The sequence below is a fragment of the Lissotriton helveticus genome, chromosome 6 (assembly GCF_964261635.1).
Source record: "Lissotriton helveticus chromosome 6, aLisHel1.1, whole genome shotgun sequence".
Taxonomy (NCBI): Eukaryota; Metazoa; Chordata; class Amphibia; order Caudata; family Salamandridae; genus Lissotriton; species Lissotriton helveticus.
Genome location: NC_136067.1, coordinates 1312425127 through 1312569305, shown reverse-complemented (window position 1 = coordinate 1312569305; position 144179 = coordinate 1312425127).

Below are 144179 nucleotides of genomic sequence, written 5' to 3'. Positions count from 1 at the left end.
GGTGCAAGGGAGAGATGAGAAGGATGCAAGGCAGAGGGGAGAAGGGTGCAAGGCAGAGGGGAGAAGGGTGCAAGGCAGAGGGGAGAAGGGTACACGGCAGAGGGGAGAATGGTGCAAGGTAGAAAAGGTTGCAAGGTGGAGGTGGAGTAGGGTGAAAGGCAGAGGGGAGAAGGATTCAAGGCAGAGGGGAGGAGAGTGCAAGGCAGAGGTGAGAAGGATGCAAGGCAGAGGGGAGAAGAATGCAAGGCAGAGGTGAGAAGCGTGCTAGGCAGAGGAGAGAAGGGTGCAAGACGAGGGCAGAAGGGTGCAAGGCAGAGAGGAGAAGGGTGCAAGGCAGAGGGGAGAAGGGTGCACGGTAGAGAAGGGTGCAAGGCAGAGGGGAGAAGGGTGCAAGGCAGAGAGGAGAAGGGTGCAAGGCAGAGGGGAGAAGGGTGCAAGGCAGATGGGAGAAGGGTGCAAGGCAGAGGGGAGAAGGGTACAAGGCAGAGAGGAGAAGGGTGCAAGGCAGAGGGGAAAAGGGTGCAAGGCAGAAGGGAGATGGGTGCAAGGCAGAGGGGAGGAGAGTGCAAGGCAGAGGTGAGAAGGATGCAAGGCAGAGGGGAGAAGAATGCAAGGCAGAGGTGAGAAGCATGCTAGGCAGAGGAGAGAAGGGTGCAAGACGAGGGCAGAAGGGTGCAAGGCAGAGAGGAGAAGGGTGCAAGGCAGAGGGGAGAAGGGTGCAAGGTAGAGAAGGGTGCAAGGCAGAGGGGAGAAGGGTGCAAGGCAGAGAGGAGAAGGGTGCAAGGCAGAGGGGAGAAGGGTGCAAGGCAGATGGGAGAAGGGTGCAAGGTAGAGAGGAGAAGGGTGCAAGGCAGAGGGGAGAAGGGTACAAGGCAGAGAGGGTAAGGGTGCAAGGCAGAGGGGAAAAGGGTGCAAGGCAGAAGGGAGAAGGGTGCAAGGCAGAGAGGAGAAGGGTGCAAGGTGGAGAAGAGAAGGGTGCAAGGCAGAGGGGAGAATGGTGCAACGGGGAGGGGGCGAAGGTTGGAAGGCGGAGGGGAGAAAGGTGCAAAGTGGAGTGGAGAAGGGTGCAAGGCAGAGAAGAGAAGGGTGCAAGGCAGAGGGGAGAAGGGTGCAAGGCATAGAGGAGAAGGGTGCAAGGTAGAGAAGGGTGCAAGGCAGAGAGGAGAAGGGTGCAAGGTAGAGAGGAGAAGGGTGCAATGTAGAGAAGGGTGCAACGTGGAGGTTGAAAAAGGGTGCAAGGCAGAGGGGAGAAGGGTGCAAGGCAGAGAGGAGAAGGGTGCAAGGCAGAGGGGAGAAGGGTGCAAGGCAGAGAGGAGAAGGGTTCAAGGTAGAGAAGGATGCAAGGCGGAGGGGAGAAGGGTGCAAGGCAGGCAGGAGAAGGGTGTAAGGCAGAGGAGAGAAGGGAGCAAGGCAGAGGGGAGAAGGGAGCAAGGCAGAGGGGAGAAGGGAGCAAGGCAGAGAGAAGGGTGCAAGGCAGAGGGAAGAAGGGTGCAAGGCAGAAAGGAGAACCGTGCAAGGCAAAGGGGAGAAGGGTGCAAGGCAGAGGAGAGAAGGGTGCAAGGCAGAGGAGAGTAGGATGCAAGGCAGAGGGGAGAATGGTGCAAGGCATAAAAGGGTGCAAGGCGGATGTGGAGTAGGGAGCAAGTCAAAGGGGAGAAGGGTGCAAGGCAGAGGGGAGAAAGATGCAAGGCAGAGGGGAGCAGGGTGCAAGGCAGAGGGGAGAAGGGTGCAAGGCAGAGGGGAGAAGGGTGCAAGGCAGAGAGGAGAAGGGTGCAAGGTGGAGAAGGGTGCAAGGCGGAGGGGAGAAGGGTGCAACGGGGAGGGGGAGAAGGGTGAAAGGCAGAGGGGAGAAGGGTGCAAGGCAGAGGGGAGAAGGGTGCAAGGCAGAGAGGAGAAGGGTGCAAGGTGGAGAAGGGTGCAAGGCAGAGGGGAGAAGGGTGCAAGGCAGAGGGGAGAAGGGTGCAACGAGGAGGGGGAGAAGGGTGAAAGGCAGAGGGGAGAAGGGTGCAAGGCAGGGGGGAGAAAGGTGCAAGGCAGAGGGGAGAAGGGTGCAAGGCATAGAGGAGAAGGGTGCAAGGTAGAGAAGGGTGCAAGGCAGAGGGGAGAAGGGTGCAAGGCAGACGGGAGAAGGGTGTAAGGCAGAGGAGAGAAGGGAGCAAGGCAGAGGGGAAAAGGGAGCAAGGCAGAGGGGTGAAGGGAGCAAGGCAGAGAGGAGAGGGTGCAAGGCAGAAGGAAGAAGGGTGCAAGGCAGAAAGGAGAACCGTGCAAGGCAGAGGGGAGAGGGGTGCAAGGCAGAGGACAGAAGGGTGCAAGGCAGAGGAGAGAAGGATGCAAGGCAGAGGGGAGAATGGTGCAAGGAATAAAAGGGTGCAAGGCGGATGTGGAGTTTGGTGCAAGGCAGAGGGGAGAAGGGTGCAAGGCAGAGGGGAGAAAGATGCAAGGCAGAGGGGAGAAGGGTGCAAGGCAGAGGGAAGAAGGGTGCAAGGCAGAGGGGAGAAGGGTGCAAGGCCGAGGGGAGAATGGTGCAAAGCAGAGGGGAGAACTTGCAAGGTAGAGAGGAGAAGGGTGCAAGGCAGAGAGGAGAAGGGTGCAAGGTAGAGGGGAGAAGGGTGCAAGGCAAAGGGGAGAAAGGCGCAAGGTAGAGAAGGGTGCAAGGTGGAGGGGGAGAAGGGTGCAAGGCAGAGGGGAGAAGGGTGCAAGGCAGAGGGGAGAAGTTTGAAAGGTAGAGAAGGGTGCGAGGCGTAGGGGAGAAGGGTGCAGGCAGAGGGGAGAAGGGTGCAACGGGGAGGGGGAGAAGGGTGCAAGGCAGAGGGGAGAAAGGTGCAAGGTAGAGGGAAGAAGGGTGCAAGGCAGAGGGGAGAAGGGTGCAAGACAGAGAGGAGAAGGGTGCAAGGTAGAGAAGGGTGCAAGGCAGAGGGGGGAAGGGCGCAAGGCAGAGGGGAAAAGGGTGCAACGGGGAGGGGGAGAACGGTGCAAGGCAGAGGGAAGAAGGGTGCAAGGCAGAGAGGAGAAGGGTGCAAGGCAGAGGGGAGAAGGGTGCAAGGCAGAGGGGAGAAGGGTGCAAGGCAGAGGGGAGAAGGGTACAAGGCAGAGGGGAGAATGGTGCAAGGTAGAAAAGGGTGCGAGGTGGAGTAGGGTGCAAGGCAGAGGGGAGAAGGATGCAAGGTGGAGGGGAGGAGAGTGCAAGGCAGAGGTGAGAAGGATGCAAGGCAGAGGGGAGAAGAATGCAAGGCAGAGGTGAGAAGCGTGCTAGGCAGAGGGGAGAAGGGTGCAAGACAGAGGGCAGAAGGGTTCAAGGCAGAGAGGAGAAGGGTGCAAGGCAGAGGGGAGAAGGGTGCAAGGTAGAGAAGGGTGCAAGGCAGAGGGGAGAAGGGTGCAAGGCAGAGAGGAGAAGGGTGCAAGGCAGACTGGAGAAGGGTGCAAGGCAGATGGGAGAAGGGTGCAAGGTAGAGAGGAGAAGGGTGCAAGGCAGAGGGGAGAAGGGTGCAAGGCAGAGAGGAGAAGGGTGCAAGGAGGAAGGGAAAAGGGTGCAAGGCAGAGGGGAGAAGGGTGCAAGGCATAAGGAGAAGGGTGCAAGGTAGAGAAGGGTGCAAGGCATAGAGGAGAAGGGTGCAAGGCAGAGAGGAGAAGGGTGCAAGGTAGAGAAGGGTGCAACATGGAGGGTGAAAAAGGGTGCAAGGCAGAGGGGAGAAGGGTGCAAGGCAGAGAGGAGAAGGGTGCAAGGCAGAGGTGAGAAGGGTGCAAGGCAGAGAGGAGAAGGGTGCAAGGCAGAGGGGAGAAGGGTGCAAGTCAGAGGGAAGAAGGGTACAAGGCAGAGGGGAGAAGGGTGCAACGGGGAGGGGGAGAAGGATGCAAGGCGGAGGGGAGAAGGGTGCAAAGTGGAGAGGAGAAGGGTGCAAGGCAGAGAAGAGAAGGGTGCAAGGCAGAGGGGAGAAGGGTGCAAGGCATAAGGAGAAGGGTGCAAGGTAGAGAAGGGTGCAAGGCATAGAGGAGAAGGGTGCAAGGCAGAGAGGAGAAGGGTGCAAGGTAGAGAAGGGTGCAACATGGAGGGTGAAAAAGGGTGCAAGGCAGAGGGGAGAAGGGTGCAAGGCAGAGAGGAGAAGGGTGCAAGGCAGAGGTGAGAAGGGTGCAAGGCAGAGAGGAGAAGGGTGCAAGGCAGAGGGGAGAAGGGTGCAAGTCAGAGGGAAGAAGGGTACCAGGCAGAGGGGAGAAGGGTGCAAGGCAGAGGGGAGAAGGGTGCAAGGCAGAGGGGAGAATGGTGTAAGGTAGAAAAGGGTGCAAGGCAGAGGTTGAGTAGGGTACAAGGGGGAGGGGGAGAAGGGTGCAAGGGGGAGGGGGAGAAGGGTGCAAGGGGGAGGGCGAGAAGGGTGCAAGGCAGAGGGGAGAAGTGTGCAAGGGGGATGGTGATGAAGTTAAAAAATTGCCCCCCCGGAAACATTTCTGCAGACGCCCATGGAACGCACACTACTTTGTGAGAGAGAGTGGAAGAGAGTGGAGAGAGAGTGGAGAGAGAGAGTGGAGAGAGAGACAGTGGAGAGAGAGTAGAGAGAGAGGAAGGAGAGAGAGAGAGTGGAGAGAGAGACAGTGGAGAGAGAATGGAGAGAGTAAAGGGAGACAGTGGAGAGAGAGAGAGAGAGAGGAGAGAGAGACCATGGAGAGAGTAGAGAGAGAGAGTGGAGAGAGAGTGGAGAGAGAGTGGAGAGAGAGTGAAGAGAGAGTGGCGAGAGACAGAGAGTGGAGACAAAGAGAGTGGAGAGCGAGAGAGTGGAGAGAGACAGTGAAGAGATGGTAGAGAGAGAGAGTGGAGATAGACAGTAGAGAGAGAGAGAGAGTGGGAAGAGCGTGGGGAGACAGCGGAGAGAGTGAGCGATAGAGAGTAGAGGGAGAAAGAGTGGAGAGAAAGAGAGTGGAGAGAGAGAGTGGAGAGTGGAGAGAGAGAGAGTGGAGAGAGAGAGGAGAGAGAGTGGAGAGAGAGACAGGAGAGAGAGTGGAGAGAGATTGGAGAGATATAGTGGAGAGAATGGGGAGAGAGTTGAGAGAGAGAGTGGAGAGAGTGGAGAGAGTGGGGAGAGAGAGTGGAGAGAGAGTGGAGAGAGAGTGGAGAGAGAGTGGAGGGAGACAGTAGAGAGAGAGAGAGTGGAGAGAGAGAGTGGAGAGAGAGTGGAGAGAGAGAGAGAGGAGAGAGAGTAAAGAGAGAGTGGAGAGAGAGTGGAGAGAGAGTGGAGATGGAGAGAGTGGAGAGAGAGAGTGTGGAGAGAGAGAGTGGAGAGAGAGAGCGTAGAGAGAGCAGAGAGTGGAGAGAGAGCAGAGAGAGTAGAGAGAGAGAAAAGGGAGAGAGGGTGGAGAGAGAGTGGAAAGATAGTAGAGAGAGAGTGGAGGAGACAGTAGAGGGAGACAATGGAGAGAGAGTGGAGAGAGAGTGGGGAGACAGTGGAGAGAGAGTGGAGAGATTGGAGAGAGAGAGAGTGGAGAGAGAGTGGAGAGATGAGTGGAGAGAGTAGAGAGAGAGTGGAGAGAGAGAGTGGAGAGAAAGAGAGTAGAGAGAGAGTGGAGAGAGCGGAGAGTGGAGAGAGAGAGAGTGGGGAGAGAGAGAGGAAAGAGAGTGGAGAGAGAGAGAGGAGAGAGAGTGGAGAGAGAGAGTGGAGAGAGTGGAGAGAGAGTGGAGAGAGAGAGTGGAGAGAGTGGGGAGAGAGAGTGGAGGGAGACAGTGGAGGGAGACAGTGGAGAGAGAGAGAGTGGAGAGAGAGTGGAGAGAGAGAGTGGAGAGAGAGTGGAGAGAGAGTGGAGAGAGAGAGAGTGGAGAGAGGGAGAGTGAAGAGAGAGTGGAGAGAGAGAGAGTGGAGAGAGAGAGAGTGGAGAGGGAGTGGAGAGAGAGAGTGGAGAGAGAGTAGAGAGTGGAGAGAGAGTAGAGAGAGAGAGAAGGGAGAGAGGGTGGAGAGAGAGTGGAAAGAGAGTAGAGAGAGAGTGGATGGAGACAGCGGAGGGAGACAATGGAGAGAGAGTGGAGAGAGAGTGGAGAGAGAGAGTGGAGAGATTGGAGAGAGAGAGAGTGGAGAGAGAGTGGAGAGATGAGTGGAGAGAGAGTGGAGAGATGAGTGGAGAGAGAGTAGAGAGAGTGTGGAGAGAGAGGGTGGAGAGAGAGTGGAGAGAGAGTGGGGAGAGAGTGGAGATAGAGACGGTGGAGAGAGAGGGGAGAGAGAGTGAGAGAGTGAGAGAGTGGAGAGAGAGAGTGGAAAGAGAGTGGAGAGGAGTAGATAGAGAGAGAGAGGAGAGAGAGTGGAGAGGAGTGGAGAGAGACAGTGGAGAGAGAGAGAGTGAGAGAGAGTGGAGAGAGAGCGAGAGTAGAGGGAGACAGTGGAGGGAGACAATAGAGAGAGAGTGGAGAGAGAGAGAGAGAGAGAGAGAGAGAGTGAGAGAGTGGAGAGAGAGTAGAGAGAGAGAAAGTGGAGAGAGAGAGACAGTGGAGAGACAGTGGAGATAGAGTGGACAGAGTTGAGAGAGAGGATGGAGAGAGAGAGAGAGAGTGGAGAGAGAGTAGAGACTGACTGACTGACTGACTCAGAGATTGAATACTGACTGACCAAGAGAATTGCTGACTGAGAGAGTGACTGACTGGCAGACAGAGAGAGACTGATTGAGAGTGAGACTGACTGACAGAGACTGACTGACTGAGGTAGAGAGATACTGACTGACAGAGAGAGAGAGACTGATTGAGCGTGAGACTGACTGGCAGACAGAGAGAGACTGATTGAGAGTGAGACTGACTGACAGAGACTGACTGACTGAGGTAGAGAGATACTGACTGACAGAGAGAGAGACTGAGAGAGAGAGAGAGAGGCAGAGACTGACTGACTGAGATAGATAGACTGTTTCACTGCGAGAGAGACTGACTGAGAGAGAGAGACTCACAGAGAGAGTCACTGACTGAGAGAGAGAGAGACTGACACAAGACGTACTGTCTGACTGCGAGAGAGAGAGAATGACTGACTGAGAGAGACTGACAGAGAGAGGGACTGACAGGGAGAGAGACTGACTGAGAGAGAGAGACTGAGAGAGAGACTGACAGAGTGAGACTGACTAAGAGAAAGACTGACTGACTAAGAGAGAGAGACTGACTCAGAGAGACTGATTGAGAGATAAACTGACTGAGAGAGAGACTGACTGAGAGAGAGACTGACTGACAGAGAGAGACTGACAGAGAGAGAGAGACTGGGACTCTGACAGAGAGAGAGAGACTGACTGACAGAGAGAGAGACTGACTGAGAAAGAGAGAGAATAAGAGATAGAGAGAGAATAAGAGAGAGAGAGACTGACAGAGAGAGACTGACTGACAGAGAGAGAGCGACTGACTGAGAGAGAGAGACTGGCTGACTGAGAAAGAGAGACTGACTGAGAGAAACTGACAGAGAGAGACTGTGAGAGACTGACTGACAGAAAGGGAGAGACTGACTGACAGAAAGAAAGAGAGAGACTGAATGAGAGATAGACTGACTGACTGAGAGAGACTGACAGAAAGAGAGAGATAAAGAGACTGACAGAGAGAGAGACTAAGAGAGAGACTGACAGACAGAGGGACTGACAGGGAGAGAGACTGACTGAGAGAGAGAGTGACAGAGAGCGGGACTGACTGAGAGAGACTGACAGAGAGAGCGAGATCGACTGACTGACAGACTGACAGAGAGAGAGACTGACTGACTGACAGACTGACTGACAGACTGACTGACTGAGAGAGACTGAATGACAGAGAGAGAGAGACTGACTGACTAAAAGAGAGAGACTGACTGACAGAGAGAGAGAGAGACTGTGATGGAATTGGGGTCAAAGTGTGTATGAAGCTATGCAATGCCTCTTAAGATTGCTATTGTCTACTAATAAAAATGTATTATCAAAATATGCTCTTTGTAGTTACATCTGCTTTTGAAATACTGCATTGTCGCATTTTCTAATGTTTTAAAACTGAAACGAGAAGGAGCAGTGGATGCACTTTTGTCAAAACTGAACGATGAGTGGGCCCGATGTTGTATATCATGAGAGGAGTCTGCATCAGGAAACCCAAGTAAAATTGGGCAAACTTCCCCGGCCTACTGATGGCAGGGACGCTGTAATGAATGGACCACCACCTATGATATCCTGCTGGCAGACTAAGCCCAACCTTTAACTCCACCATCCAATGTTACTTATAACGGCTGTATTGGTGACAGTGGCGTAACAATAGCCCCGCTTCCCCTGCAGTATGGCGGGTCGCTGGCCTGAGAGCTCTAGACTGGCACAGAGAATAGGGGGGGACCCTCCATGTAGTTTGCAGGGGGGCCCCCTCAAGTTTCGTTACGCCACTGCCTCTCATGAGCAGAAATGGACTGTGCCCGTTATTACTGCAGGGTGTGACACGATAAGTGATATCATCTCTTGACAAGGGAAAGTTGAAAATCCCTGGCAGATTAATCTGGGGTGTTTCAGGCTGTGTAGTTGCCATAAAATATAATGTAATTAGGCCTGGTATTACTGCTACTATCAAAAGGGATAAACAAGAGAGGAACATAGTAAACCCTAACATAGAGTAAACAAGGTAATCTGATAATAAGGGATACATTTCAACAGATGCCAAAAAACCCAAACAAGAGGTGGGTCAGCCTCCAAGCTTTTCCCCAGAACCCAGCAGTCATGCACGAGACATTAACACTTTGAGTAGTTACGGGCAAAAAATATCCTGCCCTCCAGGGATTAAGTATACCAAAAACGTGCCCTGTCACAACTAGCTTAGCTCTCTAGAATGTCCTACCACCATCCTGAGAGGCATGATGAAGTTGCTTCAATGGGTCGAGTGTCATTCGCTATACTATGTGGTGGGGGCTAGGTGGAGACAAATAGGACATATCCTGGAGAGCAACACTTGCCACTCTCACCCCTAGCGTCCAGCAGGCTTGCATGTTCTAGAAAAAAAAGTCAGTGTCACTAATCGTGGTCAGGCCAGTCTGTCAGGTTGCGTGCTCTATGATAAGTTTTATATTGCTTTGACGTTCTTTGGATGGGTCATCTTTGCTCTTTTTCCTTATTCAGGGTTTCCTTCTTGGCTTGTCCCATCGCAGATGGTCCATTTAGATTGTGGATCGATTCCCCTTCTTCCAGTGTGAATGAAAAACATAGGGCCATATTATCAAGCAAGGGCGATACATTATCGCCGCTTTTATCGGCAGGAAACTGCCGCTAAAGCGCCGATAATGGGCTTGATAATATGCCCTTGTGAATTCCCATAGAAGCCCAGGTTCTGGTGTTAACCTGGGCTTCTATGGGAATTCACAAGGGCATATTATCAAGCCCTTTATCGCTGCTTTAGCGGCAGTTTCCTGCCGATAACAGCGGCGATAATGTATCGCCCTTGCTTGATAATATGGCCCATAGTTGTTCCTGAAACGTAAAAAAGATTCTGAAGGGGAATGCCCAACGATAAGGACTCTTAGGGCCCCTTAGGCACTATATTGCTTGCTTGATTTCCTTTCTTTTAGCCAAAGCATACGAAGAAATATCCTGTAAAATGGAGATCTCATCACCTTCAAATTGAATTTTATCAATTTTCTGCGAGGCAGAGAGGATTTCTTCCTATTGATGGAATAATGTAGTCTTGTAAGAACATCTCAGTGAGATTCTCACTCTTCTGGAAGTCCGAGAATATTCTATGTGTTCGGTATAAAACTACACTTGCATCTTCTGGAAGATCCAAAATTGTGCGAAAAAGAGCCTGTATGTGGACCTCTAAATTCCTTTCAGAGATGGTGGGGTTAATGCTTCTGATATGGAGGTTATTGCGCCAAGAGCAATTTTCTCCATCTTCGATCTTATGTATCATGACCTGGTGAGATTTTTCCAGTCCAACCACTCTTTCAAAAAGAATGTCTTGTTCATGGTCATATTCCACTGTGGCTCCCTCTAATGAATCAGTTCTAGAACCAATTTGTGTTACCCGATGATAGGATGATCGAGATTGCTAATAGTTGTATTGATGTCTTGATGCAGTGATGGTACCTCTTATTTAAATACCTGGAAATCCTCTTTTGTGACTGAGGCAGACATTTCTCTATTCTGTGTTTTCCCGAGCGGGGAATCTCAGCCAGGGTGGGCTTATTCTGTTCATGCATAATGAAACCATCTGTAATATTGGATCTTTTTGTAACTTTTTCGATGGTTTGGGCCATATTGAAGGTGAGCTAGTCTGTGAGGTGTTTTGTTTGAAGGCAATGAAGAGTTGAGTGCAGGGGAATTGCACTAAAAGAGAAAGACTTCTTGGTGCAGTTGAGTGCCAATTGTCATTTGGGTCACTTAAAGTGGGTGGTGTGAGTCCTAGTTGTCTAAAACCACCTGTTTATTGCACCTTGATGCTGAGAAGCAATCAGCCTCTTTAATGAGATCTGAGGGCCCGCACTAGTGAAGGGTGTATGGCTGCATACGTCAGAGTAAAAGCCTTGGGTCCAGGGGCCTGTGCTACCGCGCACTACCACCCACCCGTGCTCATCTCATTCTTTTTGCCAATGGGCAAACCCACAAAGCTGTCTCAGAACCCCTCTCATTCAAAGTACAGGACTCCGGCTCCCTCACATGGGGAGTGGGGCTGTCCGATGCCAAAAGCAGCAGCCTCTCGCAGAGATGATAGATCGTCTCCATGCACATCCACATTGACCCAAAGCCTAGGCTGCGTGTTGTGGCTTCCGACAGTTAATGGTGGCCATGTTGTATCCTCTGGAGCTCGTCTGGTCCCCAGGAAACAGCCTTCACTTCAGGAGTCCTGGTCCTCTAGTGTCCTAATTACATGTCCACAGAGTCAGGATCCAAGTGGCCTTTGTTCGTATCTTGATATCAGCCAGTACTCACTGCATGTGCTCTGCACGCAGGCGGAAGTGCTGCAGAAGTGGCTGGAGGTACCCCTGGGAACTTTTACCCCATTGGTTAGGAGTGGCCAGGAGTTCCCCCCACACACAGGCTGGGACTGAGGATAAATGTGGCACTCCTAGTACCTCCTTAAGAACACATCTTGCCTATGGAGGACAGGTGAAGGACAGCACTTGCTGATGAAACTGTGGAGATAGTCTCGAAGTTTGGACCTGCTTTCACTTGTACCTAGGACTGAAGAAGTGGACTCCAAGTGTTAGTTTGTTGAACTTCTGTTAAGATTCAGGGACAGAAAGGCTGCAAGAGCTCCCAGCTTCTTGAAGAGCACAGCTAACCAGCTCCATTTTGACCTGTCCTGGACCATCATGGTGGTTTACCCTTGAGTGAGTCTGACCTCCTAGTCGTGTCTTTAAGGTCCTGGGGCCCTTGCAGAAGAGTCAGCGTGTGCTCCTCCTGCCTAACTATAAAATCTGAGACTTAGATTCCTTTTGAAAGATTTTTGCCCAAAGAATGGGACCAACCTGCCAAGAAAATCCAGTGATGGTGCTATGCCGATAGCCCAAAGATTCAGGTTGCCCCCAATGTGAGCTTTCCCATAGGAGCAAATTCCTTTTCAGTGGGAGGTCCAAAGAGAAGGTATCTGGCCTCATGGAGTCCTGTTTTGCTTTAGCTTGCAGCCTTGTCCCATTGGAGGAATCGGAGCTCTAAAAAGTGACTAATTTCAATGATTGACATTTCCACTGTGTGAAGGCAAGAAAAGCATCTAGCCAGTGAGAGACCTTCCCTGGAAAGAAATGTAAAATGTCTCCCACTCTGAGCGTTCCCATCAAAAGTCTACATCCTCACTGGAACTTTGTCAGGCAGCTATCTGGCCTTGTGAAACTCATTTTGGCGTCAGCCTGCACCTTGGCTCACAGAGGATTTTTGACTTTCATTTCAGAGACTTAGCCAGAAAGTAAAACTTCTTACTGGATTGGACTGTGTCCCGGTATACAGCCCACGCTCAATCCTGACTAATCTTAACTTTTAGGACTTGACCTGGTGTAATGCAACCTGTTGCCTGTTGAGCTTTTTGGTGCTATTCCTCAACTTAAACTTTAGAAATTCATATGGTGAGAGCGGGCCAACTTGACTTGTGCCTTGCTTAATAGAGAATGGTACAGGTAACATTCCATCAAAGGTAAAGGGGGTTGAAAGCTATTCTGTGTACGATCCGCTGCAATAACTACCAGTTGACCATATTGAAAGCCTTTAGAAAGTCCACTGACAGCAAGATGGTCAAGCATCGGAGCTCATCAAAGTTAACCAGGGGAAGCAGCCTTTACAATGCAGGCATTGCTGCGCAATGCTTTTACCATGCATAATTTGCCAGTCATTGCCTTTACAAATAATGCCATGCCTTTATAATGTATGTATGACGTTACAACGCATGCTTTTACATCGCATGCCTTTACAACGCGGTTTTTACATCGCATACCATTACAACGCAGAGCGCTTTTGGGTGTTGGATAGTGAATAGTTTAATTTACTATTCCAACTCCAGTCCCTGTGGACACTAGGGAAGGTTATTGGATAGTAAATTAACCTATTCCCTATCCTAGAGCGCCCCCCAGCGCAATGCGTTGTAATGGTTTGCGTTGTAATGACCGCGTTGTAATGGTAGTGCGTTGTAAAAGTTTCGTTGTAAGTGATGTTTCCCCTTTATAATGCATGCGTGGTAAATGATGCAGGATAAATGCATGTGTGGTAAAGGTATGCATCGTACAAAAGTTCACCAGTACTACGTGCAAGTGCAAGAGATCTATCCAGCATGAAGATTTTGGGCAGAGAGTTTGCTTCAATTTTTATCAAAGATATTTGCGGACATGAAGTGCCTTTGTTAAGGGGTTTGCCAATTTTCAGAATTAGCGATATAAAGCTAATGTGATCATATCCTATTGTAATATGATGATCATATTAAGAATGCCCCAGTACTGGACAGCTCTGTGAACAATGCCTGCAGGAGCAATAGTGAGACATAGGCTTAAAGGTACTCAGGGGGGATGCTATTTGTACCTGAGGAAAAGGTGCCCTTACCCAGGGGGTATTGCAGCGCCAACCCTGCGAGGAGCAAAAGTGCCCAATGTTGAAGCATGACACCTTAATGAGTGTGTGAGGGCAACTTTTCCAAATAAGAGACTTTTTCCCCGACCTATACATTCATCTGAGACACCTTCATCCCCTTTTGTTTTTTGATGCCTATATGGCCGATTCTTTTTAGGGACAGCTACCCCGGAGTGTTTCACATGAGGACTGGCCAAAGCAATGTCTTTGATTCGCATTTTGTGCACCATAGTGTGCAGAGACAATTTTCTTGGTGACTAAGGGTGGATATCATGAGATAGAAAGGGGGACAGCTCAACTCTTTGATCTTGATCACAAGAGCCACTCAACTCCCCCACTTTTGCCATGTCAAGACAGGTTTTCTTCTCACTTGTCCTATTGCCAAAAGGACCTTTTTCTTTGGGGGTCATGGATGTGTCTCAGACCTCAGTGCTGGAGTCACAGACCCATAGAAAAAACAATGGTCCTAAACCTATTAATTATGATTATTGACTTAATCAATTATAATGCCCACAGTTTTTTTTAAATGTAGAGCAACCACAGCCAGTCTGCTCTATTGTACTCCAGTTGCTTAGTACCATGAGATAAACCTACACCACGATTAAAGAAAATACTTTTAATTTTTGATTTTCATTTTTTGGCAGTTCATATTTATACACAATATATCATTCCAGAATAGATAAAAACAGAGTGGTTGCCCAAAAGGAGCGTGCAAAGAAAAGCGTGATCAGGAGTGTGAGACAGATAAACAGAAAGGAAAATTCACAATAGTGGTCAGAAAATATTCACATTATTTGACAAGCAATACTAGACCTATAATTTGCCGTATTGAGTACCTGGCCAAACCTTTTTAACTTTTTGTAATCAAAACATTATTCCATCCAGACATATAAGTCCTAGGGTTTTTTTGCACTATATACAAAGTTTTGAAATAGTTGGTCCAAGGTTATATAAAGGTAGCGTCGACGTTTCGACTCGTCTTATGCCCAAACGGTGATTTGGACCTGGGGATTGCGAGTCTTCATCAGGACTGGAAAAACAGACGGGGCAACCAAGGGATAATAATAACCCTATGAAAAATAGAGTTGGAGATTACTAACCGTGGTGAGATTAATTAAAATAAAGCCATAACCCATAAATGGGTCGGGTCTCGTTTCTTACCCTTCAAAAATGAGAAAACAAAAGGAGGAGGTCCATAGTTACAACTTCCCATCAAATCTCCTGTAAAACAAATGAAACCTAGAATTTATCTAGGTCTAGTAGTTGGCAATTCTCTAATCATTATCAGTATTAAAGAAGGAATTGTTTACCTTAATATAGGATTCTCTCCTCACTTATGTTGAGAGGGCACAATACCTCATGTATGCATCATGGCGAAGTAATCTACAAATAATTTATGGTAGTATGAGTGTACAATTCACCCTAGATGAAACATAAAGGTAAGAGCTAATTCCAAAGATTTACCTTAGTATAATTGTCGTTAGATCGAATTCTTATTTGAGGGGCTCCTGTTGATAATATCAGGTAGCTGTATATGGAGACACAATTGGGTCTCACTTAAAATATAATATAATTTATTATACAGCAAAAATTCGTTTAGAATCGGTCAGTGCACCCAATTACCTTCTTAACGCGATTCCGAGGCGTACAGATAAACAGGCCTTGATTTAAAGAGGGCTCTTACTCATGTCGAGGTCAGGTAGCTGTAAAGGAGACAGAAATATATAGTCTCACTTAATTTAAATGAAGGAATAACGCTCGATTTAATTGCAGCGGCGAAATCCTTTCCAGAGCTTGTGTGTAAAATTAAACACACACTATGGTACAGGGGCTTACCTTCTTGCCGATTTTGCAGCCGGTATGTACAGCCAAGCCTCAGTGTGTGCGAGGACGCCGCCGGTAATGCAACCGCATTTCCGCGTTCAATTGTACCTCTTGCGATTAGGCATCAATCAATCAATCAATCAATCAATCAATCAGCACATTTATATAGCGCACTACTCACCCGGAGGGTCTCAAGGCGCTTGGGGGGGGGGTCCGCTACTGCTCGAACAGCCAGGTCTTGAGCTGCTTCCTGAAGGCGAGGTGGTCTTGGGTCCGGCAGAGGTGGGTCGGGAGGGTGTTCCAAGTCTTGGCGGCCAGGTAGGAGAAGGACCTTCCTCCTGTGGTGGCCCTTCGGATGCGAGGGACGGCGGCGAGGGCGTTGCTGGTTGATCGGAGCTGACGAGTGGGAGTGTAGAAGTTGAGGCGGCTGTTGAGGTATCTTGGGCCCTGGTTGTGTAGGGCTTTGAGTGCGTGGGTGAGGAGGCGGAAGGTGATTCTCTTGTTGACCGGAAGCCAGTGCAGGTCTCTCAGGTGTCCGGAGATGTGGCCGTGTCGGGGGACGTCGAGGATGAGTCTTGCTGAGGCGTTCTGGATCCGCTGGAGTCTCTTCTGAAGCTTGGCGGTGGTTCCGGCGTAGAGGGCGTTGCCGTAGTCCAGTCGGCTGGTGACGAGGGCCTGGGTGACCGTCTTCCTGGTCTCGGTGGGGATCCAGCGGAAGATCTTACGTAGCATGCGCAGGATGTTGAAGCATGACGAGGAGACGGCGTTGACTTGTCTGACCATGGAGAGGGAGGAGTCCAAGATGAAACCCAGGTTGCGTGCGTGGTCCGTTGGTTTGGGTGCGCTGCCCAGGGCGGGGGGCCACCAGGAGTCGTCCCAGGCGGAGGGCGAGGATCCCAGGATGAGGACTTCCGTCTTATCTGAGTTCAGTTTCAGGCGGCTGTTCATCATCCACTCGGCTACGTCCTTCATCCCTTCGTGTAGGTTGGTTCTGGCGGTGGCGGGGTCGTTGGTGAGGGAGAGGATCAGCTGGGTGTCGTCGGCGAAGGAGATGATGTTGAGTATAGAGAGGCATAGAGAGAGGACTCACGTAATCGAGTTATATTGCAAATATGTAAACACCCGAGCCAGTTTTATCTTAAATAACTCATGTTAGTGCCAGTAACCTATTTATTGGTATATTTGACGCACTTATTTTCGCGATTGAAAAATATTTTGGTGATTGTTTTTAAAAGAAAAAAGGGGTTACATTAAAATCCTGGGGTTAACTCATATTCGCCCAGTGATATATCTAAGGTAACGAGGACCTAGATTAGTGACAAATCGATTATGTGTCCAAAGGTTCGATAGTCAACTTCGTAATAGACATAAAAGATGGACAATTCTTATTCCGTTATTAGAGCATGCATCCAACGTGCCTTAGACAAACCTTATTGATTACTATGCCTGTATAACCCACCACATAAGGTGGAAAAATATTTGAAAAGAGAAACAGGTTAAAGATATACCCATTGGTGTAACAAACACAGTGGTCATCCTAAATTTAGAAACCTCCTTCAGTTATGACCCACCGTGGGTATACAGCTGCTTTTCTGGGATTGTTCCATTACAGTTGGAATAGGGTAGACAAAGGGCACACTTATACATATAGAGTTGGTAAGGGATTTTTTCAAAATATTCTCAGCAATATTACATATGTTTGGTACATAGTGTTTTCCAGAACATTAAGGCAATCTCATACAAAGTCTAAACAGGTATCCTGGGGTGAACTCATATTCGCCCAGTGATATATCTAAGGTAACGAGGACCTAGATTAGTGACAAATCGATTATGTGTCCAAAGGTTCGATATAATGATGAATATATTTCTTAGTGATTAACATTCACATGTTACTCGATCAACCACCTTGTTGATCTTTTTCAAAATATCCCTCTTGAAGGTAAGGGTACGTAGTCTTTTTGTCATACACTTTTATGTCTTTAGCAACTTTTTCCAATTTCATACCTTGTGTGTAAATATCAAAATCCTTTATCGTTTTCTCTAGCCTTTCTAAAGCTTCCTTGGCATTCACAAGGGCCTTATCGTCAATAATCTCCATAATCGATTTGTCAGTAATCTAGGTCCTCGTTACCTTAGATATATCACTGGGCGAATATGAGTTAACCCCAGAATTTTAATGTAACCCCTTTTTTCTTTCAAAAACAATCACCAAAATATTTTTCAATTGCGAAAATAAGTGCGTCAAATATACCAATAAATAGGTTAGTGGCACTAACATGAGTTATTTAAGATAAAACCGGCTCGGGTGTTTACATATTTGCAATATAACTCGGTTACGTGAGTCCTCTCTCTATGCCTAATCGGAAGAGGTGGGCTGGGTACAATTGAACACGGAAATGTGGTTGCATTACCGGCGGCGTCCTCGCACACACTGAGGCTTGGCTGTACATACCAGCTGAAAAATCGGCAAGAAGGTAAGCCCCTGTACCATAGTGTGTGTTTAATTTTACACACAAGCTCTGGAAAGGATTTCGCCGCTGCAATTAAATCGAGCGTTATTCCTTCATTTAAATTAAGTGAGACTATATATTTCTGTCTCCTTTACAGCTACCTGACCTCGACATGAGTAGGAGCCCTATTTAAATCAAGGCCTGTTTATCTGTACGCCTCGGAATCGCGTTAAGAAGGTAATTGGGTGCACTGACCGATTCTAAGCGAATTTTTGCTGTATAATAAATTATATTATATTTTAAGTGAGACCCTATTGTGTCTCCATATAGAGCTACCTGATATTATCAACAGAAGCCCCTCAAATAAGAATTCGATCTAATGACAATTATACCAAGGTAAATCTTTGGAATTAGCTCTTACCTTTATGTTTCATCTAGGGTGAATTGTACACTCATACTACCATAAATTATTTGTAGATTACTCCGCTATGATGCATACATGAGGTATTGTGCCCTCTCAACATAAGTGAGGAGAGAATCCTATATTAAGGTAAACAATTCCTTCTTTAATACTGATAATGATTAGAGAATTGCCAACTACTAGACCTAGATAAATTCTAGGTTTCATTTGTTTTACAGGAGATTTGATCGGAAGTTGTAACTATGGACCTCCTTTTGTTTTCTCATTTTTGAAGGGTAAGAAACTAGACCCGACCCATTTATGGGTTATGGCTTTATTTTAATTAATCTCACCACGGTTAGTAATCTCCAACTCTATTTTTCATAGGGTTATTATTATCCCTTGGTTGACCCCGTCTGTTTTTCCAGTCCTGATGAAGACTCGCAATCCCCAGGTCCAAATCACTGTTTGGGCATAAGACGAGTCGAAACGTCGACGCTACCTTTATATAACCTTGGACCAACTATTTAAAAACTTTGTATATAGTGCAAAAAAAACGTAGGACTTATATGTCTGGATGGAATAATGTTTTGATTACAAAAAGTTAAAAAGGTTTGGCCAGGTACTCAATACCGCAAATTATAGGTCCCGTATTGCTTGTCAAATAATGTGAATATTTTCTGACCACTATTGTGAATTTTCCTTTCTGTTTATCTGTCTCACACTCCTGATCACGCTTTTCTTTGCACGCTCCTTTTGGGCAACCACTCTGTTTTTATCTATTCTGAAATGATATATTGTGTATAAATATGAACTGCCAAAAAATGAAAATCTAAAATTAAAAGTATTTTCTTTAATCGTGGTGTAGGTTTATCTCGTGGTACTAAGCAACTGGAGTACAATAGAGCAGACTGGCTGTGGTTGCTCTACATATAAAAAAAACTGTGGGCATTATAATTGATTAAGTCAATAATCATAATTAATAGGTTTAGGACCATTGTTTTTTCTATATTACTGTATACCCAGGTCCATACCTTATGGGTCACCCCATTTTTTCTTAATGGGAGTCACAGACCCAGGCTGCTATGTCTTCTTCTGCAGCACCATTCTCTTCTCTTCTCTACTCAGTCCCATACTGTTTCCAGGGTGTCAAACAAGATCTTACCATAGACGTTTACTCAGTGCCTTGCGTGGTATGCTAACAAAAAGCCAAATTATATAGCACTGTTATTTTTGCTTAATAGCCTTGAATGAGCACTGTTCGTGCTGCAAAAGAGGTTGTTAACAGAAATGTTTTATTATTTTGTGATTTTCACACAGATCAGTATCAATGTTGCATGCAGATCTGAGGATTTTGTCCCTATCATTATAATTAGGAAGACTTGCAATAATGGACCTCCACATGTAATATTTGGGGGGCCTGGTCATCAGTGTACTGTGTGCTTTTTAAATGGCAAAGCAGTGTGAGATGTCTTCAGGAGAATCGAGATCTTCATCCAGCTAGCAAGGGAAACAAGATATTGTTGGCATAGATGGTGGATCTCAATTTTACAGGAGTCTGGGGACACGAAAGTGAAAGAGATTGATGCACAGCATCAAGAGCAGTTTATCATTAAGGGCCAGAGCCTGGATCTGCAAAGTCACTTCAAAGATCTCGAGAAGAGATCTAGGAGGCACAAAATATGAGTGAGAGGCACACTGTAAGCAGCAAAAGGAAAAAAACGATTCAAATTTGAGTACCTGTTCCTCAATTAAGGTTTTTTGAGAATTTCCATTGAGGAAAATGGGAGGGGAGGTAATAAGTTGGGGTTTAGACATAATTATTAAACATGCACATAGGGCAGATTCACTCCTTACCAGGCACACAGAGTACGTTCATATGTTAAGAAGAAAACATCATACAAGGAGAAGACATAGATGACTAAAGACATGATGAGACTGAACACAAACACTCTAAAGAACATTTTCTTTATCATTCACAGCCTAAATGCTTCTGGCAAAAGACTAAAACAAGGAACCAACTTGATAGAAAGAAATTGGCTTATACATAAAAAACTAAATGTTTTCCAAGGTTATATCTGTCATTGGACCCCGTCAAAGAGGAGGCTGACACTCATATCCAATAAGTTTAAATGGGGATACTAGTGTTGCAACCATTCACCTAAAAACCAGGTATCTTCTGCTGGGGTGATGCTTTCCTCCCCGACCTCAAAGGACACTTCTCAGCCCTCAGACAGTACAGGAGTCTTAGCAGGTGTACCCAGTAAGTATATCACTTATCTGTTTTTATTTTGTTCAGAAATGAGGATCGAGAATCCGGAGCAGTGTGTGTGGAGCAGGAACTGAAGATAGGGTGACCAACTGGCATGGATGCAAATCCAGGACGGTGAGTAAAAATTCAGGACAAAGGGTCAAAATTCAGGGCAAAAATTCAGGACAGGAGGACAAAATTCAGGACAAAACTTGTGGACAAAAGGTAAGTTTTACAGACCCATCAGAGGAGGTTGCGCAATAGTATGAAAGTAAGTAAATAGACAACCATTTAAGCACAAGTCAAAATAAGTTTATATTAGGTTGAAACAATCGTGTACTTCACGGTTTTTCAGTATGCACGCAGCTTTGATCAACTGTGCAGGTCTTTTTGTTGTATTTCCTATGATAAATATCTATATACATGGTTACAGCGCTGGGTTGTCCAGTCTGATGTTTTGTTTACAATTCATGGTCCTGAGCAGGCATGTTTGGTGAGAGAAATGGTCAGGAAGATCTGCTCGGGTAGACATTGTGAGATGCAGTAGCAGCTCCTGAAGGGAGTGGTTTGGGCGCTGGGGTGGGGTGGGGGACGGGCAGGGTGGGGGATAGTTAACAACGGCGTCGTCCGCACAGAGATAAGTAACTAAGGGCCGGATGTAGGTGGCTACCGACCGGTATTTGGCTGAGAGCAATGTAGGTGAGTTTAAACCTACTAGCAAAATAAGGAATCGCAAAATTTGCGATTCCTTTTTTTGCTCTTGCATTTAAGGAATCACTAATTGCGATTCCTTAAATGCAATGTAGGTAGCACAAAAGAAAGTTCACTTTAGGCTTAAGGAATCGCTAATTACCACCAACTTCAAGTTGGCGGTAATTAGAGATTTCCTGTAAAAAAAACACTTTTTTGCTTTTTTCAAAGTGCCATGTGGCACACATTCATGCCCTTAGGGCTTGTATGTGTGCCACATGTGCACACATGCACATTTCAGGGGTGCAACAGGGTGTCCTTTTGACACCCCGGCACCCTTGAAATATCTCCCGCTATTTGCGATTCTTTAATACCGAATCGCAACTAGTGAATATCTTCCCATTCATTCCAAAGGGCCTCCTAGCCCATAGGAAAGAATGGGTAGGTATTCCTTATTAACAAATCTCAATTTGCGATTCGTTAATAAGGACTTTTAAGGAATCGCGAATATTTTAGCGAATCCTACCTGCATTCAATTTAGGTAGTCCTTAATAGCAATTCATTTAAAATCGCTATTAAGGACTCGCTAAATTGAATTTACCTACATCTGACCCTAAATAAATAAATAAAACTAATTACATTGTGCGCGATGAAATGCCATCAAGCACGCACAATGTAAGTAGTTTTATTTATTTATTTAGTTACTTATCTCTGTGCAGAACATATTCAACCATTTTCAAACCTATCCATCAGGTATTCTTCCATCCATCATTTCACTCATCCATCCAGCCATCGACTCTTTTACTCATCCATCCATTAACCATCCATCCACACTTTCACCCTATCTATCCAAACACTCATCCATCCACTCTTCTACCCATCAATCCATTCACTCATCCCTCCAGCCATTTACCCTTTCACCCATTCGGCCACCTTTTCACTTATTCATCCATCCACCCATCACTCATCCTTCCACACATTCACCCTTTCAGTAATCCACACATCCATCCTCCCTTTCTCTTTCTCTCTCCATTGACCCTTTCACTAAGCCATCCTTCCATCCATCCATCCTTCCTTCCATCAACCCAACCATTCATTTTCTCATCCACTCAGGAATCCATCCATTGACCCTATCACTCATTCATCCTTTCAATCATCCATCCATCTTTTCTCTCATCCATCTACCCTTTCACTCCTTCACTCATCTATCTAACCTTTTGCCCAAGTACCCTCCCTTTCACTCACTCATCCATCCGTACATCCACCATTTCACACATCAGTCCATCCATTCACCCTTTCACTTATCAATTCATCAATCCATCCATCCATCATTTTACTCATCCATCCACTTATTCTTTCTCTCATCATCCATCCATTCACCCTTTCAATCAAACAATCAATCAATCATATAATTTGTAAAGCGCACTACTCACCCGTGAGGGTCTCAAGACGCTGGGGTGGGGAATGCTGCTACTGCTCGAAAAGCCAGGTCTTGAGGAATTTTTGGAATGTCAGCAGGTCTTGGGTCTGCCGTAGGTGGATGGGGAGGGTGTTCCAGGTCTTGGCGGCGAGGTGGGAGAATGATCTGCCACCGGAGGTCACTCTTCGGAAGCGGGTGACTCTGGCCAGGTCGGCAGAGCGGAGCTGACGGATAGGGGTGTAGAAGCTGAGTCGTCTGTTGAGGTACGTAGGTCTGGTGTTGTGGAGTGCCTTGTGTGTGTGGGTGAGGAGCTTGAAGGTTATCCTCTTGTTGACAGGGAGCCAGTGCAGGTCTCTAAGTTGGGGTGATGTGGCTGCGGCGAAGGATGTCGAGGATCAGGCGTGCAGAGGCGTTCTGAATACGTTGGAGCCATCTCAGGAGTTTGGCCGAGGCTCCTGCGTAGAGGGCGTTTCCATAGTCCAACCTGCTGCTGGCGAGGGCCTGGGTTACCGTTCTTCTCGTTTCAGTGGGGACCCACTTGTAGATCCTGCAGACCATGCGGAGGGTGTTGAAGCAGGAGGAGGAGACGGCGTTGACCTGTTTAGTCATGGAGAGGGTGGAGTTCAGGATGACCCCTAAATTGCGTTGGTGGGTGTTGGGGCGGTTCCCAGTGTGGTCGGCCACCAGGAATCATCCCAGGCCGAAGGGGTGGATCCGAGGATGAGGACCTCCGTCTTGTCCGAGTTCAGCTTCAGTCCGCTGTTCCTCATCCATTCAGCGACGGCCTTCATTCCTTCGCGAAGGTTGGTTTTGGCGGTGTGGCGGTCCTTGGTGAGGGAGAGGATCTGCTGGGTGTCATCGGCATAGGAGATGATGTTGAGGTCAAGCCGACGGGGGAAATGGGTGAGCGGTGCCATGTAGATGTTAAACAGAGTTGGGCTGAGGGATAAGCCCTGGGGTACGCCACAGATGATCTCGGTGGCTTTGGAGCGGAAGGGAGGAAGGCAGATGCTCTGTGTTCTGCCGGAGAGGAAGGAGGTGGTCCAGACCAGGAACTTCTCTTGGATCCCGGTGTTGCGGAGGCGTTTTCGTAGTGTGTGGTGGCAGACCGTGTCGAAGGTGGCTGACAGGTCCAGGAGGATGTTTCTCCATTGCCCAGCAGGGACTTGATGTCATCGGTGGCGGCGATGAGGGCAGTCTTGGTGCTGTGGTTGCTGCGGAACCCGGACTGGGAAGGGTCCAGGTTGTTGTTCTCCTCGAGGTATCGGGTCAGTTGTTCACTGGCGGTCTTATCGATGACCTTTGCTGGGAACGGGAGCAGGGAGATGGGCCGGAAGTTCTTGAGGTCCTAGAGGTCCGCCTTGGGTTTCTTGAGTAAGGTGTTGATCTCGGTGTGCTTCCAGCTCTCCGGGAAGTTTGCTGTTTCGAAGGAGGTGTTGATGACTTTCTGGAGATGGGGTGCGATGGCTGTGCTGGCTTTGTTGAAGATGTGGTGTGGGCATGGGTCTGACGGAGATTCCGGAGTGGATGGTGTTCATGCTCTTGATGGTGTCCAGGCAGCTGGTGTGGATGGTGGTCATGGGGGCGGAGGTCTCAGTGGTTGTCGGGGTGGTTGTGGCATTGAAGCTGCCATGGATGTCTACGATCTTGCGGTGGAAGAAGGTCGCCAGCGAGTCGCACAGGTCTTGCGAGGGTGGGATGTCGTTTGTGTTGGAGCTGAGGTTGGAGAGTTCCTTCACCATGTTGAAGAGCTCTTTGCTGTTGTGCGCGTTGTTATCTAGGCGGTCTTTGAAGGAGGCCCTTTTGGCGGATCTGATGAGGTGATGGTGTCTGCGGGTGGCGTTCTTGTGGGCTGCGTGGCTGTCCGGTGTTCGTTCACGGAGCCAGATCTTCTCCAGCTTTCAGCAGGTTTGCTTGGAGGCCTGGAAGTCTTCAGTGAACCAGCTGGCTTTCTTGTTGGTGTGACTGTTGGAGGGTTTCTTGATCAGGGCGAGGGTGTTGGCGCAGTCGTTGATCAACTGTCTGAGGTTGCAGGCGGAAGTGTTGGGGTCAGTGGGTTCGGCGGGTGGGCTCTGGGCGAGGGTGGTGGTTAGCTGGTCTTTGGTGACTTTGTTCCAGCAGTGTCGAGGCAACTGTTGGGTGCGGTGGTGTGTGGTGGGTTTGTTGAAGGTGAAGTGGATGCAGCGATAGTCGGTCCAGTGAAGTTCGTGGTGTGGTTAAAGGAGACATAGGGGCTTGCGGAGAAGATGGGGTAAAGCGTGTGACCGGCGGAGTAGGTGGGTTGTGATGAGTTGTCTGAGTCCGAGGTTGGTTAGGTTGTTGATCAGGGTGGTGGAGTTGGTGTTGTTCTCGAGGTAGAAGTTCAGGTCCCCGAGGAGGATGTAGTCCGTGGAGGCGAGGGCATGTGTCCTGACGAAGTCGGCGATGGAGTCGCAGAACTGTGGTCGGGGTCCGGGGGTTCTGTAGATGAGGGTTCCTCTGAGGGTGGTGTTGGGGTTGGTATGGATCTGGAAGTGCAGGTGTTTGGTGGTGCTGAGGGTGTCGTCGGTGTTGGTCGAGACACTGAGAGTGGTCCTGTGGACTATTGCAATTCCTCCTCCTGCTCCCTTGGTGCGGTCCCTGCAGGTGATCTTGCAGCCTTCCTGGACGGCTATGGCTATATCGGGTGCCGAGGCGGGGTTCAGCCAGGTCTCAGTCAGGAAGGCAACGTCTGGGGAGGTTGGGTCGAGTAGGTGGTTGGGTTCTTTCCTGGTTGTCTGTATGGTGGGGCGGATGCTTGTGAAGCTGCAATTCTGGCAGGTGAAAGCCCCGTGGGTGCACTTCGGGGTGGTCCAGGAAGCAGGTGTGTGATTGTCCGGTGTTGAGTGCGTGGAGTGTTCTGGCATCGTAGCGGTGTTGGTTGTCATGGCGTTCGCGGGGTCCTGGGCGCTTCGGTGCGCCAGCGGCATGGCCGCTGCGCGTGGCCTCCATATGAGGAGATGTGGGAGGGAGGAGCAGCTGGGAGGCGGGAGCAGGGCAGCGAATGAGATTGCAGGGGCGGGTTCGCAGGGACATAGCGGCAGGAAATATGGGCGGGGGCCGCGGGAGAACTGGGCACAGGAAGGAAAAACAAGTTTAGGCAAGCAACAAGTACAGGCACAGAGGAATAAAAACAAGTCTGGGCAAGAAAGCAAGTACAGGCACAGAGGAATAAAATCAAGCCTGGGCAAGAAAGCAAGTACAGGCCCAGAGGAATAAAAACAAGTCTGGGCAAGAAAGCAAGGACAGGCCCAGAGGAATAAAAACAAGTCTGGGCAAGAAAGCAAGTTAGGCACAGGGGAAAAATACAAGATTAGGCAAAAACAATGCAGGCAGAGGCATGCAGCAGCGTGTAAAGCGACCTGCCTTCGAGCAGGGTCAGCCATCCACCCATCCCCTCACTTACTCTCTCACCCACCTTTTCACATTAATTGCGAGCTGAGCCTATGTTTGCAGAGTTGCAGACAGAAGAGACCCATCAGGAACTCACCCCTCGCTGGAGATCCTAAAGCAATGGGAGGGGTTTGAGATGCACCTGCACATTGTCAATCTGGAACCTTGGAAGTCATGAGTCATGCATGATGCACAGTGCCAGGACGTGACTTGACTGTTGCATGGTGTTGTTTCCAGGGCTTTGAGTGGGATGACAAAACTAGGGGGTCTCTCCAAAGGGGGTGTTCGATGTAATTAAGGCCGTAGCTTAAAACACGTAAGCTAAACATCTGTGCTGGGCACAGTGTGCCGCCCGACTGGTATTTAGCTGCTTCTGTCATTACATTCAAATATATAATACAGCAAGTAAAGTTACACCTACAACAAGCCAGTACTATAGGCTTTCTCAATGGTTGTTAGTTGCATAAAATAAAAAAGCAGCAACCATGGCTTCCTTGAATATAACATGCTCAGTTTTAAATTGATGAGACTGTGAAAGAACTATACCCCTTTTTTTAAACTTCTTTCGCCGCCTTAATTTAATTAACTGGAATCTCTCAAAGCAGCATGAGTGTCCTGGCTGGCTTCCAGATTCACCTCAGCGAGTTGCCTGAAATGCCTAGTCTATTTCCTGAAGGTCAGCATGTAGCTATATACATCCTGGGGAGGTTTCCTTGGAGATTGCTCCCAGCCTTCCTTGACCAGACTCGAAGGTCCTCTCACTGAGTGTCCTTAGAGCAGCTCAAAGGGGCTGAACCCTAGAGATTTCTATGGCACCTCAAGGTATGCAAAGAGCAGGCATGGTAAGAGGACGTCCCACTTACACATCATAGGTTCGTCAAGACTCATAATCATGCCTTTTAGGGTTCGGTTGAATCTCTCAACCAACCAATTTCCTTGGGGTTGGTAAGGAGTAGTAAACTTGTAGGTAACCCCACACTCCTGCCACAGAGACTTCATATACTTGGAAATGAAGTTTGTACCTCGGTCAGACACTACCGTTCTAGCGGATACCACTTGTGAGACAATTCCCATAAGTGCCCGTCTCACCACAGGGGCCGTCACTGTCCTCAGAGGTATGATTTCCGGGTACCGGGTGGCATGGTCCACCAAGGCCAGGATAAACCTGTTGCCCATGGCTGTCTTGGGGTCCAGTGGCCCCACAATGTCAATATCCACCCGTTCAAAGGGGGTGCTGACCTCAGGGAATGGCTGGAGAGGAGCCTTCTGCTTACTCCCACTCTTTCCACTTGCCTGGCAAGTCAGACATGTCCTGCAATGAGTGTCTGAACTCTTGCGCATTTCAGTGGGTTTCAAGCCTCTCAAAGGTCTTGTCCTGCCCCAAATGTCTGGCTAACAGCACATCAAGAGCCAGCCCCCGTAGGAAGCCTCTGACGCGCTGGGGTACCACCATCACACGGTCTGACCCAGGCTCAGCAGCCTTAGGCTCAGTATACAGGAGATCATTCTCCCAGTAAATCCAATGTGATCCAGACTGATCCCCTTCTGCCTGGTCTGCTGCCTGCTGCCACAGACCCAAAAGAGAAGGGCATTCCTTCTGATCCTTGCAGAACTCTTCCCTGGAGGGTCCTCCTTCCTTCTGGCAATGGGTCAGCTCAGGCAGGTCCCCCAGTTCAGCTACCTGTTCCCCTGTAGGCTCCAGGGCATCCCCCTCAGGGTCTGCCTCCTCCTGGATCGTGGGAACTTTGGGGTCCGGCTTCCCGCACCCCCTGCCTCTTCTCTTTAAGGCTGGCATCTGGGCCCCCCTCTCAGGGTCCAAGTCCTCTTGAACACCCTTACCGGCTGCCATGGACCATGTGGTCACACATGCCCAGTCAGGCAGACCCAACATCTCCAAATGAGCACTTCCCTCCACCTTAGCCCGAGGTGAGCTCTCCAAATCATTCCCTAACAAACAGTCAACAGGCATGGCTGGTCATACAGCTACTTGAAGTGTACCAGAGACTCCCCCCACTCAAAGGACACCTGAGCCACCTTGCAGTGGCTCTCTGTGTTGTCAGCGGCAACAACTGGGTAAAATGCATAGGGGACAACCTGATCTTCAGACACCAGGTGGCACTTGACAGCTGTCACACTGGCTCCTGTGTCTCGAAGAGCCTCCACTCTATGGCCATTGATGGTCACTCACTGCCTGTACGTCTTAGTGTTATCAGGTAGTTGGGTCGTGGGGACCACCTCACAGTCTACTAAAGATACCAATTTCCTCCCCCAGAGCTACACTCGCCATCCGCCGGGTTGGAGCACCAGTGGGTGCTGTCTTTCCAAACTGTGGGCACCAGGATCAACGGACTTATGGCCCACTTTACCACATGTCAAGCACCTCAGGACCCCACCTGGGAACAGGTCTTCCTGTCGGGGTCCCTTGCTTCTTCTCAGTAGGAGGCTAGGAACCCTTCCCTTGGTTCCCTTGGGAATTACATTAGGGCCCTTTCTGGAACTCCCTCTTTTTACCCTTGTCCCCCCACTCTTCTGCTGGGGACGCTGCCCACTTTTGGCTGAGTCTCCCACGTGACCCTTGTGGACCCGGGTGCTCACCCAGTGGTCCGCCACCTCAGCTAGCTTCCTAGGGTTAATCAGTCTTCTATTAATCAGGTGCTGGCGTAGCTCTGGAAAACAATTACTTGACAAGTGCTCCCATGCAATTAAATCAAAGAGCCCCTCAAAATCATTAACTTTGCTACCCTTTATCCAACCATCCAATGCTCTGCAAAAGAAAGTTACATAGTCTACCCATGTGCTTGACTCCAACTTCTTTAAATTTCTAAACCTCTGTCTATACAATTCAGGAGTCAACCCATACCATCAATGCATCTTTCAAGTGGCTATAAGAATTATGGACTTCAGAGTGCAAGTCAAATAGTGTATCTCGCCCCTCACTAAGGAACCGCCCCCACAAATCCGCTCCCCAATCATTCTCAGGGACCCGGTGGGAAGACATGGCTACCTCATAGGCCTTAAACCACCGCCCAATGTCATCATTCTTATAAAATTCTTTCACCACATCTTTAGGAATATACACCCTAGCTTCCACAAGCATGAACGGTGTGCTGCCACCTGAGGGAGTAATCTCTAAGCTCCTAGCTTTGAACTCCAATTCCCTCAAACTTTTCTCATGCTCCAACTGCATTCTCTTCTCTTCCAGGGCCAATCTCCTATTCTCTAACTCCAGTTGCCCAACCAACTTGAGCTTGGTAAGCTCCAATTCGTGCATCCTGTTTTCCTTCCTGTTCGCCAGCTCCTCTGGGGACAGGCCTTTGGCATAAACACTGCTACCTGGTGGGAAGGTTGCTCTCTGCCCCTCTGGACCCAATGGCCCCTCCAGCTCCTCATCTGCATTCTCATCACCCTCGTCATTCTCAGGGGTATTCCTTGCTTCGGCCCAGGCCCTCAGCACCTTTTGGAACTCATCCTTCTTGGAGGGACCGGTGATTGCAACTTTAAATTTCCTGCAGAAGTGCCTTAGCTGTTTTACACTGTAGCATTCCAGTTTCTCCTCTTCCCAATCAAAATCAACAGATGCTATGGATGCTGCCTTACTCATGAATGTTAGATTTGGGGGTCTCTAGTTGGCAGAGGTAGGTACCTTTGTCCAAATAGGGACCATTGCGTCTAGTCAGGGTAAGGGGGTACACTCCTAAAATAACCCCTGCTCACCCCCTTGGTACCTTGGCACGAGCAGACAGGCTTATCTCAGTGGGTAGCAGTGTGTAAAGCATTTGTTAACACATACAGTAACCCAGTGACAACACTACAGATGGACACCACACAAGTTGTAGTATAAAAATAAGTATTTTTATATTGACTTAACAGAAGACCACAAACAACAAAAATCCACTGTACTGCACTTTAAAAATGGTAGAATTAGCTTAGTTCTCTAAGGTATAAAATGCAACACTTTGAGTTCAATGTACCTTAGGATGCGTAACTCTATATAACGAAAGTGTTGCAAGGAAGGAGATGAGTTGGTTCCTCACACGCAAGAACGGTAATGCGTCGGGTCCCTACTGATGCGTAGGGGATGCATTGGTTCTTCTCGGCGTGGGGAGGTGATGTGTCGGTTTCTTGCTGCGCTTCCGTGGCAATGCGACCAGCAGTGCCATGATGCAATGAAGATCTGGGGCAATGAACAAAAAATGGTGTCTTCTCTTGGAAGCGACACGATGCTTGCCCGCCCGACAGCCATGCGGCTACTCAACAAAACTTCTGAGCTGCTACAGGCCCTGCGACACGCTTCCCGGTGATGCGGCGGCATCTGTTGCGATTTCGATCCTCTTCTCCAGCGGTGCGAGGTGCTTCAGGGGCGATGCAACAGCTGCAGCGGCGACACGCTTTCCCAGTGAAGCAACCAATATTAGAGGACAGAGCAATAATAGAATGATTTAAAGAGTTCTGTGGTACCCTCTACTCAACTAAAAACAATCCCCTAGAAAAAGTTGGGAATATATTAAAAACTCCAATCTCTCAAAACTCACACAATGTTAAGCAGAGGTGGTAGATCAGCCAACCATACTGGACAAGGTCAAGTCATTTTTAGAAAATTACCAGGCCAAGATGGCTATTATTCTTGTTTAAAAACAAAAGCTCCTTTTTGGATTCTGAGGTTTTAGAGACACAAAGATAGTGGCAGGCATCGATGTAATACCCAAGCCTGGCAAGTACTGCACCTCTTCTTCCTCCTACAGGCCGAACACTTTATTGTATGAGAAGCCAAACTCTTCATTGGCACACTGGCCAGCAGATTGAACTTGCATTTGCCCAGTTTGATTGACCCAGATCAATTGGGATTTATCTCCAACAGATGCTGCAGAGCAACACAAAACAACATCCACATTACAGATACCATAAAGCACTGTAAACAATGTTTTTATGTTAAGTTTAGATACAGAGAAAGCATTTGATTAAGTGCACTGGCCCTGTCTTGAGGTGACACTTAAGGGATTTGGTTCTGGCCTCAAATTTCAAGGCTGGACCTTTAATGAGTATAACACTTTGAGAACAAAAGCCAAAGGTATTGGCATCTTATCACAACCATTGATCCTTCGATAGGCAGCAGATGAGGTTGCTCCATCCCCCTTGTAGTGTAGTATGAGTTAGCAATGATGAAACCTTTTGGCTTGTGCATGCCACGTGTGCCTCAGTGAAAGGGCTAAATCGACGTTTGGCATATGTGAAGTTATAGCACAAGCCTGTGTATAGCTTGTGAAGATAACAAAGGTTTGTCTGAGACATCTACACGTCATCGGCCAAGACCCTGCTGAGAAGGTCGTAAAGAGAGGTACTGTGATACTACGCAACTTAAAGCTATGCATCATATGGAGTGATAATAATAAAGGCAGATGCAACCTGGTTTTTAAAGAGTAGCAAATAGTGATAGCCAATTGCAAGATAACACTGTGATCAGAATGTAGTGTAGTTCCTATATTCCCAATAGGCTCTGCGCATTGGAATAAAATATCCTATTGATTTGACGTAGGACTTATGTCTACTAGGTCTCTATCGAATATACTAAACTTAATTGTGAGTGCCAGCTAGCTCAGATGTCACTAGAAACTTTCTCGAGTTCACACAAAAGGATTTAGTTTCTGACAACCGCATAAACATGACAACTTTGTTTCCCCAAGATAAAACTGATCTTCAGAGTCGTGGAAACAATAGATAGATATTTTTCTCAGTCATTCGTGCATGCTTCGGTTCACCAGAGGTGCAGAGAAATAGATAGACGTGCATTTTCAATAAAAGAGTATTTATTGAACAGTCTTCTTTCTCATGCAGAAGAAATGAACTGTTACAATCGTAATACTGGTTGCAAAGTATAATGCGTACAGTAAGAAGAGTATTATGAAATAATACTGTAAAAGCATTGTATGGTTCCTAGACCATGGATAAATACATACATAAATAACAAAGGCTAAAAAGTACTCAACTGGTGCTTCTAAAATACGCCTACCCCAATGTACCTAACCTAAGTCTAGTACGAGGGAAGAAGTAAGTGAGGTGTAGCATAAAATTAGTATTCTTTGTCAAGAATCTATCCAAGATTTCTCTTAGGGTCTACTCAGCTCCGTACCTTGGTTTAGAATGAAGGAGGTCTGGTATCTCTCTGTCTCCGAACTCGATCTCCCAACAACCCGCAAGGGTAGCTTGGAAACACTGGAGCTGGATTTCTCGGCAAGAGAAAAGACAGCGTCTCTCTCAGTGCATCTCCTGGAGGGTCGGCTTCCTTTGGCACTTGCTGTAGCAGGATGCGTCGGGCAAGTAGATAGTCGAACTGCTCCAAACCACTGTGTGCTTGCTGTAGCAAGTGTGGGCATATTTATACCTTGAAGGTGCCGAGATTGACGTAAAGGTGGACATAATAACGTCATCAAAGAGTCTCAGTTCTTTGAAAACTCCATGAGTTCTTGGACAAGTCAGTATTCAATCAAGGGGAAGTACCTAGCTGCTGAAGCCGAGTTTTCAAGAAATCGTTGTGGATTTTCGGAACTAGTGGAAGTAGCCCTGCCACATTTGGACTGCATGAGCTATGTCTAAATATGGTTATGATTTCTATGCCTATATAAGGATATGGTGCTTTATACCTATATAAGGGCCCGAATAGGGAAAATTACACTAGGGTCCTAAAATGGTATACAACACCCACTCCACTTTATTATGTTCAACATTACTAAGTTCAAGCACTAAAACATATTCTAAAGCATGTGTTTACAATCCCACCCAAAAATACATAAAAATGCATTTGAAAATGGTTGCACACGAAAAAATTATCATTTGTATTGTACTGCACGCATTTTAAAAGCAATGATTTCATTTCAATCATGTAGCATGTTGTTAGTATTGCTAACTGAATGAATCATAAAACAATTACATTTATGAAATGGCTCGAAATACAGAAAAAAGGTCGAGACCATCCCATAGCAGAATATATAAACTGTTTTGGTTTCTTGACAAGGTCAATATTGTTTCTAAGAAGTGTTCAAAGAATTCTTGTTCTCTAAGAATAGTTCTTCTTTAAGCAGATTGCTTTGGTACAAAGTTCATTTTTGGAAAAAAAGTCAAATCAAATCCCAGAAAAATAGAGTTCCAAAGCTGGAAGTGTTTGTTTTGAAAAACGAAGGTCGAATTCAAAGCTGATAGATTGCTGTGTGCTAACTTAAAAAGTTATTCTCGGTGTCAGGAGAAAACATCAAGGGCCAGATGTAGGTAAATCTCATTTAACGAATCATAAATACCGAATTTTACCGATTCGGTATTTATGAATCGGTAAATAAGATGTAGGTAATAATTCGGTATTTTTTACCGAATCGGTAAGATTCGGTATTTACCGATTCGGTAAATACCAAATTGGTATTTGCTATTGAATCCTATGGGCCTTGAAGCCCATAGGATTCAATAGCAAATACCGAATCGGTATTTACCGATTCGGTAACAATACCGAATTGCAAAGGGGGACAGGGTGTCACTTTGACACCCTGTTGCCCCCCTGTAACTGGCTTGTGCGCCTTGTGGCACACATACATGCCCTTAGGGCATGTCTGTGTGCCACATGGCACAGGTGTACATGCACAGATGTGCATGCACACAGGGATTCGGTATTTACCATGCAATTGTATTACATGGTAAATACCGAATCCTGAAAGGCCTGAAGCACCGTTCAAAGTGCTACCTACATCTGAAAATACTGATTCGGTAATTTTACCGATTGGTAAATTTACCGAATCGGTAAAATTTACAGATTCGATAAATTTACAGATTCTGTAATTTTACTGATTCGGTAAAATTACCGAATCTGTATGTTTTTTGAGCCCTTACATCTCCATAGCCCAATACCGGTTGGAAACGGCCGAAAATCGATATTTTCGGCCGTTTCCGACCAGTATTGGGCTACCTACATCTGGCCCCAAATCGTCTAGGCTGGCAAAGAAATCGTCTACCACAGTAGACGAAAGTTGAACCACTTCATTAAGTAGATCAATTGTACACAGATGAGAAGCATCGCCGTCAGCGTCAGTCGCATTAGCAATGTTCGCAGTCGATGGTACCTGTGTGCCTGTGGGTCCGCGTACCTCACCTTCAGCTGGAATTGCCGGTGAGATCTCTATGAATGCCGTCATCAGGATTGGTAGCCGTTGGGGGCAACACAATACATGAGCTGTTATCAGACCCAGTAAGACATCAACATCCGTTGGCATTGCTGATGGAAGTGTTAGACAGGTATCCAACACGCATTCCTCTCCACAAAGCAGGTATCGTAGAACAGGTAAGATGCAATCTTGCCAGATTGATCTGAATGACAGGAACCACGTGGTATTCAGATCTCTCAAACGAGCCAAGCCAAGAATCTGTGTTATGCGTTCAGGATACTGCATTGCCAGAAGAGCGTTCTCCATGGTAGTTTGGGTATGGCTGGTGACTGGACTTGCCATAACGGAGCAGGAGGAATAAAAATAGTATCCCTGCTACGAGTCCCAAGACAAGAGGTAGGGCGCCAAACACAGAGTGCACGAAGTTAGGAAAAATGCCTAGGACTGCTTCAAAGGGTGCTAACTGTCCCGAAAAAAATCACCTTTAATACTTGTACAATACCACTGGTATCAGACAAGTTTAAGATACGACCTACCATTTCTGCAAATTGTATGGGGCAGTTTGTTGATAATAATGCATGTATCTCCGCAGAGGACCTTGCAACTTGTAGATCATACATCTCTCTGGACTAGGTCAGGGGCACAGTTTTTTGTAAAAGAATGGCTTTCATTCTGCTTAAAGTATCAATTCGTATAGAATAGATGTTCAGTGAAGGCCATAGTGGCGACTCCCTGTCTGTCTTAGTTTTTGGAAACAATGCTTGCATACAACAAGTGACCCTGGCTGACACACTAACGAGATAGGCTGTTCCTGGCATCATTCCACAACAGCTGTGATCATTCAGCATTATGTAGCTTCCATTGGAAAGCTGCCTAAAAATTGTATCTATCACTACTGCCGGGGAACCCTGCAGGTGGCATGATAAGTTGTTTGAAGAACCATCACAGGCTCCATGTAAATTAATGCCTTGACATAGAAGTGTACCGCTTAATGTGGTTTTGCAATACTTACCACTAAGAAATACCTCCTTTTCCCCACTCCAACATTTGTGTGTGTATAGTAAATCCCAGGTCGACTTTATGTATTCTTTACCCAACCTTTCATACAGGCCTGCTGATATGTTTTTTAAGCAATACTTAAACTGGAAAATCGTCAATGATATCGTGATGGTGCCATGTATTATCCATTCAACGGCTGGTTTCTCAGAAACGGTTAATGGTAATCTCTCCAGTTTTTCTATGCTCAGCACCCTATAGTCTGCTCCCCTCTGTGCCAAAGAGATTTGTTTATCTGTAAGGTTAAATTCAGTAAACAATAATGTGGTGTTGATTAGACGCCAAGGCACATAGCCGGAACAAAGGTTTTGTAACGTCCAGCCTAGCAGCATTATAGAACGCAATTGAGACTGGCCATGTTGTAACATTAGCAAGTCCTGTTCCATTATGTCTATGGCAGAGGATACAATGCTGTCCAAAGAATAAATTCTGGACAACAGAGTTGTTAACCCATTGTCAACTACAGAGAGAGCTTTCTCTAAATTAATACGATCAATTTCCCGTAATCTTTCTGCAGTTTCCATTTGAGTGACTTTCCAGGCTTCATTATAAGCAGCGTATATACCGGCGTATATGAAACGTTTATGACGTGGTTTGCGAGGTCCCATTAAGAATTCTCTCAAATCAATGCCATCTTTAAGTAAAGTTAAGTATTGTTTTATGTCTGGGAGTGTAGATTTTTGTAGCCACTCAAGGCACAGTTTTCCTACACTGTAAGTTGTTATTATCCCTGGATGTTGTCGCTGGATCTGGCCTTGTTACTGTAAACCCTTGTGTCTTGTTCAGGAATCTATCTTGACAGTTATTCGTGTCTGTGGCGCAGATTGACAATTTTTTCCATTCAGGATTAGTTCTGTTTCGTTGTAAAATATAATTTACGTCTACCTCCTCATCTGTAGTTCTATTACTATCAGGTGTGAACTTTGGTATCAACGGTTTGTATAAATCTTTCATCTTAGCCAGGCCAAGACAAGATTTGTGTTGAACAGTTTCATTTAAGAACCTTATTTGTTCTGGGGTGATGCATGCTCTAAATAATGCTTCTAAACCTTGTACCTGCCAGTCTTTTGTGCCCCAGACAGTTTTTATCTCAATGTTGTCTTTCCAAAAGTCAAAGCCTAATGTGGACAATTGAGCATAAAAGGTCGCAGAATAAATTTGCTTAGTATTAGTTAACATACTTTTCATGCCTGTCTTATTAACATTTTTAAAGTAAAAGGTTTCTGGATTTGTGATATTAAACCCTGTAAAGTATGGACATTTTTCATAAAATGTTTTCGAGCTACCTTTTGGTGGCCTTGGACATTGTTCCCATAGATAGACGGGTGTTTTCAATAAAAGAGTATTTATTGAATAGTCTTCTTTCTCATGCAGAAGAAATGAACTGCTACAATCGTAATACTGGTTGCAAAGTATAATGCGTACAGTAAGAAGAGTATTATGAAATAATACTGTAAAAGCATTGTATGGTTCCTAGACCATGGATAAATAAATACATACATAAATAACGGATGTATGTCGTTAATACGCATGCTTTTAAAACGCATGCCTTTACCACGCAGGTTTTACAACGCAAGTCGTTACAACGACTTGCGTTGGGGGGCGCTGGATAGTGAATAGTTTAATTTACTATTCCAACTCCAGTCCCCGTGGATAGTAGGGAAGGTTTTGGATAGTATATTAAACTGTTTCCTATCCTACACCGCCCCCCAGCGCAAGTCGTTGTAACGACTTGCGTTGTAAAAGTTGCATGGTAAAGGTACTGCGTGGTAAAAGTTGTGTTGTAAACGCTGTTCCCCATAAATAACAAAGGCTAAAAAGTACTCAACTGGTGCTTCTAAAATACGCCTACCCCAATGTACCTAACCTAAGTCTAGTATGAGGGAATAACTGCTCCAAACCACTGTGTGCTTGCTATAGCAAGTGTGGGCATATTTATACCTTGAAGGTGCCAAGATTGACATAAAGGTGGACATAATAACGTCATCAAAGAGTCTCAGTTCTTTGAAAACTCCATGTGTTCTTGGACAAGTCAGTATTCAAGCAAGGGGAAGTCCCTAGCTGCTGAAGCCGAGTTTTCCAAGAAATTGTTGTGGAGTTTCGGAACTAGTGGAAGTAGCCCTGCCTTATTTGGACTGCATGAGCTAAGTCTAAATATGGTTATGATTTCTATGGCTATATAAGGATATGGTGATTTATACCTATATAAGGGCCTGACTCTGGAAAATTACACTAGGGTCCTAAAATGCTATACAACGCTCTTACCAGTGACAGTAAATACCAGAAATTTAAAAATGTCAATGATGAACTGTCCATTACTCAAGAAGGCAATATCCCCAGAGGTTTGAGAATTTTTATTCTGGAGAGTCTGTGACAACCAGTGCGCTGTGGGGTTTTGACTCTGCCCCCGATTTACTTAATCGCGTAAATCTGGGACAAGGCCAAAACATTACCCCTCCTCAGAGCAGGAATAACAAGGAGAATGTTTTTTATTTCCTTTTGTGCATTTTGCAGCACACATTCAAAGAGGACAATGCCTGTCGAGATTGGTATTGTGCAGGAAGGTGCCCCTTTCTACTCAAAAACAATCCTGTATGCAACTCAGGCACGCTTGCAAGGGTGCTTGCTTTGGCACCATAGCAAAAAACAGGGTCAAACCCATATAGTCTTCGGGACCTGGGTAGTACGTTATAATGAAGGAAGAGGGGTCCCAGACAGCCAGACACTTATTCATACGTTGATTATAATATTCAAGAAGGAAAATTTCAACATATAAGTCAGTGGTTACGTTGAATTTATTTCACAATGTAACCCAAAGAATCAATAAATGGTTCAAGCAAATAGTGAAAAATTCATTTGCAATTCATAAGCATTTGCGTGCCCACATAGAAAAAGGGGGGTAGGAAGTGAGGTGAGGGATGAAAGTGAAAATAGTGACAAAATACATCAATACTCAATTATACATCATTGAATAAAGATTCTTTAACATATATATATACACCGGTCTCCTAAATTCGGAGCCACGTACAAAGGAGCGTATCACAATCCAAAGTCAAAAAAGACAGTATCTCCTATATAGGGCTGTATGAATCATATATAACCAAAGGAGTACATATCAAGAAAAAACGTCTACGTTTCGACCCTGAGCGGTAGGTTGAATAGCCCTTACAGGCGGGTCTTCATCAGGACATTGGAGAGGTGGGCAGACCTCCTAGGGTGAAAATAAAATAAAAATACTACTTAATAGGGTAGTGATTCCCCGAATACCTCTGCGTGTGTGGTCCGCAGGGCAATACATTAAAAAATACAGTGATCTTAGGAGGACTATCATATGTACAAGAGCTATTACCTTAGGAAGGGGAGGTGCGAAGCAGTGGCCTTCACCATAGGTCGTTACCACAGCCAGGTATTCTAAACGAAAAAAAGGCGAACCCCAGGATTTAATACCAGGCATTACAAGAAAAATTAATCAAGGCAAGTTGTGCTACAAAGAGCGGGAGGGAGATCGTACCTTCAGTCCCTTGTAAATCGTCACGTGCGATGTCAAATAGAATTAATCTGCATCACTAGAGAAAATAAGTACAAAAACTAAGTAAGAGACCGGTGGCCTCAGTAGGCATTCACAAAGATTAGTGCAAATGGCATTGAGTTTTGAAATACCCAAGGTGGAGGCGATCGTTTACCTTGTCAATATAAATTACAGGCGTGGTCTCTAGGCAGTCAATTGCGAAGGACTCGTGTAACCAAACTTATTCTGCGTCGCTGGAAAAAATAAATGAGAGCGTGGCCTCAGTGGGCATTCACACAGATTGGAAAAATTCCAAATTACATTTAATAACGAAGGGCCCAGGTTAGAGGGGTTCGTTTACCTGGTCGGACAAAATACTGGCGTGGTCTCGAGGCACTCAATGCAAACGACTCGCGTAACCAGGAAGTGGCTGCGAGGGGGCGTGGTTACGTTTATAACGTCGAGTGCAGACACAGTGAACGGACTGTGTAGTTGCTAGGCAATGAAGGACGCTTAGGAAAAAGTTCCGCGGTGACTCAGTCGCAGAGTATTTAACCCAGTACTGATTAAGAGCAAAAAAGACTTGAAAAAGAATGAACAAATTAACGAAAAAATTGATGAAAAAAGTTAAAAAAGCCCGGGCTAGCAGGAAGCTTCTAAAATGGGGGGCGCTCATCAGAAAGTATACATGAACTTATCCCAGACACGGGGCTTCTCACATATAATTGCACATTATTACATTGGTGTGTCTGTACCTGCCCCACGGCGGTAAAAGACACTCCATTCATGTGTACATATGATACCATTTAGGAAAAAGCATATGATACTATTCAAGAGAAATTAGCAGGGTGAGAATCACTCGGTCGCTCTCAGAGTGTATGCATACGGGAGCTGATACCATATGATTTCATCTTATTACAATTACAATTGAGTGCCTATGTCTACCCGCTATGTATGCTGAAGGCACAGTCCACAATTATGCATGGATATGGTACAATTCAGGGAAAGATGAATGAAAACATGCAAGATGCGTGCATGTACCTACCACGCAGGGTGGTAAAATGCAATTGCGTTTAGATAATAAGACTGTACTAGCGTTTAGATAATAAGACTGTACTAAAATACATATGAGGGGCATTGTTCAAGGGGTATTAACAGGCTACTCATAGGATCGCTAGTTGCGCGAAACTGCTATCAGATTCGTTCAGGCCATTCCGTACTGAATCAAAAATGTGCATCCATTTTAGTTCTCTCAGGTTTAGTATTGGAGCAATATTACCACCCCTAGGTCCCAATTTCACCTGTTCCAAAATAACCCATCTCAGGCTTTCCGGTACGTGATTGTTTTTGAGACAGTGTTCCACAAGGGGAGCCCCTTCCACCGCACATCGTATTCTACTGCAATGTTGCAAAAAGCGCGATTTCATGCGCTGTTGTGTTTGGCCCACATATATTAAATTACATGGACAAATGATGCAGTATATTACATCCTCCGTGTTGCAATTCGTGTGTGATTTGAGTTTCACACGATGGTGTTTGAAGGTGAACTCCTTGGTTTGGATAGTTGATGGGCAGGCCTTGCAATTGCCACACTTGAAATGTCCCAAGATTGGAGGAAGGTTCCAGAGGGACGTGATGGTCGGATTGGGGGTGGTACCCAAAAGTGAACATACCACATGGTCACGTATATTCTTGCCTTTCCTGAAGGAGTGTAGGGGTAGATCTTGGCACCCCAGGTCATTCGATATCATTGGCCAATGACTGTTGACCACTTTTTTTATCTCATTGCTCTTCGTGGAAAAAGTTGTAACGCAAATGAGTTTTTGATCATTGTTATTCGTACGTTCATTGGATTGGAGTAGCATCTCTCGTGGGTTAAACCATGCCCCCTTTTTCTATGTGGGAATGCAAATGCTTATGAATTGCAAATGAATTTTTCACTATTTGCTTGAACCATTTATTGATTCTTTGCTTTGGCACCAGGCAGGAAATTCTGCGCCACCGCAGGGCGGAAGGACAGGAATGCACTGTATTTAATACATTAGGTGCATTCCTGCTCTATCACATTGGCATAGGGCAGCGCTGCAAGGAGACTTGCTGTGCTGCCCTTTGCCAATTCCCCATCATTCTGCCCAGGTATCTGGACAAGAACTCTATGATGTAGAATGCCACTATGAATCCCTATGGGTGACAGTCCTTTTACCACCATAGTGAGCTGCTTGGGCGAGATAGGCTAAGTCCTGTTGTTTTTGAATGGTTAAAGCCCGTTTGGTCACATTTCATAAAACCTTCCATTGGTACTAGTAACAAGGCTTTTTTAGAAAAACAAATCTACTGTTTTATTTGTGCAGAAAGTAATCAAGCAGTTTAAATTCTAGTCTTTTTTTATTGTTACTCTGTAATCCCATTCCTACATAGATACAACAGTCAAATTCTGTCCTCCTGTGCTTCATAAAGCAATTGTGCTGATTTCTGCTTTCATTCCGAATTCGTTCTTCGGTTTGAATGAAGTCCCACCAGGCATGTTATCTGGATGATGGAAGATTCTTGGCTGCACTTCCATTGATTCCATTGCCAGTCGTGCGGCATGGATTCTAATTTGAGTATTCCAACTTTGCATTTAACTTACATGGGTGTGTAATGTTTTTTGTTTCATGGTTATCTACCACCTGATGTGTTAGTGATCTATTGCTGTGGAAATAGGTATTTCGAGTGGTCCAGGTTCTGCTGGATCTCAGCCCCGAGAAACTAAAATACAGGTGTTGCAGCAGATCTCTATGAGCATCTCTAAATCTGTCAAACATCTTTAGTGGCAAAATTAGAGGCTGTATCTGTGTAGGAGCTAGGGCCACCAGGAGGGCATGGATCAGCACATCCAGAGTGTGGAAGGGTAGGCAGACCTGGACAAGGAGGGCAGGGATGGGCATCAGAATGGTCAGTGGGACCAGCCCTAGAATGAGCAGAACAAGGAGGAATAGGGTACAGAGAGAGAAGGAAAAAGTCATTGAGAACCATGTCCAGGAGGAAGAGTACAATGAGGAGGAAGAGGACCATGACAATGAACACTATAGAGGACTTGGACCAGGATCTCAACAGAATGGCCAGAAAAAGGATGAGCAAACCCCCCAGGAAGATCAGCCCAGGGGACCAGAAAAAGGAAGATCAGAAGCTGGTAGGCCAAAACTAAATGGATCAGGACTAGAATGACTAGGTGGCCCAAGACCAGGAGAGCACAGTACAGAAGCCCCCAAACAAGGAATACTGTGAGTAAGAAGATCAGGGCCAGTATAAACATATTCAGAAAGAGGCCAGAAATTCGGAAGAAACTGGAGGATTAGAGGATGCTGTACCAGAACGAGGATAAGGAGGACCATGAAGATTGCAAACAGAAAGAGAAAAGGGATTGCCAAGTCCATGAGGACCAGAACAAGAAAGACAATGACTGAGAGGTCAAGAAAATACAAACTAAGTCATGGATGACAAGCTGGCCCAGGCAAACATAGCCGGGAAGACCAGGTCAAGAATATAAATTGGGGACAGAATTAAGAGAACCAGGAAGACCAGGACACAGCAGACATAGAGAACAAGTAGAACCAGGACCTGAGGTACCAGGGCCTGGATAACCAGGGTAGGGAGCAAAACAAGAAAGAGGGTAGCCAGGCATGTGAAGACCAGAACAAGGAAGAATAGCACTAAAAGGACCAGGGTCGATTGCCACAGAACCATGAAGATACAGAGCAAGAGGGCCATGGTCAGAAGGATATGGACCATATTGAGGAGTTTCATGAGGATTTGGAGGAGCAGGAGAAATATGCCCAGTCTCATCAGGAGACCAGAATTATCAGGGCAGGGACTAGGAAATCCATGGGGATTAGGACTGGTGATGCAGCTTTGATGACATTTTTAAACTCTATTAGCACAATGTGATTAACATAATGATTTAGAGATATTTTACTGAATAACTGTGTTTATTTTAACATTGCAAAACAGGCCTACATTTCAAAATGGTTGTTGCTGTTCTTTGCCATATTATTATTGCACAGTCATCACTCTGTCCTTTTCCTCACCCTTCAGCTAGTATACCGTGAATAGTTTGGAAATGATGTTTTGAAACACAGTGTCAGTTATTATCTCATGTACAACATAATGCTTCTTTCTCATGTTTTTTTCTCATGCTGTGTTAGGAAACTAAATGCTTTCTCAAGGTCTCACCATTTGGGACCTCAATGTGATTCTCATGAGAACTTAACCTGGACTTGTAGCCAAATTTGTACTAACCACAATGGGTTATAGGACCACTGGGGAGGGGAACTGTATTGTAAAACTTTGTGGGACAGTGCTGACAAAAATAGTTCAAACTGTATTGTTCTTTCTGTAGTATAAGTCGGTGGGTCATATGGGTCCTTGCACGTTCACCTCCCACTGTATGAGTTCTATTGTATTTTACCCTATAAAATGAGAAGTACCTGAAAGATGCTGGATTCACTTTCCCCTGAATTTAAGCAAGAGATTCTCTGTCGGAGTGATCTCTGATGTATGACCTATTTAATGAGCTGCATAATGGCTATTACATGATTTGCAATTAATTTAGAACGTCATGCTTTTGCATGCAAATGATAAATTGACTGACTTTACCATGGACTTTGGATTCTGTAATGCCCTGAAATTTTTATAAACCTTCATGATTTTCGTTATAGTACTGCCCAGTCTTTAATATGAAGCCTAATTTGCTTAACATTTATCTCTGAGATGTTTTTTTTTTTTATTAATAGAACTGGATTTATTGAATTTTAGGTAAAAATAGCACCTAAAATCTCAAAACATCATTTGCGGTCATCTGGTGGTGTTAGATCGGTTGAAAGTCGTAAGTTCTGAAGGAGGATTTCAGTGTGACAAGCATTTTGAACGTCATAGATGGTCATCACTGTAGCACGAAGATCCGATCATCACTGGAACTTCGTGTTGGTGGATCGTCAGGCAAGGTCACTGTCGGCGCGAAGAACTGGTATCACTGGAGCTTCTTTTTGCGGGCAGCAGAGTTTCAGCACAAACTGCCCATTTGTGGCCACAAGAAGCCCAACTTTAGGATTTTCACCTTTTAGGCTGCAGCCTACCAGACAGCGCAGCTCTCTGGTTTGTTAAAGACATCTTGGAAACCCGCCAGATCGACCCATTTTGTCAGGTTGTGGTTCTATTTTAGAACCTCTAGGCCTCTATGTTGATTTTTTTATAAAATAATTTGTTCCAACTACATGCTGCTATGTACGCGATAGCAGGGCAATGATCAACCTCATAGAAAACCACCTATTTGATCCGTCCAATGACACTTTGTGTTCTTTGGACGTGGAATCATTGTATACGAACATTCCACAAATTGATTCATTCTTTGTTATAGAAGGCATTCTCAACACACACCCTCGTTCACATGCGTATATGAAACGTTTATGACGTGGTTTGCGAGGTCCCATTAAGAATTCTCTCAAATCAATGCCATCTTTAAGTAAAGTTAAGTGTTGTTTTATATCTGGGAGTGTAGATTTTTTGTAGCCACTCAAGGCACAGTTTTCCTACACTGTAAGTTGTTATTATCCCTAGATGTTGTCGCTGGACGTATCTTGGATCTGGCCTTGTTACTGTAAACCCTTGTGTCTTGTTCAGGAATCTATCTTGACAGTTATTCGTGTCTGTGGGGCAGATTAACCATTTTTTCCATTCAGGATTAGTTCTGTTTCGTTGTAAAATATAATTTACGTCTACCTCCTCATCTGTAGTTCTATTACTATCAGGTGTGAGCTTTGGTATAGACGGTTTGTGTAAATCTTTCATCTTAGCCAGGCCAAGACAAGATGTCTGTTGAACAGTTTCATTTAAGAACATTATTTGTTCTGGGATGATGCATGCTCTAAATAATGCTTCTAAACCTTGTACCTGCCAGTCTTTTGTGCCCCAGACAGTTTTTATCTCAATGTTGTCTTTCCAAAAGTCAAAGTCTAATGTGGACAATCGAGCATAACAGGTCGCAGAATAAATTTGCTTAGTATTAGTTAACATACTTTTCATGCCTGTCTTATTAACATTTGTAAAGTAAAAGGTTTCTGGATTTGTGATGTTAAAACCTGTAAAGTATGGACATTTTTCATAAAATGTTTTCGAGCTACCTTTTGGTGGCGTTGGACATTGTTCCCATTGATTATAAGTTAAAATATTTCTGGGGTTTGCAGATTTGTGTAAATAATGATGACCAAAATTATTAAAACAATACATTTCTTCATAATTTGATGAACCATCTAAGTATTCATGTTTTGCAAATTTCGTTGACATTTCTAAGTCTGACATCATGTTATTAACGGTTTCAAAGTCCCAATCATCAGAAAATGTACTCGGTGAAACAAAATCACTCAAGGAAACTTTAAATTGGTGTGGAATCTTCATCAGCTCAACAGGGCCATAAATGTCATAATCAGTTCTATCCCAAGCTATACCACCAGGTAGAGGAACGGCTGTGATGTTTACTGATGACAGGTCTCTTTGCTCACAATGAGATGATTTGTGTGGCTTCAGGAGCAAGTTGATGTTCTTACTTGCTGTGTCCATTTTACTATATTTTCCATCTATTAGCTTTCCCAAACTTGAAACAAGAATGAGCCATAGTAGGAGAAAAAGTATACCCAACACAATCCAAAGAACAACCCATGGTGATACCAGATATGTATTTGCAAGCTGGTGAAAAAGTTATTTTACTTGTTCCTTTAAAGTTTTGTTTGTTGGCGTTGTTTCAGGCTCACTTGGGTCCTCTGGAAAAGGTATTGAAGTTGATGAAATAGCCAGAGGCAGTTCCGTCAATTGTAGGTATTGCATCCGGATTACTTAAAATCGCTCGGCCTGCTTGGTCCCTTTTCATATTAGTATAGTCCGAGGCTATATCATAGTAGACAGGAGTGTCTTGACAAACTGTTATTTGGGTTTCTAGAGGCACAAGTTCCATGGCTTTGTTGCATAGTCATTCTTTTCTTACTGCAGATTCCTCAAAGGTGATGAGTCTCTCAGTTTGAACCTCTTGGATGGTAGCAAGATTTGGTCGTCTGCTACATCTTTGGAGTTCACTGGGCCTACTACTTATTATCGCAAACACAACAATGATGGACAGAATGTGGATCAATGTCACACATTCACCCCAGTCAAAAGATCTGGGCCCAAATCCTTCGTTTTTCCACTCCACACCACCCTGGGTTAGTCAATGGCGATATGCAAATCAGCGCTGACCCTGTTGCCCCATGGGAACAGTCCAGTCCGAACTACAAAAGCCATGTCCTTCCCAGAACGGAAACAAGCATCCGAGGACCGGCCCGGTTTCGAGGTAACACCTCTCATCAGCCCGGCTAGCTTGATTCCAGTGGTGTGGAGTGTCTGGGACTCACGTCTGAGCATCCCCAGTACACTTAGAGTGGTAACTGCAAACACAACAATGATGGACAGAATGTGGATCAATGTCACACATTCACCCCAGTCAAAAGATCTGGGCCCAAATCCATTGTTTTTCCACTCCACACCACCCTGGGTTAGTCAATGGCGATATGCAAATCAGCGCTGACCCTGTTGCCCCATGGGAACAGTCCAGTCCGAACTACAAAAGCCATGTCCTTCCCAGAACGGAAACAAGCATCCGAGGACCGGCCCGGTTTCGAGGTAACACCTCTCATCAGCCCGGCTAGCTTGATTCCAGTGGTGTGGAGTGTCTGGGACTCACGTCTGAGCATCCCCAGTACACTTAGAGCGGTAACTGCAAACACAACAATGATGGACAGAATGTGGATCAATGTCACACATTCACCCCAGTCAAAAGATCTGGGCCCAAATCCATCGTTTTTCCACTCCACACCACCCTGGGTTAGTCAATGGCGATATGCAAAATAGCGCTGACCCTGTTGCCCCATGGGAACAGTCCAGTCCGAACTACAAAAGCCATGTCCTTCCTAGAACGGAAACAAGCATCCGAGGACCGGCATGGTTTCAAGGTAACACCTCTCATCAGCCCGGCTAGCTTGATTCCAGTGGTGTGGAGTGTCTGGGACTCACGTCTGAGCATCCCCAGTACACTTAGAGCGGTAACTGCAAACACAACAATGATGGACAGAATGTGGATCAATGTCACACATTCACCCCAGTCAAAAGATCCGGGCCCAAATCCATCGTTTTTCCACTCCACACCACCCTGGGTTAGTCAATGGCGATATGCAAATCAGCGCTGACCCTGTTGCCCCATGGGAACAGTCCAGTCCGAACTACAAAAGCCATGTCCTTCCCAGAACAGAAACAAGCATCCGAGGACCGGCCCGGTTTCGAGGTAACACCTCTCATCAGCCCGGCTAGCTTGATTCCAGTGGTGTGGAGTGTCTGGGACTCACGTCTGAGCATCCCCAGTACACTTAGAGCGGTAACTGCAAACACAACAATGATGGACAGAATGTGGATCAATGTCACACATTCATCCCAGTCAAAAGATCTGGGCCCAAATCCATCGTTTTTCCACTCCACACCACCCTGGGTTAGTCAATGGCGATATGCAAATCAGCGCTGACCCTGTTGCCCCATGGGAACAGTCCAGTCCGAACTACAAAAGCCAAGTCCTTCCCAGAACGGAAACAAGCATCCGAGGACCGGCCCGGTTTCGAGGTAACACCTCTCATCAGCCCGGCTAGCTTGATTCCAGTGGTGTAGAGTGTCTGGGACTCACGTCTGAGCATCCCCAGTACACTTAGAGCGGTAACTGCAAACACAACAATGATGGACAGAATGTGGATCAATGTCACACATTCACCCCAGTCAAAAGATCCGGGCCCAAATCCATCGTTTTTCCACTCCACACCACCCTGGGTTAGTCAATGGCGATATGCAAATCAGCGCTGACCCTGTTGCCCCATGGGAACAGTCCAGTCCGAACTACAAAAGCCATGTCCTTCCCAGAACAGAAACAAGCATCCGAGGACCGGCCCGGTTTCGAGGTAAAAACCTCTCATCAGCCCGGCTAGCTTGATTCCAGTGGTGTGGAGTGTCTGGGACTCACGTCTGAGCATCCCCAGTACACTTAGAGCGGTAACTGCAAACACAACAATGATGGACAGAATGTGGATCAATGTCACACATTCATCCCAGTCAAAAGATCTGGGCCCAAATCCATCGTTTTTCCACTCCACACCACCCTGGGTTAGTCAATGGCGATATGCAAATCAGCGCTGACCCTGTTGCCCCATGGGAACAGTCCAGTCCGAACTACAAAAGCCAAGTCCTTCCCAGAACGGAAACAAGCATCCGAGGACCGGCCCGGTTTCGAGGTAACACCTCTCATCAGCCCGGCTAGCTTGATTCCAGTGGTGTAGAGTGTCTGGGACTCACGTCTGAGCATCCCCAGTACACTTAGAGCGGTAACTGCAAACACAACAATGATGGACAGAATGTGGATCAATGTCACACATTCACCCCAGTCAAAAGATCCGGGCCCAAATCCATCGTTTTTCCACTCCACACCACCCTGGGTTAGTCAATGGCGATATGCAAATCAGCGCTGACCCTGTTGCCCCATGGGAACAGTCCAGTCCGAACTACAAAAGCCATGTCCTTCCCAGAACGGAAACAAGCATCCGAGGACCGGCCCGGTTTCGAGGTAACACCTCTCATCAGCCCGGCTAGCTTGATTCCAGTGGTGTGGAGTGTCTGGGACTCACGTCTGAGCATCCCCAGTACACTTAGAGCGGTAACTGCAAACACAACAATGATGGACAGAATGTGGATCAATGTCACACATTCACCCCAGTCAAAAGATCTGGGCCCAAATCCATCGTTTTTCCACTCCACACCACCCTGGGTTAGTCAATGGCGATATGCAAATCAGCGCTGACCCTGTTGCCCCATGGGAACAGTCCAGTCCGAACTACAAAAGCCATGTCCTTCCCAGAACGGAAACAAGCATCCGAGGACCGGCCCGGTTTCGAGGTAACACCTCTCATCAGCCCGGCTAGCTTGATTCCAGTGGTGTGGAGTGTCTGGGACTCACGTCTGAGCATCCCCAGTACACTTAGAGCGGTAACTGCAAACACAACAATGATGGACAGAATGTGGATCAATGTCACACATTCAACCCAGTCAAAAGATCTGGGCCCAAATCCATCGTTTTTCCACTCCACACCACCCTGGGTTAGTCAATGGCGATATGCAAATCAGCGCTGACCCTGTTGCCCCATGGGAACAGTCCAGTCCGAACTACAAAAGCCATGTCCTTCCCAGAACGGAAACAAGCATCCGAGGACCGGCCCGGTTTCGAGGTAACACCTCTCATCAGCCCGGCTAGCTTGATTCCAGTGGTGTGGAGTGTCTGGGACTCACGTCTGAGCATCCCCAGTACACTTAGAGCGGTAACTGCAAACACAACAATGATGGACAGAATGTGGATCAATGTCACACATTCACCCCAGTCAAAAGATCTGGGCCCAAATCCATCGTTTTTCCACTCCACACCACCCTGGGTTAGTCAATGGCGATATGCAAATCAGCGCTGACCCTGTTGCCCCATGGGAACAGTCCAGTCCGAACTACAAAAGCCATGTCCTTCCCAGAACTGAAACAAGCATCCGAGGACCGGCCCGGTTTCGAGGTAACACCTCTCATCAGCCCGGCTAGCTTGATTCCAGTGGTGTGGAGTGTCTGGGACTCACGTCTGAGCATCCCCAGTACACTTAGAGCGGTAACTGCAAACACAACAATGATGGACAGAATGTTGATCAATGTCACACATTCACCCCAGTCAAAAGATCTGGGCCCAAATCCATCGTTTTTCCACTCCACACCACCCTGGGTTAGTCAATGGCGATATGCAAATCAGCGCTGACCCTGTTGCCCCATGGGAACAGTCCAGTCCGAACTACAAAAGCCATGTCCTTCCCAGAACGGAAACAAGCATCCGAGGACCGGCCCGGTTTCGAGGTAACACCTCTCATCAGCCCGGCTAGCTTGATTCCAGTGGTGTGGAGTGTCTGGGACTCACGTCTGAGCACCCCAGTACACTTAGAGCGGTAACTGCAAACACAACAATGACGGACAGAATGTGGATCAATGTCACACATTCACCCCAGTCAAAAGATCTGGGCCCAAATCCATCGTTTTTCCACTCCACACCACCCTGGGTTAGTCAATGGCGATATGCAAATCAGCGCTGACCCTGTTGCCCCATGGGAACAGTCCAGTCCGAACTACAAAAGCCATGTCCTTCCCAGAACGGAAACAAGCATCCGAGGACCGGCCCGGTTTCGAGGTAACACCTCTCATCAGCCCGGCTAGCTTGATTCCAGTGGTGTGGAGTGTCTGGGACTCACGTCTGAGCATCCCCAGTACACTTAGAGCGGTAACTGCAAACACAACAATGATGGACAGAATGTGGATCAATGTCACACATTCACCCCAGTCAAAAGATCTGGGCCCAAATCCATCGTTTTTCCACTCCACACCACCCTGGGTTAGTCAATGGCGATATGCAAATCAGCGCTGACCCTGTTGCCCCATGGGAACAGTCCAGTCCGAACTACAAAAGCCATGTCCTTCCCAGAACAGAAACAAGCATCCGAGGACCGGCCCGGTTTCGAGGTAACACCTCTCATCAGCCCGGCTAGCTTGATTCCAGTGGTGTGGAGTGTCTGGGACTCACGTCTGAGCATCCCCAGTACACTTAGAGCGGTAACTGCAAACACAACAATGATGGACAGAATGTGGATCAATGTCACACATTCACCCCAGTCAAAAGATCTGGGCCCAAATCCATCGTTTTTCCACTCCACACCACCCTGGGTTAGTCAATGGCGATATGCAAATCAGCGCTGACCCTGTTGCCCCATGGGAACAGTCAAGTCCGAACTACAAAAGCCATGTCCTTCCCAGAACGGAAACAAGCATCCGAGGACCGGCCCGGTTTCGAGGTAACACCTCTCATCAGCCCGGCTAGCTTGATTCCAGTTGTGTGGAGTGTCTGGGACTCACGTCTGAGCATCCCCAGTACACTTAGAGCGGTAACTGCAAACACAACAATGATGGACAGAATGTGGATCAATGTCACACATTCACCCCAGTCAAAAGATCCGGGCCCAAATCCATCGTTTTTCCACTCCACACCACCCTGGGTTAGTCAATGGCGATATGCAAATCAGCGCTGACCCTGTTGCCCCATGGGAACAGTCCAGTCCGAACTACAAAAGCCATGTCCTTCCCAGAACGGAAACAAGCATCCGAGGACCGGCCCGGTTTCGAGGTAACACCTCTCATCAGCCCGGCTAGCTTGATTCCAGTGGTGTGGAGTGTCTGGGACTCACGTCTGAGCATCCCCAGTACACTTAGAGCGGTAACTGCAAACACAACAATGATGGACAGAATGTGGATCAATGTCACACATTCACCCCAGTCAAAAGATCTGGGCCCAAATCCATCGTTTTTCCACTCCACACCACCCTGGGTTAGTCAATGGCGATATGCAAATCAGCGCTGACCCTGTTGCCCCATGGGAACAGTCCAGTCCGAACTACAAAAGCCATGTCCTTCCCAGAACGGAAACAAGCATCCGAGGACCGGCCCGGTTTCGAGGTAACACCTCTCATCAGCCCGGCTAGCTTGATTCCAGTGGTGTGGAGTGTCTGGGACTCACGTCTGAGCATCCCCAGTACACTTAGAGCGGTAACTGCAAACACAACAATGATGGACAGAATGTGGATCAATGTCACACATTCAACCCAGTCAAAAGATCTGGGCCCAAATCCATCGTTTTTCCACTCCACACCACCCTGGGTTAGTCAATGGCGATATGCAAATCAGCGCTGACCCTGTTGCCCCATGGGAACAGTCCAGTCCGAACTACAAAAGCCATGTCCTTCCCAGAACGGAAACAAGCATCCGAGGACCGGCCCGGTTTCGAGGTAACACCTCTCATCAGCCCGGCTAGCTTGATTCCAGTGGTGTGGAGTGTCTGGGACTCACGTCTGAGCATCCCCAGTACACTTAGAGCGGTAACTGCAAACACAACAATGATGGACAGAATGTGGATCAATGTCACACATTCACCCCAGTCAAAAGATCTGGGCCCAAATCCATCGTTTTTCCACTCCACACCACCCTGGGTTAGTCAATGGCGATATGCAAATCAGCGCTGACCCTGTTGCCCCATGGGAACAGTCCAGTCCGAACTACAAAAGCCATGTCCTTCCCAGAACTGAAACAAGCATCCGAGGACCGGCCCGGTTTCGAGGTAACACCTCTCATCAGCCCGGCTAGCTTGATTCCAGTGGTGTGGAGTGTCTGGGACTCACGTCTGAGCATCCCCAGTACACTTAGAGCGGTAACTGCAAACACAACAATGATGGACAGAATGTTGATCAATGTCACACATTCACCCCAGTCAAAAGATCTGGGCCCAAATCCATCGTTTTTCCACTCCACACCACCCTGGGTTAGTCAATGGCGATATGCAAATCAGCGCTGACCCTGTTGCCCCATGGGAACAGTCCAGTCCGAACTACAAAAGCCATGTCCTTCCCAGAACGGAAACAAGCATCCGAGGACCGGCCCGGTTTCGAGGTAACACCTCTCATCAGCCCGGCTAGCTTGATTCCAGTGGTGTGGAGTGTCTGGGACTCACGTCTGAGCACCCCAGTACACTTAGAGCGGTAACTGCAAACACAACAATGACGGACAGAATGTGGATCAATGTCACACATTCACCCCAGTCAAAAGATCTGGGCCCAAATCCATCGTTTTTCCACTCCACACCACCCTGGGTTAGTCAATGGCGATATGCAAATCAGCGCTGACCCTGTTGCCCCATGGGAACAGTCCAGTCCGAACTACAAAAGCCATGTCCTTCCCAGAACGGAAACAAGCATCCGAGGACCGGCCCGGTTTCGAGGTAACACCTCTCATCAGCCCGGCTAGCTTGATTCCAGTGGTGTGGAGTGTCTGGGACTCACGTCTGAGCATCCCCAGTACACTTAGAGCGGTAACTGCAAACACAACAATGATGGACAGAATGTGGATCAATGTCACACATTCACCCCAGTCAAAAGATCTGGGCCCAAATCCATCGTTTTTCCACTCCACACCACCCTGGGTTAGTCAATGGCGATATGCAAATCAGCGCTGACCCTGTTGCCCCATGGGAACAGTCCAGTCCGAACTACAAAAGCCATGTCCTTCCCAGAACAGAAACAAGCATCCGAGGACCGGCCCGGTTTCGAGGTAACACCTCTCATCAGCCCGGCTAGCTTGATTCCAGTGGTGTGGAGTGTCTGGGACTCACGTCTGAGCATCCCCAGTACACTTAGAGCGGTAACTGCAAACACAACAATGATGGACAGAATGTGGATCAATGTCACACATTCACCCCAGTCAAAAGATCTGGGCCCAAATCCATCGTTTTTCCACTCCACACCACCCTGGGTTAGTCAATGGCGATATGCAAATCAGCGCTGACCCTGTTGCCCCATGGGAACAGTCAAGTCCGAACTACAAAAGCCATGTCCTTCCCAGAACGGAAACAAGCATCCGAGGACCGGCCCGGTTTCGAGGTAACACCTCTCATCAGCCCGGCTAGCTTGATTCCAGTTGTGTGGAGTGTCTGGGACTCACGTCTGAGCATCCCCAGTACACTTAGAGCGGTAACTGCAAACACAACAATGATGGACAGAATGTGGATCAATGTCACACATTCACCCCAGTCAAAAGATCCGGGCCCAAATCCATCGTTTTTCCACTCCACACCACCCTGGGTTAGTCAATGGCGATATGCAAATCAGCGCTGACCCTGTTGCCCCATGGGAACAGTCCAGTCCGAACTACAAAAGCCATGTCCTTCCCAGAACGGAAACAAGCATCCGAGGACCGGCCCGGTTTCGAGGTAACACCTCTCATCAGCCCGGCTAGCTTGATTCCAGTGGTGTGGAGTGTCTGGGACTCACGTCTGAGCATCCCCAGTACACTTAGAGCGGTAACTGCAAACACAACAATGATGGACAGAATGTGGATCAATGTCACACATTCACCCCAGTCAAAAGATCTGGGCCCAAATCCATCGTTTTTCCACTCAACACCACCCTGGGTTAGTCAATGGCGATATGCAAATCAGCGCTGACCCTGTTGCCCCATGGGAACAGTCCAGTCCGAACTACAAAAGCCATGTCCTTCCCAGAACGGAAACAAGCATCCGAGGACCGGCCCGGTTTCGAGGTAACACCTCTCATCAGCCCGGCTAGCTTGATTCCAGTGGTGTGGAGTGTCTGGGACTCACGTCTGAGCATCCCCAGTACACTTAGAGCGGTAACTGCAAACACAACAATGATGGACAGAATGTGGATCAATGTCACACATTCAACCCAGTCAAAAGATCTGGGCCCAAATCCATCGTTTTTCCACTCCACACCACCCTGGGTTAGTCAATGGCGATATGCAAATCAGCGCTGACCCTGTTGCCCCATGGGAACAGTCCAGTCCGAACTACAAAAGCCATGTCCTTCCCAGAACGGAAACAAGCATCCGAGGACCGGCCCGGTTTCGAGGTAACACCTCTCATCAGCCCGGCTAGCTTGATTCCAGTGGTGTGGAGTGTCTGGGACTCACGTCTGAGCATCCCCAGTACACTTAGAGCGGTAACTGCAAACACAACAATGATGGACAGAATGTGGATCAATGTCACACATTCACCCCAGTCAAAAGATCTGGGCCCAAATCCATCGTTTTTCCACTCCACACCACCCTGGGTTAGTCAATGGCGATATGCAAATCAGCGCTGACCCTGTTGCCCCATGGGAACAGTCCAGTCCGAACTACAAAAGCCATGTCCTTCCCAGAACGGAAACAAGCATCCGAGGACCGGCCCGGTTTCGAGGTAACACCTCTCATCACCCCGGCTAGCTTGATTCCAGTGGTGTGGAGTGTCTGGGACTAACGTCTGAGCATCCCCAGTACACTTAGAGCGGTAACTGAAAACACAACAATGATGGACAGAATGTTGATCAATGTCACACATTCACCCCAGTCAAAAGATCTGGGCCCAAATCCATCGTTTTTCCACTCCACACCACCCTGGGTTAGTCAATGGCGATATGCAAATCAGCGCTGACCCTGTTGCCCCATGGGAACAGTCCAGTCCGAACTACAAAAGCCATGTCCTTCCCAGAACGGAAAAAGCATCCGAGGACCGGCCCGGTTTCGAGGTAACACCTCTCATCAGCCCGGCTAGCTTGATTCCAGTGGTGTGGAGTGTCTGGGACTCACGTCTGAGCATCCCCAGTACACTTAGAGCGGTAACTGCAAACACAACAATGATGGACAGAATGTGGATCAATGTCACACATTCACCCCAGTCAAAAGATCTGGGCCCAAATCCATCGTTTTTCCACTCCACACCACCCTGGGTTAGACAATGGCGATATGCAAATCAGCGCTGACCCTGTGCCCCATGGGAACAGTCCAGTCCGAACTACAAAAGCCATGTCCTTCCCAGAACGGAAACAAGCATCCGAGGACCGGCCCGGTTTCGAGGTAACACCTCTCATCAGCCCGGCTAGCTTGCTTCCAGTGGTGTGGAGTGTCTGGGACTCACGTCTGAGCATCCCCAGTACACTTAGAGCGGTAACTGCAAACACAACAATGATGGACAGAATGTGGATCAATGTCACACATTCACCCCAGTCAAAAGATCTGGGCCAAAATCCATCGTTTTTCCACTCCACACCACCCTGGGTTAGACAATGTCGATATGCAAATCAGCGCTGACCCTGTGCCCCATGGGAACAGTCCAGTCCGAACTACAAAAGCCATGTCCTTCCCAGAACGGAAACAAGCATCCGAGGACCGGCCCGGTTTCGAGGTAACACCTCTCATCAGCCCAGCTAGCTTGCTTCCAGTGGTGTGGAGTGTCTGGGACTCACGTCTGAGCATTCCCAGTACACTTAGAGCGGTAACTGCAAACACAACAATGATGGACAGAATGTGGATCAATGTCACACATTCACCCCAGTCAAAAGATCTGGGCCCAAATCCATCGTTTTTCCACTCCACACCACCCTGGGTTAGTCAATGGCGATATGCAAATCAGCGCTGACCCTGTTGCCCCATGGGAACAGTCCAGTCCGAACTACAAAAGCCATGTCCTTCCCAGAACGGAAACAAGCATCCGAGGACCGGCCCGGTTTCGAGGTAACACCTCTCATCAGCCCGGCTAGCTTGATTCCAGTTGTGTGGAGTGTCTGGGACTCACGTCTGAGCATCCCCAGTACACTTAGAGCGGTAACTGCAAACACAACAATGATGGACAGAATGTGGATCAATGTCACACATTCACCCCAGTCAAAAGATCCGGGCCCAAATCCATCGTTTTTCCACTCCACACCACCCTGGGTTAGTCAATGGCGATATGCAAATCAGCGCTGACCCTGTTGCCCCATGGGAACAGTCCAGTCCGAACTACAAAAGCCATGTCCTTCCCAGAACGGAAACAAGCATCCGAGGACCGGCCCGGTTTCGAGGTAACACCTCTCATCAGCCCGGCTAGCTTGATTCCAGTGGTGTGGAGTGTCTGGGACTCACGTCTGAGCATCCCCAGTACACTTAGAGCGGTAACTGCAAACACAACAATGATGGACAGAATGTGGATCAATGTCACACATTCACCCCAGTCAAAAGATCTGGGCCCAAATCCATCGTTTTTCCACTCAACACCACCCTGGGTTAGTCAATGGCGATATGCAAATCAGCGCTGACCCTGTTGCCCCATGGGAACAGTCCAGTCCGAACTACAAAAGCCATGTCCTTCCCAGAACGGAAACAAGCATCCGAGGACCGGCCCGGTTTCGAGGTAACACCTCTCATCAGCCCGGCTAGCTTGATTCCAGTGGTGTGGAGTGTCTGGGACTCACGTCTGAGCATCCCCAGTACACTTAGAGCGGTAACTGCAAACACAACAATGATGGACAGAATGTGGATCAATGTCACACATTCAACCCAGTCAAAAGATCTGGGCCCAAATCCATCGTTTTTCCACTCCACACCACCCTGGGTTAGTCAATGGCGATATGCAAATCAGCGCTGACCCTGTTGCCCCATGGGAACAGTCCAGTCCGAACTACAAAAGCCATGTCCTTCCCAGAACGGAAACAAGCATCCGAGGACCGGCCCGGTTTCGAGGTAACACCTCTCATCAGCCCGGCTAGCTTGATTCCAGTGGTGTGGAGTGTCTGGGACTCACGTCTGAGCATCCCCAGTACACTTAGAGCGGTAACTGCAAACACAACAATGATGGACAGAATGTGGATCAATGTCACACATTCACCCCAGTCAAAAGATCTGGGCCCAAATCCATCGTTTTTCCACTCCACACCACCCTGGGTTAGTCAATGGCGATATGCAAATCAGCGCTGACCCTGTTGCCCCATGGGAACAGTCCAGTCCGAACTACAAAAGCCATGTCCTTCCCAGAACGGAAACAAGCATCCGAGGACCGGCCCGGTTTCGAGGTAACACCTCTCATCACCCCGGCTAGCTTGATTCCAGTGGTGTGGAGTGTCTGGGACTAACGTCTGAGCATCCCCAGTACACTTAGAGCGGTAACTGAAAACACAACAATGATGGACAGAATGTTGATCAATGTCACACATTCACCCCAGTCAAAAGATCTGGGCCCAAATCCATCGTTTTTCCACTCCACACCACCCTGGGTTAGTCAATGGCGATATGCAAATCAGCGCTGACCCTGTTGCCCCATGGGAACAGTCCAGTCCGAACTACAAAAGCCATGTCCTTCCCAGAACGGAAAAAGCATCCGAGGACCGGCCCGGTTTCGAGGTAACACCTCTCATCAGCCCGGCTAGCTTGATTCCAGTGGTGTGGAGTGTCTGGGACTCACGTCTGAGCATCCCCAGTACACTTAGAGCGGTAACTGCAAACACAACAATGACGGACAGAATGTGGATCAATGTCACACATTCACCCCAGTCAAAAGATCTGGGCCCAAATCCATCGTTTTTCCACTCCACACCACCCTGGGTTAGTCAATGGCGATATGAAAATCAGCGCTGACCCTGTTGCCCCATGGGAACAGTCCAGTCCGAACTACAAAAGCCATGTCCTTCCCAGAACGGAAACAAGCATCCGAGGACCGGCCCGGTTTCAAGGTAACACCTCTCATCAGCCCGGCTAGCTTGATTCCAGTGGTGTGGAGTGTCTGGGACTCACGTCTGAGCATCCCCAGTACACTTAGAGCGGTAACTGCAAACACAACAATGATGGACAGAATGTGGATCAATGTCACACATTCACCCCAGTCAAAAGATCTGGGCCCAAATCCATCGTTTTTCCACTCCACACCACCCTGGGTTAGTCAATGGCGATATGCAAATCAGCGCTGACCCTGTTGCCCCATGGGAACAGTCCAGTCCGAACTACAAAAGCCATGTCCTTCCCAGAACGGAAACAAGCATCCGAGGACCGGCCCGGTTTCGAGGTAACACCTCTCATCAGCCCGGCTAGCTTGATTCCAGTGGTGTGGAGTATCTGGGACTCACGTCTGAGCATCCCCAGTACACTTAGAGCGGTAACTGCAAACACAACAATGATGGACAGAATGTGGATCAATGTCACACATTCACCCCAGTCAAAAGATCTGGGCCCAAATCCATCGTTTTTCCACTCCACACCACCCTGGGTTAGTCAATGGCGATATGCAAATCAGCGCTGACCCTGTTGCCCCATGGGAACAGTCCAGTCCGAACTACAAAAGCCATGTCCTTCCCAGAACGGAAACAAGCATCCGAGGACCGGCCCGGTTTCGAGGTAACACCTCTCATCAGCCCGGCTAGCTTGATTCCAGTGGTGTGGAGTGTCTGGGACTCACGTCTGAGCATCCCCAGTACACTTAGAGCGGTAACTGCAAACACAACAATGATGGACAGAATGTGGATCAATGTCACACATTGAAAACGATGGATTTGGGCCCAGATCTTTTGACTGGGGTGAATGTGTGACATTGATCCACATTCTGTCCATCATTGTTGTGTTTGCAGTTACCGCTCTAAGTGTACTGGGGATGCTCAGACGTGAGTCCCAGACACTCCACACCACTGGAAGCAAGCTAGCCAGGCTGATGAGAGGTGTTACCTTGAAACCGGGCCGGTCCTCGGATGCTTGTTTCCGTTCTGGGAAGGACATGGCTTTTGTAGTTCGGACTGGACTGTTCCCATGGGGCACAGGGTCAGCGCTGATTTGCATATCGCCATTGTCTAACCCAGGGTGGTGTGGAGTGGAAAAACGATGGATTTGGGCCCAGATCTTTTGACTGGGGTGAATGTGTGACATTGATCCACATTCTGTCCATCATTGTTGTGTTTGCAGTTACCGCTCTAAGTGTACTGGCGATGCTCAGACGTGAGTCCCAGACACTCCACACCACTGGAAGCAAGCTAGCCGGGCTGATGAGAGGTGTTACCTCGAAACCGGGCCGGTCCTCGGATGCTTGTTTCCGTTCTGGGAAGGACATGGCTTTTGTAGTTCGGACTGGACTGTTCCCATGGGGCACAGGGTCAGTGCTGATTTGCATATCGCCATTGTCTAACCCAGGGTGGTGTGGAGTGGAAAAACGATGGATTTGGGCCCAGATCTTTTGACTGGGGTGAATGTGTGACATTGATCCACATTCTTTCCATCATTGTTGTGTTTGCAGTTACCGCTCTAAGTGTACTGGGGATGCTCAGACGTGAGTCCCAGACACTCCACACCACTGGAAGCAAGCTAGCCGGGCTGATGAGAGGTGTTACCTCGAAACCGGGCTGGTCCTCGGATGCTTGTTTCCGTTCTGGGAAGGACATGGCTTTTGTAGTTCGGACTGGACTGTTCCCATGGGGCACAGGGTCAGCGCTGATTTGCATATCGCCATTGTCTAACCCAGGGTGGTGTGGAGTGGAAAAACGATGGATTTGGGCCCAGATCTTTTGACTGGGGTGAATGTGTGACATTGATCCACATTCTGTCCATCATTGTTGTGTTTGCAGTTACCGCTCTAAGTGTACTGGGGATGCTCAGACGTGAGTCCCAGACACTCCAGACCACTGGAAGCAAGCTAGCCGGGCTGATGAGAGGTGTTACCTCGAAACCGGGCCGGTCCTCGGATGCTTGTTTCCGTTCTGGGAAGGACATGGCTTTTGTAGTTCGGACTGGACTGTTCCCATGGGGCACAGGGTCAGCGCTGATTTGCATATCGCCATTGTCTAACCCAGGGTGGTGTGGAGTGGAAAAACGATGGATTTGGGCCCAGATCTTTTGACTGGGGTGAATGTGTGACATTGATCCACATTCTGTCCATCATTGTTGTGTTTGCAGTTACCGCTCTAAGTGTACTGGGGATGCTCAGACGTGAGTCCCAGACACTCCACACCACTGGAAGCAAGCTAGCCGGGCTGATGAGAGGTGTTACCTCGAAACCGGGCCGGTCCTCGGATGCTTGTTTCCGTTCTGGGAAGGACATGGCTTTTGTAGTTCGGACTGGACTGTTCCCATGGGGCACAGGGTCAGCGCTGATTTGCATATCGCCATTTTCTAACCCAGGGTGGTGTGGAGTGGAAAAACGATGGATTTGGGCCCAGATCTTTTGACTGGGGTGAATGTGTGACATTGATCCACATTCTGTCCATCATTGTTGTGTTTGCAGTTACCGCTCTAAGTGTACTGGGGATGCTCAGACGTGAGTCCCAGACACTCCACACCACTGGAAGCAAGCTAGCCGGGCTGATGAGAGGTGTTACCTCCAAACCGGGCCGGTCCTCGGAAGCTTGTTTCCGTTCTGGGAAGGACATGGCTTTTGTAGTTCGGACTGGACTGTTCCCATGGGGCACAGGGTCAGCGCTGATTTGCATATCGCCATTGTCTAACCCAGGGTGGTGTGGAGTGGAAAAACGATGGATTTGGGCCCAGATCTTTTGACTGGGGTGAATGTGTGACATTGATCCACATTCTGTCCATCATTGTTGTGTTTGCAGTTACCGCTCTAAGTGTACTGGGGATGCTCAGACGTGAGTCCCAGACACTCCACACCACTGGAAGCAAGCTAGCCGGGCTGATGAGAGGTGTTACCTCGAAACCGGGCCGGTCCTCGGATGCTTGTTTCCGTTCTGGGAAGGACATGGCTTTTGTAGTTCGGACTGGACTGTTCCCATGGGGCACAGGTTCAGCGCTGATTTGCATATCGCCATTGTCTAACCCAGGGTGGTGTGGAGTGGAAAAACGATGGATTTGGGCCCAGATTTTTTGACTGGGGTGAATGTGTGACATTGATCCACATTCTGTCCATCATTGTTGTGTTTGCAGTTACCGCTCTAAGTGTACTGGGGATGCTCAGACGTGAGTCCCAGACACTCCACACCACTGGAAGCAAGCTAGCCGGGCTGATGAGCGGTGTTACCTCGAAACCGGGCCGGTCCTCGGATGCTTGTTTCCGTTCTGGGAAGGACATGGCTTTTGTAGTTCGGACTGGACTGTTCCCATGGGGCACAGGGTCAGCGCTGATTTGCATATCGCCATTGTCTAACCCAGGGTGGTGTGGAGTGGAAAAATGATGGATTTGGGCCCAGATCTTTTGACTGGGGTGAATGTGTGACATTGATCCACATTCTGTCCATCATTGTTGTGTTTGCAGTTACCGCTCTAAGTGTACTGGGGATGCTCAGACGTGAGTCCCAGACACTCCACACCACTGGAAGCAAGCAAGCCGGGCTGATGAGAGGTGTTACCTCGAAACCGGGCCAGTCCTCGGATGCTTGTTTCCGTTCTGGGAAGGACATGGCTTTTTTAGTTCGGACTGGACTGTTCCCATGGGGCACAGGGTCAGCACTGATTTGCATATCGCCATTGTCTAACCCAGGGTGGTGTGGAGTGGAAAAACGATGGATTTGGGCCCAGATCTTTTGACTGGGGTGAATGTGTGACATTGATCCACATTCTGTCCATCATTGTTGTGTTTGCAGTTACCGCTCTAAGTGTACTGGGGATGCTCAGACGTGAGTCCCAGACACTCCACACCACTGGAAGCAAGCTAGCCGGGCTGATGAGAGGTGTTACCTCGAAACCGGGCCGGTCCTCGGATGCTTGTTTCCGTTCTGGGAAGGACATGGCTTTTGTAGTTCGGACTGGACTGTTCCCATGGGGCACAGGGTCAGCGCTGATTTGCATATCGCCATTGTCTAACCCAGGGTGGTGTGGAGTGGAAAAACGATGGATTTGGGCCCAGATCTTTTGACTGGGGTGAATGTGTGACATTGATCCACATTCTGTCCATCATTGTTGTGTTTGCAGTTACCGCTCTAAGTGTACTGGGGATGCTCAGACGTGAGTCCCAGACACTCCACACCACTGGAAGCAAGCTAGCCGGGCTGATGAGAGGTGTTACCTCGAAACCGGGCCGGTCCTCGGATGCTTATTTCCGTTCTGGGAAGGACATGGCTTTTGTAGTTCGGACTGGACTGTTCCCATGGGGCACAGGGTCAGCGCTGATTTGCATATCGCCATTGTCTAACCCAGGGTGGTGTGGAGTGGAAAAACGATGGATTTGGGCCCAGATCTTTTGACTGGGGTGAATGTGTGACATTGATCCACATTCTGTCCATCATTGTTGTGTTTGCAGTTACCGCTCTAAGTGTACTGGGGATGCTCAGACGTGAGTCCCAGACACTCCACACCACTGGAAGCAAGCTAGCCGGGCTGATGAGAGGTGTTACCTCGAAACCGGGCCGGTCCTCGGATGCTTGTTTCCGTTCTGGGAAGGACATGGCTTTTGTAGTTCGGACTGGACTGTTCCCATGGGGCACAGGGTCAGCGCTGATTTGCATATCGCCATTGTCTAACCCAGGGTGGTGTGGAGTGGAAAAACGATGGATTTGGGCCCAGATCTTTTGACTGGGGTGAATGTGTGACATTGATCCACATTCTGTCCATCATTGTTGTGTTTGCAGTTACCGCTCTAAGTGTACTGGGGATGCTCAGACGTGAGTCCCAGACACTCCACATCACTGGAAGCAAGCTAGCCGGGCTGATGAGAGGTGTTACCTCGAAACCGGGCCGGTCCTCGGATGCTTGTTTCCGTTCTGGGAAGGACATGGCTTTTTTTAGTTCGGACTGGACTGTTCCCATGGGGCACAGGGTCAGCGCTGATTTGCATATCGCCATTGTCTAACCCAGGGTGGTGTGGAGTGGAAAAACGATGGATTTGGGCCCAGATCTTTTGACTGGGGTGAATGTGTGACATTGATCCACATTCTGTCCATCATTGTTGTGTTTGCAGTTACCGCTCTAAGTGTACTGGGGATGCTCAGACGTGAGTCCCAGACACTCCACACCACTGGAAGCAAGCTAGCCGGGCTGATGAGAGGTGTTACCTCGAAACCGGGCCGGTCCTCGGATGCTTGTTTCCGTTCTGGGAAGGACATGGCTTTTGTAGTTCGGACTGGACTGTTCCCATGGGGCACAGGGTCAGCGCTGATTTGCATATCGCCATTGTCTAACCCAGGGTGGTGTGGAGTGGAAAAACGATGGATTTGGGCCCAGATCTTTTGACTGGGGTGAATGTGTGACATTGATCCACATTCTGTCCATCATTGTTGTGTTTGCAGTTACCGCTCTAAGTGTACTGGGGATGCTCAGACGTGAGTCCCAGACACTCCACACCACTGGAAGCAAGCTAGCCGGGCTGATGAGAGGTGTTACCTCGAAACCGGGCCGGTCCTCGGATGCTTGTTTCCGTTCTGGGAAGGACATGGCTTTTGTAGTTCGGACTGGACTGTTCCCATGGGGCACAGGGTCAGCGCTGATTTGCATATCGCCATTGTCTAACCCAGGGTGGTGTGGAGTGGAAAAACGATGGATTTGGGCCCAGATCTTTTGACTGGGGTGAATGTGTGACATTGATCCACATTCTGTCCATCATTGTTGTGTTTGCAGTTACCGCTCTAAGTGTACTGGGGATGCTCAGACGTGAGTCCCAGACACTCCACACCACTGGAAGCAAGCTAGCCGGGCTGATGAGAGGTGTTACCTCGAAACCGGGCCGGTCCTCGGATGCTTGTTTCCGTTCTGGGAAGGACATGGCTTTTGTAGTTCGGACTGGACTGTTCCCATGGGGCACAGGGTCAGCGCTGATTTGCATATCGCCATTGTCTAACCCAGGGTGGTGTGGAGTGGAAAAACGATGGATTTGGGCCCAGATCTTTTGACTGGGGTGAATGTGTGACATTGATCCACATTCTGTCCATCATTGTTGTGTTTGCAGTTACCGCTCTAAGTGTACAGGGGATGCTCAGACGTGAGTCCCAGACACACCATACCACTGGAAGCAAGCTAGCCGGGCTGATGAGAGGTGTTACCTCGAAACCGGGCCGGTCCTCGGATGCTTGTTTCCGTTCTGGGAAGGACATGGCTTTTGTAGTACGGACTGGACTGTTCCCATGGGGCACAGGGTCAGCGCTGATTTGCATATCGCCATTGTCTAACCCAGGGTGGTGTGGAGTGGAAAAACGATGGATTTGGGCCCAGATCTTTTGACTGGGGTGAATGTGTGACATTGATCCACATTCTGTCCATCATTGTTGTGTTTGCAGTTACCGCTCTAAGTGTACTGGGGATGCTCAGACGTGAGTCCCAGACACTCCACACCACTGGAAGCAAGCTAGCCGGGCTGATGAGAGGTGTTACCTCAAAACCGGGCCGGTCCTCGGATGCTTGTTTCCGTTCTGAGAAGGACATGGCTTTTGTAGTTCGGACTGGACTGTTCCCATGGGGCACAGGGTCAGCGCTGATTTGCATATCGCCATTGTCTAACCCAGGGTGGTGTGGAGTGGAAAAACGATGGATTTGGGCCCAGATCTTTTGACTGGGGTGAATGTGTGACATTGATCCACATTCTGTCCATCATTGTTGTGTTTGCAGTTACCGCTCTAAGTGTACTGGGGATGCTCAGACGTGAGTCCCAGACACTCCACACCACTGGAAGCAAGCTAGCCGGGCTGATGAGAGGTGTTACCTCCAAACCTGGCCGGTCCTCGGAAGCTTGTTTCCGTTCTGGGAAGGACATGGCTTTTGTAGTTCGGACTGGACTGTTCCCATGGTGCACAGGGTCAGCGCTGATTTGCATATCGCCATTGTCTAACCCAGGGTGGTGTGGAGTGGAAAAACGATGGATTTGGGCCCAGATCTTTTGACTGGGGTGAATGTGTGACATTGATCCACATTCTGTCCATCATTGTTGTGTTTGCAGTTACCGCTCTAAGTGTACTGGGGATGCTCAGACGTGAGTCCCAGACACTCCACACCACTGGAAGCAAGCTAGCCGGGCTGATGAGAGGTGTTACCTCGAAACCGGGCCGGTCCTCGGATGCTTGTTTCCGTTCTGGGAAGGACATGGCTTTTGTAGTTCGGACTGGACTGTTCCCATGGGGCACAGGGTCAGCGCTGATTTGCATATCGCCATTGTCTAACCCAGGGTGGTGTGGAGTGGAAAAACGATGGATTTGGGCCCAGATCTTTTGACTGGGGTGAATGTGTGACATTGATCCACATTCTGTCCATCATTGTTGTGTTTGCAGTTACCGCTCTAAGTGTACTGGGGATGCTCAGACGTGAGTCCCAGACACTCCACATCACTGGAAGCAAGCTAGCCGGGCTGATGAGAGGTGTTACCTCGAAACCGGGCCGGTCCTCGGATGCTTGTTTCCGTTCTGGGAAGGACATGGCTATTGTAGTTCGGACTGGACTATTCCCATGGGGCACAGGGTCAGCGCTGATTTGCATATCGCCATTGTCTAACCCGGGGTGGTGTGGAGTGGAAAAACGATGGATTTGGGCCCAGATCTTTTGACTGGGGTGAATGTGTGACATTGATCCACATTCTGTCCATCATTGTTGTGTTTGCAGTTACCGCTCTAAGTGTACTGGGGATGCTCAGACATGAGTCCCAGACACTCCACACCACTGGAAGCAAGCTAGCCGGGCTGATGAGAGGTGTTACCTCGAAACCGGGCCGGTCCTCGGATGCTTGTTTCCGTTCTGGGAAGGACATGGCTTTTGTAGTTCGGACTGGACTGTTCCCATGGGGCACAGGTTCAGCGCTGATTTGCATATCGCCATTGTCTAACCCAGGGTGGTGTGGAGTGGAAAAACGATGGATTTGGGCCCAGATTTTTTGACTGGGGTGAATGTGTGACATTGATCCACATTCTGTCCATCATTGTTGTGTTTGCAGTTACCGCTCTAAGTGTACTGGGGATGCTCAGACGTGAGTCCCAGACACTCCACACCACTGGAAGCAAGCTAGCCGGGCTGATGAGCGGTGTTACCTCGAAACCGGGCCGGTCCTCGGATGCTTGTTTCCGTTCTGGGAAGGACATGGCTTTTGTAGTTCGGACTGGACTGTTCCCATGGGGCACAGGGTCAGCGCTGATTTGCATATCGCCATTGTCTAACCCAGGGTGGTGTGGAGTGGAAAAATGATGGATTTGGGCCCAGATCTTTTGACTGGGGTGAATGTGTGACATTGATCCACATTCTGTCCATCATTGTTGTGTTTGCAGTTACCGCTCTAAGTGTACTGGGGATGCTCAGACGTGAGTCCCAGACACTCCACACCACTGGAAGCAAGCTAGCCGGGCTGATGAGAGGTGTTACCTCGAAACCGGGCCAGTCCTCGGATGCTTGTTTCCGTTCTGGGAAGGACATGGCTTTTTTAGTTCGGACTGGACTGTTCCCATGGGGCACAGGGTCAGCGCTGATTTGCATATCGCCATTGTCTAACCCAGGGTGGTGTGGAGTGGAAAAACGATGGATTTGGGCCCAGATCTTTTGACTGGGGTGAATGTGTGACATTGATCCACATTCTGTCCATCATTGTTGTGTTTGCAGTTACCGCTCTAAGTGTACTGGGGATGCTCAGACGTGAGTCCCAGACACTCCACACCACTGGAAGCAAGCTAGCCGGGCTGATGAGAGGTGTTACCTCGAAACCGGGCCGGTCCTCGGATGCTTGTTTCCGTTCTGGGAAGGACATGGCTTTTGTAGTTCGGACTGGACTGTTCCCATGGGGCACAGGGTCAGCGCTGATTTGCATATCGCCATTGTCTAACCCAGGGTGGTGTGGAGTGGAAAAACGATGGATTTGGGCCCAGATCTTTTGACTGGGGTGAATGTGTGACATTGATTCACATTCTGTCCATCATTGTTGTGTTTGCAGTTACCGCTCTAAGTGTACTGGGGATGCTCAGACGTGAGTCCCAGACACTCCACACCACTGCAAGCAAGCTAGCCGGGCTGATGAGAGGTGTTACCTCGAAACCGGGCCGGTCCTCGGATGCTTATTTCCGTTCTGGGAAGGACATGGCTTTTGTAGTTCGGACTGGACTGTTCCCATGGGGCACAGGGTCAGCGCTGATTTGCATATCGCCATTGTCTAACCCAGGGTGGTGTGGAGTGGAAAAACGATGGATTTGGGCCCAGATCTTTTGACTGGGGTGAATGTGTGACATTGATCCACATTCTGTCCATCATTGTTGTGTTTGCAGTTACCGCTCTAAGTGTACTGGGGATGCTCAGACGTGAGTCCCAGACACTCCACACCACTGGAAGCAAGCTAGCCGGGCTGATGAGGTGTTACCTCAAAACCGGGCCGGTCCTCGGATGCTTGTTTCCGTTCTGGGAAGGACATGGCTTTTGTAGTTCGGACTGGACTGTTCCCATGGGGCACAGGGTCAGCGCTGATTTGCATATCGCCATTGTCTAACCCAGGGTGGTGTGGAGTGGAAAAACGATGGATTTGGGCCCAGATCTTTTGACTGGGGTGAATGTGTGACATTGATCCACATTCTGTCCATCATTGTTGTGTTTGCAGTTACCGCTCTAAGTGTACTGGGGATGCTCAGACGTGAGTCCCAGACACTCCACACCACTGGAAGCAAGCTAGCCGGGCTGATGAGAGGTGTTACCTCCAAACCGGGCCGGTCCTCGGAAGCTTGTTTCCGTTCTGGGAAGGACATGGCTTTTGTAGTTCGGACTGGACTGTTCCCATGGTGCACAGGGTCAGCGCTGATTTGCATATCGCCATTGTCTAACCCAGGGTGGTGTGGAGTGGAAAAACGATGGATTTGGGCCCAGATCTTTTGACTGGGGTGAATGTGTGACATTGATCCACATTCTGTCCATCATTGTTGTGTTTGCAGTTACCGCTCTAAGTGTACTGGGGATGCTCAGACGTGAGTCCCAGACACTCCACACCACTGGAAGCAAGCTAGCCGGGCTGATGAGAGGTGTTACCTCGAAACCGGGCCGGTCCTCGGATGCTTGTTTCCGTTCTGGGAAGGACATGGCTTTTGTAGTTCGGACTGGACTGTTCCCATGGGGCACAGGGTCAGCGCTGATTTGCATATCGCCATTGTCTAACCCAGGGTGGTGTGGAGTGGAAAAACGATGGATTTGGGCCCAGATCTTTTGACTGGGGTGAATGTGTGACATTGATCCACATTCTGTCCATCATTGTTGTGTTTGCAGTTACCGCTCTAAGTGTACTGGGGATGCTCAGACGTGAGTCCCAGACACTCCACATCACTGGAAGCAAGCTAGCCGGGCTGATGAGAGGTGTTACCTCGAAACCGGGCCGGTCCTCGGATGCTTGTTTCCGTTCTGGGAAGGACATGGCTATTGTAGTTCGGACTGGACTATTCCCATGGGGCACAGGGTCAGCGCTGATTTGCATATCGCCATTGTCTAACCCGGGGTGGTGTGGAGTGGAAAAACGATGGATTTGGGCCCAGATCTTTTGACTGGGGTGAATGTGTGACATTGATCCACATTCTGTCCATCATTGTTGTGTTTGCAGTTACCGCTCTAAGTGTACTGGGGATGCTCAGACATGAGTCCCAGACACTCCACACCACTGGAAGCAAGCTAGCCGGGCTGATGAGAGGTGTTACCTCGAAACCGGGCCGGTCCTCGGATGCTTGTTTCCGTTCTGGGAAGGACATGGCTTTTGTAGTTCGGACTGGACTGTTCCCATGGGGCACAGGTTCAGCGCTGATTTGCATATCGCCATTGTCTAACCCAGGGTGGTGTGGAGTGGAAAAACGATGGATTTGGGCCCTGATTTTTTGACTGGGGTGAATGTGTGACATTGATCCACATTCTGTCCATCATTGTTGTGTTTGCAGTTACCGCTCTAAGTGTACTGGGGATGCTCAGACGTGAGTCCCAGACACTCCACACCACTGGAAGCAAGCTAGCCGGGCTGATGAGCGGTGTTACCTCGAAACCGGGCCGGTCCTCGGATGCTTGTTTCCGTTCTGGGAAGGACATGGCTTTTGTAGTTCGGACTGGACTGTTCCCATGGGGCACAGGGTCAGCGCTGATTTGCATATCGCCATTGTCTAACCCAGGGTGGTGTGGAGTGGAAAAATGATGGATTTGGGCCCAGATCTTTTGACTGGGGTGAATGTGTGACATTGATCCACATTCTGTCCATCATTGTTGTGTTTGCAGTTACCGCTCTAAGTGTACTGGGGATGCTCAGACGTGAGTCCCAGACACTCCACACCACTGGAAGCAAGCTAGCCGGGCTGATGAGAGGTGTTACCTCGAAACCGGGCCAGTCCTCGGATGCTTGTTTCCGTTCTGGGAAGGACATGGCTTTTTTAGTTCGGACTGGACTGTTCCCATGGGGCACAGGGTCAGCGCTGATTTGCATATCGCCATTGTCTAACCCAGGGTGGTGTGGAGTGGAAAAACGATGGATTTGGGCCCAGATCTTTTGACTGGGGTGAATGTGTGACATTGATCCACATTCTGTCCATCATTGTTGTGTTTGCAGTTACCGCTCTAAGTGTACTGGGGATGCTCAGACGTGAGTCCCAGACACTCCACACCACTGGAAGCAAGCTAGCCGGGCTGATGAGAGGTGTTACCTCGAAACCGGGCCGGTCCTCGGATGCTTGTTTCCGTTCTGGGAAGGACATGGCTTTTGTAGTTCGGACTGGACTGTTCCCATGGGGCACAGGGTCAGCGCTGATTTGCATATCGCCATTGTCTAACCCAGGGTGGTGTGGAGTGGAAAAACGATGGATTTGGGCCCAGATCTTTTGACTGGGGTGAATGTGTGACATTGATTCACATTCTGTCCATCATTGTTGTGTTTGCAGTTACCGCTCTAAGTGTACTGGGGATGCTCAGACGTGAGTCCCAGACACTCCACACCACTGGAAGCAAGCTAGCCGGGCTGATGAGAGGTGTTACCTCGAAACCGGGCCGGTCCTCGGATGCTTATTTCCGTTCTGGGAAGGACATGGCTTTTGTAGTTCGGACTGGACTGTTCCCATGGGGCACAGGGTCAGCGCTGATTTGCATATCGCCATTGTCTAACCCAGGGTGGTGTGGAGTGGAAAAACGATGGATTTGGGCCCAGATCTTTTGACTGGGGTGAATGTGTGACATTGATCCACATTCTGTCCATCATTGTTGTGTTTGCAGTTACCGCTCTAAGTGTACTGGGGATGCTCAGACGTGAGTCCCAGACACTCCACACCACTGGAAGCAAGCTAGCCGGGCTGATGAGAGGTGTTACCTCGAAACCGGGCCGGTCCTCGGATGCTTGTTTCCGTTCTGGGAAGGACATGGCTTTTGTAGTTCGGACTGGACTGTTCCCATGGGGCACAGGGTCAGCGCTGATTTGCATATCGCCATTGTCTAACCCAGGGTGGTGTGGAGTGGAAAAACGATGGATTTGGGCCCAGATCTTTTGACTGGGGTGAATGTGTGACATTGATCCACATTCTGTCCATCATTGTTGTGTTTGCAGTTACCGCTCTAAGTGTACTGGGGATGCTCAGACGTGAGTCCCAGACACTCCACATCACTGGAAGCAAGCTAGCCGGGCTGATGAGAGGTGTTACCTCGAAACCGGGCCGGTCCTCGGATGCTTGTTTCCGTTCTGGGAAGGACATGGCTTTTGTAGTTCGGACTGGACTGTTCCCATGGGGCACAGGGTCAGCGCTGATTTGCATATCGCCATTGTCTAACCCAGGGTGGTGTGGAGTGGAAAAACGATGGATTTGGGCCCAGATCTTTTGACTGGGGTGAATGTGTGACATTGATCCACATTCTGTCCATCATTGTTGTGTTTGCAGTTACCGCTCTAAGTGTACTGGGGATGCTCAGACGTGAGTCCCAGACACTCCACACCACTGGAAGCAAGCTAGCCGGGATGATGAGAGGTGTTACCTCGAAACCGGGCCGGTCCTCGGATGCTTGTTTCCGTTCTGGGAAGGACATGGCTTTTGTAGTTCGGACTGGACTGTTCCCATGGGGCACAGGGTCAGCGCTGATTTGCATATCGCCATTGTCTAACCCAGGGTGGTGTGGAGTGGAAAAACGATGGATTTGGGCCCAGATCTTTTGACTGGGGTGAATGTGTGACATTGATCCACATTCTGTCCATCATTGTTGTGTTTGCAGTTACCGCTCTAAGTGTACTGGGGATGCTCAGACGTGAGTCCCAGACACTCCACACCACTGGAAGCAAGCTAGCCGGGCTGATGAGAGGTGTTACCTCGAAACCGGGCCGGTCCTCGGATGCTTGTTTCCGTTCTGGGAAAGACATGGCTTTTGTAGTTCGGACTGGACTGTTCCCATGGGGCACAGGGTCAGCGCTGATTTGCATATCGCCATTGTCTAACCCAGGGTGGTGTGGAGTGGAAAAACGATGGATTTGGGCCCAGATCTTTTGACTGGGGTGAATGTGTGACATTGATCCACATTCTGTCCATCATTGTTGTGTTTGCAGTTACCGCTCTAAGTGTACTGGGGATGCTCAGACGTGAGTCCCAGACACTCCACACCACTGGAAGCAAGCTAGCCGGGCTGATGAGAGGTGTTACCTCGAAACCGGGCCGGTCCTCGGATGCTTGTTTTGGTTCTGGGAAGGACATGGCTTTTGTAGTTCGGACTGGACTGTTCCCATGGGGCACAGGGTCAGCGCTGATTTGCATATCGCCATTGTCTAACCCAGGGTGGTGTGGAGTGGAAAAACGATGGATTTGGGCCCAGATCTTTTGACTGGGGTGAATGTGTGACATTGATCCACATTCTGTCCATCATTGTTGTGTTTGCAGTTACCGCTCTAAGTGTACTGGGGATGCTCAGACGTGAGTCCCAGACACACCATACCACTGGAAGCAAGCTAGCCGGGCTGATGAGAGGTGTTACCTCGAAACCGGGCCGGTCCTCGGATGCTTGTTTCCGTTCTGGGAAGGACATGGCTTTTGTAGTACGGACTGGACTGTTCCCATGGGGCACAGGGTCAGCGCTGATTTGCATATCGCCATTGTCTAACCCAGGGTGGTGTGGAGTGGAAAAACGATGGATTTGGGCCCAGATCTTTTGACTGGGGTGAATGTGTGACATTGATCCACATTCTGTCCATCATTGTTGTGTTTGCAGTTACCGCTCTAAGTGTACTGGGGATGCTCAGACGTGAGTCCCAGACACTCCACACCACTGGAAGCAAGCTAGCCGGGCTGATGAGAGGTGTTACCTCGAAACCGGGCCGGTCCTCGGATGCTTGTTTCCGTTCTGGGAAGGACATGGCTTTTGTAGTTCGGACTGGACTGTTCCCATGGGGCACAGGGTCAGCGCTGATTTGCATATCGCCATTGTCTAACCCAGGGTGGTGTGGAGTGGAAAAACGATGGATTTGGGCCCAGATCTTTTGACTGGGGTGAATGTGTGACATTGATCCACATTCTGTCCATCATTGTTGTGTTTGCAGTTACCGCTCTAAGTGTACTGGGGATGCTCAGACGTGAGTCCCAGACACTCCACACCACTGGAAGCAAGCTAGCCGGGCTGATGAGAGGTGTTACCTCCAAACCGGGCCGGTCCTCGGAAGCTTGTTTCCGTTCTGGGAAGGACATGGCTTTTGTAGTTCGGACTGGACTGTTCCCATGGTGCACAGGGTCAGCGCTGATTTGCATATCGCCATTGTCTAACCCAGGGTGGTGTGGAGTGGAAAAACGATGGATTTGGGCCCAGATCTTTTGACTGGGGTGAATGTGTGACATTGATCCACATTCTATCCATCATTGTTGTGTTTGCAGTTACCGCTCTAAGTGTACTGGGGATGCTCAGACGTGAGTCCCAGACACTCCACACCACTGGAAGCAAGCTAGCCGGGCTGATGAGAGGTGTTACCTCGAAACCGGGCCGGTCCTCGGATGCTTGTTTCCGTTCTGGGAAGGACATGGCTTTTGTAGTTCGGACTGGACTGTTCCCATGGGGCACAGGGTCAGCGCTGATTTGCATATCGCCATTGTCTAACCCAGGGTGGTGTGGAGTGGAAAAACGATGGATTTGGGCCCAGATCTTTTGACTGGGGTGAATGTGTGACATTGATCCACATTCTGTCCATCATTGTTGTGTTTGCAGTTACCGCTCTAAGTGTACTGGGGATGCTCAGACGTGAGTCCCAGACACTCCACACCACTGGAAGCAAGCTAGCCGGGCTGATGAGAGGTGTTACCTCGAAACCGGGCCGGTCCTCGGATGCTTGTTTCCGTTCTGGGAAGGACATGGCTATTGTAGTTCGGACTGGACTATTCCCATGGGGCACAGGGTCAGCGCTGATTTGCATATCGCCATTGTCTAACCCGGGGTGGTGTGGAGTGGAAAAACGATGGATTTGGGCCCAGATCTTTTGACTGGGGTGAATGTGTGACATTGATCCACATTCTGTCCATCATTGTTGTGTTTGCAGTTACCGCTCTAAGTGTACTGGGGATGCTCAGACATGAGTCCCAGACACTCCACACCACTGGAAGCAAGCTAGCCGGGCTGATGAGAGGTGTTACCTCGAAACCGGGCCGGTCCTCGGATGCTTGTTTCCGTTCTGGGAAGGACATGGCTTTTGTAGTTCGGACTGGACTGTTCCCATGGGGCACAGGTTCAGCGCTGATTTGCATATCGCCATTGTCTAACCCAGGGTGGTGTGGAGTGGAAAAACGATGGATTTGGGCCCAGATTTTTTGACTGGGGTGAATGTGTGACATTGATCCACATTCTGTCCATCATTGTTGTGTTTGCAGTTACCGCTCTAAGTGTACTGGGGATGCTCAGACGTGAGTCCCAGACACTCCACACCACTGGAAGCAAGCTAGCCGGGCTGATGAGCGGTGTTACCTCGAAACCGGGCCGGTCCTCGGATGCTTGTTTCCGTTCTGGGAAGGACATGGCTTTTGTAGTTTGGACTGGACTGTTCCCATGGGGCACAGGGTCAGCGCTGATTTGCATATCGCCATTGTCTAACCCAGGGTGGTGTGGAGTGGAAAAATGATGGATTTGGGCCCAGATCTTTTGACTGGGGTGAATGTGTGACATTGATCCACATTCTGTCCATCATTGTTGTGTTTGCAGTTACCGCTCTAAGTGTACTGGGGATGCTCAGACGTGAGTCCCAGACACTCCACACCACTGGAAGCAAGCTAGCCGGGCTGATGAGAGGTGTTACCTCGAAACCGGGCCGGTCCTCGGATGCTTATTTCCGTTCTGCGAAGGACATGGCTTTTGTAGTTCGGACTGGACTGTTCCCATGGGGCACAGGGTCAGCGCTGATTTGCATATCGCCATTGTCTAACCCAGGGTGGTGTGGAGTGGAAAAACGATGGATTTGGGCCCAGATCTTTTGACTGGGGTGAATGTGTGACATGGATCCACATTCTGTCCATCATTGTTGTGTTTGCAGTTACCGCTCTAAGTGTACTGGGGATGCTCAGACGTGAGTCCCAGACAATCCACACCACTGGAAGCAAGCTAGCCGGGCTGATGAGAGGTGTTACCTCGAAACCGGGCCGGTCCTCGGATGCTTGTTTCCGTTCTGGGAAGGACATGGCTTTTGTAGTTCGGACTGGACTGTTCCCATGGGGCACAGGGTCAGCGCTGATTTGCATATCGCCATTGTCTAACCCAGGGTGGTGTGGAGTGGAAAAACGATGGATTTGGGCCCAGATCTTTTGACTGGGGTGAATGTGTGACATTGATCCACATTCTGTCCATCATTGTTGTGTTTGCAGTTACCACTCTAAGTGTACTGGGGATGCTCAGACGTGAGTCCCAGACACTCCACATCACTGGAAGCAAGCTAGCCGGGCTGATGAGAGGTGTTACCTCGAAACCGGGCCGGTCCTCGGATGCTTGTTTCCGTTCTGGGAAGGACATGGCTTTTGTAGTTCGGACTGGACTGTTCCCATGGGGCACAGGGTCAGCGCTGATTTGCATATCGCCATTGTCTAACCCAGGGTGGTGTGGAGTGGAAAAACGATGGAATTGGGCCCAGATCTTTTGACTGGGGTGAATGTGTGACATTGATCCACATTCTGTCCATCATTGTTGTGTTTGCAGTTACCGCTCTAAGTGTACTGGGGATGCTCAGACGTGAGTCCCAGACACACCATACCACTGGAAGCAAGCTAGCCGGGCTGATGAGAGGTGTTGCCTCGAAACCGGGCCGGTCCTCGGATGCTTGTTTCCGTTCTGGGAAGGACATGGCTTTTGTAGTACGGACTGGACTGTTCCCATGGGGCACAGGGTCAGCGCTGATTTGCATATCGCCATTGTCTAACCCAGGGTGGTGTGGAGTGGAAAAACGATGGATTTGGGCCCAGATCTTTTGACTGGGGTGAATGTGTGACATTGATCCACATTCTGTCCATCATTGTTGTGTTTGCAGTTACCGCTCTAAGTGTACTGGGGATGCTCAGACGTGAGTCCCAGACACTCCACACCACTGGAAGCAAGCTAGCTGGGCTGATGAGAGGTGTTACCTCGAAACCGGGCCGGTCCTCGGATGCTTGTTTCCGTTCTGGGAAGGACATGGCTTTTGTAGTTCGGACTGGACTGTTCCCATGGGGCACAGGGTCAGCGCTGATTTGCATATCGACATTGTCTAACCCAGGGTGGTGTGGAGTGGAAAAACGATGGATTTTGGCCCAGATCTTTTGACTGGGTGAATGTGTGACATTGATCCACATTCTGTCCATCATTGTTGTGTTTGCAGTTACCGCTCTAAGTGTACTGGGGATGCTCAGACGTGAGTCCCAGACACTCCACACCACTGGAAGCAAGCTAGCCGGGCTGATGAGAGGTGTTACCTCGAAACCGGGCCGGTCCTCGGATGCTTGTTTCCGTTCTGGGAAGGACATGGCTTTTGTAGTTCGGACTGGACTGTTCCCATGGGGCACAGGGTCAGCGCTGATTTGCATATCGCCATTGTCTAACCCAGGGTGGTGTGGAGTGGAAAAACGATGGATTTGGGCCCAGATCTTTTGACAGGGGTGAATGTGTGACATTGATCCACATTCTGTCCATCATTGTTGTGTTTGCAGTTACCGCTCTAAGTGTACTGGGGATGGTCAGACGTGAGTCCCAGACACTCCACACCACTGGAAGCAAGCTAGCCGGGCTGATGAGGTGTTACCTCGAAACCGGGCCGGTCCTCGGATGCTTGTTTCCGTTCTGGGAAGGACATGGCTTTTGTAGTTCGGACTGGGCTGTTCCCATGGGGCACAGGGTCAGCGCTGATTTGCATATCGCCATTGTCTAACCCAGGGTGGTGTGGAGTGGAAAAACGATGGATTTGGGCCCAGATCTTTTGACTGGGGTGAATGTGTGACATTGATCCACATTCTGTCCATCATTGTTGTGTTTGCAGTTACCGCTCTAAGTGTACTGGGGATGCTCAGACGTGAGTCCCAGACACTCCACACCACTGGAAGCAAGCTAGCCGGGCTGATGAGAGGTGTTACCTCGAAACCGGGCCGGTCCTCGGATGCTTGTTTCCGTTCTGGGAAGGACATGGCTTTTGTAATTCGGACTGGACTGTTCCCATGGGGCACAGGGTCAGCGCTGATTTGCATATCGCCATTGTCTAACCCAGGGTGGTGTGGAGTGGAAAAATGATGGATTTGGGCCCAGATCTTTTGACTGGGGTGAATGTGTGACATTGATCCACATTCTGTCCATCATTGTTGTGTTTGCAGTTACCGCTCTAAGTGTACTGGGGATGCTCAGACGTGAGTCCCAGACACTCCACATCACTGGAAGCAAGCTAGCCGGGCTGATGAGAGGTGTTACCTCGAAACCGGGCCGGTCCTCGGATGCTTGTTTCCGTTCTGGGAAGGACATGGCTTTTGTAGTTCGGACTGGACTGTTCCCATGGGGCACAGGGTCAGCGCTGATTTGCATATCGCCATTGTCTAACCCAGGGTGGTGTGGAGTGGAAAAACGATGGATTTGGGCCCAGATCTTTTGACTGGGGTGAATGTGTGACATTGATCCACATTCTGTCCATCATTGTTGTGTTTGCAGTTACCGCTCTAAGTGTACTGGGGATGCTCAGACGTGAGTCCCAGACACACCATACCACTGGAAGCAAGCTAGCCGGGCTGATGAGAGGTGTTACCTCGGAACCGGGCCGGTCCTCGGATGCTTGTTTCCGTTCTGGGAAGGACATGGCTTTTGTAGTACGGACTGGACTGTTCCCATGGGGCACAGGGTCAGCGCTGATTTGCATATCGCCATTGTCTAACCCAGGGTGGTGTGGAGTGGAAAAACGATGGATTTGGGCCCAGATCTTTTGACTGGGGTGAATGTGTGACATTGATCCACATTCTGTCCATCATTGTTGTGTTTGCAGTTACCGCTCTAAGTGTACTGGGAATGCTCAGACGTGAGTCCCAGACACTCCACACCACTGGAAGCAAGCTAGCTGGGCTGATGAGAGGTGTTACCTCGAAACCGGGCCGGTCCTCGGATGCTTGTTTCCGTTCTGGGAAGGACATGGCTTTTGTAGTTCGGACTGGACTGTTCCCATGGGGCACAGGGTCAGCGCTGATTTGCATATCGACATTGTCTAACCCAGGGTGGTGTGGAGTGGAAAAACGATGGATTTTGGCCCAGATCTTTTGACTGGGTGAATGTGTGACATTGATCCACATTCTGTCCATCATTGTTGTGTTTGCAGTTACCGCTCTAAGTGTACTGGGGATGCTCAGACGTGAGTCCCAGACACTCCACACCACTGGAAGCAAGCTAGCCGGGCTGATGAGAGGTGTTACCTCGAAACCGGGCCGGTCCTCGGATGCTTGTTTCCGTTCTGGGAAGGACATGGCTTTTGTAGTTCGGACTGGACTGTTCCCATGGGGCACAGGGTCAGCGCTGATTTGCATATCGCCATTGTCTAACCCAGGGTGGTGTGGAGTGGAAAAACGATGGATTTGGGCCCAGATCTTTTGACTGGGGTGAATGTGTGACATTGATCCACATTCTGTCCATCATTGTTGTGTTTGCAGTTACCGCTCTAAGTGTACTGGGGATGCTCAGACGTGAGTCCCAGACACTCCACACCACTGGAAGCAAGCTAGCCGGGCTGATGAGAGGTGTTACCTCGAAACCGGGCCGGTCCTCGGATGCTTGTTTCCGTTCTGGGAAGGACATGGCTTTTGTAATTCGGACTGGACTGTTCCCATGGGGCACAGGGTCAGCGCTGATTTGCATATCGCCATTGTCTAACCCAGGGTGGTGTGGAGTGGAAAAACGATGGATTTGGGCCCAGATCTTTTGACTGGGGTGAATGTGTGACATTGATCCACATTCTGTCCATCATTGTTGTGTTTGCAGTTACCGCTCTAAGTGTACTGGGGATGCTCAGACGTGAGTCCCAGACACTCCACATCACTGGAAGCAAGCTAGCCGGGCTGATGAGAGGTGTTACCTCGAAACCGGGCCGGTCCTCGGATGCTTGTTTCCGTTCTGGGAAGGACATGGCTTTTGTAGTTCGGACTGGACTGTTCCCATGGGGCACAGGGTCAGCGCTGATTTGCATATCGCCATTGTCTAACCCAGGGTGGTGTGGAGTGGAAAAACGATGGATTTGGGCCCAGATCTTTTGACTGGGGTGAATGTGTGACATTGATCCACATTCTGTCCATCATTGTTGTGTTTGCAGTTACCGCTCTAAGTGTACTGGGGATGCTCAGACGTGAGTCCCAGACACTCCACACCACTGGAAGCAAGCTAGCCGGGCTGATGAGAGGTGTTACCTCGAAACCGGGCCGGTCCTCGGATGCTTGTTTCCGTTCTGGGAAGGACATGGCTTTTGTAGTTCGGACTGGACTGTTCCCATGGGGCACAGGGTCAGCGCTGATTTGCATATCGCCATTGTCTAACCCAGGGTGGTGTGGAGTGGAAAAACGATGGATTTGGGCCCAGATCTTTTGACTGGGATGAATGTGTGACATTGATCCACATTCTGTCCATCATTGTTGTGTTTGCAGTTACCGCTCTAAGTGTACTGGGGATGCTCAGACGTGAGTCCCAGACACTCCACACCACTGGAAGCAAGCTAGCCGGGCTGATGAGAGGTGTTACCTCGAAACCGGTCCGGTCCTCGGATGCTTGTTTCCGTTCTGGGAAAGACATGGCTTTTGTAGTTCGGACTGGACTGTTCCCATGGGGCACAGGGTCAGCGCTGATTTGCATATCGCCATTGTCTAACCCAGGGTGGTGTGGAGTGGAAAAACGATGGATTTGGGCCCAGATCTTTTGACTGGGGTGAATGTGTGACATTGATCCACATTCTGTCCATCATTGTTGTGTTTGCAGTTACCGCTCTAAGTGTACTGGGGATGCTCAGACGTGAGTCCCAGACACTCCACACCACTGGAAGCAAGCTAGCCGGGCTGATGAGAGGTGTTACCTCGAAACCGGGCCGGTCCTCGGATGCTTGTTTCCGTTCTGGGAAGGACATGGCTTTTGTAGTTCGGACTGGACTGTTCCCATGGGGCACAGGGTCAGCGCTGATTTGCATATCGCCATTGTCTAACCCAGGGTGGTGTGGAGTGGAAAAACGATGGATTTGGGCCCAGATCTTTTGACTGGGGTGAATGTGTGACATTGATCCACATTCTGTCCATCATTGTTGTGTTTGCAGTTACCACTCTAAGTGTACTGGGGATGCTCAGACGTGAGTCCCAGACACACCATACCACTGGAAGCAAGCTAGCCGGGGCTGATGAGAGGTGTTACCTCGAAACCGGGCCGGTCCTCGGATGCTTGTTTCCGTTCTGGGAAGGACATGGCTTTTGTAGTACGGACTGGACTGTTCCCATGGGGCACAGGGTCAGCGCTGATTTGCATATCGCCATTGTCTAACCCAGGGTGGTGTGGAGTGGAAAAACGATGGATTTGGGCCCAGATCTTTTGACTGGGGTGAATGTGTGACATTGATCCACATTCTGTCCATCATTGTTGTGTTTGCAGTTACCGCTCTAAGTGTACTGGGGATGCTCAGACGTGAGTCCCAGACACTCCACACCACTGGAAGCAAGCTAGCCGGGCTGATGAGAGGTGTTACCTCGAAACCGGGCCGGTCCTCGGATGCTTGTTTCCGTTCTGGGAAGGACATGGCTTTTGTAGTTCGGACTGGACTGTTCCCATGGGGCACAGGGTCAGCGCTGATTTGCATATCGCCATTGTCTAACCCAGGGTGGTGTGGAGTGGAAAAACGATGGATTTGGGCCCAGATCTTTTGACTGGGGTGAATGTGTGACATTGATCCACATTCTGTCCATCATTGTTGTGTTTGCAGTTACCGCTCTAAGTGTACTGGGGATGCTCAGACGTGAGTCCCAGACACTCCACACCACTGGAAGCAAGCTAGCCGGGCTGATGAGAGGTGTTACCTCGAAACCGGGCCGGTCCTCGGATGCTTGTTTCCGTTCTGGGAAGGACATGGCTTTTGTAGTTCGGACTGGACTGTTCCCATGGGGCACAGGTTCAGCGCTGATTTGCATATCGCCATTGTCTAACCCAGGGTGGTGTGGAGTGGAAAAACGATGGATTTGGGCCCAGATTTTTTGACTGGGGTGAATGTGTGACATTGATCCACATTCTGTCCATCATTGTTGTGTTTGCAGTTACCGCTCTAAGTGTACTGGGGATGCTCAGACGTGAGTCCCAGACACTCCACACCACTGGAAGCAAGCTAGCCGGGCTGATGAGCGGTGTTACCTCGAAACCGGGCCGGTCCTCGGATGCTTGTTTCCGTTCTGGGAAGGACATGGCTTTTGTAGTTCGGACTGGACTGTTCCCATGGGGCACAGGGTCAGCGCTGATTTGCATATCGCCATTGTCTAACCCAGGGTGGTGTGGAGTGGAAAAATGATGGATTTGGGCCCAGATCTTTTGACTGGGGTGAATGTGTGACATTGATCCACATTCTGTCCATCATTGTTGTGTTTGCAGTTACCGCTCTAAGTGTACTGGGGATGCTCAGACGTGAGTCCCAGACACTCCACACCACTGGAAGCAAGCTAGCCGGGCTGATGAGAGGTGTTACCTCGAAACCGGGCCAGTCCTCGGATGCTTGTTTCCGTTCTGGGAAGGACATGGCTTTTTTAGTTCGGACTGGACTGTTCCCATGGGGCACAGGGTCAGCGCTGATTTGCATATCGCCATTGTCTAACCCAGGGTGGTGTGGAGTGGAAAAACGATGGATTTGGGCCCAGATCTTTTGACTGGGGTGAATGTGTGACATTGATCCACATTCTGTCCATCATTGTTGTGTTTGCAGTTACCGCTCTAAGTGTACTGGGGATGCTCAGACGTGAGTCCCAGACACTCCACACCACTGGAAGCAAGCTAGCCGGGCTGATGAGAGGTGTTATCTCGAAACCGGGCCGGTCCTCGGATGCTTGTTTCCGTTCTGGGAAGGACATGGCTTTTGTAGTTCGGACTGGACTGTTCCCATGGGGCACAGGGTCAGCGCTGATTTGCATATCGCCATTGTCTAACCCAGGGTGGTGTGGAGTGGAAAAACGATGGATTTGGGCCCAGATCTTTTGACTGGGGTGAATGTGTGACATTGATCCACATTCTGTCCATCATTGTTGTGTTTGCAGTTACCGCTCTAAGTGTACTGGGGATGCTCAGACGTGAGTCCCAGACACTCCACACCACTGGAAGCAAGCTAGCCGGGCTGATGAGAGGTGTTACCTCGAAACCGGGCCGGTCCTCGGATGCTTATTTCCGTTCTGGGAAGGACATGGCTTTTGTAGTTCGGACTGGACTGTTCCCATGGGGCACAGGGTCAGCGCTGATTTGCATATCGCCATTGTCTAACCCAGGGTGGTGTGGAGTGGAAAAACGATGGATTTGGGCCCAGATCTTTTGACTGGGGTGAATGTGTGACATTGATCCACATTCTGTCCATCATTGTTGTGTTTGCAGTTACCGCTCTAAGTGTACTGGGGATGCTCAGACGTGAGTCCCAGACACTCCACACCACTGGAAGCAAGCTAGCCGGGCTGATGAGAGGTGTTACCTCCAAACCGGGCCGGTCCTCGGATGCTTGTTTCCGTTCTGGGAAGGACATGGCTTTTGTAGTTCAGACTGGACTGTTCCCATGGGGCACAGGGTCAGCGCTGATTTGCATATCGCCATTGTCTAACCCAGGGTGGTGTGGAGTGGAAAAACGATGGATTTGGGCCCAGATCTTTTGACTGGGGTGAATGTGTGACATTGATCCACATTCTGTCCATCATTGTTGTGTTTGCAGTTACCGCTCTAAGTGTACTGGGGATGCTCAGACGTGAGTCCCAGACACTCCACATCACTGGAAGCAAGCTAGCCGGGCTGATGAGAGGTGTTACCTCGAAACCGGGCCGGTCCTCGGATGCTTGTTTCCGTTCTGGGAAGGACATGGCTTTTGTAGTTCGGACTGGACTGTTCCCATGGGGCACAGGGTCAGCGCTGATTTGCATATCGCCATTGTCTAACCCAGGGTGGTGTGGAGTGGAAAAACGATGGATTTGGGCCCAGATCTTTTGACTGGGGTGAATGTGTGACATTGATCCACATTCTGTCCATCATTGTTGTGTTTGCAGTTACCGCTCTAAGTGTACTGGGGATGCTCAGACGTGAGTCCCAGACACTCCACACCACTGGAAGCAAGCTAGCCGGGCTGATGAGAGGTGTTACCTCGAAACCGGGCCGGTCCTCGGATGCTTGTTTCCGTTCTGGGAAGGACATGGCTTTTGTAGTTCGGACTGGACTGTTCCCATGGGGCACAGGGTCAGCGCTGATTTGCATATCGCCATTGTCTAACCCAGGGTGGTGTGGAGTGGAAAAACGATGGATTTGGGCCCAGATCTTTTGACTGGGGTGAATGTGTGACATTGATCCACATTCTGTCCATCATTGTTGTGTTTGCAGTTACCGCTCTAAGTGTACTGGGGATGCTCAGACGTGAGTCCCAGACACCCCACACCACTGGAAGCAAGCTAGCCGGGCTGATGAGAGGTGTTACCTCGAAACCGGGCCGGTCCTCGGATGCTTGTTTCCGTTCTGGGAAAGACATGGCTTTTGTAGTTCGGACTGGACTGTTCCCATGGGGCACAGGGTCAGCGCTGATTTGCAAATCGCCATTGTCTAACCCAGGGTGGTGTGGAGTGGAAAAACGATGGATTTGGGCCCAGATCTTTTGACTGGGGTGAATGTGTGACATTGATCCACATTCTGTCCATCATTGTTGTGTTTGCAGTTACCGCTCTAAGTGTACTGGGGATGCTCAGACGTGAGTCCCAGACACTCCACACCACTGGAAGCAAGCTAGCTGGGCTGATGAGAGGTGTTACCTCGAAACCGGGCCGGTCCTCGGATGCTTGTTTCCGTTCTGGGAAGGACATGGCTTTTGTAGTTCGGACTGGACTGTTCCCATGGGGCACAGGGTCAGCGCTGATTTGCATATCGACATTGTCTAACCCAGGGTGGTGTGGAGTGGAAAAACGATGGATTTTGGCCCAGATCTTTTGACTGGGGTGAATGTGTGACATTGATCCACATTCTGTCCATCATTGTTGTGTTTGCAGTTACCGCTCTAAGTGTACTGGGGATGCTCAGACGTGAGTCCCAGACACTCCACACCACTGGAAGCAAGCTAGCCGGGCTGATGAGAGGTGTTACCTCGAAACCGGGCCGGTCCTCGGATGCTTGTTTCCGTTCTGGGAAGGACATGGCTTTTGTAGTTCGGACTGGACTGTTCCCATGGGGCACAGGGTCAGCGCTGATTTGCATATCGCCATTGTCTAACCCAGGGTGGTGTGGAGTGGAAAAACGATGGATTTGGGCCCAGATCTTTTGACTGGGGTGAATGTGTGACATTGATCCACATTCTGTCCATCATTGTTGTGTTTGCAGTTACCGCTCTAAGTGTACTGGGGATGCTCAGACGTGAGTCCCAGACACTCCACACCACTGGAAGCAAGCTAGCCGGGCTGATGAGAGGTGTTACCTCGAAACCGGGCCGGTCCTCGGATGCTTGTTTCCGTTCTGGGAAGGACATGGCTTTTGTAATTCGGACTGGACTGTTCCCATGGGGCACAGGGTCAGCGCTGATTTGCATATCGCCATTGTCTAACCCAGGGTGGTGTGGAGTGGAAAAACGATGGATTTGGGCCCAGATCTTTTGACTGGGGTGAATGTGTGACATTGATCCACATTCTGTCCATCATTGTTGTGTTTGCAGTTACCGCTCTAAGTGTACTGGGGATGCTCAGACGTGAGTCCCAGACACTCCACACCACTGGAAGCAAGCTAGCCGGGCTGATGAGAGGTGTTACCTCGAAACCGGGCCGGTCCTCGGATGCTTGTTTCCGTTCTGGGAAGGACATGGCTTTTGTAGTTCGGACTGGACTGTTCCCATGGGGCACAGGGTCAGCGCTGATTTGCATATCGCCATTGTCTAACCCAGGGTGGTGTGGAGTGGAAAAACGATGGATTTGGGCCCAGATCTTTTGACTGGGGTGAATGTGTGACATTGATCCACATTCTGTCCATCATTGTTGTGTTTGCAGTTACCGCTCTAAGTGTACTGGGGATGCTCAGACGTGAGTCCCAGACACTCCACACCACTGGAAGCAAGCTAGCCGGGCTGATGAGAGGTGTTACCTCGAAACCGGGCCGGTCCTCGGATGCTTGTTTCCGTTCTGGGAAAGACATGGCTTTTGTAGTTCGGACTGGACTGTTCCCATGGGGCACAGGGTCAGCGCTGATTTGCATATCGCCATTGTCTAACCCAGGGTGGTGTGGAGTGGAAAAACGATGGATTTGGGCCCAGATCTTTTGACTGGGGTGAATGTGTGACATTGATCCACATTCTGTCCATCATTGTTGTGTTTGCAGTTACCGCTCTAAGTGTACTGGGGATGCTCAGACGTGAGTCCCAGACACTCCACACCACTGGAAGCAAGCTAGCCGGGCTGATGAGAGGTGTTACCTCGAAACCGGGCCGGTCCTCGGATGCTTGTTTCCGTTCTGGGAAGGACATGGCTTTTGTAGTTCGGACTGGACTGTTCCCATGGGGCACAGGGTCAGCGCTGATTTGCATATCGCCATTGTCTAACCCAGGGTGGTGTGGAGTGGAAAAACGATGGATTTGGGCCCAGATCTTTTGACTGGGGTGAATGTGTGACATTGATCCACATTCTGTCCATCATTGTTGTGTTTGCAGTTACCACTCTAAGTGTACTGGGGATGCTCAGACGTGAGTCCCAGACACACCATACCACTGGAAGCAAGCTAGCCGGGCTGATGAGAGGTGTTACCTCGAAACCGGGCCGGTCCTCGGATGCTTGTTTCCGTTCTGGGAAGGACATGGCTTTTGTAGTACGGACTGGACTGTTCCCATGGGGCACAGGGTCAGCGCTGATTTGCATATCGCCATTGTCTAACCCAGGGTGGTGTGGAGTGGAAAAACGATGGATTTGGGCCCAGATCTTTTGACTGGGGTGAATGTGTGACATTGATCCACATTCTGTCCATCATTGTTGTGTTTGCAGTTACCGCTCTAAGTGTACTGGGGATGCTCAGACGTGAGTCCCAGACACTCCACACCACTGGAAGCAAGCTAGCCGGGCTGATGAGAGGTGTTACCTCGAAACCGGGCCGGTCCTCGGATGCTTGTTTCCGTTCTGGGAAGGACATGGCTTTTGTAGTTCGGACTGGACTGTTCCCATGGGGCACAGGGTCAGCGCTGATTTGCATATCGCCATTGTCTAACCCAGGGTGGTGTGGAGTGGAAAAACGATGGATTTGGGCCCAGATCTTTTGACTGGGGTGAATGTGTGACATTGATCCACATTCTGTCCATCATTGTTGTGTTTGCAGTTACCGCTCTAAGTGTACTGGGGATGCTCAGACGTGAGTCCCAGACACTCCACACCACTGGAAGCAAGCTAGCCGGGCTGATGAGAGGTGTTACCTCCAAACCGGGCCGGTCCTCGGAAGCTTGTTTCCGTTCTGGGAAGGACATGGCTTTTGTAGTTCGGACTGGACTGTTCCCATGGTGCACAGGGTCAGCGCTGATTTGCATATCGCCATTGTCTAACCCAGGGTGGTGTGGAGTGGAAAAACGATGGATTTGGGCCCAGATCTTTTGACTGGGGTGAATGTGTGACATTGATCCACATTCTGTCCATCATTGTTGTGTTTGCAGTTACCGCTCTAAGTGTACTGGGGATGCTCAGACGTGAGTCCCAGACACTCCACACCACTGGAAGCAAGCTAGCCGGGCTGATGAGAGGTGTTACCTCGAAACCGGGCCGGTCCTCGGATGCTTGTTTCCGTTCTGGGAAGGACATGGCTTTTGTAGTTCGGACTGGACTGTTCCCATGGGGCACAGGGTCAGCGCTGATTTGCATATCGCCATTGTCTAACCCAGGGTGGTGTGGAGTGGAAAAACGATGGATTTGGGCCCAGATCTTTTGACTGGGGTGAATGTGTGACATTGATCCACATTCTGTCCATCATTGTTGTGTTTGCAGTTACCGCTCTAAGTGTACTGGGGATGCTCAGACGTGAGTCCCAGACACTCCACACCACTGGAAGCAAGCTAGCCGGGCTGATGAGAGGTGTTACCTCGAAACCGGGCCGGTCCTCGGATGCTTGTTTCCGTTCTGGGAAGGACATGGCTTTTGTAGTTCGGACTAGACTGTTCCCATGGGGCACAGGTTCAGCGCTGATTTGCATATCGCCATTGTCTAACCCAGGGTGGTGTGGAGTGGAAAAACGATGGATTTGGGCCCAGATTTTTTGACTGGGGTGAATGTGTGACATTGATCCACATTCTGTCCATCATTGTTGTGTTTGCAGTTACCGCTCTAAGTGTACTGGGGATGCTCAGACGTGAGTCCCAGACACTCCACACCACTGGAAGCAAGCTAGCCGGGCTGATGAGCGGTGTTACCTCGAAACCGGGCCGGTCCTCGGATGCTTGTTTCCGTTCTGGGAAGGACATGGCTTTTGTAGTTCGGACTGGACTGTTCCCATGGGGCACAGGGTCAGCGCTGATTTGCATATCGCCATTGTCTAACCCAGGGTGGTGTGGAGTGGAAAAATGATGGATTTGGGCCCAGATCTTTTGACTGGGGTGAATGTGTGACATTGATCCACATTCTGTCCATCATTGTTGTGTTTGCAGTTACCGCTCTAAGTGTACTGGGGATGCTCAGACGTGAGTCCCAGACACTCCACACCACTGGAAGCAAGCTAGCCGGGCTGATGAGAGGTGTTACCTCGAAACCGGGCCAGTCCTCGGATGCTTGTTTCCGTTCTGGGAAGGACATGGCTTTTTTAGTTCAGACTGGACTGTTCCCATGGGGCACAGGGTCAGCGCTGATTTGCATATCGCCATTGTCTAACCCAGGGTGGTGTGGAGTGGAAAAACGATGGATTTGGGCCCAGATCTTTTGACTGGGGTGAATGTGTGACATTGATCCACATTCTGTCCATCATTGTTGTGTTTGCAGTTACCGCTCTAAGTGTACTGGGGATGCTCAGACGTGAGTCCCAGACACTCCACACCACTGGAAGCAAGCTAGCCGGGCTGATGAGAGGTGTTACCTCCAAACCGGGCCGGTCCTCGGATGCTTGTTTCCGTTCTGGGAAGGACATGGCTTTTGTAGTTCGGACTGGACTGTTCCCATGGGGCACAGGGTCAGCGCTGATTTGCATATCGCCATTGTCTAACCCAGGGTGGTGTGGAGTGGAAAAACGATGGATTTGGGCCCAGATCTTTTGACTGGGGTGAATGTGTGACATTGATCCACATTCTGTCCATCATTGTTGTGTTTGCAGTTACCGCTCTAAGTGTACTGGGGATGCTCAGACGTGAGTCCCAGACACTCCACACCACTGGAAGCAAGCTAGCCGGGCTGATGAGAGGTGTTACCTCGAAACCGGGCCGGTCCTCGGATGCTTATTTCCGTTCTGGGAAGGACATGGCTTTTGTAGTTCGGACTGGACTGTTCCCATGGGGCACAGGGTCAGCGCTGATTTGCATATCGCCATTGTCTAACCCAGGGTGGTGTGGAGTGGAAAAACGATGGATTTGGGCCCAGATCTTTTGACTGGGGTGAATGTGTGACATTGATCCACATTCTGTCCATCATTGTTGTGTTTGCAGTTACCGCTCTAAGTGTACTGGGGATGCTCAGACGTGAGTCCCAGACACTCCACACCACTGGAAGCAAGCTAGCCGGGCTGATGAGAGGTGTTACCTCCAAACCGGGCCGGTCCTCGGATGCTTGTTTCCGTTCTGGGAAGGACATGGCTTTTGTAGTTCGGACTGGACTGTTCCCATGGGGCACAGGGTCAGCGCTGATTTGCATATCGCCATTGTCTAACCCAGGGTGGTGTGGAGTGGAAAAACGATGGATTTGGGCCCAGATCTTTTGACTGGGGTGAATGTGTGACATTGATCCACATTCTGTCCATCATTGTTGTGTTTGCAGTTACCGCTCTAAGTGTACTGGGGATGCTCAGACGTGAGTCCCAGACACTCCACATCACTGGAAGCAAGCTAGCCGGGCTGATGAGAGGTGTTACCTCGAAACCGGGCCGGTCCTCGGATGCTTGTTTCCGTTCTGGGAAGGACATGGCTTTTGTAGTTCGGACTGGACTGTTCCCATGGGGCACAGGGTCAGCGCTGATTTGCATATCGCCATTGTCTAACCCAGGGTGGTGTGGAGTGGAAAAACGATGGATTTGGGCCCAGATCTTTTGACTGGGGTGAATGTGTGACATTGATTCACATTCTGTCCATCATTGTTGTGTTTGCAGTTACCGCTCTAAGTGTACTGGGGATGCTCAGACGTGAGTCCCAGACACTCCACACCACTGGAAGCAAGCTAGCCGGGCTGATGAGAGGTGTTACCTCGAAACCGGGCCGGTCCTCGGATGCTTGTTTCCGTTCTGGGAAGGACATGGCTTTTGTAGTTCGGACTGGACTGTTCCCATGGGGCACAGGGTCAGCGCTGATTTGCATATCGCCATTGTCTAACCCAGGGTGGTGTGGAGTGGAAAAACGATGGATTTGGGCCCAGATCTTTTGACTGGGGTGAATGTGTGACATTGATCCACATTCTGTCCATCATTGTTGTGTTTGCAGTTACCGCTCTAAGTGTACTGGGGATGCTCAGACGTGAGTCCCAGACACTCCACACCACTGGAAGCAAGCTAGCCGGGCTGATGAGAGGTGTTACCTCGAAACCGGGCCGGTCCTCGGATGCTTGTTTCCGTTCTGGGAAAGACATGGCTTTTGTAGTTCGGACTGGACTGTTCCCATGGGGCACAGGGTCAGCGCTGATTTGCATATCGCCATTGTCTAACCCAGGGTGGTGTGGAGTGGAAAAACGATGGATTTGGGCCCAGATCTTTTGACTGGGGTGAATGTGTGACATTGATCCACATTCTGTCCATCATTGTTGTGTTTGCAGTTACCGCTCTAAGTGTACTGGGGATGCTCAGACGTGAGTCCCAGACACTCCACACCACTGGAAGCAAGCTAGCCGGGCTGATGAGAGGTGTTACCTCGAAACCGGGCCGGTCCTCGGATGCTTGTTTCCGTTCTGGGAAGGACATGGCTTTTGTAGTTCGGACTGGACTGTTCCCATGGGGCACAGGTTCAGCGCTGATTTGCATATCGCCATTGTCTAACCCAGGGTGGTGTGGAGTGGAAAAACGATGGATTTGGGCCCAGATTTTTTGACTGGGGTGAATGTGTGACATTGATCCACATTCTGTCCATCATTGTTGTGTTTGCAGTTACCGCTTTAAGTGTACTGGGGATGCTCAGACGTGAGTCCCAGACACTCCACACCACTGGAAGCAAGCTAGCCGGGCTGATGAGCGGTGTTACCTCGAAACCGGGCCGGTCCTCGGATGCTTGTTTCCGTTCTGGGAAGGACATGGCTTTTGTAGTTCGGACTGGACTGTTCCCATGGGGCACAGGGTCAGCGCTGATTTGCATATCGCCATTGTCTAACCCAGGGTGGTGTGGAGTGGAAAAATGATGGATTTGGGCCCAGATCTTTTGACTGGGGTGAATGTGTGACATTGATCCACATTCTGTCCATCATTGTTGTGTTTGCAGTTACCGCTCTAAGTGTACTGGGGATGCTCAGACGTGAGTCCCAGACACTCCACACCACTGGAAGCAAGCTAGCCGGGCTGATGAGAGGTGTTACCTCGAAACCGGGCCAGTCCTCGGATGCTTGTTTCCGTTCTGGGAAGGACATGGCTTTTTTAGTTCGGACTGGACTGTTCCCATGGGGCACAGGGTCAGCGCTGATTTGCATATCGCCATTGTCTAACCCAGGGTGGTGTGGAGTGGAAAAACGATGGATTTGGGCCCAGATCTTTTGACTGGGGTGAATGTGTGACATTGATCCACATTCTGTCCATCATTGTTGTGTTTGCAGTTACCGCTCTAAGTGTACTGGGGATGCTCAGACGTGAGTCCCAGACACTCCACACCACTGGAAGCAAGCTAGCCGGGCTGATGAGAGGTGTTACCTCGAAACCGGGCCGGTCCTCGGATGCTTGTTTCCGTTCTGGGAAGGACATGGCTTTTGTAGTTCGGACTGGACTGTTCCCATGGGGCACAGGGTCAGCGCTGATTTGCATATCGCCATTGTCTAACCCAGGGTGGTGTGGAGTGGAAAAACGATGGATTTGGGCCCAGATCTTTTGACTGGGGTGAATGTGTGACATTGATCCACATTCTGTCCATCATTGTTGTGTTTGCAGTTACCGCTCTAAGTGTACTGGGGATGCTCAGACGTGAGTCCCAGACACTCCACACCACTGGAAGCAAGCTAGCCGGGCTGATGAGAGGTGTTACCTCGAAACCGGGCCGGTCCTCGGATGCTTATTTCCGTTCTGGGAAGGACATGGCTTTTGTAGTTCGGACTGGACTGTTCCCATGGGGCACAGGGTCAGCGCTGATTTGCATATCGCCATTGTCTAACCCAGGGTGGTGTGGAGTGGAAAAACGATGGATTTGGGCCCAGATCTTTTGACTGGGGTGAATGTGTGACATTGATCCACATTCTGTCCATCATTGTTGTGTTTGCAGTTACCGCTCTAAGTGTACTGGGGATGCTCAGACGTGAGTCCCAGACACTCCACACCACTGGAAGCAAGCTAGCCGGGCTGATGAGAGGTGTTACCTCCAAACCGGGCCGGTCCTCGGATGCTTGTTTCCGTTCTGGGAAGGACATGGCTTTTGTAGTTCGGACTGGACTGTTCCCATGGGGCACAGGGTCAGCGCTGATTTGCATATCGCCATTGTCTAACCCAGGGTGGTGTGGAGTGGAAAAACGATGGATTTGGGCCCAGATCTTTTGACTGGGGTGAATGTGTGACATTGATCCACATTCTGTCCATCATTGTTGTGTTTGCAGTTACCGCTCTAAGTGTACTGGGGATGCTCAGACGTGAGTCCCAGACACTCCACATCACTGGAAGCAAGCTAGCCGGGCTGATGAGAGGTGTTACCTCGAAACCGGGCCGGTCCTCGGATGCTTGTTTCCGTTCTGGGAAGGACATGGCTTTTGTAGTTCGGACTGGACTGTTCCCATGGGGCACAGGGTCAGCGCTGATTTGCATATCGCCATTGTCTAACCCAGGGTGGTGTGGAGTGGAAAAACGATGGATTTGGGCCCAGATCTTTTGACTGGGGTGAATGTGTGACATTGATCCACATTCTGTCCATCATTGTTGTGTTTGCAGTTACCGCTCTAAGTGTACTGGGGATGCTCAGACGTGAGTCCCAGACACTCCACACCACTGGAAGCAAGCTAGCCGGGCTGATGAGAGGTGTTACCTCGAAACCGGGCCGGTCCTCGGATGCTTGTTTCCGTTCTGGGAAGGACATGGCTTTTGTAGTTCGGACTGGACTGTTCCCATGGGGCACAGGGTCAGCGCTGATTTGCATATCGCCATTGTCTAACCCAGGGTGGTGTGGAGTGGAAAAACGATGGATTTGGGCCCAGATCTTTTGACTGGGGTGAATGTGTGACATTGATCCACATTCTGTCCATCATTGTTGTGTTTGCAGTTACCGCTCTAAGTGTACTGGGGATGCTCAGACGTGAGTCCCAGACACTCCACACCACTGGAAGCAAGCTAGCCGGGCTGATGAGAGGTGTTACCTCGAAACCGGGCCGGTCCTCGGATGCTTGTTTCCGTTCTGGGAAAGACATGGCTTTTGTAGTTCGGACTGGACTGTTCCCATGGGGCACAGGGTCAGCGCTGATTTGCATATCGCCATTGTCTAACCCAGGGTGGTGTGGAGTGGAAAAACGATGGATTTGGGCCCAGATCTTTTGACTGGGGTGAATGTGTGACATTGATCCACATTCTGTCCATCATTGTTGTGTTTGCAGTTACCGCTCTAAGTGTACTGGGGATGCTCAGACGTGAGTCCCAGACACTCCACACCACTGGAAGCAAGCTAGCCGGGCTGATGAGAGGTGTTACCTCGAAACCGGGCCGGTCCTCGGATGCTTGTTTCCGTTCTGGGAAGGACATGGCTTTTGTAGTTCGGACTGGACTGTTCCCATGGGGCACAGGTTCAGCGCTGATTTGCATATCGCCATTGTCTAACCCAGGGTGGTGTGGAGTGGAAAAACGATGGATTTGGGCCCAGATTTTTTGACTGGGGTGAATGTGTGACATTGATCCACATTCTGTCCATCATTGTTGTGTTTGCAGTTACCGCTCTAAGTGTACTGGGGATGCTCAGACGTGAGTCCCAGACACTCCACACCACTGGAAGCAAGCTAGCCGGGCTGATGAGCGGTGTTACCTCGAAACCGGGCCGGTCCTCGGATGCTTGTTTCCGTTCTGGGAAGGACATGGCTTTTGTAGTTCGGACTGGACTGTTCCCATGGGGCACAGGGTCAGCGCTGATTTGCATATCGCCATTGTCTAACCCAGGGTGGTGTGGAGTGGAAAAATGATGGATTTGGGCCCAGATCTTTTGACTGGGGTGAATGTGTGACATTGATCCACATTCTGTCCATCATTGTTGTGTTTGCAGTTACCGCTCTAAGTGTACTGGGGATGCTCAGACGTGAGTCCCAGACACTCCACACCACTGGAAGCAAGCTAGCCGGGCTGATGAGAGGTGTTACCTCGAAACCGGGCCAGTCCTCGGATGCTTGTTTCCGTTCTGGGAAGGACATGGCTTTTTTAGTTCGGACTGGACTGTTCCCATGGGGCACAGGGTCAGCGCTGATTTGCATATCGCCATTGTCTAACCCAGGGTGGTGTGGAGTGGAAAAACGATGGATTTGGGCCCAGATCTTTTGACTGGGGTGAATGTGTGACATTGATCCACATTCTGTCCATCATTGTTGTGTTTGCAGTTACCGCTCTAAGTGTACTGGGGATGCTCAGACGTGAGTCCCAGACACTCCACACCACTGGAAGCAAGCTAGCCGGGCTGATGAGAGGTGTTACCTCGAAACCGGGCCGGTCCTCGGATGCTTGTTTCCGTTCTGGGAAGGACATGGCTTTTGTAGTTCGGACTGGACTGTTCCCATGGGGCACAGGGTCAGCGCTGATTTGCATATCGCCATTGTCTAACCCAGGGTGGTGTGGAGTGGAAAAACGATGGATTTGGGCCCAGATCTTTTGACTGGGGTGAATGTGTGACATTGATCCACATTCTGTCCATCATTGTTGTGTTTGCAGTTACCGCTCTAAGTGTACTGGGGATGCTCAGACGTGAGTCCCAGACACTCCACACCACTGGAAGCAAGCTAGCCGGGCTGATGAGAGGTGTTACCTCGAAACCGGGCCGGTCCTCGGATGCTTATTTCCGTTCTGGGAAGGACATGGCTTTTGTAGTTCGGACTGGACTGTTCCCATGGGGCACAGGGTCAGCGCTGATTTGCATATCGCCATTGTCTAACCCAGGGTGGTGTGGAGTGGAAAAACGATGGATTTGGGCCCAGATCTTTTGACTGGGGTGAATGTGTGACATTGATCCACATTCTGTCCATCATTGTTGTGTTTGCAGTTACCGCTCTAAGTGTACTGGGGATGCTCAGACGTGAGTCCCAGACACTCCACACCACTGGAAGCAAGCTAGCCGGGCTGATGAGAGGTGTTACCTCCAAACCGGGCCGGTCCTCGGATGCTTGTTTCCGTTCTGGGAAGGACATGGCTTTTGTAGTTCGGACTGGACTGTTCCCATGGGGCACAGGGTCAGCGCTGATTTGCATATCGCCATTGTCTAACCCAGGGTGGTGTGGAGTGGAAAAACGATGGATTTGGGCCCAGATCTTTTGACTGGGGTGAATGTGTGACATTGATCCACATTCTGTCCATCATTGTTGTGTTTGCAGTTACCGCTCTAAGTGTACTGGGGATGCTCAGACGTGAGTCCCAGACACTCCACATCACTGGAAGCAAGCTAGCCGGGCTGATGAGAGGTGTTACCTCGAAACCGGGCCGGTCCTCGGATGCTTGTTTCCGTTCTGGGAAGGACATGGCTTTTGTAGTTCGGACTGGACTGTTCCCATGGGGCACAGGGTCAGCGCTGATTTGCATATCGCCATTGTCTAACCCAGGGTGGTGTGGAGTGGAAAAACGATGGATTTGGGCCCAGATCTTTTGACTGGGGTGAATGTGTGACATTGATCCACATTCTGTCCATCATTGTTGTGTTTGCAGTTACCGCTCTAAGTGTACTGGGGATGCTCAGACGTGAGTCCCAGACACTCCACACCACTGGAAGCAAGCTAGCCGGGCTGATGAGAGGTGTTACCTCCAAACCGGGCCGGTCCTCGGATGCTTGTTTCCGTTCTGGGAAGGACATGGCTTTTGTAGTTCGGACTGGACTGTTCCCATGGGGCACAGGGTCAGCGCTGATTTGCATATCGCCATTGTCTAACCCAGGGTGGTGTGGAGTGGAAAAACGATGGATTTGGGCCCAGATCTTTTGACTGGGGTGAATGTGTGACATTGATCCACATTCTGTCCATCATTGTTGTGTTTGCAGTTACCGCTCTAAGTGTACTGGGGATGCTCAGACGTGAGTCCCAGACACACCATACCACTGGAAGCAAGCTAGCCGGGCTGATGAGAGGTGTTACCTCGAAACCGGGCCGGTCCTCGGATGCTTGTTTCCGTTCTGGGAAGGACATGGCTTTTGTAGTACGGACTGGACTGTTCCCATGGGGCACAGGGTCAGCGCTGATTTGCATATCGCCATTGTCTAACCCAGGGTGGTGTGGAGTGGAAAAACGATGGATTTGGGCCCAGATCTTTTGACTGGGGTGAATGTGTGACATTGATCCACATTCTGTCCATCATTGTTGTGTTTGCAGTTACCGCTCTAAGTGTACTGGGGATGCTCAGACGTGAGTCCCAGACACTCCACACCACTGGAAGCAAGCTAGCCGGGCTGATGAGAGGTGTTACCTCGAAACCGGGCCGGTCCTCGGATGCTTGTTTCCGTTCTGGGAAGGACATGGCTTTTGTAGTTCGGACTGGACTGTTCCCATGGGGCACAGGGTCAGCGCTGATTTGCATATCGCCATTGTCTAACCCAGGGTGGTGTGGAGTGGAAAAACGATGGATTTGGGCCCAGATCTTTTGACTGGGGTGAATGTGTGACATTGATCCACATTCTGTCCATCATTGTTGTGTTTGCAGTTACCGCTCTAAGTGTACTGGGGATGCTCAGACGTGAGTCCCAGACACTCCACACCACTGGAAGCAAGCTAGCCGGGCTGATGAGAGGTGTTACCTCCAAACCGGGCCGGTCCTCGGAAGCTTGTTTCCGTTCTGGGAAGGACATGGCTTTTGTAGTTCGGACTGGACTGTTCCCATGGTGCACAGGGTCAGCGCTGATTTGCATATCGCCATTGTCTAACCCAGGGTGGTGTGGAGTGGAAAAACGATGGATTTGGGCCCAGATCTTTTGACTGGGGTGAATGTGTGACATTGATCCACATTCTGTCCATCATTGTTGTGTTTGCAGTTACCGCTCTAAGTGTACTGGGGATGCTCAGACGTGAGTCCCAGACACTCCACACCACTGGAAGCAAGCTAGCCGGGCTGATGAGAGGTGTTACCTCGAAACCGGGCCGGTCCTCGGATGCTTGTTTCCGTTCTGGGAAGGACATGGCTTTTGTAGTTCGGACTGGACTGTTCCCATGGGGCACAGGGTCAGCGCTGATTTGCATATCGCCATTGTCTAACCCAGGGTGGTGTGGAGTGGAAAAACGATGGATTTGGGCCCAGATCTTTTGACTGGGGTGAATGTGTGACATTGATCCACATTCTGTCCATCATTGTTGTGTTTGCAGTTACCGCTCTAAGTGTACTGGGGATGCTCAGACGTGAGTCCCAGACACTCCACACCACTGGAAGCAAGCTAGCCGGGCTGATGAGAGGTGTTACCTCGAAACCGGGCCGGTCCTCGGATGCTTGTTTCCGTTCTGGGAAGGACATGGCTTTTGTAGTTCGGACTGGACTGTTCCCATGGGGCACAGGTTCAGCGCTGATTTGCATATCGCCATTGTCTAACCCAGGGTGGTGTGGAGTGGAAAAACGATGGATTTGGGCCCAGATTTTTTGACTGGGGTGAATGTGTGACATTGATCCACATTCTGTCCATCATTGTTGTGTTTGCAGTTACCGCTCTAAGTGTACTGGGGATGCTCAGACGTGAGTCCCAGACACTCCACACCACTGGAAGCAAGCTAGCCGGGCTGATGAGCGGTGTTACCTCGAAACCGGGCCGGTCCTCGGATGCTTGTTTCCGTTCTGGGAAGGACATGGCTTTTGTAGTTCGGACTGGACTGTTCCCATGGGGCACAGGGTCAGCGCTGATTTGCATATCGCCATTGTCTAACCCAGGGTGGTGTGGAGTGGAAAAATGATGGATTTGGGCCCAGATCTTTTGACTGGGGTGAATGTGTGACATTGATCCACATTCTGTCCATCATTGTTGTGTTTGCAGTTACCGCTCTAAGTGTACTGGGGATGCTCAGACGTGAGTCCCAGACACTCCACACCACTGGAAGCAAGCTAGCCGGGCTGATGAGAGGTGTTACCTCGAAACCGGGCCAGTCCTCGGATGCTTGTTTCCGTTCTGGGAAGGACATGGCTTTTTTAGTTCGGACTGGACTGTTCCCATGGGGCACAGGGTCAGCGCTGATTTGCATATCGCCATTGTCTAACCCAGGGTGGTGTGGAGTGGAAAAACGATGGATTTGGGCCCAGATCTTTTGACTGGGGTGAATGTGTGACATTGATCCACATTCTGTCCATCATTGTTGTGTTTGCAGTTACCGCTCTAAGTGTACTGGGGATGCTCAGACGTGAGTCCCAGACACTCCACACCACTGGAAGCAAGCTAGCCGGGCTGATGAGAGGTGTTACCTCGAAACCGGGCCGGTCCTCGGATGCTTGTTTCCGTTCTGGGAAGGACATGGCTTTTGTAGTTCGGACTGGACTGTTCCCATGGGGCACAGGGTCAGCGCTGATTTGCATATCGCCATTGTCTAACCCAGGGTGGTGTGGAGTGGAAAAACGATGGATTTGGGCCCAGATCTTTTGACTGGGGTGAATGTGTGACATTGATCCACATTCTGTCCATCATTGTTGTGTTTGCAGTTACCGCTCTAAGTGTACTGGGGATGCTCAGACGTGAGTCCCAGACACTCCACACCACTGGAAGCAAGCTAGCCGGGCTGATGAGAGGTGTTACCTCGAAACCGGGCCGGTCCTCGGATGCTTATTTCCGTTCTGGGAAGGACATGGCTTTTGTAGTTCGGACTGGACTGTTCCCATGGGGCACAGGGTCAGCGCTGATTTGCATATCGCCATTGTCTAACCCAGGGTGGTGTGGAGTGGAAAAACGATGGATTTGGGCCCAGATCTTTTGACTGGGGTGAATGTGTGACATTGATCCACATTCTGTCCATCATTGTTGTGTTTGCAGTTACCGCTCTAAGTGTACTGGGGATGCTCAGACGTGAGTCCCAGACACTCCACACCACTGGAAGCAAGCTAGCCGGGCTGATGAGAGGTGTTACCTCCAAACCGGGCCGGTCCTCGGATGCTTGTTTCCGTTCTGGGAAGGACATGGCTTTTGTAGTTCGGACTGGACTGTTCCCATGGGGCACAGGGTCAGCGCTGATTTGCATATCGCCATTGTCTAACCCAGGGTGGTGTGGAGTGGAAAAACGATGGATTTGGGCCCAGATCTTTTGACTGGGGTGAATGTGTGACATTGATCCACATTCTGTCCATCATTGTTGTGTTTGCAGTTACCGCTCTAAGTGTACTGGGGATGCTCAGACGTGAGTCCCAGACACTCCACATCACTGGAAGCAAGCTAGCCGGGCTGATGAGAGGTGTTACCTCGAAACCGGGCCGGTCCTCGGATGCTTGTTTCCGTTCTGGGAAGGACATGGCTTTTGTAGTTCGGACTGGACTGTTCCCATGGGGCACAGGGTCAGCGCTGATTTGCATATCGCCATTGTCTAACCCAGGGTGGTGTGGAGTGGAAAAACGATGGATTTGGGCCCAGATCTTTTGACTGGGGTGAATGTGTGACATTGATCCACATTCTGTCCATCATTGTTGTGTTTGCAGTTACCGCTCTAAGTGTACTGGGGATGCTCAGACGTGAGTCCCAGACACACCATACCACTGGAAGCAAGCTAGCCGGGCTGATGAGAGGTGTTACCTCGAAACCGGGCCGGTCCTCGGATGCTTGTTTCCGTTCTGGGAAGGACATGGCTTTTGTAGTACGGACTGGACTGTTCCCATGGGGCACAGGGTCAGCGCTGATTTGCATATCGCCATTGTCTAACCCAGGGTGGTGTGGAGTGGAAAAACGATGGATTTGGGCCCAGATCTTTTGACTGGGGTGAATGTGTGACATTGATCCACATTCTGTCCATCATTGTTGTGTTTGCAGTTACCGCTCTAAGTGTACTGGGGATGCTCAGACGTGAGTCCCAGACACTCCACACCACTGGAAGCAAGCTAGCCGGGCTGATGAGAGGTGTTACCTCGAAACCGGGCCGGTCCTCGGATGCTTGTTTCCGTTCTGGGAAGGACATGGCTTTTGTAGTTCGGACTGGACTGTTCCCATGGGGCACAGGGTCAGCGCTGATTTGCATATCGCCATTGTCTAACCCAGGGTGGTGTGGAGTGGAAAAACGATGGATTTGGGCCCAGATCTTTTGACTGGGGTGAATGTGTGACATTGATCCACATTCTGTCCATCATTGTTGTGTTTGCAGTTACCGCTCTAAGTGTACTGGGGATGCTCAGACGTGAGTCCCAGACACTCCACACCACTGGAAGCAAGCTAGCCGGGCTGATGAGAGGTGTTACCTCCAAACCGGGCCGGTCCTCGGAAGCTTGTTTCCGTTCTGGGAAGGACATGGCTTTTGTAGTTCGGACTGGACTGTTCCCATGGTGCACAGGGTCAGCGCTGATTTGCATATCGCCATTGTCTAACCCAGGGTGGTGTGGAGTGGAAAAACGATGGATTTGGGCCCAGATCTTTTGACTGGGGTGAATGTGTGACATTGATCCACATTCTGTCCATCATTGTTGTGTTTGCAGTTACCGCTCTAAGTGTACTGGGGATGCTCAGACGTGAGTCCCAGACACTCCACACCACTGGAAGCAAGCTAGCCGGGCTGATGAGAGGTGTTACCTCGAAACCGGGCCGGTCCTCGGATGCTTGTTTCCGTTCTGGGAAGGACATGGCTTTTGTAGTTCGGACTGGACTGTTCCCATGGGGCACAGGGTCAGCGCTGATTTGCATATCGCCATTGTCTAACCCAGGGTGGTGTGGAGTGGAAAAACGATGGATTTGGGCCCAGATCTTTTGACTGGGGTGAATGTGTGACATTGATCCACATTCTGTCCATCATTGTTGTGTTTGCAGTTACCGCTCTAAGTGTACTGGGGATGCTCAGACGTGAGTCCCAGACACTCCACACCACTGGAAGCAAGCTAGCCGGGCTGATGAGAGGTGTTACCTCGAAACCGGGCCGGTCCTCGGATGCTTGTTTCCGTTCTGGGAAGGACATGGCTTTTGTAGTTCGGACTGGACTGTTCCCATGGGGCACAGGTTCAGCGCTGATTTGCATATCGCCATTGTCTAACCCAGGGTGGTGTGGAGTGGAAAAACGATGGATTTGGGCCCAGATCTTTTGACTGGGGTGAATGTGTGACATTGATCCACATTCTGTCCATCATTGTTGTGTTTGCAGTTACCGCTCTAAGTGTACTGGGGATGCTCAGACGTGAGTCCCAGACACTCCACACCACTGGAAGCAAGCTAGCCGGGCTGATGAGAGGTGTTACCTCGAAACCGGGCCGGTCCTCGGATGCTTATTTCCGTTCTGGGAAGGACATGGCTTTTGTAGTTCGGACTGGACTGTTCCCATGGGGCACAGGGTCAGCGCTGATTTGCATATCGCCATTGTCTAACCCAGGGTGGTGTGGAGTGGAAAAACGATGGATTTGGGCCCAGATCTTTTGACTGGGGTGAATGTGTGACATTGATCCACATTCTGTCCATCATTGTTGTGTTTGCAGTTACCGCTCTAAGTGTACTGGGGATGCTCAGACGTGAGTCCCAGACACTCCACACCACTGGAAGCAAGCTAGCCGGGCTGATGAGAGGTGTTACCTCCAAACCGGGCCGGTCCTCGGATGCTTGTTTCCGTTCTGGGAAGGACATGGCTTTTGTAGTTCGGACTGGACTGTTCCCATGGGGCACAGGGTCAGCGCTGATTTGCATATCGCCATTGTCTAACCCAGGGTGGTGTGGAGTGGAAAAACGATGGATTTGGGCCCAGATCTTTTGACTGGGGTGAATGTGTGACATTGATCCACATTCTGTCCATCATTGTTGTGTTTGCAGTTACCGCTCTAAGTGTACTGGGGATGCTCAGACGTGAGTCCCAGACACTCCACATCACTGGAAGCAAGCTAGCCGGGCTGATGAGAGGTGTTACCTCGAAACCGGGCCGGTCCTCGGATGCTTGTTTCCGTTCTGGGAAGGACATGGCTTTTGTAGTTCGGACTGGACTGTTCCCATGGGGCACAGGGTCAGCGCTGATTTGCATATCGCCATTGTCTAACCCAGGGTGGTGTGGAGTGGAAAAACGATGGATTTGGGCCCAGATCTTTTGACTGGGGTGAATGTGTGACATTGATCCACATTCTGTCCATCATTGTTGTGTTTGCAGTTACCGCTCTAAGTGTACTGGGGATGCTCAGACGTGAGTCCCAGACACTCCACACCACTGGAAGCAAGCTAGCCGGGCTGATGAGAGGTGTTACCTCGAAACCGGGCCGGTCCTCGGATGCTTGTTTCCGTTCTGGGAAGGACATGGCTTTTGTAGTTCGGACTGGACTGTTCCCATGGGGCACAGGGTCAGCGCTGATTTGCATATCGCCATTGTCTAACCCAGGGTGGTGTGGAGTGGAAAAACGATGGATTTGGGCCCAGATCTTTTGACTGGGGTGAATGTGTGACATTGATCCACATTCTGTCCATCATTGTTGTGTTTGCAGTTACCGCTCTAAGTGTACTGGGGATGCTCAGACGTGAGTCCCAGACACTCCACACCACTGGAAGCAAGCTAGCCGGGCTGATGAGAGGTGTTACCTCGAAACCGGGCCGGTCCTCGGATGCTTGTTTCCGTTCTGGGAAAGACATGGCTTTTGTAGTTCGGACTGGACTGTTCCCATGGGGCACAGGGTCAGCGCTGATTTGCATATCGCCATTGTCTAACCCAGGGTGGTGTGGAGTGGAAAAACGATGGATTTGGGCCCAGATCTTTTGACTGGGGTGAATGTGTGACATTGATCCACATTCTGTCCATCATTGTTGTGTTTGCAGTTACCGCTCTAAGTGTACTGGGGATGCTCAGACGTGAGTCCCAGACACTCCACACCACTGGAAGCAAGCTAGCCGGGCTGATGAGAGGTGTTACCTCGAAACCGGGCCGGTCCTCGGATGCTTGTTTTCGTTCTGGGAAGGACATGGCTTTTGTAGTTCGGACTGGACTGTTCCCATGGGGCACAGGGTCAGCGCTGATTTGCATATCGCCATTGTCTAACCCAGGGTGGTGTGGAGTGGAAAAACGATGGATTTGGGCCCAGATCTTTTGACTGGGGTGAATGTGTGACATTGATCCACATTCTGTCCATCATTGTTGTGTTTGCAGTTACCGCTCTAAGTGTACTGGGGATGCTCAGACGTGAGTCCCAGACACACCATACCACTGGAAGCAAGCTAGCCGGGCTGATGAGAGGTGTTACCTCGAAACCGGGCCGGTCCTCGGATGCTTGTTTCCGTTCTGGGAAGGACATGGCTTTTGTAGTACGGACTGGACTGTTCCCATGGGGCACAGGGTCAGCGCTGATTTGCATATCGCCATTGTCTAACCCAGGGTGGTGTGGAGTGGAAAAACGATGGATTTGGGCCCAGATCTTTTGACTGGGGTGAATGTGTGACATTGATCCACATTCTGTCCATCATTGTTGTGTTTGCAGTTACCGCTCTAAGTGTACTGGGGATGCTCAGACGTGAGTCCCAGACACTCCACACCACTGGAAGCAAGCTAGCCGGGCTGATGAGAGGTGTTACCTCGAAACCGGGCCGGTCCTCGGATGCTTGTTTCCGTTCTGGGAAGGACATGGCTTTTGTAGTTCGGACTGGACTGTTCCCATGGGGCACAGGGTCAGCGCTGATTTGCATATCGCCATTGTCTAACCCAGGGTGGTGTGGAGTGGAAAAACGATGGATTTGGGCCCAGATCTTTTGACTGGGGTGAATGTGTGACATTGATCCACATTCTGTCCATCATTGTTGTGTTTGCAGTTACCGCTCTAAGTGTACTGGGGATGCTCAGACGTGAGTCCCAGACACTCCACACCACTGGAAGCAAGCTAGCCGGGCTGATGAGAGGTGTTACCTCCAAACCGGGCCGGTCCTCGGAAGCTTGTTTCCGTTCTGGGAAGGACATGGCTTTTGTAGTTCGGACTGGACTGTTCCCATGGTGCACAGGGTCAGCGCTGATTTGCATATCGCCATTGTCTAACCCAGGGTGGTGTGGAGTGGAAAAACGATGGATTTGGGCCCAGATCTTTTGACTGGGGTGAATGTGTGACATTGATCCACATTCTATCCATCATTGTTGTGTTTGCAGTTACCGCTCTAAGTGTACTGGGGATGCTCAGACGTGAGTCCCAGACACTCCACACCACTGGAAGCAAGCTAGCCGGGCTGATGAGAGGTGTTACCTCGAAACCGGGCCGGTCCTCGGATGCTTGTTTCCGTTCTGGGAAGGACATGGCTTTTGTAGTTCGGACTGGACTGTTCCCATGGGGCACAGGGTCAGCGCTGATTTGCATATCGCCATTGTCTAACCCAGGGTGGTGTGGAGTGGAAAAACGATAGATTTGGGCCCAGATCTTTTGACTGGGGTGAATGTGTGACATTGATCCACATTCTGTCCATCATTGTTGTGTTTGCAGTTACCGCTCTAAGTGTACTGGGGATGCTCAGACGTGAGTCCCAGACACTCCACACCACTGGAAGCAAGCTAGCCGGGCTGATGAGAGGTGTTACCTCGAAACCGGGCCGGTCCTCGGATGCTTGTTTCCGTTCTGGGAAGGACATGGCTATTGTAGTTCGGACTGGACTATTCCCATGGGGCACAGGGTCAGCGCTGATTTGCATATCGCCATTGTCTAACCCGGGGTGGTGTGGAGTGGAAAAACGATGGATTTGGGCCCAGATCTTTTGACTGGGGTGAATGTGTGACATTGATCCACATTCTGTCCATCATTGTTGTGTTTGCAGTTACCGCTCTAAGTGTACTGGGGATGCTCAGACATGAGTCCCAGACACTCCACACCACTGGAAGCAAGCTAGCCGGGCTGATGAGAGGTGTTACCTCGAAACCGGGCCGGTCCTCGGATGCTTGTTTCCGTTCTGGGAAGGACATGGCTTTTGTAGTTCGGACTGGACTGTTCCCATGGGGCACAGGTTCAGCGCTGATTTGCATATCGCCATTGTCTAACCCAGGGTGGTGTGGAGTGGAAAAACGATGGATTTGGGCCCAGATTTTTTGACTGGGGTGAATGTGTGACATTGATCCACATTCTGTCCATCATTGTTGTGTTTGCAGTTACCGCTCTAAGTGTACTGGGGATGCTCAGACGTGAGTCCCAGACACTCCACACCACTGGAAGCAAGCTAGCCGGGCTGATGAGCGGTGTTACCTCGAAACCGGGCCGGTCCTCGGATGCTTGTTTCCGTTCTGGGAAGGACATGGCTTTTGTAGTTCGGACTGGACTGTTCCCATGGGGCACAGGGTCAGCGCTGATTTGCATATCGCCATTGTCTAACCCAGGGTGGTGTGGAGTGGAAAAATGATGGATTTGGGCCCAGATCTTTTGACTGGGGTGAATGTGTGACATTGATCCACATTCTGTCCATCATTGTTGTGTTTGCAGTTACCGCTCTAAGTGTACTGGGGATGCTCAGACGTGAGTCCCAGACACTCCACACCACTGGAAGCAAGCTAGCCGGGCTGATGAGAGGTGTTACCTCGAAACCGGGCCGGTCCTCGGATGCTTATTTCCGTTCTGGGAAGGACATGGCTTTTGTAGTTCGGACTGGACTGTTCCCATGGGGCACAGGGTCAGCGCTGATTTGCATATCGCCATTGTCTAACCCAGGGTGGTGTGGAGTGGAAAAACGATGGATTTGGGCCCAGATCTTTTGACTGGGGTGAATGTGTGACATTGATCCACATTCTGTCCATCATTGTTGTGTTTGCAGTTACCGCTCTAAGTGTACTGGGGATGCTCAGACGTGAGTCCCAGACACTCCACACCACTGGAAGCAAGCTAGCCGGGCTGATGAGAGGTGTTACCTCGAAACCGGGCCGGTCCTCGGATGCTTGTTTCCGTTCTGGGAAGGACATGGCTTTTGTAGTTCGGACTGGACTGTTCCCATGGGGCACAGGGTCAGCGCTGATTTGCATATCGCCATTGTCTAACCCAGGGTGGTGTGGAGTGGAAAAACGATGGATTTGGGCCCAGATCTTTTGACTGGGGTGAATGTGTGACATTGATCCACATTCTGTCCATCATTGTTGTGTTTGCAGTTACCGCTCTAAGTGTACTGGGGATGCTCAGACGTGAGTCCCAGACACTCCACATCACTGGAAGCAAGCTAGCCGGGCTGATGAGAGGTGTTACCTCGAAACCGGGCCGGTCCTCGGATGCTTGTTTCCGTTCTGGGAAGGACATGGCTTTTGTAGTTCGGACTGGACTGTTCCCATGGGGCACAGGGTCAGCGCTGATTTGCATATCGCCATTGTCTAACCCAGGGTGGTGTGGAGTGGAAAAACGATGGATTTGGGCCCAGATCTTTTGACTGGGGTGAATGTGTGACATTGATCCACATTCTGTCCATCATTGTTGTGTTTGCAGTTACCGCTCTAAGTGTACTGGGGATGCTCAGACGTGAGTCCCAGACACTCCACACCACTGGAAGCAAGCTAGCCGGGCTGATGAGAGGTGTTACCTCGAAACCGGGCCGGTCCTCGGATGCTTGTTTCCGTTCTGGGAAGGACATGGCTTTTGTAGTTCGGACTGGACTGTTCCCATGGGGCACAGGGTCAGCGCTGATTTGCATATCGCCATTGTCTAACCCAGGGTGGTGTGGAGTGGAAAAACGATGGATTTGGGCCCAGATCTTTTGACTGGGGTGAATGTGTGACATTGATCCACATTCTGTCCATCATTGTTGTGTTTGCAGTTACCGCTCTAAGTGTACTGGGGATGCTCAGACGTGAGTCCCAGACACTCCACACCACTGGAAGCAAGCTAGCCGGGCTGATGAGAGGTGTTACCTCGAAACCGGGCCGGTCCTCGGATGCTTGTTTCCGTTCTGGGAAGGACATGGCTTTTGTAGTTCGGACTGGACTGTTCCCATGGGGCACAGGGTCAGCGCTGATTTGCATATCGCCATTGTCTAACCCAGGGTGGTGTGGAGTGGAAAAACGATGGATTTGGGCCCAGATCTTTTGACTGGGGTGAATGTGTGACATTGATCCACATTCTGTCCATCATTGTTGTGTTTGCAGTTACCGCTCTAAGTGTACTGGGGATGCTCAGACGTGAGTCCCAGACACTCCACACCACTGGAAGCAAGCTAGCCGGGCTGATGAGAGGTGTTACCTCGAAACCGGGCCGGTCCTCGGATGCTTGTTTCCGTTCTGGGAAGGACATGGCTTTTGTAGTTCGGACTGGACTGTTCCCATGGGGCACAGGGTCAGCGCTGATTTGCATATCGCCATTGTCTAACCCAGGGTGGTGTGGAGTGGAAAAACGATGGATTTGGGCCCAGATCTTTTGACTGGGGTGAATGTGTGACATTGATCCACATTCTGTCCATCATTGTTGTGTTTGCAGTTACCGCTCTAAGTGTACTGGGGATGCTCAGACGTGAGTCCCAGACACACCATACCACTGGAAGCAAGCTAGCCGGGCTGATGAGAGGTGTTACCTCGAAACCGGGCCGGTCCTCGGATGCTTGTTTCCGTTCTGGGAAGGACATGGCTTTTGTAGTACGGACTGGACTGTTCCCATGGGGCACAGGGTCAGCGCTGATTTGCATATCGCCATTGTCTAACCCAGGGTGGTGTGGAGTGGAAAAACGATGGATTTGGGCCCAGATCTTTTGACTGGGGTGAATGTGTGACATTGATCCACATTCTGTCCATCATTGTTGTGTTTGCAGTTACCGCTCTAAGTGTACTAGGGATGCTCAGACGTGAGTCCCAGACACTCCACACCACTGGAAGCAAGCTAGCTGGGCTGATGAGAGGTGTTACCTCGAAACCGGGCCGGTCCTCGGATGCTTGTTTCCGTTCTGGGAAGGACATGGCTTTTGTAGTTCGGACTGGACTGTTCCCATGGGGCACAGGGTCAGCGCTGATTTGCATATCGACATTGTCTAACCCAGGGTGGTGTGGAGTGGAAAAACGATGGATTTTGGCCCAGATCTTTTGACTGGGGTGAATGTGTGACATTGATCCACATTCTGTCCATCATTGTTGTGTTTGCAGTTACCGCTCTAAGTGTACTGGGGATGCTCAGACGTGAGTCCCAGACACTCCACACCACTGGAAGCAAGCTAGCCGGGCTGATGAGAGGTGTTACCTCGAAACCGGGCCGGTCCTCGGATGCTTGTTTCCGTTCTGGGAAGGACATGGCTTTTGTAGTTCGGACTGGACTGTTCCCATGGGGCACAGGGTCAGCGCTGATTTGCATATCGCCATTGTCTAACCCAGGGTGGTGTGGAGTGGAAAAACGATGGATTTGGGCCCAGATCTTTTGACAGGGGTGAATGTGTGACATTGATCCACATTCTGTCCATCATTGTTGTGTTTGCAGTTACCGCTCTAAGTGTACTGGGGATGGTCAGACGTGAGTCCCAGACACTCCACACCACTGGAAGCAAGCTAGCCGGGCTGATGAGAGGTGTTACCTCGAAACCGGGCCGGTCCTCGGATGCTTGTTTCCGTTCTGGGAAGGACATGGCTTTTGTAGTTCGGACTGGGCTGTTCCCATGGGGCACAGGGTCAGCGCTGATTTGCATATCGCCATTGTCTAACCCAGGGTGGTGTGGAGTGGAAAAACGATGGATTTGGGCCCAGATCTTTTGACTGGGGTGAATGTGTGACATTGATCCACATTCTGTCCATCATTGTTGTGTTTGCAGTTACCGCTCTAAGTGTACTGGGGATGCTCAGACGTGAGTCCCAGACACTCCACACCACTGGAAGCAAGCTAGCCGGGCTGATGAGAGGTGTTACCTCGAAACCGGGCCGGTCCTCGGATGCTTGTTTCCGTTCTGGGAAGGACATGGCTTTTGTAGTTCGGACTGGACTGTTCCCATGGGGCACAGGGTCAGCGCTGATTTGCATATCGCCATTGTCTAACCCAGGGTGGTGTGGAGTGGAAAAACGATGGATTTGGGCCCAGATCTTTTGACTGGGGTGAATGTGTGACATTGATCCACATTCTGTCCATCATTGTTGTGTTTGCAGTTACCGCTCTAAGTGTACTGGGGATGCTCAGACGTGAGTCCCAGACACTCCACACCACTGGAAGCAAGCTAGCCGGGCTGATGAGAGGTGTTACCTCGAAACCGGGCCGGTCCTCGGATGCTTGTTTCCGTTCTGGGAAGGACATGGCTTTTGTAATTCGGACTGGACTGTTCCCATGGGGCACAGGGTCAGCGCTGATTTGCATATCGCCATTGTCTAACCCAGGGTGGTGTGGAGTGGAAAAACGATGGATTTGGGCCCAGATCTTTTGACTGGGGTGAATGTGTGACATTGATCCACATTCTGTCCATCATTGTTGTGTTTGCAGTTACCGCTCTAAGTGTACTGGGGATGCTCAGACGTGAGTCCCAGACACTCCACATCACTGGAAGCAAGCTAGCCGGGCTGATGAGAGGTGTTACCTCGAAACCGGGCCGGTCCTCGGATGCTTGTTTCCGTTCTGGGAAGGACATGGCTTTTGTAGTTCGGACTGGACTGTTCCCATGGGGCACAGGGTCAGCGCTGATTTGCATATCGCCATTGTCTAACCCAGGGTGGTGTGGAGTGGAAAAACGATGGATTTGGGCCCAGATCTTTTGACTGGGGTGAATGTGTGACATTGATCCACATTCTGTCCATCATTGTTGTGTTTGCAGTTACCGCTCTAAGTGTACTGGGGATGCTCAGACGTGAGTCCCAGACACTCCACACCACTGGAAGCAAGCTAGCCGGGCTGATGAGAGGTGTTACCTCGAAACCGGGCCGGTCCTCGGATGCTTGTTTCCGTTCTGGGAAGGACATGGCTTTTGTAGTTCGGACTGGACTGTTCCCATGGGGCACAGGGTCAGCGCTGATTTGCATATCGCCATTGTCTAACCCAGGGTGGTGTGGAGTGGAAAAACGATGGATTTGGGCCCAGATCTTTTGACTGGGGTGAATGTGTGACATTGATCCACATTCTGTCCATCATTGTTGTGTTTGCAGTTACCGCTCTAAGTGTACTGGGGATGCTCAGACGTGAGTCCCAGACACTCCACACCACTGGAAGCAAGCTAGCCGGGCTGATGAGAGGTGTTACCTCGAAACCGGGCCGGTCCTCGGATGCTTGTTTCCGTTCTGGGAAAGACATGGCTTTTGTAGTTCGGACTGGACTGTTCCCATGGGGCACAGGGTCAGCGCTGATTTGCATATCGCCATTGTCTAACCCAGGGTGGTGTGGAGTGGAAAAACGATGGATTTGGGCCCAGATCTTTTGACTGGGGTGAATGTGTGACATTGATCCACATTCTGTCCATCATTGTTGTGTTTGCAGTTACCGCTCTAAGTGTACTGGGGATGCTCAGACGTGAGTCCCAGACACTCCACACCACTGGAAGCAAGCTAGCCGGGCTGATGAGAGGTGTTACCTCGAAACCGGGCCGGTCCTCGGATGCTTGTTTCCGTTCTGGGAAGGACATGGCTTTTGTAGTTCGGACTGGACTGTTCCCATGGGGCACAGGGTCAGCGCTGATTTGCATATCGCCATTGTCTAACCCAGGGTGGTGTGGAGTGGAAAAACGATGGATTTGGGCCCAGATCTTTTGACTGGGGTGAATGTGTGACATTGATCCACATTCTGTCCATCATTGTTGTGTTTGCAGTTACCACTCTAAGTGTACTGGGGATGCTCAAGAGTCCCAGACACACCATACCACTGGAAGCAAGCTAGCCGGGCTGATGAGAGGTGTTACCTCGAAACCGGGCCGGTCCTCGGATGCTTGTTTCCGTTCTGGGAAGGACATGGCTTTTGTAGTACGGACTGGACTGTTCCCATGGGGCACAGGGTCAGCGCTGATTTGCATATCGCCATTGTCTAACCCAGGGTGGTGTGGAGTGGAAAAACGATGGATTTGGGCCCAGATCTTTTGACTGGGGTGAATGTGTGACATTGATCCACATTCTGTCCATCATTGTTGTGTTTGCAGTTACCGCTCTAAGTGTACTGGGGATGCTCAGACGTGAGTCCCAGACACTCCACACCACTGGAAGCAAGCTAGCCGGGCTGATGAGAGGTGTTACCTCGAAACCGGGCCGGTCCTCGGATGCTTGTTTCCGTTCTGGGAAGGACATGGCTTTTGTAGTTCGGACTGGACTGTTCCCATGGGGCACAGGGTCAGCGCTGATTTGCATATCGCCATTGTCTAACCCAGGGTGGTGTGGAGTGGAAAAACGATGGATTTGGGCCCAGATCTTTTGACTGGGGTGAATGTGTGACATTGATCCACATTCTGTCCATCATTGTTGTGTTTGCAGTTACCGCTCTAAGTGTACTGGGGATGCTCAGACGTGAGTCCCAGACACTCCACACCACTGGAAGCAAGCTAGCCGGGCTGATGAGAGGTGTTACCTCCAAACCGGGCCGGTCCTCGGAAGCTTGTTTCCGTTCTGGGAAGGACATGGCTTTTGTAGTTCGGACTGGACTGTTCCCATGGTGCACAGGGTCAGCGCTGATTTGCATATCGCCATTGTCTAACCCAGGGTGGTGTGGAGTGGAAAAACGATGGATTTGGGCCCAGATCTTTTGACTGGGGTGAATGTGTGACATTGATCCACATTCTGTCCATCATTGTTGTGTTTGCAGTTACCGCTCTAAGTGTACTGGGGATGCTCAGACGTGAGTCCCAGACACTCCACACCACTGGAAGCAAGCTAGCCGGGCTGATGAGAGGTGTTACCTCGAAACCGGGCCGGTCCTCGGATGCTTGTTTCCGTTCTGGGAAGGACATGGTTTTTGTAGTTCGGACTGGACTGTTCCCATGGGGCACAGGGTCAGCGCTGATTTGCATATCGCCATTGTCTAACCCAGGGTGGTGTGGAGTGGAAAAACGATGGATTTGGGCCCAGATCTTTTGACTGGGGTGAATGTGTGACATTGATCCACATTCTGTCCATCATTGTTGTGTTTGCAGTTACCGCTCTAAGTGTACTGGGGATGCTCAGACGTGAGTCCCAGACACTCCACACCACTGGAAGCAAGCTAGCCGGGCTGATGAGAGGTGTTACCTCGAAACCGGGCCGGTCCTCGGATGCTTGTTTCCGTTCTGGGAAGGACATGGCTATTGTAGTTCGGACTGGACTATTCCCATGGGGCACAGGGTCAGCGCTGATTTGCATATCGCCATTGTCTAACCCGGGGTGGTGTGGAGTGGAAAAACGATGGATTTGGGCCCAGATCTTTTGACTGGGGTGAATGTGTGACATTGATCCACATTCTGTCCATCATTGTTGTGTTTGCAGTTACCGCTCTAAGTGTACTTGGGATGCTCAGACATGAGTCCCAGACACTCCACACCACTGGAAGCAAGCTAGCCGGGCTGATGAGAGGTGTTACCTCGAAACCGGGCCGGTCCTCGGATGCTTGTTTCCGTTCTGGGAAGGACATGGCTTTTGTAGTTCGGACTGGACTGTTCCCATGGGGCACAGGTTCAGCGCTGATTTGCATATCGCCATTGTCTAACCCAGGGTGGTGTGGAGTGGAAAAACGATGGATTTGGGCCCAGATTTTTTGACTGGGATGAACGTGTGACATTGATCCACATTCTGTCCATCATTGTTGTGTTTGCAGTTACCGCTCTAAGTGTACTGGGGATGCTCAGACGTGAGTCCCAGACACTCCACACCACTGGAAGCAAGCTAGCCGGGCTGATGAGCGGTGTTACCTCGAAACCGGGCCGGTCCTCGGATGCTTGTTTCCGTTCTGGGAAGGACATGGCTTTTGTAGTTCGGACTGGACTGTTCCCATGGGGCACAGGGTCAGCGCTGATTTGCATATCGCCATTGTCTAACCCAGGGTGGTGTGGAGTGGAAAAATGATGGATTTGGGCCCAGATCTTTTGACTGGGGTGAATGTGTGACATTGATCCACATTCTGTCCATCATTGTTGTGTTTGCAGTTACCGCTCTAAGTGTACTGGGGATGCTCAGATGTGAGTCCCAGACACTCCACACCACTGGAAGCAAGCTAGCCGGGCTGATGAGAGGTGTTACCTCGAAACCGGGCCAGTCCTCGGATGCTTGTTTCCGTTCTGGGAAGGACATGGCTTTTTTAGTTCGGACTGGACTGTTCCCATGGGGCACAGGGTCAGCGCTGATTTGCATATCGCCATTGTCTAACCCAGGGTGGTGTGGAGTGGAAAAACGATGGATTTGGGCCCAGATCTTTTGACTGGGGTGAATGTTTGACATTGATCAACATTCTGTCCATCATTGTTGTGTTTGCAGTTACCGCTCTAAGTGTACTGGGGATGCTCAGACGTGAGTCCCAGACACTCCACACCACTGGAAGCAAGCTAGCCGGGCTGATGAGAGGTGTTACCTCGAAACCAGGCCGGTCCTCGGATGCTTGTTTCCGTTCTGGGAAGGACATGGCTTTTGTAGTTCGGACTGGTCTGTTCCCATGGGGCACAGGGTCAGCGCTGATTTGCATATCGCCATTGTCTAACCCAGGGTGGTGTGGAGTGGAAAAACGATGGATTTGGGCCCAGATCTTTTGACTGGGGTGAATGTGTGACATTGATCCACATTCTGTCCATCATTGTTGTGTTTGCAGTTACCGCTCTAAGTGTACTGGGGATGCTCAGACGTGAGTCCCAGACACTCCACACCACTGGAAGCAAGCTAGCCGGGCTGATGAGAGGTGTTACCTCGAAACCGGGCCGGTCCTCGGATGCTTATTTCCGTTCTGGGAAGGACATGGCTTTTGTAGTTCGGACTGGACTGTTCCCATGGGGCACAGGGTCAGCGCTGATTTGCATATCGCCATTGTCTAACCCAGGGTGGTGTGGAGTGGAAAAACGATGGATTTGGGCCCAGATCTTTTGACTGGGGTGAATGTGTGACATTGATCCACATTCTGTCCATCATTGTTGTGTTTGCAGTTACCGCTCTAAGTGTACTGGGGATGCTCAGACGTGAGTCCCAGACACTCCACACCACTGGAAGCAAGCTAGCCGGGCTGATGAGAGGTGTTACCTCGAAACCGGGCCGGTCCTCGGATGCTTGTTTCCGTCCTGGGAACGACATGGCTTTTGTAGTTCGGACTGGACTGTTCCCATGGGGCACAGGGTCAGCGCTGATTTGCATATCGCCATTGTCTAACCCAGGGTGGTGTGGAGTGGAAAAACGATGGATTTGGGCCCAGATCTTTTGACTGGGGTGAATGTGTGACATTGATCCACATTCTGTCCATCATTGTTGTGTTTGCAGTTACCGCTCTAAGTGTACTGGGGATGCTCAGACGTGAGTCCCAGACACTCCACACCACTGGAAGCAAGCTAGCCGGGCTGATGAGAGGTGTTACCTCGAAACCGGGCCGGTCCTCGGATGCTTGTTTCCGTTCTGGGAAGGACATGGCTTTTGTAGTTCGGACTGGACTGTTCCCATGGGGCACAGGGTCAGCGCTGATTTGCATATCGCCATTGTCTAACCCAGGGTGGTGTGGAGTGGAAAAACGATGGATTTGGGCCCAGATCTTTTGACTGGGGTGAATGTGTGACATTGATCCACATTCTGTCCATCATTGTTGTGTTTGCAGTTACCGCTCTAAGTGTACTGGGGATGCTCAGACGTGAGTCCCAGACACTCCACATCACTGGAAGCAAGCTAGCCGGGCTGATGAGAGGTGTTACCTCGAAACCGGGCCGGTCCTCGGATGCTTGTTTCCGTTCTGGGAAGGACATGGCTTTTGTAGTTCGGACTGGACTGTTCCCATGGGGCACAGGGTCAGCGCTGATTTGCATATCGCCATTGTCTAACCCAGGGTGGTGTGGAGTGGAAAAACGATGGATTTGGGCCCAGATCTTTTGACTGGGGTGAATGTGTGACATTGATCCACATTCTGTCCATCATTGTTGTGTTTGCAGTTACCGCTCTAAGTGTACTGGGGATGCTCAGACGTGAGTCCCAGACACTCCACACCACTGGAAGCAAGCTAGCCGGGCTGATGAGAGGTGTTACCTCGAAACCGGGCCGGTCCTCGGATGCTTGTTTCCGTTCTGGGAAGGACATGGCTTTTGTAGTTCGGACTGGACTGTTCCCATGGGGCACAGGGTCAGCGCTGATTTGCATATCGCCATTGTCTAACCCAGGGTGGTGTGGAGTGGAAAAACGATGGATTTGGGCCCAGATCTTTTGACTGGGGTGAATGTGTGACATTGATCCACATTCTGTCCATCATTGTTGTGTTTGCAGTTACCGCTCTAAGTGTACTGGGGATGCTCAGACGTGAGTCCCAGACACTCCACACCACTGGAAGCAAGCTAGCCGGGCTGATGAGAGGTGTTACCTCGAAACCGGGCCGGTCCTCGGATGCTTGTTTCCGTTCTGGGAAGGACATGGCTTTTGTAGTTCGGACTGGACTGTTCCCATGGGGCACAGGGTCAGCGCTGATTTGCATATCGCCATTGTCTAACCCAGGGTGGTGTGGAGTGGAAAAACGATGGATTTGGGCCCAGATCTTTTGACTGGGGTGAATGTGTGACATTGATCCACATTCTGTCCATCATTGTTGTGTTTGCAGTTACCGCTCTAAGTGTACTGGGGATGCTCAGACGTGAGTCCCAGACACTCCACACCACTGGAAGCAAGCTAGCCGGGCTGATGAGAGGTGTTACCTCGAAACCGGGCCGGTCCTCGGATGCTTGTTTCCGTTCTGGGAAGGACATGGCTTTTGTAGTTCGGACTGGACTGTTCCCATGGGGCACAGGGTCAGCGCTGATTTGCATATCGCCATTGTCTAACCCAGGGTGGTGTGGAGTGGAAAAACGATGGATTTGGGCCCAGATCTTTTGACTGGGGTGAATGTGTGACATTGATCCACATTCTGTCCATCATTGTTGTGTTTGCAGTTACCGCTCTAAGTGTACTGGGGATGCTCAGACGTGAGTCCCAGACACACCATACCACTGGAAGCAAGCTAGCCGGGCTGATGAGAGGTGTTACCTCGAAACCAGGCCGGTCCTTGGATGCTTGTTTCCGTTCTGGGAAGGACATGGCTTTTGTAGTACGGACTGGACTGTTCCCATGGGGCACAGGGTCAGCGCTGATTTGCATATCGCCATTGTCTAACCCAGGGTGGTGTGGAGTGGAAAAACGATGGATTTGGGCCCAGATCTTTTGACTGGGGTGAATGTGTGACATTGATCCACATTCTGTCCATCATTGTTGTGTTTGCAGTTACCGCTCTAAGTGTACTGGGGATGCTCAGACGTGAGTCCCAGACACTCCACACCACTGGAAGCAAGCTAGCTGGGCTGATGAGAGGTGTTACCTCGAAACCGGGCCGGTCCTCGGATGCTTGTTTCCGTTCTGGGAAGGACATGGCTTTTGTAGTTCGGACTGGACTGTTCCCATGGGGCACAGGGTCAGCGCTGATTTGCATATCGACATTGTCTAACCCAGGGTGGTGTGGAGTGGAAAAACGATGGATTTTGGCCCAGATCTTTTGACTGGGGTGAATGTGTGACATTGATCCACATTCTGTCCATCATTGTTGTGTTTGCAGTTACCGCTCTAAGTGTACTGGGGATGCTCAGACGTGAGTCCCAGACACTCCACACCACTGGATGCAAGCTAGCCGGGCTGATGAGAGGTGTTACCTCGAAACCGGGCCGGTCCTCGGATGCTTGTTTCCGTTCTGGGAAGGACATGGCTTTTGTAGTTCGGACTGGACTGTTCCCATGGGGCACAGGGTCAGCGCTGATTTGCATATCGCCATTGTCTAACCCAGGGTGGTGTGGAGTGGAAAAACGATGGATTTGGGCCCAGATCTTTTGACAGGGGTGAATGTGTGACATTGATCCACATTCTGTCCATCATTGTTGTGTTTGCAGTTACCGCTCTAAGTGTACTGGGGATGGTCAGACGTGAGTCCCAGACACTCCACACCACTGGAAGCAAGCTAGCCGGGCTGATGAGAGGTGTTACCTCGAAACCGGGCCGGTCCTCGGGTGCTTGTTTCCGTTCTGGGAAGGACATGGCTTTTGTAGTTCGGACTGGGCTGTTCCCATGGGGCACAGGGTCAGCGCTGATTTGCATATCGCCATTGTCTAACCCAGGGTGGTGTGGAGTGGAAAAACGATGGATTTGGGCCCAGATCTTTTGACTGGGGTGAATGTGTGACATTGATCCACATTCTGTCCATCATTGTTGTGTTTGCAGTTACCGCTCTAAGTGTACTGGGGATGCTCAGACGTGAGTCCCAGACACTCCACACCACTGGAAGCAAGCTAGCCGGGCTGATGAGAGGTGTTACCTCAAAACCGGGCCGGTCCTCGGATGCTTGTTTCCGTTCTGGGAAGGACATGGCTTTTGTAGTTCGGACTGGACTGTTCCCATGGGGCACAGGGTCAGCGCTGATTTGCATATCGCCATTGTCTAACCCAGGGTGGTGTGGAGTGGAAAAACGATGGATTTGGGCCCAGATCTTTTGACTGGGGTGAATGTGTGACATTGATCCACATTCTGTCCATCATTGTTGTGTTTGCAGTTACCGCTCTAAGTGTACTGGGGATGCTCAGACGTGAGTCCCAGACACTCCACACCACTGGAAGCAAGCTAGCCGGGCTGATGAGAGGTGTTACCTCGAAACCGGGCCGGTCCTCGGATGCTTGTTTCCGTTCTGGGAAGGACATGGCTTTTGTAATTCGGACTGGACTGTTCCCATGGGGCACAGGGTCAGCGCTGATTTGCATATCGCCATTGTCTAACCCAGGGTGGTGTGGAGTGGAAAAACGATGGATTTGGGCCCAGATCTTTTGACTGGGGTGAATGTGTGACATTGATCCACATTCTGTCCATCATTGTTGTGTTTGCAGTTACCGCTCTAAGTGTACTGGGGATGCTCAGACGTGAGTCCCAGACACTCCACATCACTGGAAGCAAGCTAGCCGGGCTGATGAGAGGTGTTACCTCGAAACCGGGCCGGTCCTCGGATGCTTGTTTCCGTTCTGGGAAAGACATGGCTTTTGTAGTTCGGACTGGACTGTTCCCATGGGGCACAGGGTCAGCGCTGATTTGCATATCGCCATTGTCTAACCCAGGGTGGTGTGGAGTGGAAAAACGATGGATTTGGGCCCAGATCTTTTGACTGGGGTGAATGTGTGACATTGATCCACATTCTGTCCATCATTGTTGTGTTTGCAGTTACCGCTCTAAGTGTACTGGGGATGCTCAGACGTGAGTCCCAGACACTCCACACCACTGGAAGCAAGCTAGCCGGGCTGATGAGAGGTGTTACCTCGAAACCGGGCCGGTCCTCGGATGCTTGTTTCCGTTCTGGGAAAGACATGGCTTTTGTAGTTCGGACTGGACTGTTCCCATGGGGCACAGGGTCAGCGCTGATTTGCATATCGCCATTGTCTAACCCAGGGTGGTGTGGAGTGGAAAAACGATGGATTTGGGCCCAGATCTTTTGACTGGGGTGAATGTGTGACATTGATCCACATTCTGTCCATCATTGTTGTGTTTGCAGTTACCGCTCTAAGTGTACTGGGGATGCTCAGACGTGAGTCCCAGACACTCCACACCACTGGAAGCAAGCTAGCCGGGCTGATGAGAGGTGTTACCTCGAAACCGGGCCGGTCCTCGGATGCTTGTTTCCGTTCTGGGAAGGACATGGCTTTTGTAGTTCGGACTGGACTGTTCCCATGGGGCACAGGGTCAGCGCTGATTTGCATATCGCCATTGTCTAACCCAGGGTGGTGTGGAGTGGAAAAACGATGGATTTGGGCCCAGATCTTTTGACTGGGGTGAATGTGTGACATTGATCCACATTCTGTCCATCATTGTTGTGTTTGCAGTTACCGCTCTAAGTGTACTGGGGATGCTCAGACGTGAGTCCCAGACACTCCACACCACTGGAAGCAAGCTAGCCGGGCTGATGAGAGGTGTTACCTCGAAACCGGGCCGGTCCTCGGATGCTTGTTTCCGTTCTGGGAAGGACATGGCTTTTGTAGTTCGGACTGGACTGTTCCCATGGGGCACAGGGTCAGCGCTGATTTGCATATCGCCATTGTCTAACCCAGGGTGGTGTGGAGTGGAAAAACGATGGATTTGGGCCCAGATCTTTTGACTGGGGTGAATGTGTGACATTGATCCACATTCTGTCCATCATTGTTGTGTTTGCAGTTACCGCTCTAAGTGTACTGGGGATGCTCAGACGTGAGTCCCAGACACACCATACCACTGGAAGCAAGCTAGCCGGGCTGATGAGAGGTGTTACCTCGAAACCGGGCCGGTCCTCGGATGCTTGTTTCCGTTCTGGGAAGGACATGGCTTTTGTAGTACGGACTGGACTGTTCCCATGGGGCACAGGGTCAGCGCTGATTTGCATATCGCCATTGTCTAACCCAGGGTGGTGTGGAGTGGAAAAACGATGGATTTGGGCCCAGATCTTTTGACTGGGGTGAATGTGTGACATTGATCCACATTCTGTCCATCATTGTTGTGTTTGCAGTTACCGCTCTAAGTGTACTGGGGATGCTCAGACGTGAGTCCCAGACACTCCACACCACTGGAAGCAAGCTAGCTGGGCTGATGAGAGGTGTTACCTCGAAACCGGGCCGGTCCTCGGATGCTTGTTTCCGTTCTGGGAAGGACATGGCTTTTGTAGTTCGGACTGGACTGTTCCCATGGGGCACAGGGTCAGCGCTGATTTGCATATCGACATTGTCTAACCCAGGGTGGTGTGGAGTGGAAAAACGATGGATTTTGGCCCAGATCTTTTGACTGGGGTGAATGTGTGACATTGATCCACATTCTGTCCATCATTGTTGTGTTTGCAGTTACCGCTCTAAGTGTACTGGGGATGCTCAGACGTGAGTCCCAGACACTCCACACCACTGGAAGCAAGCTAGCCGGGCTGATGAGAGGTGTTACCTCGAAACCGGGCCGGTCCTCGGATGCTTGTTTCCGTTCTGGGAAGGACATGGCTTTTGTAGTTCGGACTGGACTGTTCCCATGGGGCACAGGGTCAGCGCTGATTTGCATATCGCCATTGTCTAACCCAGGGTGGTGTGGAGTGGAAAAACGATGGATTTGGGCCCAGATCTTTTGACAGGGGTGAATGTGTGACATTGATCCACATTCTGTCCATCATTGTTGTGTTTGCAGTTACCGCTCTAAGTGTACTGGGGATGGTCAGACGTGAGTCCCAGACACTCCACACCACTGGAAGCAAGCTAGCCGGGCTGATGAGAGGTGTTACCTCGAAACCGGGCCGGTCCTCGGATGCTTGTTTCCGTTCTGGGAAGGACATGGCTTTTGTAGTTCGGACTGGGCTGTTCCCATGGGGCACAGGGTCAGCGCTGATTTGCATATCGCCATTGTCTAACCCAGGGTGGTGTGGAGTGGAAAAACGATGGATTTGGGCCCAGATCTTTTGACTGGGGTGAATGTGTGACATTGATCCACATTCTGTCCATCATTGTTGTGTTTGCAGTTACCGCTCTAAGTGTACTGGGGATGCTCAGACGTGAGTCCCAGACACTCCACACCACTGGAAGCAAGCTAGCCGGGCTGATGAGAGGTGTTACCTCGAAACCGGGCCGGTCCTCGGATGCTTGTTTCCGTTCTGGGAAGGACATGGCTTTTGTAGTTCGGACTGGACTGTTCCCATGGGGCACAGGGTCAGCGCTGATTTGCATATCGCCATTGTCTAACCCAGGGTGGTGTGGAGTGGAAAAACGATGGATTTGGGCCCAGATCTTTTGACTGGGGTGAATGTGTGACATTGATCCACATTCTGTCCATCATTGTTGTGTTTGCAGTTACCGCTCTAAGTGTACTGGGGATGCTCAGACGTGAGTCCCAGACACTCCACACCACTGGAAGCAAGCTAGCCGGGCTGATGAGAGGTGTTACCTCGAAACCGGGCCGGTCCTCGGATGCTTGTTTCCGTTCTGGGAAGGACATGGCTTTTGTAATTCGGACTGGACTGTTCCCATGGGGCACAGGGTCAGCGCTGATTTGCATATCGCCATTGTCTAACCCAGGGTGGTGTGGAGTGGAAAAACGATGGATTTGGGCCCAGATCTTTTGACTGGGGTGAATGTGTGACATTGATCCACATTTTGTCCATCATTGTTGTGTTTGCAGTTACCGCTCTAAGTGTACTGGGGATGCTCAGACGTGAGTCCCAGACACTCCACATCACTGGAAGCAAGCTAGCCGGGCTGATGAGAGGTGTTACCTCGAAACCGGGCCGGTCCTCGGATGCTTGTTTCCGTTCTGGGAAGGACATGGCTTTTGTAGTTCGGACTGGACTGTTCCCATGGGGCACAGGGTCAGCGCTGATTTGCATATCGCCATTGTCTAACCCAGGGTGGTGTGGAGTGGAAAAACGATGGATTTGGGCCCAGATCTTTTGACTGGGGTGAATGTGTGACATTGATCCACATTCTGTCCATCATTGTTGTGTTTGCAGTTACCGCTCTAAGTGTACTGGGGATGCTCAGACGTGAGTCCCAGACACTCCACACCACTGGAAGCAAGCTAGCCGGGCTGATGAGAGGTGTTACCTCGAAACCGGGCCGGTCCTCGGATGCTTGTTTCCGTTCTGGGAAGGACATGGCTTTTGTAGTTCGGACTGGACTGTTCCCATGGGGCACAGGGTCAGCGCTGATTTGCATATCGCCATTGTCTAACCCAGGGTGGTGTGGAGTGGAAAAACGATGGATTTGGGCCCAGATCTTTTGACTGGGGTGAATGTGTGACATTGATCCACATTCTGTCCATCATTGTTGTGTTTGCAGTTACCGCTCTAAGTGTACTGGGGATGCTCAGACGTGAGTCCCAGACACTCCACACCACTGGAAGCAAGCTAGCCGGGCTGATGAGAGGTGTTACCTCGAAACCGGGCCGGTCCTCGGATGCTTGTTTCCGTTCTGGGAAAGACATGGCTTTTGTAGTTCGGACTGGACTGTTCCCATGGGGCACAGGGTCAGCGCTGATTTGCATATCGCCATTGTCTAACCCAGGGTGGTGTGGAGTGGAAAAACGATGGATTTGGGCCCAGATCTTTTGACTGGGGTGAATGTGTGACATTGATCCACATTCTGTCCATCATTGTTGTGTTTGCAGTTACCGCTCTAAGTGTACTGGGGATGCTCAGACGTGAGTCCCAGACACTCCACACCACTGGAAGCAAGCTAGCCGGGCTGATGAGAGGTGTTACCTCGAAACCGGGCCGGTCCTCGGATGCTTGTTTCCGTTCTGGGAAGGACATGGCTTTTGTAGTTCGGACTGGACTGTTCCCATGGGGCACAGGGTCAGCGCTGATTTGCATATCGCCATTGTCTAACCCAGGGTGGTGTGGAGTGGAAAAACGATGGATTTGGGCCCAGATCTTTTGACTGGGGTGAATGTGTGACATTGATCCACATTCTGTCCATCATTGTTGTGTTTGCAGTTACCACTCTAAGTGTACTGGGGATGCTCAGACGTGAGTCCCAGACACACCATACCACTGGAAGCAAGCTAGCCGGGCTGATGAGAGGTGTTACCTCGAAACCGGGCCGGTCCTCGGATGCTTGTTTCCGTTCTGGGAAGGACATGGCTTTTGTAGTACGGACTGGACTGTTCCCATGGGGCACAGGGTCAGCGCTGATTTGCATATCGCCATTGTCTAACCCAGGGTGGTGTGGAGTGGAAAAACGATGGATTTGGGCCCAGATCTTTTGACTGGGGTGAATGTGTGACATTGATCCACATTCTGTCCATCATTGTTGTGTTTGCAGTTACCGCTCTAAGTGTACTGGGGATGCTCAGACGTGAGTCCCAGACACTCCACACCACTGGAAGCAAGCTAGCCGGGCTGATGAGAGGTGTTACCTCGAAACCGGGCCGGTCCTCGGATGCTTGTTTCCGTTCTGGGAAGGACATGGCTTTTGTAGTTCGGACTGGACTGTTCCCATGGGGCACAGGGTCAGCGCTGATTTGCATATCGCCATTGTCTAACCCAGGGTGGTGTGGAGTGGAAAAACGATGGATTTGGGCCCAGATCTTTTGACTGGGGTGAATGTGTGACATTGATCCACATTCTGTCCATCATTGTTGTGTTTGCAGTTACCGCTCTAAGTGTACTGGGGATGCTCAGACGTGAGTCCCAGACACTCCACACCACTGGAAGCAAGCTAGCCGGGCTGATGAGAGGTGTTACCTCCAAACCGGGCCGGTCCTCGGAAGCTTGTTTCCGTTCTGGGAAGGACATGGCTTTTGTAGTTCGGACTGGACTGTTCCCATGGTGCACAGGGTCAGCGCTGATTTGCATATCGCCATTGTCTAACCCAGGGTGGTGTGGAGTGGAAAAACGATGGATTTGGGCCCAGATCTTTTGACTGGGGTGAATGTGTGACATTGATCCACATTCTGTCCATCATTGTTGTGTTTGCAGATACCGCTCTAAGTGTACTGGGGATGCTCAGACGTGAGTCCCAGACACTCCACACCACTGGAAGCAAGCTAGCCGGGCTGATGAGAGGTGTTACCTCGAAACCGGGCCGGTCCTCGGATGCTTGTTTCCGTTCTGGGAAGGACATGGCTTTTGTAGTTCGGACTGGACTGTTCCCATGGGGCACAGGGTCAGCGCTGATTTGCATATCGCCATTGTCTAACCCAGGGTGGTGTGGAGTGGAAAAACGATGGATTTGGGCCCAGATCTTTTGACTGGGGTGAATGTGTGACATTGATCCACATTCTGTCCATCATTGTTGTGTTTGCAGTTACCGCTCTAAGTGTACTGGGGATGCTCAGACGTGAGTCCCAGACACTCCACACCACTGGAAGCAAGCTAGCCGGGCTGATGAGAGGTGTTACCTCGAAACCGGGCCGGTCCTCGGATGCTTGTTTCCGTTCTGGGAAGGACATGGCTATTGTAGTTCGGACTGGACTATTCCCATGGGGCACAGGGTCAGCGCTGATTTGCATATCGCCATTGTCTAACCCGGGGTGGTGTGGAGTGGAAAAACGATGGATTTGGGCCCAGATCTTTTGACTGGGGTGAATGTGTGACATTGATCCACATTCTGTCCATCATTGTTGTGTTTGCAGTTACCGCTCTAAGTGTACTGGGGATGCTCAGACATGAGTCCCAGACACTCCACACCACTGGAAGCAAGCTAGCCGGGCTGATGAGAGGTGTTACCTCGAAACCGGGCCGGTCCTCGGATGCTTGTTTCCGTTCTGGGAAGGACATGGCTTTTGTAGTTCGGACTGGACTGTTCCCATGGGGCACAGGTTCAGCGCTGATTTGCATATCGCCATTGTCTAACCCAGGGTGGTGTGGAGTGGAAAAATGATGGATTTGGGCCCAGATCTTTTGACTGGGGTGAATGTGTGACATTGATCCACATTCTGTCCATCATTGTTGTGTTTGCAGTTACCGCTCTAAGTGTACTGGGGATGCTCAGATGTGAGTCCCAGACACTCCACACCACTGGAAGCAAGCTAGCCGGGCTGATGAGAGGTGTTACCTCGAAACCGGGCCAGTCCTCGGATGCTTGTTTCCGTTCTGGGAAGGACATGGCTTTTTTAGTTCGGACTGGACTGTTCCCATGGGGCACAGGGTCAGCGCTGATTTGCATATCGCCATTGTCTAACCCAGGGTGGTGTGGAGTGGAAAAACGATGGATTTGGGCCCAGATCTTTTGACTGGGGTGAATGTTTGACATTGATCCACATTCTGTCCATCATTGTTGTGTTTGCAGTTACCGCTCTAAGTGTACTGGGGATGCTCAGACGTGAGTCCCAGACACTCCACACCACTGGAAGCAAGCTAGCCGGGCTGATGAGAGGTGTTACCTCGAAACCGGGCCGGTCCTCGGATGCTTGTTTACGTTCTGGGAAGGACATGGCTTTTGTAGTTCGGACTGGACTGTTCCCATGGGGCACAGGGTCAGCGCTGATTTGCATATCGCCATTGTCTAACCCAGGGTGGTGTGGAGTGGAAAAACGATGGATTTGGGCCCAGATCTTTTGACTGGGGTGAATGTGTGACATTGATCCACATTCTGTCCATCATTGTTGTGTTTGCAGTTACCGCTCTAAGTGTACTGGGGATGCTCAGACGTGAGTCCCAGACACTCTACACCACTGGAAGCAAGCTAGCCGGGCTGATGAGAGGTGTTACCTCGAAACCGGGCCGGTCCTCGGATGCTTATTTCCGTTCTGGGAAGGACATGGCTTTTGTAGTTCGGACTGGACTGTTCCCATGGGGCACAGGGTCAGCGCTGATTTGCATATCGCCATTGTCTAACCCAGGGTGGTGTGGAGTGGAAAAACGATGGATTTGGGCCCAGATCTTTTGACTGGGGTGAATGTGTGACATTGATCCACATTCTGTCCATCATTGTTGTGTTTGCAGTTACCGCTCTAAGTGTACTGGGGATGCTCAGACGTGAGTCCCAGACACTCCACACCACTGGAAGCAAGCTAGCCGGGCTGATGAGAGGTGTTACCTCGAAACCGGGCCGGTCCTCGGATGCTTGTTTCCGTCCTGGGAACGACATGGCTTTTGTAGTTCGGACTGGACTGTTCCCATGGGGCACAGGGTCAGCGCTGATTTGCATATCGCCATTGTCTAACCCAGGGTGGTGTGGAGTGGAAAAACGATGGATTTGGGCCCAGATCTTTTGACTGGGGTGAATGTGTGACATTGATCCACATTCTGTCCATCATTGTTGTGTTTGCAGTTACCGCTCTAAGTGTACTGGGGATGCTCAGACGTGAGTCCCAGACACTCCACATCACTGGAAGCAAGCTAGCCGGGCTGATGAGAGGTGTTACCTCGAAACCGGGCCGGTCCTCGGATGCTTGTTTCCGTTCTGGGAAGGACATGGCTTTAGTAGTTCGGACTGGACTGTTCCCATGGGGCACAGGGTCAGCGCTGATTTGCATATCGCCATTGTCTAACCCAGGGTGGTGTGGAGTGGAAAAACGATGGATTTGGGCCCAGATCTTTTGACTGGGGTGAATGTGTGACATTGATCCACATTCTGTCCATCATTGTTGTGTTTGCAGTTACCGCTCTAAGTGTACTGGGGATGCTCAGACGTGAGTCCCAGACACTCCACACCACTGGAAGCAAGCTAGCCGGGCTGATGAGAGGTGTTACCTCGAAACCGGGCCGGTCCTCGGATGCTTGTTTCCGTTCTGGGAAGGACATGGCTTTTGTAGTTCGGACTGGACTGTTCCCATGGGGCACAGGGTCAGCGCTGATTTGCATATCGCCATTGTCTAACCCAGGGTGGTGTGGAGTGGAAAAACGATGGATTTGGGCCCAGATCTTTTGACTGGGGTGAATGTGTGACATTGATCCACATTCTGTCCATCATTGTTGTGTTTGCAGTTACCGCTCTAAGTGTACTGGGGATGCTCAGACGTGAGTCCCAGACACTCCACACCACTGGAAGCAAGCTAGCCGGGCTGATGAGAGGTGTTACCTCGAAACCGGGCCGGTCCTCGGATGCTTGTTTCCGTTCTGGGAAGGACATGGCTTTTGTAGTTCGGACTGGACTGTTCCCATGGGGCACAGGGTCAGCGCTGATTTGCATATCGCCATTGTCTAACCCAGGGTGGTGTGGAGTGGAAAAACGATGGATTTGGGCCCAGATCTTTTGACTGGGGTGAATGTGTGACATTGATCCACATTCTGTCCATCATTGTTGTGTTTGCAGTTACCGCTCTAAGTGTACTGGGGATGCTCAGACGTGAGTCCCAGACACTCCACACCACTGGAAGCAAGCTAGCCGGGCTGATGAGAGGTGTTACCTCGAAACCGGGCCGGTCCTCGGATGCTTGTTTCCGTTCTGGGAAGGACATGGCTTTTGTAGTTCGGACTGGACTGTTCCCATGGGGCACAGGGTCAGCGCTGATTTGCATATCGCCATTGTCTAACCCAGGGTGGTGTGGAGTGGAAAAACGATGGATTTGGGCCCAGATCTTTTGACTGGGGTGAATGTGTGACATTGATCCACATTCTGTCCATCATTGTTGTGTTTGCAGTTACCGCTCTAAGTGTACTGGGGATGCTCAGACGTGAGTCCCAGACACACCATACCACTGGAAGCAAGCTAGCCGGGCTGATGAGAGGTGTTACCTCGAAACCGGGCCGGTCCTCGGATGCTTGTTTCCGTTCTGGGAAGGACATGGCTTTTGTAGTACGGACTGGACTGTTCCCATGGGGCACAGGGTCAGCGCTGATTTGCATATCGCCATTGTCTAACCCAGGGTGGTGTGGAGTGGAAAAACGATGGATTTGGGCCCAGATCTTTTGACTGGGGTGAATGTGTGACATTGATCCACATTCTGTCCATCATTGTTGTGTTTGCAGTTACCGCTCTAAATGTACTGGGGATTCTCAGATGTGAGTCCCAGACACTCCACACCACTGGAAGCAAGCTAGCCGGGCTGATGAGAGGTGTTACCTCGAAACCGGGCCGGTCCTCGGATGCTTGTTTCCGTTCTGGGAAGGACATGGCTTTTGTAGTTCGGACTGGACTGTTCCCATGGGGCACAGGGTCAGCGCTGATTTGCATATCGCCATTGTCTAACCCAGGGTGGTGTGGAGTGGAAAAACGATGGATTTGGGCCCAGATCTTTTGACTGGGGTGAATGTGTGACATTGATCCACATTCTGTCCATCATTGTTGTGTTTGCAGTTACCGCTCTAAGTGTACTGGGGATGCTCAGACGTGAGTCCCAGACACTCCACACCACTGGAAGCAAGCTAGCCGGGCTGATGAGAGGTGTTACCTCGAAACCGGGCCGGTCCTCGGATGCTTGTTTCCGTTCTGGGAAGGACATGGCTTTTGTAGTTCGGACTGGACTGTTCCCATGGGGCACAGGGTCAGCGCTGATTTGCATATCGCCATTGTCTAACCCAGGGTGGTGTGGAGTGGAAAAACGATGGATTTGGGCCCAGATCTTTTGACTGGGGTGAATGTGTGACATTGATCCACATTCTGTCCATCATTGTTGTGTTTGCAGTTACCGCTCTAAGTGTACTGGGGATGCTCAGACGTGAGTCCCAGACACTCCACACCACTGGAAGCAAGCTAGCCGGGCTGATGAGAGGTGTTACCTCGAAACCGGGCCGGTCCTCGGATGCTTGTTTCCGTTCTGGGAAGGACATGGCTTTTGTAGTTCGGACTGGACTGTTCCCATGGGGCACAGGGTCAGCGCTGATTTGCATATCGCCATTGTCTAACCCAGGGTGGTGTGGAGTGGAAAAACGATGGATTTGGGCCCAGATCTTTTGACTGGGTGAATGTGTGACATTGATCCACATTCTGTCCATCATTGTTGTGTTTGCAGTTACCGCTCTAAATGTACTGGGGATTCTCAGATGTGAGTCCCAGACACTCCACACCACTGGAAGCAAGCTAGCCGGGCTGATGAGAGGTGTTACCTCGAAACCGGGCCGGTCCTCGGATGCTTGTTTCCGTTCTGGGAAGGACATGGCTTTTGTAGTTCGGACTGGACTGTTCCCATGGGGCACAGGGTCAGCGCTGATTTGCATATCGCCATTGTCTAACCCAGGGTGGTGTGGAGTGGAAAAACGATGGATTTGGGCCCAGATCTTTTGACTGGGGTGAATGTGTGACATTGATCCACATTCTGTCCATCATTGTTGTGTTTGCAGTTACCGCTCTAAGTGTACTGGGGATGCTCAGACGTGAGTCCCAGACACTCCACACCACTGGAAGCAAGCTAGCCGGGCTGATGAGAGGTGTTACCTCGAAACCGGGCCGGTCCTCGGATGCTTGTTTCCGTTCTGGGAAGGACATGGCTTTTGTAGTTCGGACTGGACTGTTCCCATGGGGCACAGGGTCAGCGCTGATTTGCATATCGCCATTGTCTAACCCAGGGTGGTGTGGAGTGGAAAAACGATGGATTTGGGCCCAGATCTTTTGACTGGGGTGAATGTGTGACATTGATCCACATTCTGTCCATCATTGTTGTGTTTGCAGTTACCGCTCTAAGTGTACTGGGGATGCTCAGACGTGAGTCCCAGACACTCCACACCACTGGAAGCAAGCTAGCCGGGCTGATGAGAGGTGTTACCTCGAAACCGGGCCGGTCCTCGGATGCTTGTTTCCGTTCTGGGAAGGACATGGCTTTTGTAGTTCGGACTGGACTGTTCCCATGGGGCACAGGGTCAGCGCTGATTTGCATATCGCCATTGTCTAACCCAGGGTGGTGTGGAGTGGAAAAACGATGGATTTGGGCCCAGATCTTTTGACTGGGGTGAATGTGTGACATTGATCCACATTCTGTCCATCATTGTTGTGTTTGCAGTTACCGCTCTAAGTGTACTGGGGATGCTCAGACGTGAGTCCCAGACACACCATACCACTGGAAGCAAGCTAGCCGGGCTGATGAGAGGTGTTACCTCGAAACCGGGCCGGTCCTCGGATGCTTGTTTCCGTTCTGGGAAGGACATGGCTTTTGTAGTACGGACTGGACTGTTCCCATGGGGCACAGGGTCAGCGCTGATTTGCATATCGCCATTGTCTAACCCAGGGTGGTGTGGAGTGGAAAAACGATGGATTTGGGCCCAGATCTTTTGACTGGGGTGAATGTGTGACATTGATCCACATTCTGTCCATCATTGTTGTGTTTGCAGTTACCGCTCTAAATGTACTGGGGATTCTCAGATGTGAGTCCCAGACACTCCACACCACTGGAAGCAAGCTAGCCGGGCTGATGAGAGGTGTTACCTCGAAACCGGGCCGGTCCTCGGATGCTTGTTTCCGTTCTGGGAAGGACATGGCTTTTGTAGTTCGGACTGGACTGTTCCCATGGGGCACAGGGTCAGCGCTGATTTGCATATCGCCATTGTCTAACCCAGGGTGGTGTGGAGTGGAAAAACGATGGATTTGGGCCCAGATCTTTTGACTGGGGTGAATGTGTGACATTGATCCACATTCTGTCCATCATTGTTGTGTTTGCAGTTACCGCTCTAAGTGTACTGGGGATGCTCAGACGTGAGTCCCAGACACTCCACACCACTGGAAGCAAGCTAGCCGGGCTGATGAGAGGTGTTACCTCGAAACCGGGCCGGTCCTCGGATGCTTGTTTCCGTTCTGGGAAGGACATGGCTTTTGTAGTTCGGACTGGACTGTTCCCATGGGGCACAGGGTCAGCGCTGATTTGCATATCGCCATTGTCTAACCCAGGGTGGTGTGGAGTGGAAAAACGATGGATTTGGGCCCAGATCTTTTGACTGGGGTGAATGTGTGACATTGATCCACATTCTGTCCATCATTGTTGTGTTTGCAGTTACCGCTCTAAGTGTACTGGGGATGGTCAGTCGTGAGTCCCAGACACTCCACACCACTGGAAGCAAGCTAGCCGGGCTGATGAGAGGTGTTACCTCGAAACCGGGCCGGTCCTCGGATGCTTGTTTCCGTTCTGGGAAGGACATGGCTTTTGTAGTTCGGACTGGACTGTTCCCATGGGGCACAGGGTCAGCGCTGATTTGCATATCGCCATTGTCTAACCCAGGGTGGTGTGGAGTGGAAAAACGATGGATTTGGGCCCAGATCTTTTGACTGGGGTGAATGTGTGACATTGATCCACATTCTGTCCATCATTGTTGTGTTTGCAGTTACCGCTCTAAGTGTACTGGGGATGCTCAGACGTGAGTCCCAGACACTCCACACCACTGGAAGCAAGCTAGCCGGGCTGATGAGAGGTGTTACCTCGAAACCGGGCCGGTCCTTGGATGCTTGTTTCCGTTCTGGGAAGGACATGGCTTTTGTAGTTCGGACTGGACTGTTCCCATGGGGCACAGGGTCAGCGCTGATTTGCATATCGCCATTGTCTAACCCAGGGTGGTGTGGAGTGGAAAAACGATGGATTTGGGCCCAGATCTTTTGACTGGGGTGAATGTGTGACATTGATCCACATTCTGTCCATCATTGTTGTGTTTGCAGTTACTACTTATTATCGGCCACATGGTGGGGTTTTAAAAGGTCAATTGATACAGACCGGTTCTCCTTTCTTCCAGCAAGGGGCGGCAGTAACGCTGTTCTTGATCCGTGGACTGCTAGTACAGGTACTGGTTTTCTGTAAGAAGGCTCAAATTCCTTCTTATCCGCTATTTTTTCCCTGACCAGATCCCCTATCTTTGGAATCCAGACAGGTCTTGCTGGGATAGGTAGTTTTTCTTCAGTGGTCGTTGGCTTTTGTATGGTGTTGCTTAGACTTCTTTTTGTTTCATTTAAGTCCTGTAAAACAGCCAAATGATCTTTGATATCAAAGGGTTTTTGTTCTACCACTGAAGTATGACGATCGAGGTCTTCGACCATCATTCTAGTACCAAAAAAGATTTCATATGCAGTGATTCCACCCAGAGAATTTCTTGGCAGGTTATTAAGACTACGTTGGACACTTATTAGATGTTTGACCAACCCGTTACCCGAGCCTAATACCCTAGCTGTTATAGATTGCTTTATGTCATGTTTTTTCTTTCCACCACAGAATTTCCCTCAGGATGGAAGGGACTCGAAAACCGCAATGCAACACCCAAGCTGGCCATGGCCTCCTTGGAAGCCCGAGAGCTAAAAGCAGGACCCTGATCAGAATGTAGAGTGCCGATTGCGTATGTGCCGATAAAGACTTGCCTGTTGCCTGTTGCCACTGAAATTGCCGCTGGGGAGCCCGGGTGAGGGCCGCTGCCTTTCTCGCTGTCTGACCTGCTGGGGTTGCCGCCTGCCTCCCGCTGCCCGCTCCCACTTCCATCTGGGGAAGCGCCGGCCGCCGCGTGGGGTGCAGGTCAGGGGACTGCAATCCCCAGCAGCCCAGGGAACCACGTGACCTCATCGTAGCGCCAGGAGGCACATAAAACTATCGACAGCCCTGCTGACCGGGGGGAGCGCCTTGGGACTTGCCTGTTGCCTATTGCCACTGAAATTGCCGCTGGGGAGCCCGGGTGGAGGGCCGCTGCCTTTCTCGCCGTCTGACCTGCTGGGGTTGCCGCCTGCCTCCCGCTGCCCGCTGCCCGCTCCCACTTCCATCTGGGGAAGCGCCGGCCACCGCGTGGAGTGCAGGTCAGGGGACTGCAATCCCCAGCAGTCCAGGGAACCATGTGACCTCATCGTAGCGCCAGGAGGCGCATAAAACTATCGACAGCCCTGCTGAGCGGGGGGAGCGCCTTGGGACTTGCCTGTTGCCACTGAAATTGCCGCTGGGGAGCCCGGGTGGAGGGCCGCTGCCTTTCTCGCCGTCTGACCTACTGGGGTTGCCGCCTGCCTCCCGCTGCCCGCTCCCACTTCCATCAGGGGAAGCACCTGCTGCCGCGTAGAGTGCAGGTCAGGGGACTGCAATACCCAGCAGCCCAGGAAACCACGTGACCTCATCGTAGCGCCAGGAGGCGCATCAAACTATCGACAGCCCTCCCTCGCGGGACGCCGGGCTAAGCCCAGGTAAAGGGCGGGCCCTCTGTGGCCCTCAGAGGCCAGAGGAGGTCGGGCCGGGACACCCATCTTGGTTGGGCTCTCGGGACTAACGACATAAACTAAGGTATGCTCAATCAGAGACTAACCATCTAGAGCCCAACAACGAATGTCCTTGTTTATTTTTCTCAAGTAGCCTCTTTGTCTACCCAGATATCCATTGGTCCCTTACTAGGTGTGTGTAGTTGGGTCATAACCTTGTTGCACCATGACCTCTAAAGGGCCAGCCAAACAATCCGCCTCTCAAGGAGGGTCACTCAAGGGGACACTGGACCTATATATAACTAGGGTAACATCGGCTTTTGAGTCAATAGAACACAGCCTCTCTAAAGACACCATATGTTGCGAACGATCCCCTCCGTTCTCAACCGACTCGACGAACTCTTTACTACAGAGGGAATTAAATGCTATTTGCAATACTAGATATATTCCCATAGAACAGGGAACTGAACAAACCGGCTCCCGAACATGCCCTACGTGTATTGGAAGCCCCCAGCTCCGGAATTCGCATCAACTTAGTAAAAGTCCACTGGAAACTCCCGTCGCAATAACAGATAAACTTACCACTCAGGGGATAGCACATCCTCAGGTCCCTACCCAGAGCACAAAACGTAATGGTATGAAACACAAGGGGAAACCAGTGAAATACCAAAAAATAATCTTAAGCCCCCCATTGGTTACTGTCACCACCACCCCAGAGACACCCAAAGCATGTCAAATACTGGAAACCCCTATATTCCTTTTACCATCTATTTTGTTGGCCCACTTTGAAGAATTGGTAAAAACCCTATTATCCCCGCTTATTGAAAGGATAGAGAGAATTGGGGAAAAGCTCTCAACAATAGATGAAAATACCAAGCCAAACAAGTCAAACAATCAATTCCAGAGAATAGTTGCCTCGAAAACATCTGATACCACTGTACACAGCAAAATTGCCCAGAATAAGCCACCAGATCCTGACTATCAGTGTTCAAAAACAAGGAGGTAGCCAAAGAACCGACAATGGCCCTTCGCTCTGTTCCCAGAGCTGGGTGGTCGAAAGTAGGCAAATGTTCTGAGGGGCTAGCTGCGAATAATAAATGCATAAACTTACCACCAGAGGCAGCACCCTACGTGTGTGTCCTCTCGGGAGTGCCTGAGCTCACTACAGGAAAAATTGAAGGTCACCAGGACCTTAAAAACAAAGTTCAGTTTTGGTTGACAAAGAACAGACCGCTTCCATCCAACATTAACGGGACAATCCTAAATGTAAGAAGGGTGGGGTGGATAGGCGACCGTCCCAAGAACACAGCGGGAGACCTGGTCATTGTTAACTTCCGGGATAACCTGGTCGTCCCTTATCTGCGAAGCTGGGAGCCACAAAGAGGAGACGAGCCTATAACAACACTTGAATTGTGCGATTTCTACCCTAGAACTGCGTATTCGCCAAACACAAGGTGGAGTGTAGAGGGATACCACCGGGGGGGCAGGAGGGGCCCTGTATCAATTAGTTACCAGCAGATACCCACCTATAATTACCAGATCTTACCCCCTGCCTCAGATATGTTACTCTGATAGGACAAGGATATCGCTCATACCAACTCTGTAATGTCTGATTGTAAGGAAAACTGATGTACTTTACTTTTAAATTTATTGTTATTCTAATGTAAATGAATTTTGTATTTTGTATGCTTTTATGGTTAATAATTTTAACCGAATAAAGTACCTTTGAATTGAATTGAATTGACTCAAAAATCTTTTATAACAGTTCGGGCGTCAGCCGAGCGCTGAGGCCACATCCAAATGAATCTTGAGCATGAATCCACTGCAACCATGATATATTTATAGTTGCCATCCCTTTGTAAGGGACCACAGTGGTCCAGGTAAACACATGCAAGTGGTTTATTTGAAATTAAAAGGGGCGTCTGCGCCGGGCATTTCATTTTCTGGCAGATTTCATATTCTAAAACATAGTTTCGGTTCTGTTTCCTCATGCGCGGCCACCAGTATTGTTGTTTTAATAATGACACTGTGGCTGAAACGCCTGCATGTGCAGAAGCAAGTCCTTCATGTGCTGCTAAGATTAGTCCCAATCTGTGTTCCATGTTTGGAATTACTCTATCCCCCACTCCAGGGATTCGAGCAAAAGGAACATTATTTGCATCAGTTATATATGAGTACTTGAGTGGAAAGCCTTTTGGAAGTGTTCTACCACTGTCTTTCATTGAAGCAGTGACAGCTTGCATAATTTCGCGGTCTATTTTTGTTTTTGAACGAGTGATTGCAGCTACGGAAGCCGTTTGCACAGCTGCCTTCGCGGCTTCATCAGCCAAAGAATTCCCTGTGAATGGATCACGTGAGTCTTTTGTAGTTCTTTCTGTAATAGAACTACTTGTTCCCAAAGCATAAAATGCTTGATTGTGCCACCTTTTGCGCCTTTAAAACCATTTTGAACCCAGTTCCGCAAATATTCATTGTAAGACTGGACGCAGTAATACGAATCGCACACTATGAGTGTGGGGAATTCGCGATCGGTATTTTCTAGCGTCATCTTGAAAGCCTGTAGTTCAGCTCGCTGAGCTGTACAGTCTCCGAGAGATTGAGTTTTTGTGACCATACGTCTGAATTTACCATTGAGCCAGCGACCTTTAACAATCGCACACGCAGCACTATAAGCTTGTTTGCCCCAAATCGTGGGCTGTACTGATCCGTCTGTACATATTATACAGCGTAATGTTCTAGAGGCAGAATCTCAGTGGGCAGTGGACATTCTTGTTTGTATTGGAGAAATTCTTGAGTCTTCAAGTAGGGGTCAAAAACGTATTCAACGTCTGTTGCAGCAAGAGAATTAACCCATTGTATCCATCTTGGATGTAAAGCCTTAGCATTAGAAACGCTTGCTTTTGTCACTACCTCTAAGGCAGGTACAGGCGTAATGACTTTTATGCGCTTTCCCTGGGAGAGGGCTCTCTCTTTTGCTACCGCAGTTTGAACCGATGTCAGAATTTTTTCTGTTGAAGTGAATTTCATTTCAGCTTGTGTGTACAAGTGTGATTTATGAGCTATTGGTACCTTTTCATCTTCATTAAAGGTTAGGTATGTGAATCCGCATCTCCCTGGGATGATTCGGATTACAAGGTTTCGTTCATTTACGCGAGTCTGTAACTGTGTTGTTGCTAACATATCTGTTTGCACTGAACGCAAAATTTCTGTCTGTTTTTGAGTCCAATTAGTATGTTTGAAATCAGGTTTGATTAATTCGTCGAGAGGTTTAACCCTTTCTGCGTAATTTAGAATGTAAGTTCTTCCAAAATTCAGGTATCCTTGAACTGACTGTAAGTTTTTAAGCGTTTTTGGAGGTTGGAGCAGTGCACACTTTTCTAAAAAGTTTGCTGCCAGGCTTTTGCCTTCACTTGAAAGTTTGTATCCCAAGAAAAGGACGTTGAGGTGAGCAATTCTTGATTTTTTAAAGTTGAATTTGCACCCTTCTGCGGCGAATCCAAGTATTATGGAGTTCACCCTGGTCAAGTGCCTGTCCAAGTCATCATCTGTAAGATAGATGTCATCGACATAAGATAATGCCTCATCATCTTATGTTTGTAGTAACTCTGTTACTCTGGCTGAAAATAATCCAGGACTGTTCTTGATGCTCTGAAAGTGTTGTTGTGTCCCCATTATCGAGAAAGCAGTCAAATATCTGCTTTCAGGTGCAATGTTTTGACAGAAGAAACCGTTTGAAATATCTAATGTTGTTTTATATTTTTTGCACACAATGTTATTCATCAGTGCTGCACTGTGTGCATTTTGTACTGCAAAAGTTTTGCAACAGGAATTTAAATGTCTGTAGTCCAAAACTAGACGATATGCATTGTCTGGTTTGGAGACAGGAAACAAAGGATTGTTCATGGACGAGATGCATGTTTCAATCACCCCTTGGTATTCAAGTTGATCTAGGATCTCCCTGACCTGATTTTTAGATTCTTGTTTAACCAGATACTGTTTCTGAGCAGTTGGTTGATTTTTTTTAACTGGATCTTATGGTGAGGGGAATCCTCATCCCATCCCATTATATAATGCTAGAGCCTGGGCCACAACCCATTTTCTGGTGTAGGTGTATTTTTTATGAATAGGAATATGATTTGAGAAGGCTGGCATAATGATCTCTTCGCCATGTGGGCACTCATGACAAATTCAGGTGGCCAGTCTTTTTCAGCCAGAAGAATGTCATAACCCTTAGATCGTTTTTCTCCCATAAGAGTGCTTTTATTTTCCTAGTTATGTCCCCCTCTATTCGGAGTGTTATTTCATATGACTTATGTGGTACACTAACCCTGGTATCTGCAGTTTCAACCTAAATGCATTCATTCAGGTCCACTGTCTCCAGATGATCCTTCAGGATCTTGCGAGCTATTGTAACCTCTGCTGCGCTGTCCAGCATTGTCTGGGCCCACTCCCCTTTCTTGAGTTGTGTCCTCAAGATCCTAGGCATGTCTGATTTTAAGACTTGCTACCTTCTTTTTGGTAAATTGAGTTTTCTTATTTTTCGGAACGTGTTGATCGTCTTTAGACATCACGCGTTCTTCTTTGTGTTCTGATCGTCCTCTTCTTTCGGATTTCTGTGAGGAAGTCTGAAAGGTACGAGAGGAACATGAATGATATCTTTTTTTTTAAAACTTTGTTTATTGAAGGCAATCAGAAGTACATTACATGATTGAACAACATCTTGTACATTATCCGCAAATTTCAGTTCAACATTATACATAGTTACTTAGGATATATTTCCTCTCATCCTCTCCTGTCTACGCAATTCCATTTCCACCGTGGGTGAGACACAAAGATCCCCCCTGTTCTTGTTCCAGTGTGACCATTTCCTGTCCCATTTCTTTGGGCAGCCCCTTGCCTTATAGACCTCTGTCTCCGCCAACATGCATCTATTCATTTCCCTAACCCATAGGGTGATACGGGGTGAGTTCTGGTCTCCCCAACCCTTGCCTATTTCTCTCTTCACCAGAGTGTACCCCAGTGTTGTGAACTGTTGTTCGATCTGCGTTAAGTCAGTGGTCTCCCAGATGTTTAGTAGCCCCAGATGTGGGGTTAATTGTATATCTTTACCCAGGGCCTTAAACATGTGAGTCGTGGCTCCCTCCCACAATGGGTGTAACTTGGGGCATGTCCATAGAGAATGATAATATGTGGCCCTTTGGCTGCAACCCTTTACACACCTGTCATCAGGTCTGGTCCCTATTTTAGCCAATAGCACCCCAGTGAAATATGATCGGTGAAGTATTTTAAGTTGGATCAGGCAAAGTCTCTGAGGTATGGCCGCCTCACGTGGGGACATTAGCGCCTTCTTCCAGTCTTCATCCTCGACAGGGCCCAAGTGTTCCTGCCATCAATCCCTGAGTTTCTAGAATGAATCTGGGAGGTAATTGCTTAATTTCTTATAAGGTAGGGATATTGCCTTAGATCTGAGGGGTCCATCGAGCAGGCGGTCTTCCAGCGGTGACGACTCTGGAATGTCTGTGAGGGATGGAAAGGCTGTGTGTAAAGCGTGTCTGATTTGTAAATATCTATACGATTCTCTTTGGGATAACTGATATTTGTCCTGTAGCTCTCTAAAGGTCAAACCGGCCCCTTTCTGGACCAGATCTCTTACTGTGGATATCCATATGAGATCCCATTTATCAAATCCAGGGTGGTATCCGAGTCTTCCCAGCTTCTGCGTAAACCACAATGGCGTGGCTAGCGAGAGAGTGTCTGCCCAGCCCAGTCGAGCCATGACCAAACGCCAAATGTCAAGGGTATGTTTGATTGGTCCAAAGAATTTCCCCGAATTCTTCTTATCAGAAGTGTAGAGAGCCCCCAGATATCCTGAGCAGTCGGTTTGGTATCTATCCAGGGCATATGCTGGATCTTCCGGGGGGAATACACCCAGTGGTTGACTGTCACTAATTGTGACGCCCAATAGTACCGTTGTAGGTCAGGAAGGGCTATGCCCCCATCGTACCATCCTTTTGTCAGTTTCTGTCGAGCAATTCTAGGGGCTCTCCCACCCCACAGTAATGTGGTAACCTCACTCTCTACCGCTTTGAAGTATGAGTCTGGGATTCTGTGGGGGCAATTCTGGAGGACATAAAGAAATCGTGGAAGGGCTAGCATCTTGAACAATGCCGCCCTTCCCACCAACGTTAGAGGAAGCGTCCTCCGGTGTTCCATGTCTGCGTGTAATCTGGCCAGAGGCGGGGCCAAATTTGAATAGAAGAATCATGATGGGACCGGAGTAATAAAGATTCCCAGGTAGTGGAAACCATCCGTTACTACCGATAGTGCACAATGTGGTGGGAGGCGTGGCGATCCCCTGTCAGCATGAACAGGACTGACTCAAGTATCTTGATATCTATCAGGTTTTCTTAAATTATCCCTATTTCTCAGGTTATACCTTTTTTCAGAGGGCTCCTTTTGAGGAGACCTTCCTCTGGATTGGGAACGCTTCTCTTTAGGAAGTGTCTGTCTAGTATTTTCCCACTTCTTTTTAGGAGTAGTAAGTGTGTTTTTGATAAAAACTTTTTCAGGATTTTCTGTCAGTTCGGGTTTTACTGTTTTCCCCCCCAAACTATCTCTACCTAGTTCTTCATAGGATTTTTCTATTATTCTGGCCAGTTCGTATGGTTGCTCAGTTACATCAAGTTATTTTCGTTTTTGGCGGATTGCCACTGATGCTGCTTCTCCTTTAATATTAGCTAATATTATAGCTGAGACCTGTTTGAAATCCTTCAGTAATTTCATACCGAGATTTAAAGCAGGCTCTGACCCGTATTCATTTTGAATCTGTTTCAGGACATCTGGTATTACCGCCATGGAGAGTGCAGCAAAGACTGTACCCCAAGTGTCACAGTCCTCCAGGTGTGGTGCGATCCACATTGGTAAACAGATTGTTAGAATCCTGTGTTTTCTCATGAGGTGTACTATCGGGAAATACTGCCTCGATCTGAGTAATTTTTTGAGCTAACCAGATGGAATTTGTTCCCTTTTTTGTGGGTAATTTACCAATTACTGGTTGTATCGTCTGTGGTGTAATTTTCTTTGTGTTCCCTTGATGAAGGGTTTGTTGTGGAATTCTGACATCTAGTGACCATCCCCCGCACTAGACTTGCTAGAGTGGGGGGACGCTCTTTCAGCCTCCTCGCTGCCAAGTTATGGAACAGCCTGCCTGTAACCATACGGGGGATGCATGATCTTTTAGCCTTTAGAAAAGCCATCAAAACCCATCTTTTCCAATAACCCGTTTTCTTTGTGCACCTTCATTCTGCACTCTGGTCAGCTTGCAGCGCCGGGACGCCCCTTGGCTGGGGCAGCCGCGCGCTATACAAATTCTCATAACATAACATAACATAGCAGGTTGGACTTTTAGTGTCCTCATGACATATTGTACACATTTTCTATGTATTTTGATTAAATGTTTTAGCTGAGCTAACAGTACTGGACCTGTCATTTGTTCTATGGCAGGATGTGGTGTATAGCTCACTAGTACCGGCCATGTTGCTCCTGGTCTACTTAGTGGACCGAGCCTGGTAATGTGATTTTGATGTTGTAGGGCACCTTAAAACCAGAGCTGATGCTCTTGGTAAGTTAGTGGAATTTCAATGTCCTCAAAAGGAACGCATTCCGCTGGATGTTCCTCTGTCCTTTAGAAGTGGAACACATGTGTTGTTGGATTTGCTTGTGGAAAGAAAATCCATGAATAGAATACCTCTGCCTGGATACTCATGTGCCTCTATGACAAAAATTACCCTACCACCTCTTGCTGATAGGCCATTTTCTATGAGCTTTATAGCTATTGTTTTCCTCACATTTTCCGAGATGATTATAGCATCCATATCGTCTTGTTGGAAACCTGTAACGTCTTAACCCGGTTGGTCTGCATTTACTGCAGTTCCACTGGTTCTTGTAGGTCTACCGGTCTCGGAGTCGCTATCCGACATTTTGCTGAAAGTTTTGCAGAGCAAGTGTCAAGGAAATAAAGATAAGGTGCACAATATTTTGGAACACTGTATCCTTCAACGTTGAACAAACCAAAACATAATAAATAGGAATTTCCGTCCTACTCAGTAATGGCAGATATTTTATCCTTTAACCCACTCCAGACGTCTATTGGAGTATTTTACAGGATAAAGGGGTCTCTGTAAAAAGCACGACTGAGTTGCTCTATAATCTAGCGTTAAATTAGTGCCTTACCAAACATTGGGCGCCATGTAGTGTAGTTCCTATATTCCCAATAGGCTCTGCGCATTGGAATATTATATCCTATAGATGTGACATAGGACTTATGTCTACTAGGTCGCTATTGAATATATTAGACTTAATTGTGAGTGCCAGCTAGCTCAGAGGTCACTAGAAACGTTCTCAAGTTCACAAGAAGGGATTTAGTTTCTGACAACCACAATAAACATGACAACTTTGTTTCCCCAAGATAAAACTGATCTTCAGAGTCGTGGAAACAATAGATAAATATTTTACTCAGTCATTCGTGCATTTTTTGTTTCACCAGAGGTGCAGAGAAATAGATAGACGGGCGTTTTCAATAAAAAAATATTTATTGAATAGTCTTCTTTCTCATGCAGAAGAAATGAACTGCTACAATCGTAATACTGGTTGCAAAGTATAATGGGTACAGTAAGAAGAGTATTATGAAATAATACTGTAAACGCATTGTATGGTTCCTAGACCATGGATAAATACATACATAAATAACAAAGGCAAAAAAGTACTCAACTGGTGCTTCTAAAATACGCCTACCCCAATGTACCTAACCTAAGTCTAGTATGAGGGAAGAACTGCTCCAAACCACCGTGTGCTTGCTATAGCAAGTGTGGGCATATTTATACCTTGAAGGTGCCGAGATTGACGTAAAGGTGGACATAATAACGTCATCAAAGAGTCTCAGTTCTTTAAAAACTCAATGAGTTCTTGGACAAGTCAGTATTCAAGCAAGGGGAAGTCCCTAGCTGCTGAAGGCGAGTTTTCCAAGAAATTGTTGTGGATTTTCGGAACTAGTGGAAGTAGCCCTGCCGTATGTGGACTGCATGAGCTATGTCTAAATATGGTTATGATGTCTATGGCTGTATAAGGAAATGGTGATTTATACCTATATAAGGGCCTGACTCAGGAAAATTACACTAGGGTCCTAAAATGCTATGCAACACTCTTACCAGTGACAGTAAATACCAGAAATTTAAAAATGTCAAAGATGAACTGTCCATTACTCAAGAAAGCATTATCCCGAGAGGTTTGAGAATTTTTATTCTGGAGAGTCTGTGACAACCAGTGCGTTGTGGGATTTTGACTCTGCCCCCGATTTACTTAATCACGTTAACCTGGGACAAGGCCAAAACCTTACCCCTCCTCAGAGCAGGAATAACAAGGAGATATTTTTTTATTTACTTTTGTGCATTTTGCAGCACACATTCAAAGAGGACAATGCCTGTCGAGATTGGTATTGTGCAGGAAGGTGCCCCTTTCTACTCAAAAATAATCCTGTATGCAACTCAGGCACGCTTGCAAGGGTGCTTGCTTTGGCACCAGGCAGGAAATTCTGCTCCACCGCCGGGCGAAAGGACAGGAATGCACTGTATTTAATACATTCGGTGCATTCCTGCTCTATCACATTGGCATAAGGCAGCGCTGCAAAGAGACTTGCTGCGCTGCCCTTTGCCAATTCCCCATCATTCTGCCCAGGTATCTGAACAAGAACTCTATGATGTAGAATGCCACTTGGAATCCCAATGGGTGACAGTCCTTTTACCACCATAGTGAGCTGCTTGGGCGAGATAGGCTAAGTCCTGTTGTTTTTGAATGGTTAAAGCCCGTTTGGTCACATTTCATAAAACCTTCCATTGGTACTAGTAACAAGGCTTTTTTAGAAAAACAAATCTACTGTTTTATTTGTGCAGAAAGTAATCAAGCAGTTTAAATTCTAGTCTTTTTTATTGTTACTCTCTAATCCCATTCCTACATAGATACAACAGTCATATTCTGTCCTCTTGTGCTTCATAAAGCAATTGTGCTGATTTCTGCTTTCATTCCGAATTTGTTTTTCGGTTTGAATGAAGTCCCACCGGGCATGTTATCTGGATGATGGAAGGTTCTTGGCTGCACTTCCATTGATTCCATTGCCAGTCATGCAGCATGGATTCTAATTTGAGTATTCCAACTTTGCATTTAACTTACATGGGGGTGCAATGTTTTTTGTTTCATGGTTATCTACCACCTGATGTGTTAGTGATCTATTGCTGTGGAAATAGGTATTTCGAGTGGTCCAGGTTCTGCTGGATCTCAGCCCCGAGAAACTAAAATACAGGTGTTGCAGCAGATCTCTATGAGCATCTCTAAATCTGTCAAACATCTTTAGTGGCAAAATTAAAGGCTGTATCTGTGTAGGAGCTGGGGCCACCAGGAGGGCATGGATCAGCACACCCAGAGTGTCGAAGGGTAGGCAGACCTGGACAAGGAGGGCAGGGATGGGCATCAGAATGGTCAGTGGGACCAGCCCTAGAATGAGCAGAACAAGGAGGAATAGGGTACAGAGAGATAAGGAAAAAGTCCTTGAGAACCATGTCCAGGAGGAACAGTACAAAGAGGAGGAAGAGGACCATGACAATGAACACTATAGAGGACTTGGACCAGGATCTCAACAGAATGGCCAGAAAAAGGATGAGCACACCCCCCAGGAAGATCAGCCCAGCGGACCAGAACAAGGAAGATCAGAAGCTGGTAGGCCAAAACTAAATGGATCAGGACTAGAATGACTAGGTGGCCCAAGACCAGGAGAGCACAGTACAGAAGCCCCCAAACAAGGAATACTATGAGTAAGAAGATCAGGGCTAGCATAAACATAATCAGAAAGAGGCCAGAAATTCGGAAGACTAGAAACTGGAGGATTAGAGGATGCTGTACCAGAACCAGGAGAAGGAGGACCATGAAGATTGCAAACAGAAAGAGAAAAGTGATTGCCAAGTCCATGAGGACCAGAACAAGAAAGACAATGACTGAGAGGTCAAGAAAATACAAACTAAGTCATGGATGACAAGCTGGCCCAGGCAAACATAGCCGGGAAGACCAGGTCAAGAATAAAAATTGGGGACAGAATTAAGAGAACCAGGAAGACCAGGACACAGCAGACATAGAGAACAAGTAGAACCAGGACCTGAGGTACCAGGGCCTGGATAACCAGGGTAGGGAGCAAAACAAGAAAGAGGGTAGCCAGGCATGTGAAGACCAGAACAAGGAAGAATAGCACTAAAAGGACCAGGGTCGATTGCCACAGAACCATGAAGATACAGAGCAAGAGGGCCATGGTCAGAAGGATATGGACCATATTGAGGAGTTTCATGAGGATTTGGAGGAGCAGGAGAAATATGCCCAGTCTCATCAGGAGACCAGAATTATCAGGGCAGGGACTACGAAATCCATGGGGATTAGGACTGGTGATGCAGCTTTGATGACATTTTTAAACTCTATTAGCACAATGCGATTAACATAATGATTTAGAGATATTTTACTGAATAACTGTGTTTATTTTAACATTGCAAAACAGGCCTACATTTCAAAATGGTTGTTGCTGTTCTTTGCCATATTATTATTGCACAGTCATCACTCTGTCCTTTTCCTCACCCTTCAGCTAGTATACCGTGAATAGTTTGGAAATGATGTTTTGAAACACAGTGTCATTTATTATCTCATGTACAACATAATGCTTCTTTCTCAAGTTTTTTTCTCATGCTGTGTTAGGAAACTGAATGCTTTCTCAAGGTCTCACCATTTGGGACCTCAATGTGATTCTCATGAGAACTTAACCTGGACTTGTAGCCGAATTTGTACTAACCACAATGGGTTATAGGACCACTGGGGAGGGGAACTGTATTGTAAAGCTTTGTGGGACAGTGCTGACAAAAATAGTTCAAACTGTATTGTTCTTTCTGTAGTATAAGTCGGTGGGTCATATGGGTCCTTGCACGTTCACCTCCCACTGTATGAGTTCTATTGTATTTTACCCTATAAAATGAGAAGTACCTGAAAGATGCTGGATTCACTTTCCCCTGAACTTAAGCAAGAGATTCTCTGTCGGAGTGATCTCTGATGTATGACCTATTTAATGAGCTGCATAATGGCTATTACATGATTTGCAATTAATTTAGAACGTCATGCTTTTGCATGCAAATGATAAATTGACTGACTTTACCATGGACTTTGGCTTCTGTAATGCCCTGAAATTTTTATAAACCTTCATGATTTTCGTTATAGTACTGCCCAGTCTTTAATATGAAGCCTAATTTGCTTAACATTTAACTCTGAGATTTTTTTTTTTTTATTAATAGAACTGGATTTATTGAATTTTAGGTAAAAATAGCACCTAAAATCTCAAAACATCATTTGCGGTCATCTGGTGGTCTTAGATTGGTTGAAAGTCGTAAGTTCTGAAGGAGGATTTCAGTGTGACAAGCATTTTGAACATCATAGATGGTCATCACTGTAGCACGAAGATCCGATCATCACTGGAACTTCGTGTTGGTGGATCGTCAGGCAAGGTCACTGTCGGCGCGAAGAACTGGTATCACTGGAGCTTCTTTTTGCGGGCAGCAGAGTTTCAGCACAAACTGCCCATTTGTGGCCACAAGAAGCCCAACTTTAGGATTTTCACCTTTTAGGTTGCAGCCTACCACACAGCGCAGCTCTCTGGTTTGTTAAAGACATCTTGGAAACCCGCCAGATCGACCCATTTTGTCAGGTTGTGGTTCTATTTTAGAACCTCTAGGCCTCTATGTTGATTTTTTTATAAAATAATTTGTTCCAACTACATGCTGCTATGTACGCGATAGCAGGGCAATGATCAACCTCATAGAAAACCACCTATTTGATCCGTCCAATGACACTTTGTGTACTTTGGATGTGGAATCATTGTATACGAA